The sequence below is a fragment of the Phacochoerus africanus genome, chromosome 5 (genome assembly GCF_016906955.1).
Source record: "Phacochoerus africanus isolate WHEZ1 chromosome 5, ROS_Pafr_v1, whole genome shotgun sequence".
Lineage (NCBI taxonomy): Eukaryota > Metazoa > Chordata > Mammalia > Artiodactyla > Suidae > Phacochoerus > Phacochoerus africanus.
In genome coordinates this window covers 52,886,911-53,030,407 of record NC_062548.1, presented here as the reverse complement: position 1 = coordinate 53,030,407, position 143,497 = coordinate 52,886,911, and the positions used below count along the sequence as shown (strand labels likewise).

Below are 143,497 nucleotides of genomic sequence, written 5' to 3'. Positions count from 1 at the left end.
CCACAAAGCCTCTCCCTCTCAAGGCTTGATCCTCTGGTGGTAACATGATAATCACATCTCCAGCAAGCAATTCTGATGTGGCAAAGAGGCAATCATCACTTCAGGTGAGAGAATAAACGGCCCGCCCAGATGATCACTTGAAATCTTCGCGATGATCTTTTTTTTTTTTTCCAGTCTGCTTTATTTTTATTTATTTTTTAAATGATTTTAATTTTTCCATCATAGCTGGTTTACAGTTCTGTCAATTTTCTACTATACAGCAAAGTGACCCAGTCACACATACATTCTTTTTCTCACATTCTCCTCCATCCTGCTCCGTCACAAGTGACTAGATATAGTTCCCAGTGCTATACAGCAGGATCTTACTGCTTATCTGCTCCAAAGGCAATAGTTTGCATCTATTAACCCCAGATTCCCAGTCCATCCCACTCCCTCCCCCTCCCCCTTGGCAACCCCAAGTCTGTTCTCCAAGTTTATGAGTTTCTTTTCTGTGGAAAGGTTTATTTGTGCCATATATTAGATTCCACATATAAGTTATATCATATGTTTGTCTTTCTCTGACTGACTTTACTTAGTATGATAGTCTTTAGTTCCATCCATGTTGCTGCAAGTGGCATTATGTTGTTTTTATGGCTGAATAATGTTCTATTGGAAGCCTTCATGATGATCTTAATGCAGTTTTCTTGGAAGAGACTTAACTTCATATGAGAAAATGACTAGAAACCTTGAAAAGAACCCGCAAGGCAAAGGTAAACTTTGCCTTCTGGGCACAGAGCCAAATCTTAGTGTCAGTCCTGTAAATCGTTCCTTAGCAGTACTGGGAGTAACTTCCTGCTCCCATGTCCCCTGCAAACGGTGGTTTGCTAAACATCCACAGAGATCCATCTGTTGGCCCTAAATGTTTCTCCTCTTTCGAAAGCAAAGTGAACAAGTTCCTTGGACAGGAGTAATGTCATGGAGTACTACCGTTCATGAGGACATTTTTGGAGTTCACACTGTGGCTCAGGGGGTTAAGGGCCCAGCTAGTATCCATGAGGATTCAGGTTTGATCCCTGGCCTCACTCAGTGGGCTAAGGATTCGGCATTGCCACAAGCTGCAGGGAAGCTTGCAGACATGTCTCGGATCCCCTGTTGCTATGGCTGTGGCATAGACTGGCAGCTACAGCTCTAATTCCACCCCAGCCTGGGAACCTCCATATGCCACAGATGCGGCAGTAAAAACAAAAAAGAAGCTCATTGCACAAAAATTGGACAATGTATATTAACCAAAAGAAGGTGATAAAAATTGCCTAGAGTCCTATCACACAGTGAAAACTCTTCTTTTAGTTCCAATCTTTTTTCCTGCAGTGTGTTGGGTGGCCATTGTGTACGCGGTTTGTTTTGCAGGCGTTCATTCACAAGGCACATGCTGGTTTGCACTTGGCTCTTTGGTTGGCGCATATGCAAAGGCCCTGTGGTACATAATTACATTTGAATAAGGGAGCCACAGTCTGATTCTAGGAGGTCCTCTAGACAGGCCAGTGTTCCATGTGGAGACCATGTTCAGTGAAGACACGACGTTTGATTCTGGCCATCAGACCATGAAATGCGCTCAGCAGTTGCTTGGCTGATGACTGGGCCCTCCGTCAAGACTATGCCCAACAGTGACCACCCATCAATGCAAAAGACCCATGTAAAAAGGGCCACGCATGTGACCACGTGTGCAGTTTGGACCACGGTTGGGCCCAGGCGAGTCTGTTCAACCCCACCCCCCGACCCCGTGAGCTCCATCTATCCTTCAGGCCATGATCACGGCATTTCAGTCCTCAACACAAGTGTAAAATGGTTTGAGCTTTCCAATCACCCCCCTCCCCCAACTATGCAACCTCGAATCTCTTACTCCAGCTGGGTCACACCTCCCCTAGTGACATCTCAAGAAGGGTCACTTTCGGTTATAAGCATGTAGCGAACTCATCACCTTTGTATCTGCTTCCAGATGCTCTTACAGCACCGTGGGTCTGACCTGTGTCTCCAGGCTCAGCGAGGGAGGGGATGGGCTTTGTTCTTTCACTTGGGGGCCTGGGAGGGGGTGGGGTGGCCTGGCTGTGTCCTGCGCCGTGCGGTGTTGTGATGTCGATGAAGTGGAGGCAAACCTCGGCTTTGCCTGCTGCCCCGGGGCACCCCAGGACTCTCTTGGCCACCTGCCCTGGCTCTTTGATCTCCGACACAGCGATGCTTGTGGCCTGGCTTCGTGGCATTGCACCCATGACTGCACCCCCTTCTCTGAAATACCCAGGGAACCCCTCGTACTCGGGGGTGGAGGGGGGTGAGGCTACCAGATGCCCTTAAACCCAGGAGCAGAGCCGCGAGGCAGAGTGAGAAGGTTTGAGTGTGAACCCTTTAACTCCTCAAAGAAGAATTTTAAAAGGAAGGATGAGGTCCATCCCCAGGTGCTAGGGCTGCAGGCGCGTTCCCAGTGACACCGGTTGTGCCCAAGGGACACTGGGCAGCGCTCCCCTGCAAGGACGCTGCATGGGTAATAGGTTTTTGCTGTTCCAAGAGGTGCCTTTGAGCTGGATTCTCCGAGATCTCCCTGTTGAAAAGGGCCCGTGTGTTTCTCACACTTGAGAAGCGCCAGCTGGAGGACTTGGAGCAGCCGCGGGCGTCATTTCTGCAGGGCTTTCTCAGCCTCCACCCTGGATGGGAAACTGCTTTTGGGATCCCTTCCAGGCCCTCTGGGGCAAGGGAACAGCAGTTCTCAGTGTGGATCTGGCTGCTCAGTGACCCCGAGGACCCGAAAGGAGCGGGAGAAAGTCAATGGCCTTATTTCACTTCCAAGTAAGGCAGGGCTGTTTGCCTGGTTCCTGGGAAATTGGGGACTACTGGCGAGTGCTTCTTGGCAGTGAGGGGGCTTTCAATTTGGCATTTGTGAGCCCAAATTAGGGCTGCCTAGAGATTAAAGCTGGAGGTGGTGCCTTGAACCCCAGGGAGCAGGGAGGGCCCTGTGTGTTTACAGGGCTTGATAATGGCTGTGAAGTCAGGGGCATTTGATGGAGGTGAGGGAGCCCCAGAGGCGGGAGGATCCCCTGCCTGATGTTTGGAAGTTAATTGTCCTGTGATAAAGTGTGATGCCTGCCCAGCCCTGGACTAGGAAAGGGCCCAACATCCCTTTGTTTTATGAGGAAAGAGCCTCCTGAGACCATCCTGGAAGATCTGGGCTCCCTGCACTTGATAAAAACCTGATACACAATCAGGAATACAGTTTAATGAGTGCCGCCGAAAGCTTTTCTATGAAAGTTTCAGTATTCATTGAAAAAAGTGTATTTCCTGAATCTGATTAGTAACCATGATGTCACAGTTCAGTCCATGGCCTCACTCAGTGGGTTAAGGATCCAGCGTTGTCATGAGCTGTGGTGTAGGCCACAGATTCGGCTTGGATCCTGCGTGGCTGTGGCTGTGGCTGGCAGCTGTAGCTCTGACTTGACGCCTAGTCTGGGAACCTCCATATGATGCAGGTGTGCCCTAAAAAGCTAATAGTAATAATAATAAAATAAAAAGAAGATGGGAAAATTTCCATTCCTCCTGCTTTTGCTCCTCTCAGCCCCTGCCGTCTCCCTGTGTCCACTCCTCCCCCAGGAGAAGAACAGGGGAGTGACCACTTGGGCCAGGAAGGATAGACTGCAAAAGGACATATGTCCCCAAGTCAGCTGTGGACCCATGTCACAGTCTGGAATTCATACAGCATTTTCACAGGAAAGCACTGCAGGCTTTACAACATGGAAGCTGTTCAGAGCCTGAGCCTGGATCCTCTGGCAGCCTGTTTCAAAACCCCGATTTATCATAAAGGAGAAGAAAAGAGATGAGGAGGGCACTGCTTTGGTGACCAGGACAAAATTCTGAAATTACAAAGCAACACCAAGATGCAGAGTCTGTACAGTGGAGCACATATTTCACGTGGAGGACGTCATGGTGACGAGAAAAGAATGGCCAGCTTTGGCATTGGAGGAGCTGGGTTCATTCCTGGTGGGGCCACGTGGGAGCCAAGAATCTTCTATAAATCACCACTGGCCCAGGAGCACTGCCAGGCTCACCTCGGCCTTTACCTGCTCCAGACAAAGACCAGCCATTTTGCCACAGAATCCCTGTTTTAATGGAGACTTGTTCTCAGATACCAAAATCTGGGGACTAAATGCACTCATTGCTCCTGGGCCGTCATGACTACTCTTCCCTTCCAGTGGAGACAGGGAGGTACATTTTTCTAAATCATGGCTGTACCCTGATAACCTTCAATTCAAATAAATTCAACAGCTCAGAGTCCTTCCTGGCTACCCTACACCTGTATTTGTATCTCCTGTCCTTTCCTGTAACAATCCTGGGCCATCACTGCCCTTGCCTATTTGCTCTATTTTATAAAAATTTCAAAATATTTCAGAATCACCACAAATGACAAGCCTCACCAGTAAAGGTATATCTACAGTAAAGATATGAAATCATCCATGCACAATTATACCACCAAAATCAGAAATCATGAGAAGAGATGGGTACAAATGCAGGACACTGGCGATGCACTTGCAATTAAGACAACAACAACTTAAAACAATCTCATATACATATAGATTCTTATATCAAAACTTCAGAATAACTGCAAACCAAAAATCTACAATTGATACACAAACAAATAAGAAAAATCAACTCAAATACAGCACTAAAGATAGTCATAAAACCACAAGAGGAGAGAACAAGAGAAGAAGGGAAGAATAAAGACCAAAAAAACCCAATAAGAACATACATATCAATAATTACCTTAAATGCTAATGGCCTAAATGCCCCAACCAAAAGACACAGACTGGTTGAATGGATACAAAAACAAGACCCATATGTATGCTGTCTTCAAGAGACCCATTTCACTTCTAGGGACACATACAAATTGAAAGTGAGAGGATGGAAGGAAATATTCCATGCAAATGGGAATCAAAAGAAAGCTGGAGTAGCACTACTCATATCAGACAAAATAGACTTTAAAATGACTATTTTAAGGGATAGGAAAGGTCACTACATAATGATCAAAGGATCAATCCAAGAAGAAGATATGAAAATTTTAAATATCTACCCACCCAACATAGGTTTGCTACAATATATAAGGCAACTGCTAACAACCTTAAAAGGACAAATTGACAATAACACAATAATAGTGGGGGACTTTAACACCTCACTTACAGCAATGGACAAATCATCCAGACAGAAAATCAATAAGGAAACACAGGCCCTGAAGGATGCATTAAACCAGATGGACTTAATAGATATTTATAGGATATTCCATCCAAAAGCAACAGAATACACACTCTTCTCAAGTGCACATGGAACATTCTCTAAGACGGATCACAGTCTGGGCTACAAATAAGCCTCGGTAACTTTAAGAAAATCAAAATCATATCAAGCATCTTTTCCAATCACAATGCTATACGAGTGGAAAACAACAAGGAAAAAATTGTAAAAAACACAAACACATGGAGACTAAACAACATGCTACTAAACAACCAATGGATCACTGAAGAAATCAAAGAGGAAACTAAAAAATACCTAGATGCAAATGACAATGAAGATACGACACCAAAACCTATGGGATGCAGCAAAAGCCATTCTAAGAGGAAAGATTATAGCAATACAAGCCCACCTCAGGAAACAAGAAAAAGCTCAAATAAATAACCTAAAGCAGCTAGAGAGAGAAGAACAGACAAGACCTAAAGTTAGTAGAAGGAAAGAAATCATAAAGATCAGAACAGAAATCAATGAAATAGAAATGAAGAAAACCATAGAAAAGATCAATGAAACAAAAAGCTGGTGCTTTGAAAAGATCATCAAAATTGATAAACCCTTAGCCAAACTTATCAAGAAAAAAAGAGATAGGACTCAAATCAATAAAATTATGAATGAAAACGGAGAAGTAACAATGGACATCACAGAAATACAAAGGGATCATAAGAGACTACTATATGAAACTATATGCCAATAAAATAGAAAACCTAGAAGAAATGGACAAATTCTTGGAAAAGTACAATCTTACAAGACTAAACCAAGATGAAATAGAAAAGATGAATGGCCCAGTCACAAGTACTGAAATTGAAACTGTGATTTAAAAACTTCCAACAAACAAAAGTCCAGGACCAGATGGCTTCACAGGCAAATTCTATCAAACATTTAGAGAAGAGTTAACATCTATCCTTCTGAAACTATTCCAAAAATTTGCAGAGGAAGGAATGCTCCCAAACTCAATCTATGAGTCCACCATCACCTTGATATGAAAACCAGACAAGATATCATAAAAAAAGAAAATTATAGGCCAAGTTCGCCAATGAATATAGATGCAAAAATCCTCAACAAAATACTAGCAAACCAAGTCCGACAATACATTAAAAGGATTGTACATCATGATCAAGTGGGATTTATCCCAGGGAGGCAAGGATTCTTCAATATCCACAAATCAATCAGTGTGATACACCACATTAACAAACTGAAGAATAAAACCTATATGATCCTCTCAATAGACACAGAAAAAGCCTTTGACAAAATCCAACACCCATTTCTGATAAAAATACTTCAGAAAGTGGGCACAGAGGGAAACTACCTCAACATAATAAAGGCCACATATGACAAACCCACAGCAAACATCATTCTCAATGGTGAAAAGCTGAAAGAATTCCTGCTGAGATCAGGAATAAGACAAGGATGTCTGCTCTTGCCACTATGATTCAGCATAGATTTGGAAGTCCTAGCCACAGCAATCAGAGAAGTAAAAGAAATAAAAGGAATCCAAATTGTAAAGGAAGAAGTAAAACTATCCTATTTGCAGATGACATGATACTATACCTAGAGAATCCTAAAGACTCTACCAGAAAACTTAGAGCTCATCTATGAATTTGACCAAGTCGTAGGATACAAAATGAATACACAGAAATAAATGGCATTTCTATACACTAACAATGAAAGATCAGAAAGTGAAATTAGGGAAGCAATCTCGTTTACCATCACATCCAAAATAATAAAATACCTAGGAGTAAACCTACCTAGAGAGACAAAAGACCTGTACTCTGAAAACTATAAGACACTGAAGAAAGAAATCAAAGATGAAACAAATAGATGGAAAGACATACCATACTCTTAGATAGGAAAAGTCAGTATTATCAAAATGACTATACTACCTAAGGCAATATACAGATTCAATGCAATCCCTATTAAATTACCAAGGGCATTTTTCACAGAACTTGAACAAAATATTTTAAAGTTTGTTTGGAAGCACAAAAGACCCAGAATAGCCAAAGACATCCTGAAAAAGAAAAATGGAGCTGGAGGAATCAGGCTCCCTAACTTCAGACTATACTACAAAGCAACAGTTATAAAAACTGTGTGGTACTGGCACAAAGACAGAAATAAAAATCAGTGGAACAGGACAGAAAACCCAGAATTAAACCCACGCACCTACAGCCAACTAATCAACAAAGGAGTCAAGAATATACAATGGAGAAAAAACAGCCTGTTCAATAAGTGGTGCTGAGAAAACTGGATAGCCACATGTAAAAGAATGAAATTAGAGCACTTACAAATTTTGGAAATTAATCCCTGTCAGTTGCTTCCTTTGCAAATATTTTTTCCCATTCTGTGGATTGTCTTTTCGTTTTGTTTAGGGTTTCATTTGCTGTGCAGAAACTTTTAAGTTTAATTAAGTCCCATTTATTTATTTTTGTTTTTATTGTCATGACTCTAAGAGGTGGATCTGAGAAGATATTGCTGTGGCTTATGTCAGAGGGTTTTTGGCCTTCACTTAATGTATTTTTAAAAATTATTTTGTGCTGGCTCAACATGGCACTTGGCATGCACTTTGCAGCTGGGTGACATGCCTCTGTGAGGCTGGACGCTGGCTTATTCCATCCGTCTTTAAAGGAAGACAAGCAGATCACTACGAGTTCACTCTTCTAGCTCCTGCATGATGAATAACCAGGTTAATATTCTGCTGCTCTTCAGTAGTGGTGTATTTTCAGCATAAATTCCCAGAAGTGGGATTGCTGCATCAAAGGGTAATTCTGTTAGCTATTGCCAAATTCTCCCCCTTGGTGATATACCAACTTGCCTTCCATCCAGAATATACTAGAGCCTGTCCTCACTGCCTCACTGTTTTGCTTTTGAACATTTGTCCATCTGTCTGAAGAAAAATTGGTAACTCAGGAAAGATCAATTTACATACCTTATTATGAGAGAAGCTGATCACCTCTCATAAGTGTAAGGGACATTCATATGTCTTTTTCTATAAACTGTTTATGTCCTTAGCTAATAATTTCTTTTCTTTTTCTTTTTCTTTTTTTAAAATTTATTTTGCTTTTTAGGGTCGCTCCCACAGCATATGGAGGTTCCCAGGCTAGGGGTTGAATCAAAGCTACAGTGGCCAGCCTACACCACAGCCACAGCAATGCAGGATCCGGGCCGCATCTTTGACCTACACCACAGCTCATGGCAATGCCAGATCCTTAATCCACTGAGTGAGGCCAGGGATAGAACCCACATCCTCATGGATATTAATTGGATTTGTTTCCACTGTGCCACAATGGGAACTCCCTTTGCTTAATTTCTATTGGATGTTTGGTCTTTTTTACTTCTCTAAGAGCTCTTTATTTACTACATATATTTAATATCTTTAAATATGTTATTATTTGTTCTTTTATTTGTGGTGAGTGTTGCAAATATTTTCTCCCCGTTTCTCATTTGCCTTTTGACTTTACTTATGGCATTTTTTATGTGGCTAAATTTCCACAATATATGAAAAAATTTATCTTTCACTTTTTAATAATAGAGATCTTTGGTCCATTTGGAGTTTATCCTGTGGTTAGGTGTGAAGTTGAGGTCAATTTTTTTTTTTTCCGAATGCATTGAAAAGGGTCTATCTTGTGTGATTTAGCAGTTTCACCTCTGGGACAATAGCTAAAGGAAACAAAATTACTATCTTGAAGAGATATCTGTGGAGTTCCCGTCGTGGCTCAGTAGTTAATGAATCCAACTAGGAACTATGAGGTTGCAGATTTGATCCCTGGCCTCGCTCAGTGGGTTAAGGATCTGGTGTTGCCGTGAGCTGGGGTGTAAGTTGCAGATGCAGCTCAGATCTGCTGTGGCTGTGGCTGTGGCATAGGCTGGCGGCTACAGCTCCAATTCAACCCCTAGCCTGGGAACCTCCAAAGGCCGAGGGTATGGCCCTAAAAAGACCAACCCCCCCCAAAAAAAAAAACAAACACCAAACCTTACTAAGAGAGTATATCTTCTCATCTCAAGGGAAAATGTACCTACATGAGGTGACAGATGCTAATTAACATTACCGTGGTCATCATTCTGCAATAGATACATATATCATTGTGTTACACACCTTAAACCAATAACAACGTTGTATGTCAATTATATCTTGTTAAAACGGGGACAGTCTAAGTTGATTTTTGCTCCATGGATTTTTGCATGCCACAGTTATTGTAGAATGAATGTCCAAGTATAATTTTGTCTATTTCTGCAATTCTAGTTCCATGTCTGGTCTAGTTCCATTGGTCTAGATTCATGTAGTACGCTTTTTGAATTATAGAGACTTTATATGTTGATAGCTGATAAGGCTTGTCCCTTGCAGAGAATTGTTTTATTCTAAGGTGGCTGTAGTATCCCATTGTCATTCAGGAGGTGGTCCCCTGTGATGCCAGGCACCTTACAAAGGGCTGTCCTGCACTGGGATAAAGCCCCTGGCTCCTTGTATAGCTTTCAAACTGCTACCAGAGAGCACATACATCAAACCTGTTTTTAGGTATCTAAATCTAGAACCTAAATATGACTCACATAAAAACACAAGGTGTGTTTTGTATGGGTCTAATATACACTCTATATTCTTTTTTTTTTTTTTTTAAGGGCCACACCTGTGGCATATGGAAGTTTCCAGGCTAGGGGTCCAATTGGAGCTGCAGCTGAGGCCTACGCCACAGCCATAGCAATACCAGATCTGAGCCACCTCTGCAACCTACACACAGCTCACAGCAATGCCAGATCCTTAACCCACTGAGCAAAGCCAGGGATCAAAGCTGCATCGGGTTTGTTACTGCTGAGCCACGACGGGAACTCCTTTTAAAAACTTTTATCAAGCATCATCAGGACCTCAGGAATGTGACAGCTCTGTTGGCCATGCAGTGTGAAGTGTGTGCGTGGCCAGCACTGCATACCTGAATCGCCCTGTCATGGAAGCTGGCATCTCTGGAGCAGTTGTATTTAGATACAATTATCTGATTCCCTGTTATGGCTTTTAGTGTAGTTAATCACAAATCTTAAAAATATTTTAATATTAAAAATATTTGAAAATACTTTTTTTTAAATTATAAATTACTTTCCCTTTGTTTCTCTCTTTTTTTTTTGTCTTTTTGCCTCTTTTTGAGCCACTCCCACAGCACATGGAGATTCCCAGGCTAGGGGTCCAATCGGAGCTGTAGCCACCGGCCTACGCCAGAGCCACAGCAACGCGGGATCCGAGCGGCATCTGCAACCCACACTACAGCTCACAGCAACGCTGAATCCTTAAACCCACTGAGCAAGGCCAGGGATCGAACCCGCAACCTCATGGTTCCTAGTCAGATTCGTTAACCACTGCGCCACGACAGGAACTCCTGTTCTCTCAAACTTTGAATCTTTTAAGATTTTCTGTAGATTGCAAGTGTGTGTGTGTGTTCAGGGGCATGTTTTCAGAGAGAACACTGTCCAGAATATGTTTTGAATGATATTCATTGAGCCCCTTTATGTAGAAATGACAAGCTGGGTGTCAGAGACAAGAGCAGAGCACAGCCCCGCCCTCAGGGAGCCTGCGAGGACGTGGACAAAACCTGGCTACAGGGTGGAAAGCCACGGGCCAGGAGAAAACACACACCAAGCACCATGGGGGGTGAGAGGGGAGAGGTTAGAGGGGGGAGAGAAGCCCCGAGGGAGGGGCGACGTTCAGCATGCATTAAAGGGCAGTGTCATGGATTAAATGGGGACCCTCTGACTACAAAGAGAAGTGTCCACATCCTGATTCCTGGAACCTGTGAACATGGTGTCATTTGGAAAAGGGCTCTTGAAGATGCAGTGCAATGACGGTAAGGATCTTCAGATAAAGAGGTTGTCCTGGATGTCCGATGAGCCTTAAATCCAACGGTGAATGTCCTTTCAAAGGACAGACAGGAGAAGCCGTGGAAAGATGGGCAGAGTAGAGGGACAGGGCCACAGCCAAGGAGCTTCCGAGGCCTTCCCGGCATCATCAAAAGCAGGAAGAGACAGGAGGGATCCTCCCCAGAGCCTCCAGAGGAAGCCCAGCCACCCACGGCTGATTTCAAGCTTCCAAAAATGTGAGAGGAGTTCCCGTGTGGCACAGTGGGTTAAGGATCTAGTGTTGTCACTGCAGCGTGGGTTCCATCCCTGGCCTGGAAACTTCCACACACTGTGGGTGTAACCAAAAAAACTCCATAAAAAACCATGGCAGGACAATCTTCTGCTGTTTTAAGCCACCTAGGGTGGCAATTTTACAGCAGCCACAGGAAACTAAGAGGGTCCAGTTGGTGTTTGTTTTTATTTTCTTCTGCTTTTTCAAATTCTAAAACAGACCTTATACGAACAGTGGATGATGTAAATGGAGGGTTTAATAAACATCGTAATGTGAACACTACGTAACCACCACGAGAATCACAACGCAGGACGTCACCAGCACCAGGCATGCCTTTGTCTCGACCTGACAACCGCTGCAAAGTTCATTGTGTCACTTTGCAACATGATGAAGTTAGGGATTTTTTTTTTTTTTTTTGCTTTTTTAGGGCTGCACCTGCAGCATATGGAGGTTCCCAGACTAGGGGTCCAATCAGAGCTGTAGCTGCCGGCCTACACCACAGCCACAGCAAAGCAGGATCTGAGCCGTGTCTGCAACCTACACCACAGCTCATGGCAACGCCAGATCTTTAACCCACTGAGGGAGGCCGGGGAATCAAACCTGCGTCCTCATGGATGCTAGTCAGATTCATTTCCACTGCGTCATGTTGGGAAATCCCAAATTTAGGGATCTTGGGATGGGAGAGCGTCCCGGATCCCTGGATTCAGGGGGAGGTTTGACACGGAGGAGCATAAGGAGATGTGACAGCAGAAGCAAGATGCCCTGTTGCTGGATCAGAAGACGGAAAATTGAGCCCCAGCCAAGGAATTCAAGGGATGCAGCTCAGGGAAAGGAAACCAATTGCCACCCCCAGCTGTGGAGGGAGCCAGACCCTGCCCTCCCTCTGACTTTGAACCAGTAGAAATAATTTCCAACTTCTGGCCTCCAGAACTGCATGAGAGTGTATGTGTGCTGAATTAAGCCACTCACTTTGTGGCAATTTGTTACAGCAGCCATAGCACACATATGCACACACACATGCATACACACATACACACAAACACATAATACACACATATATACACACACACATACAAAGTACATAGACACATGTCTCACACACACACACACACACACACAGAGCACTGGAAGGAATCACAGATCACGGTGGAGTTTGCCTCCAGCTCGCCTCTGCCCATACCCCAAGGCAAACAGGGCAGGTGTGAGGAGGGCTCTCATTTTACAGATGAGCCAAGTTTTGGCCGCAGACCATCTAGGACTCAGACCTTGACCTTCGGACGCCAAGGCCAGAGCTCTGTCTGACATTTTCTCAAGCTTTCCCCTGCTGGCTCAGCGCCTCCCCAGGGCTCATTTCCCTCGTGGAGAATGCAACTGTTTTCCTGCTTGTCACCACCAGGAGTCACCATGTCCTCTCCCTAAGCTGCTGTTTGTAGGTGACAGATTACTCTGGTCAGAAAGGGCCAGGGCGGCTGCTGGTCCTGTGAGCCTGTCCCCGGGAACTCCAGCCGTCCCTCGCCAGCCAGGCCGGCAGCCTGGGTCGGGGACAGTGAGTAGAGGCATGGGGTGGAGGCAGGATGCTGGTGTTCAGGCCCATGGGGGCCCCAGAGGAGGAGGCTTTCCCACCAGCCAGTCCCGGCTCATCCCACCTGGGAACTCCCATACAAAGATGTTGCATTAGGAAAAACTGACAGTTTTTCCCTTCTCAGTTTTTTTTTTTTTTAAACACAGGCTATTTATGAGTTCCTGTTGTGGCTCAGTGGGTTAAGAACCCAGCTAGTATCCATGAAGATGTGTGTTCCATCCCTGGCCTCACTCAGTGAGCTACAGATCCGGCGTTGCCATGAGCTGTGGTGTAGTTTGCAGACGAAGCTTGGGTTTGACCCCTTGCCTGGGAACCTCCATATGCCCTGAGTGCGGCCCTAAAAAGCAAAAACCAAAAAAAAAAAAAGGAGCACTCACAATAATTACGACACCAGATATGTGGGTTTTCCCCCAGCACCAAGCAATTCTGTGGGACCCCAGCTGGGTGTCCTACAGTATAATCCAATTCTGATGCCATCTGCCTGGAGGTGATGGCAGATCCCATAGAGCTCCTTATGAGAAGTCATGAAGACGGTGTAACAGCCAGATGACGAGGTACACAGAGTGAAGCTTCAGAGGCTCCCCAGCACAGGCTCTCCTTAAGGTTGTTGTTGTTGTTATTGCTGTTGTCGTTGGGGGTTTCGGGTGTGTGTGTATTTCTTTGTGATTGAATTTTCATTGTGGCAGTGCACTGTTTCTTTTTTTTTTTTTTTGTCTTTTTGCCTTTTCTTGGGCTGCTCCCGCGGCATATGGAGGCTCCCAGGCTAGGGGTCAAATCGGAGCTGTAGCCGCCGGCCTCCGCCAGAGCCACAGCAACGCAGGATCCGAGCCGCGTCTGCGACCTACACCACAGCTCATGGCAACGCCAGATCGTTTAACCGGCTGAGCAAGGGCAGGGACTGAACCCGCAACCTCATGGTTCCTAGTCGGATTAGTTAACCCCTGCGCCACGACGGGAACTCCAGCGCACTGTTTCTATGCAAGCTCCCATAATAAGGGCTTTGCTGAAGCCTCACTCCTGCTCCATCCCCCCTACGCCTTCACCCTCCACCCCTCCATCCCCTTCACCCTCCACCCCTCCATCCCCCCCCAACCCCTCACCCTTCCATCCCCCCACCCCACCACCCTTCTATATCTCCATCGTCTACCCCTTACCCTCTCCACATCTCCACACCACCACCCTTTCACCGCCTCTTCACCTCCACCTCTCTACCCCTCTGCACTCTACCCCCTCCCCTCCATCCTCCACCCCCTACCCTTCACCCCCCACCACTACCTCTTTCACACCCTAATCCCTCCACTCCCACATCCCCCACCCTTACCCACCCTAAACCCCCACCCCTCCATCCTCCACCCCCCACTCCTACTCCCCCACCCCCCACCATCTACCCACCATCCCTACCCCCCACCCCATCCCCCAACCCCTCCATTCTCCACCCTCCGCCCCCACTCCCTCCACCCCTAACTTTTCGTCTGGGCTTTGCCAGTGGCAGTAAAGCTACCATGTTTGCGATGCTGCTTTGCTTCAGTCCCCAACCGGGGCTTTAGTGACATGCACCCCGCCCCTCGGTGCTCACTAACACGTCACATTCCTGTCCCCGTTTTCCTCACCTGGAGTCTCCGCTGTGGTTGTTTGTGTCGGTTTTGTCTCTTGGCTCCTGACATGACCTTGTTCCATCACACTTTCTCTGCTGTAAGGTTGGCGAGGTTTGGCTGAATTTATTTCTTCACGGATCTTCATCCCAGGTCCTTTTATATGGCCCTGGGGAGAGAGGAGTAGGCGACCCCCACCCCACACCCACACATCAAAGGTCTCCTCCCCCCAGGATGCTTGTCCCCCCACGGACACCAGACTCAGCTCCTAGTTCAGCCCAGGCGGGTCAGCCCTGCCAGCACTGCCTCAGCTGGACTGGACAGGTCCCTCTGTCCAAGCTTCCTCTCCTCATGGCCAAGCTGGGCTATTCTCCACACCCTTGTCTTGGGCCACCCTTGAAGGGGAATGACCCAGAGTAACCAAAAGTGACCCATAGTCACAGAGGAAGGGAAGGGTCAGGGGACAAGAGACCCAAGAGCAGACCCCTGGTAGGCATCTCAGGAGGGAGGGGAAGGGGAGTCATTGGGGACCGCTCTTCCCAGAGCTCTGTCCTCTCCTTCATCTTTGCCTCCTTTACCCGGGGACCAGATTCAGAACAGTCAGACCCACAGCACGGCCCAAAAGTCAGGCGATGTCTGTGAATGAGGGTGGACATGCTGAGGGTACATCTGAGAGCTTAGAAGAATAGTCCCAGGGACGGCTGTTTCCCATTCTCAAGATTGTCCCCTCTTGTCTGATCTGGGAATTAACTCTGTCAATTAACAAAATTCCCCCGTCTCTCCAGGCAGGGAGGGGGTTGAGGGGCTTGTCTACAAAGCACAGCCTGATCACTTCCATCCGTGATGTTTAAACCACCTCCCAGCTATTGGAACATCTGCTGTGTTTGGGGACAGTGAAAGGCATTGTCTTGCTGGCCGTAATGGGACAAACCGAGCAGAGAATGAACAACTGAATCTTCTGATGAAGCTTTTTCCACATTTGCCATGATCAGGAATTTTGACAAAAAACAAAAGTTGATCAGAAAAAAAATTTGCACCTAAGCTTTGTAAAAATGATTAATTTCACATGAATCCATTGTTGGTAGTATTTAACTGAAGTCCTTGTCACTGAAATGTGTGTCAGTTCATCTTAGGCCAGTTCAGTTGGTTTGGGTATTAGATTTCTAAGGCATTGAAGCAGACTCTTTTTTTTTTTTTTTCCTTTCTAAATATTCCTTTATTCACAAACCTTTCACAATTTTCAATGTCTATTTTAGTCTCTTCTTTTCTACTTAGAAATAATCAGCTTTAGGACAAAAATCACTTTCTTTTTCCTTAACAAAAACATCTCCATTTATGCCTTTTCTTACCTCCAAACACTTTCTATTATTATATTTGGTAGCTTTAACCACACTTTTTTTTTTTTTGGTCTTTTTAGGGCCACACCTGTGGCATATGGAGGTTCCCAGGCTAGGGATCAAATTGGAGCTGTAGCTGCTGGTCTACACCACAGTCAGAGCAGCACCAGATACAAGCTGAATCTGCTAGATCCTTAACCCATTGAGTGAGGCCAGGGATCGAACCCTCATCCTCATGGATGCTAGTCAGTTTGTTTCCGCTGAGCCATGACAGAAACTCCTAACCACACATATTAATTAGACTTCTTAATCCTTTGAAATCTTAAACTTTTTAAGTGAAAATAAATACTTGGGAACTGCATTAACATTTTGGGGCTTAGTAAACTTACGAATACATTTAAATTTTAGAAACATATGTACTTCATTGCAGTCTTTCCATAGAGCACAAGATATATTTACTAAGAGAGCCAAACAGACTTAGTCTTGAAACTGAGCCCCCCTAAAACCAACTTCCTCTACTGAGCGTATGAGTAACCTCTATGCAAAAGGCTATTTCCTTTTTATTTTTCTCGCCTTTTTTTTTTTTTTTCAAGGGCCTCACCTGCAGCATATGGAATTTCCCAGGTGAGGGGTCAAATTGGAGCTGCAGCTACCGGCCTATACCACAGCTCACCGCAACGCCAGATCCTTAACCCACTGAGCGAGGCCAGAGATGGAACCCGCATCCTCATGGCTCCCAGTCAGGTTTGTTAACCGCTAAGCCATGAAGGGAACTCCCAGTTATTCCCTTTCTTGTCCAACACCTGGTCCCCTCAAGGCCGAGGAGAGTCAAAGAAAGGTGGGACACAGAAAGTCTTTTGTACCCCGGAGAGTCCCCAGGGTCCGAAGCAAATCCTTTTAGAGAGCAATTTGGGGCCAAGGTATTTTTCTCGGAAATTCCACCACAGGTATTTCTTAAATCTCTCTCCAGACCAGAGGCAGGCATGTCTGCCACACTTATGGAGCTTCAAAACTGTGGATTTGAAACATTTTACCAATAAATTATTTGAGCTGCTTGGGACTGTAAGGAAATATTTATCCCCTGGAATGCTTTTTTCTTGCAGGGTATCTGAATGGTTATGGCCCTTTTTCATGCTGTGCAAAATGTGACTTGATTGCGTACAAAAGCAACAAATATAAGAAACCACCATATTGCTTGGGATGATCTCCACGGGGCTGCTTATTACATGGGATTTAGAGGAGGCAGAACTGCCAATCATATTCAAGTCCAATCTTTTTCCTGTATTTTTTAAATTTTACCTTAAAAATTTTTATTACAGGAGTTCCCATTGTGGTGCAGGGGAAATGAATCCGACCTGTCACTTCTGATTATCGGAGGCGGACCCTCCCTCCCCACGCAGCCCCCTCCTATTCAGAGCATCTGAACCACCCAGCTGCCAGCCTCTGGGGGTAAGATGGGAAGTGCAGAGTGGTTTTGGCCCCAGGGCAAAAATGTGAATCCCAACAGAGAACGCCCTGTGGGACAGTCCCTGGAATTTCCACACCGTTTCAGTCTCTGTGTTGAATCAGGAGTGGCCAGTCTCTGTGGAAACTTTGGTACATTTGGGCCACTTTGGGTCTAGGTGACAAAGTCCTATTGAGCTTATTGAAGCCAGCACTTGGATTTAGTGGGAAGATTGTGGGGCATCTCATAGGCCAGGGATGGTCACTGACTGGCAGTGACCTGGGTGCCCTCCCTCCCTCCCTCCTCCTCCCTCCCTCCTCCTCTCTCCCTCCCTGGGACAGGGGACATGCCCTACACACGGCTGACACCATGCCAGCCATTCCTCCACATCCCTCAACACAGGCCAGGCCATGTGGAGCCATGCTGTCCCTGACACATGTCCCAGGGTCCTGGCAACACCAGCCATCCACTCCTGGGGTCTCCAGCTGAGGCCTGGTCACCTGAGAGGGGGACATGCAGGTTGGAACAGGGGAGGGCATTTCTGGTAGCAGCAGATAGAGAGGGGACTCTCGGGGCTGGTCTGGACAGAGAAGGTGGCTCTTCCCGGCACATGATAAGAGGAGCCTTTGTCCTGTGCTTGGCTGGGGACCCAGTTCTGGTTGGTCCAGGCTTTCTATGGCCTTTTAGTCCATATCACACTGATCTGGTCATCATTTCATTGGTTGCAAACCAAAAACAGCCAGCAAGGCACCAACCCAGGTCTGTAAAACTCACAAACACAAAATTACACAATCCTGATACACCAAACAACATGGTGGTGTCACAAATGTGGTGTTTGGTGAAAAGAGCCAACCAGGTGCGGGGTGTAGACTTTAGGCTTCCGCTTGTGTGGCGTCCAGAAAAGGCAGATGCAGGCAATCGCTGCTAGAAGCAGGCCAGTCGTGGCAGAGGCTCGAAGCCGAGGGATGAAGGCTGGGAGGGACTCGGGGGACAGGCTGGGGCAGGGGATATTCTGTACCGTATTCCCTACTGGGACTATATGCATGCTAGACAACTGTCTACATTCATCCAAACTCTTTGAATCGCACACTTTAAATAGTGCCTTTGCGTCTACTTAAATTGGACCCCAGCGAAGTCATTAGAAAACATAGATGTTCTTAGCCCCCATTTTCAGGGTTGGGACAAGTGGGAAAAGAGGAGAAATATTCTATTTAACTAATTCAGTAGGTTTTTGTTTTTCTCTTTCTGACTTTTCACTTAGAGTGATAATGTCTACGTCCAACCTGTTGCTGCAATAGATATAAACTACTCTGTTAAAAACAGATAAACAGGAGTTCCCGTTGTGGCTCAGTGGTTAACGAATCCGACTAGGAAGCATGAGGTGGTGGGTTCAACCCCTGGCCTCCCTCAGTGGGTTAAGGATTCAGCGTTGCCGTGAGCTGTGGTGTAGGTTGCAGATGCGGCTTGGATCTGGCGTTGCTGTGGCTCTGGTGTAGGCAGGCAGCTACAGGTCCAATTCACCCCCTAGCTTGGGAATCTCCATATGCCGCAGGAGCAGCCCAAGAAATGGCAAAAAGACAAAAAACAAAAACAAAAACAAAAAAAAAACAAAAAACAGATAAACAAAAAAGGTGCTACTGTGCAGCACAGGGAACAATATTCAATATCCTGTGATAAACCATTGTGGAAAAGAATATGCAAAACAGTGTGCATATGTATAAATTGCTGTATACCAGAAACACAGCATTGTAAACCACTGTAAATCATATTTACTGAACAGAAAGGGCCGGGAGGGACTGGGGTTTGGGACTGGCATATGCACACTGAGGTATATGGAATGAAAGGCCAACGGGGGCCCTGCCGTGAAGCACAGGGGACTCTACCCAATAGTCTGTGATCATCTATGTGGGAAAAGATCAACGAATCACTTTGTTGTACAGCAGAGATGATCACAACCTTGTAAATCAACTATACTTCAATCAAACTTTTTAAAAAATGAATGAAATAGGGACTTCCCGTCATGGCTCAGCAGAAACAAATCTGGCTAATATCCACAAGGACGCAGGTTCGATCCCTGGCCTTGCTCAGTGGGTTAAGGATCCAGCATTGCCGTGAGCTGTGGTGTAGGTGGCAGAAGCAGCTCAGATCCTGTGTTGCTGTGGCTGTGGTGTAGGCTGGCAGCTGTAGCTCCAATTCGACCCCTAGCCTGGGAACCTCCATATGCCACGGGTGTGGCCCTAAAAAGAAAAAAAAAAGAAGAAGAAGAAGAAGAAGAAAGAAGGGAAAGAAAAAAATACAATATGGAAAAAATTTTTACTTAAAAAAGTAACTCAGAGATTGCATGACAGGGAGTGGGGCTCCCCTAAAGCCTTTACTTCTGGTGACTGGTCCCCAGGCTACCAGATGTAGGGAAGGTCACAGCACACACCCACGTGGTCTCAGGCGTGTCCTGCAACCATGCCCTGTGACTGCTGTCACCCTGCCCTGCGGGCAGGAGCCCCCCTGCTCCCAGGACCCTTCAAGTAGACAAGACTGGTGGAAAACGGCCACTGGGCTCCGCTTCTGTGACAAACCCCTCCACCTGGGTCCTGGGGCTGCCTGGCCACCAGGGCCACCTGCCCCTTCCTGCACCAGCAGGTAGTTTTCCAAGGACAAGCCCATGGCTGAGGCAAGAGACAATGGCCCAGGGTACCTGGGAGGGTCTGACACAATATGAAAAGTGACTTGAAATATCTTTGCAACACACACACACACACACACACACACACACACACACACACACACACACATGAAAAGATAGAACAAAGACGAAATCTCACAAAGGAAATAGCTAAGCCAGCATGCTAAGGTGATATAAATAGCACTAAAACCATTCAAGGTAAAAGGAAATTTCCTGAGTAAATATCTCAGGTTAGACAAGGTTCTGGAGCAGGATCTTAAGATGCTGGGACATGTTTTGGCAGAAAGGCATGACCTCACCCCTGCACCATGAGTGTGGAATAACAACCTCCATGAGAAGCTGTTTATGAACTATCCATCACTTAAGAAACCTTCAGCCTTCTGGTGTCTAATAATAGTAATCTGGATTGTCTGGGGTCCTTAAAATGTCATCTGAGACAGCTTTCAAACAGCTGCAAAATCTAATGACACTCCGCTGCTTCCAACACATTCACGTGTATCTGCCCCATCCTGGGAAGATGGACAGCGCCCCAAAGACCGGATCTGACCTCTGTGAGAAGTAACATATGTCTTTTCTATCAAAGGAAGTCTTGGTTACTCCATTTGGTTCTTGCTTTGTCTGAGACACCCTCCACCTCCCCACCCCCGCTTTACCCTCTCCTCCCAGTAACAATTTCTTTCAAATTAGCCAATAGAGAAGAATGTGCATCCTGACCTGACCAGTGGGAAGGGGACAGGTATACCACCTGCATTAGGGATGAAGGGGGAGAGGTCTTCCTTCTTTGCACGCGCTTGCTCACTTGCCAGCTTGTCACCTACGGGGAGCACCTGCGCCCTTCTGCTGAAGTAAGGAGACTTGTCAAGATCTCCCCGTGATGTGGGTCTTACTTTCCAACACGGGCGATCCGAGCCGGGAATCACCTTTCTCTAACAACACCTCCCCACACACGGCCCCAGCAAAGTGTCTTGTTTCTGGGCCATCTGAGGATGCAAACAGACCAAAGGAGTGTAAGCCCAGGACACCGTTGATTGGCAGGTCACAGCCTCTGCCCCCCAGCTTCCTAACCTGTAAAGTGGGGGTGTTACTCCTGTTCGCCCTGTGGGACCGGGGGTGGGCGAGAGGCTCTGAAGTCCTCAAGCACCATTTCACTGTAGGCTTTGCTTCCCTGGACAGCCCTTTGCACCTAATACCCATGGAATGGATCAAATCCTCACCAGTGATGGTAGCATGGCTGTGTCTCCATCTCCATGAATGGAGGATATTTTACTGTTATTATCTAATCAAAAATATTTTTATTTGGGAGTTCCTGCTGCGGCACAGCGGATCCATGATTGGCTTGTCTCTGTGAAGGCACGGGTTCGATCTCTGGCCCGGAGCAGTGGGTTAAGGATCTGGCATGGCTGTGGCTGTGGCATAGGTCACAGCCACGGCTCAGATTTGATCCCTAGCCTGGGAACTTCCACATGCTTTGGGTGTGGCCAAAAGAGAAAGAAAAAAATATTTGTACTGGAGGCTTGGAGATTTTTACTGGAGTCCTTAGCAGAAGGAATGAATTTCTGATGCTCTCGTGGTGGCTGGAGGGAGGAAGTCTGAATCACATCGTCACTGTCCCCATAAGGCCTGGACGTGGCTGTCTTAAAATTCTGTGCTCATAATTCACAACAACAATAGGTAATGAAATGAAACAATGCCCAGCACAAAGGAAATGAGAACAGCTCCTCGGGGGGAGCTCTGTGGCCCATGTGGGTGCTGCCTGTATGTTACCAACGATCCATAACCAGGTGCCCCCAAGAGAACCCAGCAGGGCTCCATCAGTGCCGACCCATGACCCCCAGGAGTAAGGCCACTGCAAGACCCCTGCAGGCCATCTCTTTGGGTTTCAAGGCACCTGTCAAAGTGGAAAAGACTGTTATTGAGTCCATCCTTCATTAAAGCAGAATCATGTAGGTGCTGTCCTGTCCGTACTGTGGCCCCTGCCCCATCTGTGCTGGTGACAGTGGACCTTGCCCGGTTCCTGGTCTCCGAGCATGGGGTCTGGTATTCCCCAGGACGGGGCTCAACAGCAGACCTCTGGCTTTGGTATTGGTGCCCCGAGACTGGGAGTCATCACTTTCGGAAGAGCAGGCTCCCACTAGAACACCCATCTTTTGTGTCCCGGTGATGCAGCTGCTGGGTTTTTTTCACTAGCATTCACCTTGCTCTTCTGCTCCAGTGGGCAAAGGACTTCAGGACGTGCACCCCAGGGCTGTTCCACACGGGCCGCTGAGCTACCTTTCAACTATGGCGGTCTGCTCTGGGTCTCAAGGTCTCTTCAACTCTCAGAATCTTTTTGGTTATAATGATGTAAATTTAAGGATGAAGAGACTGGAAACTGGCCCCATTTAACGTGTGAACATGTTTTAACAGCGTTATATCTTTTCACCAGAGGGCCTGTAGGGATCCAAATACCATTTCTTGAAGATGTTAGCTGCCTCTGTACCCGAGGCTGGGATGTACCGGCCCCTTCACTGAGGACCACACCCACCTGCAAAGTCCCATCCCTGAGGACCGGGTCCATCTGCAGAGTCCCATCCCTGAGGACCATGCCCACCTGCAAAGTCCCGTCCCCGAGGACCACATCCATCTGCAAAGTCCCATCACTAAGACCTCATCTGCTTGTGGAGTCCCTGGCCCCTTCCCAAGCCCTGCTCCCTGAACCTTCCCATGAGCAGAGCTGGGCATAATAAGGATTTTGTGCTTCTCAATATTTTTTTAGGCTGAAAGGAAACTTTCCTGCTTTCCCTGCCTTTGGCTCCGGTTAGTTATTTGAAATGGCAAAGTCATTAAAATTCCGACATGGGGCTTTGCTTAATAAACAGGAAAGGAGTTTTGAGGACCCACCACTGAGCGTAAAGATTAACCCTGTGGTTGCCAGTCCTGAGATATAGACAGTTTCTACGCTGGCCTTTGGGGAGGGTCTCAACCCAGGGGTCCTTCCTTATTGCCATTCCTGGGCTGCTATGAGATTTCGTTATGTGTAACATGTACTTTTCTAATATCAAACTTAAAGAGAGACATATGAAATGATCTCACTTGTATAGGACCTGAGTACAAATTCACTTTTATGTTTTCTTTTGTCTTTTTACGGCCACATCTGTGGCATATGGAGGTTCCCAGACTAGGGGTCCAATCGGAGCTGTTGCTGACCTACGCCACAGCCACAGCAACACCGGATCTGAGCTGCATCTGCGACCCACACCACAGCTCATGGCAACACTGGATCCTTTAATCCACTGAGCAAGGCCAAGGATCAAACCTCCATCCTCATGGATACTAGTTGGATTTGTTTCCACTGCACCACAGCAAGAACTCCCCAGATTCACTTTTAGATGCCAACATTTTTTTTTTGTCTTTTTGCCTTTTCTAGGGCTGCTCCCGCAGCATATGGAGGTTCTCAGGCTAGGGGTCCAATCAGAGCTGTAGCCGCTGGCCTACACCACAGCCACAGCAATGCGGGATCCGAGCTACATCTGTGACCTACACCACAGCTCACGGCAACGCCGGATCGTTAACCCACTGAGCAAGGCCAAGGATCGAACCCTCAACCTCATGGTTCCTAATCGGATTCCTTAACCACTGAACCACGATGGGAACTCCTAGATGCCAACATTTATTCATTCATCAGATATTTATTGGGTGCCGGTTCTACAGGGTAATGAAAAAAGAGAACCAACAACTTGGGAAGCTCACCAGCTCAAAACTCAATAGAAAAAAAAAGAGAAATAAGGTAAAGAGAAACCTGAGGTAGAATGGAGAAAACGTCAGCAGAACATGAAGCTTGGAGGAGTTCAGAGAAAAGTGTGCTGCTGGCCCCAAAGAAGGAAGCCGGAGAGACTTCCTGGGGAGGCAGCATCTGAGCTTGGCCTTGAAAGGTGGCTGGCTGCAGTGGATTAAAGATGGCCACAAACCCACTGAGAAAGGGGACCTCTGTCCCTCCCGAGTGCCCCCTGCGGGGGGTGGGGGTGCTCTGTGACTGCTCCCATCAACAGTACAGTGGCAATGACTCGTGTCAGTGTCCAGGCCAAGACTTTAAGATACTGGCAGCTTCTTCTTCTTGTCTCTTGGAATGGCTGGTCTTGGAATACTCCCTCTGGGAGCCCCAAGCTCCCTTTAGGAACCACCCCAGGCCACAGGGCTTAAGTCTTGGTGGAGCCAGGACTGACTTCTAAATGCACTCTGAGCCCTGCTTATATCAACATCCCCCAGAAACTTCTGCTCTTAAAAAATACAGACTCCTGAGCTTCACTCAAGACCAAGAGACTCAGAACGCCAGGGAATGTGGCCCAGGAATCTGCATTAACAAGCATCTTGTGGAGTTTCCGTTGTGGCGCAGTGGGAACGAATCCGACTATGAACCACGAGGTTGTGGGTTCGATCTCAGGCCTCGCTCAGTGGGTTGAGGATCCGGTGTTACCATGAGCTGTGGTGTAGGTCACAGACACAGCCCAGATCTGGCATTGCTATGGCTCTGGCATAGGCCGGCCTCTACAGTCTGATTTGACCCCTAGTCTGGAAACCTCCATATGCCATGGGTGTGGCCCTAAAAAAAGACAAAAAGACACACACACACACACACACACACACACAAACCACACCAAAAAAACAAGCGCCTTGGGCTTTTTAGACCAAGACTGAGGAACAGTGGAATAAAGAATAGACCAGGGAGTTTCCACTGTAGCACAGTGGGTTAAGGATCTTGCATTGCTGCAGCTGGGGGGTTGGTTGTGTAGAAGCTCCAGCTTGGGTTCAGTCCCTGGCCTGGGAACTTCCATACGCCATGGATGCAGCCAAAAAAGAAAAAAAAAAAATAGACCAGCTTCAGCAGAGAGAGAAAGGGAAATGACAAATTTAAGTAAATAGGAAGAAAAGGACTTTTCACGGGGTCTCAGGTGTGACCAGCACTTTATAGGTAAATACAGTTGAACAAATAAACAAACGGAAAGGGAGCTGGATGTTACAACTGGCACAGTGTCTCCAGCCAGGCACCTGAACTTGAGGGCGGGGGTCTTGCTACCAACACAGAGTTGTTTTCCTGTGACTGACACGAGAAATTTCATCACATACGAGCCTCTGACTGAGGAAGTGGTGGTGGAGGCTCCTGGGCCCCCAGCAAAGTTGCCTTCCCTCCTCCACCCCCCTCTACACCTGGACCCTCCATGTTTGTGTTGGAGAGAGACGGCGACACAGACAGCCAGTGAGGAGGACCAAGCAACCAGAGACCTGGCTTGGATGGGGACGAGAAAAGGCTACGAGAAACAGGTAGATGGGGCTCTGCGTGCTTTTTCATCACGCCGATAAATGCAACCAACAGTGCACAAGGCAGACGCCGGAGCCAAAGCCATTTCATTCCGGAAGACCATCTGCACGACGTCCAACGAGCATTTTGAGAAAGATATTGATACAGGATTGAACGGGACTGAGTTAGATTCAATCAACAGGCATGACTCTGATGCCTTTACTCCTTCTTCGTGTTAATGAGAGCCCTCCAACTATAATCATCAGTCTTTGAGTTCTCATCTTTTGAAGGAAATGGAAATGGGATACCATTTCCTTAAAAAGAAAGAAGAGCATCTCAGACTAAACCATTGCTTTACACACGGGGTGGGGAGGGGCCCGAGGGACTCAGGGGCTCCTGGGGGCTGGCAACAGGGTTTCTTGATCATTGTGCTGTAAAGGGGATCTCTGCGCTTTTCTGCCTTATGTTACATTTCAGTGAAATGTTGACATGAAGAGGCTGTCCCCGTTAATGGCAGAGATGGAGAATTCAGCTATTCTTTAGGGTGTGCAATGCCCTCCACCCCCAAGGAACTGTGAAATCACCTGGAAATATTTCTTGCTTTGTAAAGAGTGTAAACACACAATGGAGACCAAATGGGTCCTTTACTTCAAACGGTCCCCATTTTTATCTTCCTGGTTGGCAAGTGTCCACTAAGCTCAGGCAGCCCAGCATCTTAACCTCTTGTAACAATATCTCCTCTCCATCGCCCTGCCCAGACCCAGGCTGCTGCCTCTAAATGTCCTTTGAGCTCGAGGTGGCCCGTGAGTGCATGCTTTCCCCACGGAGGGGAAGTAGGGCCTAATTCTCAAGAAACATTCCCTTCACCTTGTTGGCAAGTAATTTTCTATGGAACCCATGATTTGTCCTACCAGTTCTATATACAAGCAGTAATCAAGGGTTTTCTTTCATTTATTTATTGTTTCTTTTTAGGGTGGCACCTGCGGCATATGGAAATTCCCAGGCTAGGGGTCGAATCCAAGCTGCGGCTGCTGGCCTACACCACAGCTACAGCAACGCCAGATCCGAGTGGCATCTGCGACCTACCTGGCAACACCAGATCCTTAACACACTGAGGGAGGCCATAGATGGAACCCGCATCCTCATGGATAATGGATACTAGTTGGGCTCTTAACTCACTGTGCCACAACAGGAACTCTGAGCATTGTTTGCTTTTTTTTAAAACATAGATTCATAAAAAAATTAGGATTTGACATCTACTTTTTCTTCAAATCAACACCTGCATGAATTGATTGAAGCAGAGTTTCCTCCCCTCGGAATCTTGGCGTTAAGCAATAAAACTACCATGTGCATTTTTGAACTGTAAATGAGAGGGCATGAAATGAAGGCCTCTGTCCACAAGACCAAACTCCCCAAGGAGTCGGCTCTGTCCTTACAAGAGACACCCGGGGTTCTGCTCAGACCGGGGGAAGAGGAGAGTTTAAATGTTACAGGAGGAGCAAATGCTGTGGGAGATGGAGCCTGAGGGGTGACCCACAAGACACAGGAGAGGTTCCAGGCACGTTGTGAACCAGCAGAGACAGCACGCCTTCCCATTGGTTTGGCTCTTCCTCCTCGTGCTAAATGTCTGGGCCTCAGGCAGAAGGAACCCTACTGTTGTTGCTTCTCATCCTACCCCAGCTCCACCCCTCCCAGGGTCTGTAAGCACTTCCCTGGGGTCACTGGAGGAAAGAGGATATCTTTGGGGTTCTCTCTGGCGCCTCGGGAAGTCTGTGAGCCCAAGGCTTGGGGTTCTCTCGGACCCCAGTCTCCTTTTCCTTTGCTCTGTCTGCTTTTTCCCTCTCCACCCAAACGCGCTTCTTTCTGTTGGGGGAGTGCCAACCGCATCACGCAGAGGGTTCTTTACAGGTGAGATGCTGAGCACCAGCAGGTGTAAACACTGAGGAGCCAGATTTAGACCAGGAGTACTCAGCTGAGCTCTGAACAGATTCTGGAGGCGCCGGATGGGAGGAGGGGTAATTCACATGGCGGCTGCAGTGTAGACGGGCGTGATCAGGCCTGGGACTGGAACGGCAGGCTCGGTTCTCGCCTCCCAGCTTCACGTTGGTACCACTTCCGTGCGGGGATTCAGGGGCGCACAATGGGGAAACTTGTCCTGCGAACCTGCGGGCTTTATCTGCTCCTGGTTTCTGAAAGGTTTCCCTATGCGAGTAGTTAGGAGTGAGGTATTTTCCTGGAAGGCAGCTCTGAACGCAGACTGTGGAGACTTTCAAAATAACACGATGCAGGAAGCTGCCAAGTCATCCCTCTGAGCGCAGCACGGGGGGGGGGGGGGGATCCAGGGCGTTCCAAAGGCCCTGTGCGGGAGGGAGCGGGCTGGGGTGGCCTGGCGGAGGGCAGTGAGGACGCGGGCTAGCGGGGCAGGTAGCGGCGAGACCCAGAGGCCTGAGCCGGGATCCGGCCGAGCATCTCCACCCGTTCCGCGGCTGGAGAGAGGGGCGCGGTGGCTCAGCGCCGACGCTTGGCCGGCAGCCCGTGGGCACAGCGCCCGTCTGGCGGGTCCCGCCCCTGTAGGGACGTAGGGACCGCCCGCCCGTCCGCCCAGTACCCTCGTGCGCAGTCCTGCCGCGCACAGTGCCCTCGAGCCCCGGTCCTCCTGCGCCTGGTCTCCCAGCGCCTCTTCTTCCTGCGCAGCGTCCTCTGAGCGCACCCGCAGCCATGGCCGCCTCCTCCGCGCAGCCCGCAGTCCTGGTCATGACCGCTCTGGCGCTGCTCTTGCTGCTGTGCCTGGGCCCAGGTAAGGAGGCGATGCTAGGGCTCCAGGGAGAGGATTGGTGAGGGCATGGGGTCCTAGGTACCCATCCTGAGCCCGGGCAAGGGCCAAGGGGTGAAAGGGGTCTTGGGTTCTGCCCTCCTGCTGTGGCGTGCTTGGGCAGAGCCCAGGGTCAAGGGCAGGGTCTCGGATGTGTGTGGCAATCTGAGGAAAAGAGAGCAACATTAAGTGGCGCAAGAGGCAGGGCCCAGTGGGCACGAAGGCCGGGAGGTGCGCCCAGGGCTGAGCAGAGCCAAAGGCTGTCCCTAGAGTCCCTTACGGGCAGGCATTCCCTCCCTGGCTCTTTGGCTAGGTCAAGTTCAAGTCTGCAAAGCTGCCAAGCAGACCTCCCCTCCCAGCTGAAGAACAGTTCTTAAATGAGAAATGCTTAACCCTTTCTGCTGCTTGGAGCCGTCCGAGAATGGGCTGAAAACCTGTTTTGCTCGCTACAAAATGTGCACATTATACATACATTCCTTAAATGACGTGGGTGGGTGTGCAGACCTTTGAACCCTGGGAGCCCACAGACCCCATTTCAGGAAGGGTGACTGGAAACCATAGGTTTTGCCCTCACCAGGTTTTGCCCTCACCGTGCCGTGTCCCCTCCTGTGATCCTTTGTGGCTCACTAGTGGCTTCATACAGGCAGGGTGTGCCTTTGAGCCTCAGGGCTGGGAGGCACACCCCGACCCACTGCCCTGGAAGGCTGGGGGTGACTGCCCTGAGACCCCGAGGCTGGTGCTTTTCCCACCACTAAGCAGTCACACCTGCGGTGGAAAAAAGGCAGGGCTCCCTTGATTGTTCAGCTTCTATGTTTCGGGCATTCAGCACATCAAGGCGCACCAGCAGAGGATGCAGGTGGAGCCCCCAGGGGCTGTGGAGCCTGAGGAGACCTCTGTTCTAATTTAGTGCCCCAGCAGGACCAGTCAATCATTTTTCCATCAAGAGCTGCTCCCTTTGTTCCTCCCATTTTAAGAAGCCCATCTGAATAAAGCATTGGGCTATAAGCCAGTCCTCCTCAGGACTTGTATTTTATTTCATTTCTACCAAGAATGTTATAATAGGAGGCGGTTCAAATACTAGCATCACTGAGCTGGAATGTGAAAGTTCTTATGACACGAAATGAACATCTTTGCATCAAGTCCCCAAGGTGGCTCTTTATGACACCCAAAAGCTTTAAGTGGAGAAAGTGATCATGGCCCCTTCTTGGGCAGTGTATTAAGAACTTCAAAGGAGACATCCTGCCATTCTGAGCCTGCTGGGAGGTGGGATGCCAGGTAACTGGATTTGATCAGTGCAGGGGTGTCTCCAATCACAGACTGGCGAAAGTGACCAGTGATGCTGGGGTGAAAAATCCATAGTATGGCAGGAAAAAACCCACGGATACTGATTTGTTCCTTTCCTCACATAAATTTAGCTGGGTGTCCAATTTGATGCATTCATACTTATAGTCCTACATGTAGTAATCAGCACTGTGACATCACTAATAATCCATAATTTAGGACCTAGCCCTGCTTTTCAGTTGTATCGCTGAATTTGGTGAGACTTTCATTTCTGGGGCAGTTGTGACACATTTGCTGTGAGAACTTGCAGCTTCATCGAAAATGCCTAAACCCAAAGTCTACCTCAAATCCGGCCATGTTTCATCAATCAGTTGTAAAGTGCTCTTACAGAAGGCAGACAGACAGAGGGACTGTACTTAATTCTACATGCACGACCCTGTGACTTCTTAGAGACCCATGCATGTTGAGATATTCATCAACACTCTTTTTTGTGCTCTGTCTGCTTGGGCAAGTGTTTCTATAGATTTTTGAGTTGACTCTTGAGGCTGGAAGGGAAGCACAGACTGAGAGCAGTCCCACCCATCTAACTAACCCCTACCCCGCAGCAGCCTCGCGGCGCTCGCTCAGTACTGATGCCCAGCCAGCTCCAGCCTCTACGGATGGGGGGGGGCCCCTTGGGGTGACTTACCCCAGCCTTGGGTGGCTGCCCGCTGCTGGGAGCCTTACTTCCTGCCCCAGTCTACGGCTCAGTGGTGACTTAGAGCCATCGCACTCCTCCTTGAAGTTTCTTTCCTCTAGTTAAACATCTAAATTCCTTTCATTTTTTTTTTTCCTCATGTAACACACATGGACCCTTGTCCTCTCTGGATCTTTTCCTCTGACCAGAACTCCTGTTTTTCTGTGACCATCTGAAAGTGAGATGTTGGCATCTGAACCAAAGAGTAAAGGGGTGGTCTGATCAGAGAAGTGACAGAACAGACACAGGACAAGTATTTCCTTTTTGCAAGATGCTGTCCTTTAAGTAATTAATTTATTTTGACTGCCCCGCAGTATATGGAGTTCCCCAGCCAGGAATCAGATCTGAGCCACAGTTGCGACCCATGCCACAGCTGCAGCAACACCAGATCCTTAATCCACTGTGCCGGGCAGGGGGTCAAACTTGTGCCCCAGTGCTCCCAAGACGCCATGCTACAAATAGGCTCCCCCCACACAGTTAGTAGTAAATTCTTTAAGCAGGGGGTCTTAATCCTTTTGGGGTCCCAGACACTTCTGAGAGTCTGGCAAAACCTCTAGCTCCCGTTTCCAGAAGACTGCACCTTTGCAGATGCCAACATGGTCTGCAGCTGTTGGGGGAGTGTCAGGGACCTCCAAGGGTGTGGGCACCATCATCTCAGTGTCTCTGTCTGGGAGGCCAGACTCCTGCTCCCTGCACCTGATGACACCCTGCTCACTCCTTATGAGGCTGGGCTCTTTTCCCAGGAGCTCTGGTTCCCCCTCCACAGGACAAGCCTCCGTCCTGTACATAGCACGAGAAGATCAGATGCTCCCATAGGTCCCCAGCTCTCCGGGAGGATGGAGTATTATATCAGGTCAGATTTGTCGTTTCCTACTAAATGATTGAGCAGGTTAGAATCAATTTTTTTTCTTTTCCTTTTTCAGCTGCCCCACAGCACATGGAAGTTCCCAGGCCAGTGATCAGATCCGATCCACAGTTGCGACCGATGCCACAGCGGTGGCAACACCAGATCCTTAACCCACTGAGCCTGGTTGGGGATTGAACCTTTGTCCTGGTGCTTCACAGATGCTGCCGATCCCCTTGCACCACAGAGGGAGCTTCAGAAACACTTTTAGATCTGAATAAAAACAACAGCAAATGGTACAGATGATGCCTGGTTGATTAGATGACAAGCTCCAAAACGGGGCTGACCTTTTAGCTCTAAGGCATGTTCCTGGGCTTATGGCAGAGGAATCCCACCTCCACGTCCATCCCATGGCTGTCTTCTCTATGGTCTCACCTGCCTCCTCATATAAGGACCCTGGGCTTTAGAGCCCAGCCTAAATTGCATGTCACATCACCTGAGGTCCCTAACTCTCTACGTCTGCAGAGACCCTATTTCCAAACAAGGTCAGGTTCAGAGGCTCTGGGAGGATCTGAATTTGGGGCAACACTCTTCAACCCGTTGTTCCTGAAAAGTCAAGTCTGCAGGCTGGTAAATAAGAGAGGTCACGGCCCCAGCATTATGTCCGAAGGGCTGAAAGCACAAGATCACCTTTCCTAGCAAATGGTTCCAATTGGCTCAAGTAGCTCAAGTTGCCCAGCTCAGCACGGTTGTTGTCACTGCTTTGAGCCACAGAGAGCCTGGCTTGCTTTTTCTGCACAACAGGAAAGGCAACCAGCACTAAATACTGTAATGTTACCATACTGCCAACTTGCCAAAGCAAGAGAGGGGCACAAAGTGCCTTTTTTCCAACTTTGATTTTTGCATTTGAGAAATGTAAGGGCACAGGGCAACCTTGAATACTTTGTTTTCATTCCTTCAGGTGGCACAAGTGGAAACAAACTCAAGCTGATGCTTCAGAAACGCAAAGGTAAATACAGCCCAAATGCATAAGGGTTGCATTCTTAACTGGGTGGCAATGAAATGGGGATATGATGTGTTCACTGGAGTCTCGGGTTTGGAAACGCAGACGTGTTTACTCCTTAAAAGGTTAGCTGACCTGAAGGTCTCCCTCTGTGAGGATTTGGGCGGTCTTTCACCAGATAAACATTATTGCCGGCAAATGCTTTTCTGAAAGCTGTCAGCGTGGACTCAGAGGAACAGAGCTGCAGTGTTAATTGAACGCTGATTGTTTTCAAGCCATGATACTCTCTGGAGCAGCGCCTCACATTCAGAGCACATGCAAGCTCAGTCCTGGGGCACCACAGAGCAGTATCACTGTGGTCGCTCCGTATCCATCACTCTCCCAGGATGCCTTTCCTTACGTACACCTGCTGTGCAGAACACGCCTCTCAGGGATGCAGTCACTCGGCAAAATGTGGAAACAGAATGGTCTGGGAGCTACACAGATGAATCCTGGGCTGCTGGGGTCAGTCCCATCATGTGTGGTCCTGAGAATGCCAATTTCCCTCAGGACGCTTGTCCTCACTTGTAAACTAGGAAGTTATCCCTCCCTTAGAATGAAGGTACATTTATTCTATTCCCAGAGTTAAAGGGGCTCCTGGGAGGCTGAAGTCTGCTCCCTGCTGTTGAGCCCCTGCTTCCCAGCTGGCTCAGCAGGGAACCCTCTGATCACACATGGCCCCTCTGGGAGAGGGCTCCCAGGGAGCTCTCAGCTTCTTCCCACCCCCATCCCCCAGGCCCCTGGGATTGGCCCCTTCCTGTGCCCCTGTGTCACCAGGGGTGATGGAAGCTCTCACAGGGCCACCTGGCGAAGGGGCACCAGAGAGCAGCTGGCCGAGGTAGTCACCACTCCTCCATGTACGTCCTCAGCTTTTATCTAAGAAACACATACTGTGCACCTACTGTGTACAGAGCAGTGGCACAGGCCCCGGGGGAATACACAGATGAAAAGAGGGGGGAAAACAGACGTGCTGATATTTATCCACATGAGCAACGGGCACAGGGGCGTTGGACTTCCTTTTCCTGCACAGCTGCCACAACAACCCGAGGCAGGGCCCAGTGTCCTAGATGAAGGGTACAGGGGCTCTGGCCCAGACATCGGGCCAGCCCCGAGCATCTGCAGAAACGGGGCCTTTTCAGAAGCTCAGCCCTCAATGGAAAGAGGCTCAGAGAACGTGGGAAAGCAAGGGTCACGCCCTTTGAGAGGCAACTGAATGGTCGCCAGTCACAGAGTAAGGCCCAGAATTGGTGGCAGTGCAGACAGGAGGACTTGCTGCAATGCTGGGCTGGCCCGCTCAGCTCTTTCTCCCTCTTCTCCTAAGCAAGCCCACTGCACAGACAATGAACACATACTACGGTGGACTGGATGCCCAGAGGCCGGGGGAAGCAGCAGCCCCTGCCCAGGGTCTGGGGTCCACCGTCCGGGGTCCGGGCTTGGTGCACGTCTGCAGAGGTGGAACCAGTGCCCAGATGGGAGAGCCTGCTAAGGGAGCCCGGGCAGATGGCGGAGACTGCGCCGAGTCCCGCGGCTCGTATTCCTCCTGGAAGGTGCCACTAAAGCCGCCACCTGCCACGTGGGATGGGGGAGGTGGCATAAAACAGGGATTCACCCCAATGAAGAAAGGAATCATTCCACGTACTTTGGGGACCCATCGTTTCAGCTTCTGCTCCATCTGAGACCCCAGTGGCTGTCCGCGAGAGCAAGGCCAAGGAGTTCCTAAGCAGCCTGCGGCGCCAGAAGCGTCAGCTGTGGGACCGCACGCGCCCGGAGGTGCAGCAGTGGTATCAGCACTTCCTGTACCTGGGCTTCAACGAAGCGGTGGGTGATTGCGCCTGCACAGCTTGGCTTCCCACGGGGTGGGGGACGGGATTGGGGGGAGGCGGGGGACAGTGGCCTGGCTTCCTGCAGGGGGGTGGGGGCAGAGGCGTGGTTTGGGGAAACAGGGCTGAGAATTAAGTTCTGCTATTGACTCTGAAATCAGAGACCCCTTTTGTGCCCAGCTTTCAAGGCGTTGGGTCACATGACCATCAGCCAAGGTGTAAAGGCATCAGCTAGAATTTTCCAGCCCGCTGTGCCAATGCAAGTCTCTCCCATAAGGTTTTGAACGTAGAATTCCAGAGACAGCCCCACCCAGAGTGGTTGGCTCTTAAATTCATCAAGAATCTGATTCTCCTAGAACTCCACAGTTTTCTCCGGGTGTCCTTAAAACAATTCACCTCCTCCCAAAATATTTTCACTTTGCCTCAGAACCGTCAGAAACAACAAGATTGATGCACAGGCCCTTGAAGACAGTAGAGGAAGATGAAAAGTGACTTTTAAAGAGAGGCAGGTTAGAGTTCCCGTTTTGGCGCAGCGGAAACAAATCTGACTAGTATCCATGAGGACTCGGGTTTGATCCCTGGCTTGGCTCAGTGGGTTGGGGATCCATGTGACCTGTGGTGTACGGCTCAGATGTGGCTCAGATCTGTCATTGCTGTGGTTGTGGTGTAGGCCAGCAGCTGTAGCTCCGATTAGACACCTAGCCTGGGAACCTCCATATGCCACGGGTGCCACCCTAAAAAGAAAAGGAAAAAAAGGCAAAATAAATAAATAATGAAGGATGGGTTTTTGCAGATCGTTTGGGGAAAACGGGTCTATGCATTTGCAGGAGGTATGGTTCAGTTCATGTGTCCAGGTAGCGTGAATGGACATATGCACCAAGTGAAGGAAAAAGAACACTTGTCATCCGTGACTCCCAGGTGGGGACCAGGTACAGGGAAGCCAGCAGCAGAGTTCCAGTGGGAGATTGTGCTGCAGCAGAGCAAGTCTGCATGGCGATGGGGTAGTGGACATGAGCCCTGCCCTGGAGAGGAGAGCCTGCTGCCCGGCCAGGGAGCACACATGGGGCAGTATTTCCAAGGGTTTTTCCCAACAGGCCCTGGCTCATATTGTGAGTGGAGGGTGTATACAAAATTCTTCAAGAGGCAAACAAAATTAAACTGTTCAGAACTTCCCATCATGGCTCAGTAGAAAGGAATCTCACTAGCATCCATGAGGACGCAGGTTCGATCCCTGGCCTCGCTCAGTGGGTTAAGGATCCGGCGCTGCTGTGGGCTGTGGTGTAGGTCACAGACGCAGCTCGGATCCTGCATTGTGGTGGCTGTGGTGTAGGCCAGCAGCTACAGCTCTGATTCCACCCCTTGCCTGGGAATCTCCACATGCAGCCCTAGAACCGTATCGTAATTTCCTTCTAGTTCCCAACCATTAGACATATCAGTTGTTCCCTGTTATCTTCTTGCTACTCACCTATAGTTTTCTTGCTGTGCACATCACTAAGCACTTAGAGACAAACTGTGAGCCCAGCACGTTTCTAATACTTATATGAACTACTTGACATTTACAGTAACCCAAAGGCAGGTACTTTTTGTTTGTGTCTTTTTTTTTTTTTTTTTTTAGGGTCACACCCACGGCATATGGAGGTTCCCAAGCTAGGGGTTGAATCAGAGCTGCAGCTGCCGTCCTACACCACAGCCACAGCAATGCAGGATCTGAGCCACGTCTGTAACCTACACCACAGCTCACGGAAACACTGGGTCCTTAACCCACTGAGCAAGGGCAGAGATTGAACCCAAGTCCTCATGGATTAGTATCTGGTTTGTTACCACTGAGCCACAGCAGGAACTCCACAAGGCAGGTACTATTATCTGCATCTTCCTGTGTAGTTTGCTGTTTAGTGTTATTTGCCCAGTGGAGTCATGGGCCAAAAGGTAGAATCAGGATCTTTAGGTATCAGCAAATCATATCTTCCCATAAGCCACACAGGAGAGCCCCACTATTCTTGAATCTTCAGCAGCATCTGGCATTCACAGTGAAACATTTTAAAAACAAATACATGTACTTAATTGGTAGGTGAAAAAGTCACGTCATATTTTAGTGATTTGCATTTTCTTGATTATCAGTATTTGCAGGTCAAGAAAATGGGTATTAAGAGTTTAACATGGGGAAATGGTTAAAATAATGCCTGGTGACAAAACCAGAATAAAAATGGGGGTCAGCGAGTTTCCCAGTGGCTTAGCAGTTAATGGTCAGGCATAGTGATGGCTGTGGCTTGGGCTTAGTCTCTGGCCCAGGAACTTCTTCATGCTGTGGGTGCAGCCAAAACCAATGGGGATCAAGTAAGATTTTAGTAACATAGAAGAGGCTAGAAGGAAATACATCAAAGGGTCAGTAGTGGTTGTCTCTGGCAGTGGAAATATCCCGGTTTTTCTTTGTCTTCCTCCCACATACACATTTTTAAAATACGAGTCTACATAACTTCCGTATTCATGAAATATTTTTTAGATGATTTTTATTTTTTCCATTATAGCTGGTTTACAGTGTTCTGCTAATTTTCTACTGTACAGCAAAGTGACCCAGTCACACATACACGTATACATTCTGTTTCTCACATTATCCTCTATCCTGCTCCATCACAAGTGACTAGATAGAGTTCCCAGTGCTAGACAGCAGGAGCCCATTGTTTATCCATTCCAAAGGCAATAGTTTGCACTATTAACCCCAGATTCCCAGTCCATCCCACTCCCTCCTCCTCCCCCTCCCCCTTGGCAACCACAAGACTATTCTCCAAATCCATGAATTTCTTTTCTGTGGAAAGATGTATTTGTGCCGTATATTAGATTCCAGATGTAAGTGATGTCATATGGTATTTGTCTTTCTCTTTCTGTTGTGAAATATTTTTAAATGTATGGAAAAGTTATCATAAGGCAAAACCTCAGACGAGATCATAAAATGAGAAAAACCAAGAAACAGGAGTTCCCGTCGTGGCGCAGCAGAAAGGAATCCGACTAGGAACTATGAGGTTTCGGGTTCGATCCCTGACCTCAATCAGTGTTAAGGATCCGGCATTGCAGTGAGCTGTGGTGTAGGTCACAGACGCGGCTCAGATCTGGTGTGGCTGTGGCTGTGGTATAGGCCAGCAGCTGTAACTCCGATTTGACCCCTAGCCTGGGAACCTCCATAGGCTGCAGGTATGGCCCTAAAAAGAAAAAACAAAAACCAAGTCACAGGGGTGTCATCTAGGCATGGTGACTTCAGTTAATACTGTTTTGTGTATTTGTTGCTAAGAGAGTAGATCTTTTTTTTTTTTTTTTTTGGCCGTGCCTGCGGTATGCAGAAGTTCCTGGACCAGGGATCAAACTTGTGCTACAGCAGTGACAATGCCAGATCCTTGACTTCTAGGCCATCAGGGAACGAGAGTAGATCTTAAAAGCACTCATCATAAGGGAAAGAAAAATGTCATAACTCTGAGAGGTGGTGGATGCTAAGTGGGCTTAGTGTGGTGACCATTTCTCGATGTCAACAGCTATCGATTCTGTTGTGCACTTGAACTGCACATAATGTTCTGTGTCCTTTGTACTCCAGGAAACAAAGGGGTGAACAGCAGACTCCACATGCCCAGGCTGTAAACCCAAAGGGCATCCTGTGCTTCTCACTATCTTCAGTCCCTCCCTCTACTGTCTTTTTTTTTTTTTTTTTTGGCCTTTTTATGGCGAACCCACAGCAAACAGAGGTTCCCAGGCTAGGGATCAAATCAGAGCTACAGCTGCAGGTCTACACCACAGCCATAGCAATGGGGGATCGGAATCACGTCTGTGACCTACGCCACAGCTCACAGCAACGCTGGATCCTTAACCCACTGAGCGAGGCCAGGGATCGAACCCACATCCTCATGGATGCTAGTTGGGTTCGTTAACTGCTGAGCCACAATGGGAAGTCCTCTTTATTGTTCTATATTGGAGTATAGTCGATTTACACTGTTGGGTCAGCTTCAGGTGTACAGCAAAGTTATTCATCACTTTTTCTATTATAGGTTATTTCAGGAGATTGAGTGGTGGTCCCTATGCAGCAGGTCCCCTGTTGCAGGAATTATCCTTAGGAGGGGTCGTTCATTGTTGCAGAAATGCCACCCCAGAGGAACACGGCCAGTGGGTTGTGCTGCAGGTGATGCTGGCCTTACACCTGTCTTCTCACATCTTCTTTTGCTGCAGAAATTCGAGGATGACATCACCTACTGGCTCAATAGAGACCGCAATGGGGACGACGACTACGATCACTACCAGCGGCACTATGACGAGGATGCGGCCATCGGTCCCCGGAGCCCCCACAGCTTCAGGTATGGGGCCAGCGTCAACTACGACGACTACTGACCAGCATGTGCGCCCCGCACAACGCCTGGGGCCCCGTCTGCTGTGCCTCGTCTCAGCTGGCCTTCCTTCCCCACTTTCTGCGGCCAGAATGGAAGCATTCAAAGAATATACCTGCCTTCAGAAAGTTCATGCAAGTACCCAACCGCGCATGTCACTGAAAAAGTAGAAATAAAAGCATTTTGTTAAAAAGTCTCAGGATTCCTTTGGATGAAAAGTAAGCTGGCGACAGTTTTCCTTCCCTGCGCGTTTCTGAAGCTAAAGCAACCTCTCGGGGGCACAGGTCCCGTCCCCTCCAAAGCATTCCCCTGGCAGGAAGCCTCACCACCACCCCAGGCAGCCCAGAGAGCCAGCAGGGTGTCTGGGGTGTTAAAATGCTGCCCCCACTGCAGGCCAATCAAACAACCAGCAAGAACGTTTAGTTGGAAATGAGTTCAGGTTTCAGAACGAGGTCTGGGGATTCTAATCATTAACACGGGTTGGTGGGTTTGCTGTTTCATGCCCTGAGCCAGGAAGGACCTGTTTCATATTATCAGGCAGGAAAAAAAGGGTAATAGAAAAAACATCGAAGTTTAGTTGATTTCAGAGACTTGCTTGTCTTAAAAATTTAAACCTTGTCCTATGAAGTCAAGGAAGATTTAAGAATATACTTTGAGAGATTCCCTTGTGGCTCAGCAATAACATATCTGACCAGTATCCATGAGGACACAGGCTCAATCTCTGGCCTCACTCAGGGTGTTAAAGATCCGGTGTTGCCATGAGCTGTGGTGTAGGTTGCAGACGCGGCTCAAATCTAGCATTGCTGTGGCTGTGGTGTAGGTGGGCAGCTGTAGCTCCGATTGGACCCCTAGCCTGGGAACCTCCATATGCTGAGAGTGTGGCTCTAAAAAGAAAACAAAATTAAAATAAATAAAATCACCATTTTAAGCCTTTTTAGATGTACAGTTTAGTGACATTAAGTTCACTGCCCCCTACCTCCAGAACCATTTCATCTCCCCCCAGTGGAAACTCTGTCTGAGAAACCCTCACTTCCCACCCTCTCCCCAGCTCCTGGCCCCACCATCTACTTCCTGTCCCCGAGGATTTGACTCCTCCGTGGCCCTCAGAAAAGTAGATTCCTAAGTGTTTGTCCTTCTGTGACTGGCTTAGTTCACTGAGAATCATGTCCTCAAGGTTCATTAGCAGGCGGCAGCATCTCCTCCCTTTTTAAGGCGGAATGATATTCTGTTTCGTGTGCAGAGACCACATTTTTGTTTATCGTCCATCATCAAACACTGGGGTAGCTTCCACCTCCTGGCTCTTGTGAGTAACACTGCCACCATGGGTGCAAATCTCCACTCATGCCCCCGCTTTCAGTTCTTTGGGGCATATGCTCAGAAGTGAGTTATTGGATCATAGGATGATGCTATTTAATTTTTTTTGTGTGTGTCTTTTCTAGGGCCACTTCCAGCGGCATATGGAGGTTCCCAGGCTAGGGGTTTAATCGGAGCTATAGCTGCCGGCCTGCACCACAGCCACAGCAACTCGGGATCTGAGCCGCATCTGCAACCTATATCACAGCTCATGGCAATGCCGGATCCTTAACCCACGGAACAAGGCCAGGGATCGAACCCACAACCTCATGGTTCCTAGTTGGATTCATTAACCACTGAGCCACGACTGGAACTCCAGATGCTATTTAATTTTTTGAGGAGGCACCATTCATGTTTTCCACATCAGTTGTATTATTTTACATTTTTTTTGTTTAGAAACTGTTTTATTAAATTATATTCATGGAAAAAGTCACATAGTCACTGTACTCTCCGCCCCAAAAAAACCCAATGGCTTACATTTGGGGATGAAAATTAAAAATAAAACCCCCAAGCAATATAGATAACACAAAAATATAAACAATTACCAAAGAATAAATGTTTTGTGAGGAAACCACAAGGGATAATAGAGAAGCAGGTGGCCAGGAGGCTCCTGAAGTTAGAGAAAGTTTATTTCTACGACCAGTTTAAATACTCGAAGAAAAATTCAATGGCTAAATACATTTCAGAAATATCTTTTGATTAGTATGTGATATGAGGTTAATATATAAAAGAGAAAAATGCAAGTCAGTTTTATTTAATTGGACAGAATTCTATATATGTTCTTGAGAGAACATGAGATATCAAAGATCTCTTTGCAGTTCCCATCATGGCCTCAGCGGTAACAAACCTGACTAGTACCCATGAGGATGCAGGTTTGATCCCTGGCCTCACTCAGTGGGTTAAGGATCCGGCACTGCCGTGAGCTGTGGTGTAGGTCACAGGTGCGGCTCGGATCCTGCATTGTTGTGGCTGTGGTGTAGACCGGCAGCTGCAGCTGAATCGTATTTTACATTTTATTATAACAGAATTATAGTAGGGAAGAACCTCAGTATTACAAGCTAATCTCTAAATGGAAGTTTCCTATAGGCTTAAATTGAACATCATGGCCCAGCTCTGGGCACCTGCCTTGCAGGTAACAAGCATGAAGCTGAAACACCCCATTTAACTCCCAGGAGCCCCCTGACCAGGCGCATCTGGGAATGGCTGCAGGTGGAAGCCGTGAACACATCCCTTCAGAGGATGCAGGGGACCTGGAAATGCTTGGCTTTACTCCCGCCCCTCTGAGTATAAAAGAAGCCTGACTCCTAACATGGGGAAGTAGTTTTTTGGGGCATAAGCCCACCATCTCCTCGGTCTGCTGACTTTCAGGATAAAGTCTCTAGTCTCTAATCCTCTCTGGATTTCTTGGCCTGTCATGCAGGGAACAGTACAAGTCTGGACTCCGAAACAGAATTTGACAAACGCAGGAAAGAACCTTGCTGCCCATGGCCCAGCAGCCCCAGTTAGGGAATTTTGGGTAAGGCCTTAGCGGCAGCCAGGACCCCTTGTCCTGAGGACCTGCCCTTCAAAAGTCCCCAAAGCGGCACCAGGTGCCCCGGCGCTTGGCAGCTGGAACAAGGAATCAATATTTGGGAGCTGATGGGCTCCATACAGTAGGGTAAGTTTCTCTGGTGTATACAAGCTGGAAAATTTATGTCCTCTCTATTTGGGGCTTTTTCTCCAGCAAAATCCAGTTTGTTTTGTGTTTAAGTGGGTACCCTGTTGGAGAGAGGAAGCTGTTATTGGACTTATGCCTGATCTGTGAACCAGTTTATTTTCTTCGTAAGATACTAGCATGTGTGTTTGGTTTGTCTGGACTTTCTGTTTTTAAAAAGAGAGCATGTGGAGTTCCCACCATCGTGCAGTGGGTTAAGAACCCAGCCTTGCTGCAGCTGGGGTGGGTCACCGCTGCAGCTTGGATTCAGTCCCTGGCCTGGGAACTTCCATATGCTTCAGGTGCAGGGAAAAAAAAAAAATAGGAGGATGTTTACTATTGACTGAAGATTCTAAGGAACAGTCATTGCTGCCGTTCGGCAGGAAGCAGCCAGTGCAGTGTCAGTCCCTTTCCCAAAATTGTGGACTGGACGTTGACCTTGGGGAGTTGTAATAGAACACAAAGCTTCTTCACTATTACAATTGAATCACTAAAGCGATGATGCCTATAAGTCTTAATGATGCGCCTGCCTTCCAGGTAACAAGCATGAAGCTAAAACACCCTGTTTAACTCCCGGGAGCCCCCTGACCAGGCGCACCTGGGAATGGCTGCAGGTGGAAGCCGTGAACACATACCTCCAGAGGATGCAGGGGACCTGGAAATGCTTGGCTTTACTCCCGCCCCTCTGAGCAGAAAAGGAGCCTGACTCCTAACTCAGGGAAGGTGGTTCTTTGGGGCGCAAGCCCACTATCTCCTCGGTCTGCTGGCTTTCTGGATAAAACAGCTATTCTTCACCCCCAGCGACTCGTCTGTCCATTTACTGGCCTGTCCTGCAGCGAGCAGAGCAGTAGGAACTTGGCCTCGGGAACAGAGTTACATGAAAATTTTTGTCTTTCTTAACTACTAGAGGGCTGGCTCCAACCCCAGTTGCAGTGTTAAAGAGGGGTGGGTGATACAGAAGGTATCTTTGCTTCATTCCTCATTTTAAATGTTGCCGTGCTTCTCCAGATATTGTGTCTGGGTAGATTTTTTTTGTCAAGGAAATTATTCTTTTAAAAATACGCTAAGCAAATTAAAATATACCACATATGGATGTGGAATTCTATTTCCTCTATCTGTTCAGATAACATCATTTTTAATGTTAATTATTGATAGCTCTATAACAAAAATTCTAATGTTAACCACTTGAACTCCTGGAATAGAAACTAACTTAGGTTCTTTTTTTTTTTTTTTTCATTGTTGAAATTGGTTGGATAATATTTTTTTAGAATTTGTGCATCTGTCTCTATGAGGAAGATTGGACTGTAGTTTTCTTTCTGAGTTCACTTTATCAGTTTAGGGGTCCAGCTTATGCTGGCCTCTTAAAATGAATTGTTTTCTACTTCTCCATGTATGAATGGAATTTCCTATATCCTGATTGATTGGGGGTTTTCAAAAAAAAATTTGTTTTTTTTGTTTGGTTGGTTGTTTGGTTTTGCTTTTTAGGGCCACACCCATGGCATATAGAGGTTCCCAGGTTAGGGGTTGAATCAGAGCTACAGCTGCCAGCCTACACCACAGCCACATCAACATAGGATCCAAGCCATGTCTGCAATCTACACCACAGCTCATGGCAACACTGGATCCTTAACCCACTGAGCAAGGCCAGGGATCGAACCCTCATCCTCATGGATCCTAGTTGGATTCATTTCTGCTGCACCATAACAGGAACTCCCAAAAAAGCCATTTGGTGTTTCCTTCATGGTGTAATTCTTGACTACAGAATGCATCTTTTATAGGTAAAGAGTTATTCTGGCTTTTTTTTTTGCTACTTGAATCTCTTTTGCTAAATTCTTTCCTAGTAATCATCGATTATATCAATTTTGAAGTGTGTTTGATTTGCTCTTAATTTTTTTTTGTCTTTTTGTCTTTTCTAGGGCTGCACCCATGGCATATGGAGGTTCTCAGGCTAGGGGTCTAATTGGAGCTGCAGCCACCAGCCTACACCACAGCCATAGCAACTCAGAATCCGAGCCTCGTCTGCAAACTATACCACAGCTCATGGCAATGCCAGATCCTTAATCCACTGAGCAAGGCCAGGGATCGAACCCGCAACCTCATGGTCCCTAGTCGGATTCGTTAACCACTGAGCCACGACGGAAACTCCTGCTCTTAATATCTTTTCTCTTAATTTCCTTCCTTCCCCATCCACGGATCTTTGATTTATATTAGATCTTAGCTCAGTTTTGAGCTTTATTTATTTATTTTTTCTAAGGCAGGCATTTAATATCCTAAGTTTCCTTTCAAGAATTGTATCCTAGGGAGTTGCAGTTATGGCTCAGCGGTAACGAACCCAACTAGGATCCATGAGAACTTGGGTTTGATTCCTGGCCTCGCTCAGTGGGTTAAGGCTCTGGCGTTGCCGTGAGCTGTGGTACAGGTTGTAGACGGGGCTCGGATCCCGAGTTGCTGTGGCTGTGGTGTAGGCCGGTAGCTGTAGTAGCTCCAATATGCTGAGGATGTGGTCCTAAAAAGAAAAAAAAAAATTATATTCCATGAGTTTGATGTGAAATTTTAGCTGATGAAGTTAGATGATGAAATCTTCTAATTTCAACTCTAACTTCTCCTTTGACCCATACGTTGAATAGAAGTTTTATTAAATTTCCAAGTGAATGGATTTTTCTAATTGTCTTATTGGCATTGTTTTTCTAACTTAATTGCATCGTGGTTAAAAACAAAACAAAACAAAACAACTTGAGGGAGTTCCCAGCATGGCTCAGCGGAAACAAATCCGACTAGCGTCCATGAGGATGCAGGTTCAATCCCTGGCCTCACTCAGTGGGTTAAGGATCCAGCATTGCCATAAGCTGTGGTGTAGGTTGCAGACCAGCTCTGATCTGGCTTGGCTGTGGCACAGGCCAGGGGCTACATTTCCAATTTAACCCTTAGCCTGGGAAGCTCCATATGCTGCAGGTGTGGCCCTTTAAAACAAAAACCCTTAGTGGGATCCCACTCTTTTGAAGTATAACATCTGCATCTGTGCCAATGCAACAAGTGGCCACGTGTGCCTGAAAAGAAGGTGGTTTTGCAGACATCCCATGTGCTCATATCCATTAGTTCCAGTTGGACTGTTCTACTGTTCATCTCTTCTATTTTCCTACTAATTTTCTTTTGGTCATTTGATCTACTGATGCCTGCTAAGTGTTAACATCTACTGTGACATGGATTTTTGTCACTCTGGCCTCATATGAAGCTCTACGCAAATTCACATGAGACACACATTTAGACTCGATGCATTTTCCCAGGGAATGGGACCATTCGTTGCTAGGCAGCAGATTTCCTCATTTCTCATAATGCTTTTTGCCTGAATTCTCCTTTGGATATGAATCCAATGACAGTATTTTCTCTCCTGGTGTTAACTTACTGCTTCGTCTACTTTTCCCACAGTTTAGCTTTATTTCTCCATGTGTTTTTTGTAAAGAGTCCATAGCTGAAAGTTGTCTTCTTTTTAAAATACGGTATAACGCTTAAGGTCTGATCACAACTGTGATGATCAATTTGGTTTTATCTCCAGTGTCACATGTTGCATTTTGACTCATCCGGTGTCACTGGTTCCTCTCCCTCTTTTACCTCTTTCTTCCTTCCTTTGTACTGCTCTGTTTTTCTCCACTTCTTCTTTTCCCTTCCCTTCCTTTGAAGGGTACCCTTGCTCTCTTAGTGTTTGACCATTTTTCCCACAACTAACAACAGTTGCAGGTAATCAAGAGCCATAGCCTTCTCCCTGGATAAGACAAGCATCCCTGAATGCTTTATTCTGCAGTCTCCCCTCCCAATTCACAAGCAACAATAATGTAGCATTTTTTTTAATCTGGTCTGCTTTCCCCCCATAGGTTGCCTTTGTTTCATTTATAGTTGCTGGTTGCTTTAGATGTCATGGGTCCAGCTTGGTTCTCTATTTCTCCTTGAGACTCAGACCATGCACGTGAGCTCATTTTCCTTGGGCTTGAATTCCCTCCTCCAAAATCCGTTTAGGGAGGGTTCTCAGGCGGTAAGCTTTCACGTTCCACTTGCCCTTGCATTACTGGGTATAGCATTTGGGTGGAATTAATCAGCTCTCGGACGCTATTACCCCACAGCCTTGTGGTTTCCACTGTTGACATTAAGGGTTTTGCCAAGACCTGTCATTCCTGTGGGGGTCCGGTCCTCCCCTGCTGACTTACAATACACCAGCCTTTGTTACTTACATCTGTGTCTATGTGTTTCTACCGCTTGGGCTTCTTGAGCAGAGAGGACTGGTATCTTTCAACAAATTTGGAAAATTCTATTATTTCCTCACATGTTACTTCTTCCCCCTTCTATTCTTCCTTTTTGGAATTTTATTCAGGTGTGTACATTTCAATATTTCTCCTTTTCAAGTACGCTTTGTTTAGGTCTGGTTATCTGCTCAGACTTTCAAGTTTCCCTTCTATTTCTTTAAAGATATTAAGCTTCTTTCATAAACTCTTCCTTTCCTGCATCTGAAAGCTTTGCTGATCTCTTTCTGCCCACCACTCGTTGTTTCTCACACACAGTGTCTTGAATCCTTGTTGTCACATAGTTTCTTTTTGCTTTTTTAGGGCTGCACCTGCCACATATGGAGGTTCCCAGGCTAGGGGTCAAACTGTAACTGCAGCTGCGGGCCTACATCAGAGCCACAGCAACACAGGATCCGAGCCGAGTCTGCAACCTACAGCACAGGTCACGACAACGCCAGATCCTTAACCCACTGAGCCAGGCCAGGGATTGAACCTGCGTCCTCATGGATGCTAGTCAGATTTGTTTCCACTGAGCCACAATGGGAACTCCTGATGTCACATAGTTTCTAACTGTGACATGCTGCTCGTTTTCTTTGGAGACGTTTTGTTCATTAATACTCAAAGCCTGGGTGAAGTTGAGTCCTTCAGCCAATGCATGCATTCCCCACTACTAGTGGCCTAGAGGGCGGGGGTGGGGAGGATGGGTCCCTACAAAACTGGGACCACTCCCTGTGAATTAACCCTCCACATGGGGGTCTTCAGACTCCACAGGGACACTCGTGGTTCCTGTTCTCTTGGTGTTTTCTCCCTAACCACCCGTTCACTCCCACCCAGCTGAACTCTTCCTGGCTGCCGGCTTCATTGTGATTGCATGGGCATCAAGCCCACAACAACGTGGAGGCTTTTGTTTCTGTGAAAGTCTGATTGAAGTATCGTTGATTGACAAGGTTGTGATCATTTCTGCTGTACAGCAAACTGATTCAGTTATATGTGTCCACATATCCATTCTCTCTCAGATTCTTTGTCCACATAGATGATCACAGACTATTGGGTAGAGTTCTCTGTACTATACAGCAGGTTCCCGTTGGCCAGTCATTCCATATAGCCCAGTGTAGCTATGCCAGTCCCAAACCCCCAGTCACCACCTGTCCCCTTTGGTAACCATAAGTTTTTCAAAGACTGTGAGTCTGTTTCTGTTGTGCAAAAAATTTCATTTGTATCCTTTTTTTAGATTCCACATATGAGTGATATCCTCTGATGTTTGGCTCTCACTATCTAACTTCACTTAGTATGACAGTTTCTAGGTCCATCCATATTGCTGCAAACGGCATTATTTATTTTTTTGTGGTTGAGTAGTATTCCATTGTGTATATATACCACATCTTCTTAATCCATTCATCTGTCGATGGATATTTAGGTGGATTCCATGTCTTGGTTATTGTAAATAGTGCTGAAATGAACATGGGGGGCATGTATCTTTTTGAATCATGGTTTTTCTCTGGGTAGATGCCCAGGAGTGGGATGGCTAGATCATCTGGTAGTTCTATTTTTAGTTTTTTCAGGAACCTCCCATACTGTTTTCCATAGTGGTTGCACCGATTTACATTCAAGGTGCAGCCTTTGGGGGCTCCATCCAACTTGGGGCATCTGACAAGGGCTTTGTCTCTGTCCCAAATGCTGAGCAGCCTTCAGAGAAGCAGGAGCTTTGCAGGATCCTGCAGACGCCCCCAGGCAAATCAGCTTCCCTTCATTTGGGGATTCTGTAGATCCCTTGCTTTTGTGTCTAAGGGATGCATTAAAGATTTTGTAAAAAATCATATTCATTTGTTCCCATTAGGAAATTTACTCAGGTTATCTCTCTAATCTGCCCCACTCCTGGAGACTCCCATCTGGTAATTTATGTAAAATCAGATGTTCTTCACTTTCTTTGTGTGTCTAGGAAATCTAAGAACAATGCCTCTCTCTCTCTCTCTCTTTTTTTTTTTTTGGATCTTTTTAGGGCCACCCCCACAGCATATGGAGGCTCCCAGGCTAGGGGTCGAATCAGAGCTGCAGCTGCCAGCCTACACCACAGCAACTCAGGATCTGTGCTATGTCTGATCTACACCACAGCTCATGGCAACACCGGATCCTTAACCCACTGAGCAAGACCAGGGATTGAACCCGCATCCTCATGGATGCTAGTCAGATTCCGTGAGGAATCTCTGCTGAGCCATGAAAGGAATTCCTAAGAACAATGCTTTTTTAAAATGTTTAAAATATATTTTAACTTTTTCTGGCCATACCTGAGGCACATAGAAGTTCCCAGGCCAGGGACTGAACTTGAGCTACAGCAGCCACCCAAGCTGCCACAATGACAATGCCAGCTCCTTAACCCCACTGCACCACCAGGAAACGCCAACAATACTGCTTTTTAATCCATAAAATAAAATACTTTATTGCTTTAAAAAAAAAACGGTGATATAATAATGAATATGCTTCTTCATGCTCTAAAGGACAAGATCTGGTGACAGGCGCATTTGGTAACAAAGTCCCAGGTAAGAGCAAATTCTGTGGCTTTTTGTCTACAAGTATAATTGAAGAAAAGGCTACATTTGAGTTAGGGCTCAGTAAAAACAAACGATGCAATATTTTCCTTCTGTTCATGAAACGCCTTCTTTGAAGGGCTTTCCATCCCATGCAATTCCTGTAATTGACCCAGGGTGAAAAAGATTCCAGGTATTCTGAGGTTAAAGGAGAAAACACTGAAGAGTTCCCATCGTGGCGCAGTGGTTAACAAATCTAACTATGAACCATGAGGTTGCAGGTTCGATCCCTGCCCTTGCTCAGTGGGTTAAGGATCCAGCGTCGCCGTGAGCTGTGGTGTAGGTCACAGATACAGCTCAGATCCTGGTTTGGTGTAGGCCGGCGGCTACAGCTCCGATTGGACCCCTAGTCTGCGAACCTCCACACGCCGTGGGAGCAGCCCAAGAAATGGCAAAAAAAAAAAAAGAAAAAAAAAAAGAAAAGAAAACACTGAGTCCAAGAAGGTGTGGCCCTGTCTCTCTGACCAGCCCCCTCGTGCCCCCTTCTGTGCCCTCCCCTGGCTCCCGGCCTCGGCCCCCCAGCCCCAGCACCTTCAGCCTGACACTCCATACCCTCCTTCTGGAAGTTCTCTCTGTACTGAGTTAATTCTCAGACTTCTTCCAGTGCCCAGTGTTGTCTTGTCACATTCTCTCCTGGGCTCGTCCCGGGTCATGGTCCCGCAGGAGAAAGGGTGCTCACATAATAGCCCCAGTGATAACTGTCCCAAGGAAGTGGATGAGGATCACGCCTGCAGCCTGCGGGGTGACTGCTCTGTCGTGCGTGGGGGTGGAGCCGGATTGCACCCAGGAAGGAACAACTGACTCTCTTGTTCACGTATGAGGACAATGGGCTGAGGGATGGACTGGGACCTCTGGGACACGAATTAGGAACAGAACAGGAGTGACAGCTCTGATTTGGGGGTCCTTCCCACTCTCTCACTCTGCCTCCTCCCCTGCATTAGCTTATCCACACCCTCCTTGCCGTCCCCCCGCCCCCATGGCGAGGTCCTCCTCCTCCCTGTCCCTCCTCTCTGCCCTCTAACTCCCCATGACAGGGTCCCCCTCCTCCCTGCCCCCAACCCCTCCCCCAATAGCAGGGTCTACCTCCGGCCTCCAAAGGATGCCGCAGGGCCCAGAGTTTTCCTCCGCCAGTGCTCAGCCTGGAAAAAGCGAAGAGTTTCCTTCCCCCTTGCTACACTGAGGGCCCGCCAGCTGCCTTCTGAGAGGAGCTTGCAGCAGCCAGGGGAGGCCTCAGGGCCCATCAGGTGGAAGCTTCTTCAGGCTGGGTCAGATGGCCTTGGCCAAGCGCTTTCCAAACCACACCACCGACCCTCTGAGCATGGCTTTCGCATTAAGACACACTGTCATCCTTGATGGAGCAGAACACTCTCCAGGATTTTAAACCACTTTCCTAGCAAGCTTCAACAAAGGACAAAAGCTCCCATTGTAAAAAGATGCTGAGTTCTGTGATTGGATGTGGGGGGATGGGACAGCAAGGCCCAGACACGGCTATCCCCCGCCCCCTTCTCTCTCTCTTTTTTCTTTTTTTCCTGGGAGCACCCATAGCATGTGGAAGTTCCTGGGCTAGAGTTCAAAGCCACGCCACAGCTGTGACCCGTGCCACTACAGTGACAACACTGGATCCTTAACCCGCTGTGCCACAAGAGAACTCCTTTTTTTTTTTTTTAGTTAAAATATAGTTGATTTACTAACGTTGAATTAGTTTCAGATATACAACAGTGATTTGGTTATATGTATATGTTGTGTGTGTGTCTATTCTTTTTCAGCTTCTCTTCCCTTATAGGGTATTATGAAATATTGAGTATAATTTCCTATACAGTAGGTCCTTGTTGGTGATCTGTTTTATATGCAGTAGTTTGTATCTGCCAATCCCAACTTCCCCTCACTTTCCCTTTGGTAACCATAAGTTTGTTTTCCATGTCTGTGAGTCTGTTTCTGTTTTGTAAATAAGTTCATTTGTATCATTTTTTTTTAGATTCTACACATAAATTGTATAATTGTCTTCAGCTTCATTTAGTAGGTCCATCCATGTTGTTGCAAATGGCATTAGTTTGTTCTTTTTATGGCTGAGTAATATTCCATTGTGTATATGTACCACATCTTCTTTATCTATTCCTCTGTTGATCCACATTTAGGTTGCTTCCATGTCTTGGCTATTGTAAATAGTGCTGCTATGAACATAGAGGTGCATGTATCTTTTTGAATTAACAGTTTTCTCCAGATATGTGCCCAGGAGTGGGATTGCTGGATCATGTGGCAACTCTATTTTTAGTTTAGTTTAGTTTTTGTCTTGTCTTTTTAGGGCCACACCTCAGAATATGGAAGTGTCCAGACTAGGGGTCAAATCAAAGCTGTAGATCCCAGCCTATGCCACAGCCACAGCAATGCCAAATCTGCGACATACACCACAAGCTCATGGCAACATCGGATCCTTAAGCCACTGAACAGGATCAAACCCACATCCTCATGGATACTAGTTGGGTTCCTTACATCTGAGCCACAATGGGAACTCCTATTTTTAGTTTTTAAGGAACCTCCATACTGTTTTCCATAGTGGTTGTACCAATTAACATTCCTACCAATAGTGTAGGAGGGTTCCCTTTTCTCCACACCCTCTCCAGCATTTATTATTTGTGCACTTTTTGATGATGGTCATTTTGACTGGTATGAGGTGATACTTCACTGTAGTTTTAAAAAATAATTAGCAATATCGAGCAAATTTTCGTGTTCGTTTTGGTCATCCATATATCTTCCTAGGAGAAATGTCTAATTAGATCTTCTGCCCACTTTCGGTTGAGTTTGTTTCTGCGCCATTGCACTCTATAAACTCTTTTTATATTTTGGAAATTACTCCCTGTCAGTCAAATAATTTGCAAATATTTTCCCCATTATGTAAACTGTCTTTTCGTTTTGTTTATGGTTTCCTTTGCTGTGCAAAGCATTTTTGTTTGGTTTTTTGCTTTTTAGGGCTTCACCCACGGCATATAGAAGTGCCCAGCCTAGGGGTCAAATCAGAGCTAAAGCTGCCAGCCTATACTACAGCCACGGCAACTCAGAATCCGAGCTGTGTCTGTGACCTACACCACATGCTCATGGCAACGCCGGGTCCTTAACCCACGGAGCGGGGCCAGGGATCGAACCTGCATCCTCACGGATACTAGTCAGATTCGTTTCCGATGAGCCATGGTGCAAAAGTTTTAAATTTAATTAGATCCCATTTGTTTATCTTTGCTGTTATTCTCATTACTCTAGGAGACTGCTCCAAATGTTGCTACAATAAATTGAGTGTCAGAGTGTCTTGCATATATAGTCCTCTAAGAGTTTTATGGTGTTTGGTCTTACATTTAGGACTTAATTCACTTCAAGTTTGTTTTTGTACACAGTGTTGGAGAATGTTCTAACTGCATCCTTTCCCATTCCTGAAGAGACTGTCTTTGCTTCATTGTATAGTCTTGCCTTCGTTGCAGATTAGTTGACCATAGCGGGGTGGATTTATTTCTCTGCTTTCTATCCTGTTCCATTGATCTCTCTTTCTGGTTTTTTTTTTTTTTTTTTGTCTTTTTGCCATTTTTTTGGGCTGCTCCTGCGGCATATGGAGGTTCCCAGGCTAGGGGTCGAATTGGAGCTGTAGCCACTGGCCTATGCCAGAGCCGCGTCTGCGACCTACACCACAGCTCACGGCAATGCCAGATCATCAACCCACTGAGCAAGGGCAGGGATCGAACCCACAACCTCACGGTTCCTAGTCGAATTCGTTAACCACTGTGCCACGACAGGAACTCCTCTGTTTCTGTTTTTGAGCCAGTACCACACTGACGTGATTACTATAGCTCTGTGGTATAGTCTGAGGTCAGGGGAGCCTGATCCCTCCAGTTCTGTTTCTCTTCCTCAGGAATACTTTTGCTATTTGGGGTCTTTTGTTTCCATAAAAATTTAAACATTTTTTTCTCCTAGTTCTGTGAAAAATGCCATTGGTAATCTGATAGGGGTTGTATTGAATCTATAGATTGCCTTGAGTAGTACAGTCATTTTAACAATATTGATTCTTTCAATCCAAGAACTCAGTATACCTTTCCATTTGTGTTGTCTTAAATTTCTTTCATCAGTGTCTTATAGATTTTAGAGTACAGATCTTGCCTCCTTAGGCAGATTTATTCCTAGGTATTTTATTCTTTTTGATGTGATGGTAAATGGGATTGTTTCCTTAATTTCTCTTTCTGGTCTTCTTTCAGTGCATAGAAATGCAATAGATTTCTGTATATTAATTTTGCATCCTGCCACTTCATCAAATTCACTGAGCTCCAGTAGGGTTAAGGATTTTCTATGTATAGTATCATGTCAAACTGAGTTTTTCTTCTTATCCAATTTGGATTCACTTTCTTTTTCTTCTCTGTGGCTAGAACTTCCAAAAATGTGTTGACTGAAAGTGGCAAGAGTGGACATCCTTGTCTTGTTCCTAATCTTAAAATAATAAATGCTTTCAGCTTTTCATTGTTGAGTATGATGTTAGTTATGGGTTTTTCATTTATGGCCTTTAGTAAGTTGAGGTATGTTCCCGTTCACTTTCTGGAGAGTTTTTACCATGAATGGGTGTAGAATTCTATCAAAAGCTTTTTCAGTACCTTTTGAAATGATATGCTTTTTATTCTTCAATTTGTTAACATGGTGTTTCACACTGATTTGCAGCTACTGAAAAATCCTTACATCCTTAGGATATAGCCTACCTGATCATGGTGTACAATCTTTTTAATGTATTGTTGGATTCATATTGCTAGTATTTTGTTGAGGACTTTTGCATCAGTGATGATGTAGTATCACCAATAATACAATTCACAGTGATACTGGCCTGTAATTCTATTTGTGATATCTTTGTCTAGTTTTGTATCAGGGTGATGGTGGCCTCATTGAACACCTTCAGAAGTTCCTTCCTCTGCAATTTTTTTGGAATAGTTTCAGAAGGATAGGTGTTAACTCTTCTTGTCTTTTTAAAGATAAGACTCTGAATAGATGACACACCAGGGAGGGTAACTAGGTCATCCAGGGGAATCCACGTGGGGGACATCACGCCTGTGTGACCTGATCACTCATTTTCAAAGTCTGAAGGCTGTCTGGAGAAGGAGTCTTTGTCCTCTTCTTGGAGAGCCCAAAGGCATAACCAGAACCCATGCCTGGCTGCTCAGAGAAGCCGACTTTAGCTCATAATTCCAAAAATCGAACAGGCTGCTTCAGAGTTAGGTGCTTCCAGCAGGGTGAGTGAAAACTTTGTCAATACTGTTGGTGGAAAATTCTGCATTTGAAGATTAGGGTCTTACAGTTTGAGGTCATGGGATGGACACATCTTGGTGATCTTCATAGATAATAGTCCCCTCCATTCCTGCAGAGACTGTGACGAGATCTGGCCCCGGACTCTTCTGAAACTCTAACTAAAACTACTGCATTAGTTTTATCTCAGATACTGGAGGAAATGTTAGAGCCAAAAGGAATTCACCCTGTTCAGGCTACAGAGCAGAAATTCCAGAAGTTTGCTGACAGCCAGGCAGTGTTCTTCTAGTAGCTTGATGATCTATCTGCTTCTCATGTCAGGCTGTAGCAACCGGGGAAAACCAGGTGGGGACATTCAGGGACTTAGGATTTATAAAGGGCTATATCTTTTCATGGGCAGTTCGTCTCTTTTCTTGTAAATAAATATCACACCTAAATGTAAGCTGGCCTAAGGAAAGCAGAGATGTCCTTCGGTCATCACCAGGGGTAAAATGAAACTGAGAAAGCAGCCCATGTTAAGAGGCAGATGTCACAGTTATAAAAGAAAAAGAAAAGAAAAAAAAAAAGCATGGACTGGTCTGCTACACCTGTTGTGTGTGAGCATCTGATGGGATTCAAGTTTGGTTTTTTCTTGTTTTTAATGTTTTCTGGTTTCCAGTTCCTTTCCCCTTTTTGCTGATAAACAAATTTTGTGAAAACCATCCGGGAAATGTAGAAGAGAACATGGACAGTGTCCAGTATTGAAGCCCAGATGCTGACAGCACTGCTGAGTGGTCCTGAGTTGAGAGCAGACAGACTCCACTTTTTCCATCTGATCATGGAAGCCAGGCGTGAAGGATCTGACTCATCTACCAGGGATCCTTCCAGTCGGCCAGGTGACTCAGATACGGTTCTGTTCTGGGAAGAAAACACCATCACCATTTCCTCCTCACATCTGTGTATCACGTCACTGCAACCTCACCACCACCTCGCAAAGGAGGAAAGTCCGGTGAGCACCTTTATATCTTTTTCTTTGCATCTTTGATAGTGAGCTTTTACTTGATTAATGTTTAATGAAATCTCATGTTTAGTGATTATTGATTCCTATTTAATCCTTTTCAATACCTACTAAATTTTCCTCACTTAAAACTTCAATTTGAGCAGTTCCCATCATGGCTCAGCAGAAACAAATCTGACTAGCCTCTGTGAGGACGTGGGTTCTATCCCTGGCCTCACTCATTGGGTTAAGGATCTGGTGTTGCTGTGAGCTGTGGTGTAGGTCACAGATGCGGCTCAGATCCTGCATTGCTGTGGCTGTGGCACAGGTCAACAGCTACAGCTCCCATTTGACTCCTAGCCTGGGAACCTCCATATGCTGTGGTGTGGCACTAAAAAGACACCCCCCACACACACACAAACTTGAGAGATTTTTAATCAGAAAGACAACATTAGGGCATTGAGCCCAGACCATGTTACAGCTGGAATATTTATGATTTCATTGATCACCATTTGATATGGCAATATCAATTTTTTTACAGTTGATTATACTGGTGATTTTCAAATACTGAACCAGGCTGTATCCCTGATGGCATAAACTCTACTTAGTCATGCTATATACTTATTATGTATTGCTGCATTCAAGCTGCTAACACTTTCAGATTTTTTGCACCTACCTTTGTGAGTGCTACAGGTCTGTATTTTGTTTTGTCTTTTGTCCTTTTTCAGGGCCGCACCTTCGGCATATGGAGGTTCCAAGGCTAAAGGTCTAATCGGAGCTGTTGCTGCCTGCCTACACCAGAGGCATAGCAATGCCAGATCTGAGCCGCGTCTTCGACCTACACCACAGTTCACTGCAACGCTGGATCCTTAACCCACTGAGGAAGGCCAGGGATCGAACCCACAACCTCATGGTTCCTAGTCAGATTCGTTTCCACCGCGCCACGACGGGAACTCCTGTAGTTCTTTTTTGTACTCTCTGTTTGGATTTGATGTCAGGATAATACTGGTTTCAGAAAATAAACTAGGAAGTATTCTTTCCTATTTGAGTGTCTGGAAGGTATTTGGTAGAATTCTTCAGTGAATCCTTCTGGGCCTGGAGATTTCTTGTTTGGGAGGTTTTTTAAACTATGAATTCCATTTGTGACAAGGATAGTCAATTTATGAGTTTCATACTGGATAAGCTGTAGTTTGTACTTGTCCAGGAGTTGGGTCCACTTCATGCATGTTGTCAAATTTAGACACAGAGTTGTACCTAGTATTTCCTTATAATCCTTTTTGTGTGTCTGTTTTCATTCCTAACGTTGGTTATTCATGTCTTCTGTTTCATCATAAGAAGTCTGTGAATTTCGTATTTTCAAAACCTGTAGACAGCATACCATTAGGCCATTTAAACAAGACTCTACTAGGCCAATCTGTTTATTAACTGGTGTCATTAGACCACTTATGTTTAATGGATTTATTATGTTAAGGTTTAAATCTGCCATTTTACCTTTTGTTTTCTGCTAGTCATTTGCTTTTCTTCCCTTCATGTGGGTTAAATTTTTTTTTTTTTCCATTCTATTTGGGCATTTGAGCCTGTGTATAGATTTTTTGGTGGCCGCTCCAGGTACTACCTTATAAACGTGTCAAAGTCTACTGGTATCAGCTTTTACCAGTTTGAGGGAAGTGTGGAAACCTTACCTCCTTTCATCCTCCAAAACATGACGAAAAATAATACAATGCCGTTGTCTTATTTCCTTTATAAATACACTGCAAACCACCAAACTGTTGTAGGTTTTGCTTCGACATCAAACTGAGAACTTGAGAAAGAAAACCCACATTTTTGCTCCTTCCATATTCTTTCTTCATGATATTCCTAAGTTTCCATATTTTCTTTTTTGTTTAGAGAATTTTTATAGTTTTAGGGTAGGTCTGCAGGTAAAAACATTTCTTTTCCTTCATGTCAGAATATCCTGATTTCCCCTCCACTTCTGAAAGCTATTTTCACTGGATGTGGAATTTTGGATTGACAGTCTCTTCTTTCAGCCCACGAAAAATGTGCCACTTCTCGGGCCCCTGGTTTCTGAGGAACTTGCTGCCATTCTGATTGCTGTGCATCTGGAAGGAATGTGTCACTTTGCCTGGAGATTCTTTTTCTATGGCTTTAGTTTTGAATCTGACCGTGATAGGCCTTGGCATAGATTTCTTTGGGTTTATCTTATTTCGGATTCACTAAGGATTTTGAATCTGAACCTTTATGTTGCGTTGCCAAATTCAGGAAACTACTGGCCCCTTTTCTTGGAATGTTTCTTATTCCCTGAAGGTATTTTATGAAAATCAAGGGGAAGAAAGTTGAAAGAATGAATGTCACAGAAGCATTCCAGATGTCACCAAGAAACAAGGTAAGAGAGAATCCTGGGGCTCCCCCAGACTGCACAGCACAGCTGAGCTCCACCAAACTCCGTGTCTAGGCTTCTTCCTCAGTGCCTGGGGCCCCATTAGTTCCCAAACAAGCTTCTGGTCATCCCTGCTCAGTCAAGGGATGACTTAGTTTGGGCCAAAATAGTGACAAATGAAAATAAGAAACCATCCTGCCTCACACAATGTCCAATCTAGCAGTGACCCTCAGTTCCAGAATCTCTGGGGGAACTTAGCATATGACAAATAACACCACAGCTTCCTTGGCCTGACCCCCCAGAGATTCTGTTTGGAAAAACATACCCAATTAAAAAAAAATATGCCCTGGTGACTCTGAAGTACAGGCAAAATCCCTAGTTATAGAGACAAGCATGGGCCCCCTGCTGGATGCTTTTATCCCCTTGGTGACTGTGCAGGATTCAACAGGAGGAGCCAACGGACTTGAAAATGTTGTAGCTTTAACTTACTATGTGTTCTTGCATTTGTTATAAAAAATTCCTAGCACTAGTCCTTGAAAGCATTCTTAATGAAAGCGAACGCTCTAAGTTTCCACTCCAGGAGCCTGGCTCCCAGGTCATTAGAACAATGACTACTCTTTCTCCATCTAGCTGGTGCTTCCAGAGAAGGACAAACAATGATTCTAATCTGGGGTAAGACCTAAAATTGCTCCACACGGCAGTGAAAACCGTGCCCAGATTCAGCTGCAGCAGCATCGAAATGGTTCCAATACCCACTCATCAGTTCCGGATTATACCAGCCTGGATGTTTACGGATTTTCTGTAAAATTAAATTCTCCATTAGTTGCATCTTCTTAGCCATCCAATGATGCAGCACGCAAAGCAGAGAGCCAACATTTAAAATGGAAAGTGAGTTTCAATATTTTATTAAAATAGCATATTTAACCACTGTTAACCAAGAATATGTTAACTCTGTTTCCCCCCGCCCCCCCCCAGTATGCAGCACAACACAGTAGTGATTTCAAATATCCTTGATCGTGATAACCAACAGAAAAATCTCAAAGTCAAGGTTGCAACTAAAAACCGGACCTTGGGAAAATTCTGAATGAAAAGAAACACAAAGCTCTCAAGCCGAATTCTTTTATCTGCCCGAGATTAAATGTGGTGTGCCAGCCCCCCCGCCGCCAATACTGCGGAGGCTGCTGCTTCTCCTCTATGCATATAGCAGAACGTCTAAGAACCCACGTTATAAATAAATCGGCATTTAAACCCCATTTTAATGTTCCTTTTCAGCTTCACAAAGAAACCAGTAAATAAAACTGTCGACGACAGTCACAACAGAGGCTCTCACAGCAAGGTAAAAAACTTGAAAACACACAGAGGTGCATCGATGCTATGTTACATAAAAAGACAGATTTAAAAAGTGCAAGGCAAAATTCTGCAGTTGTTTAGGGAGTTTTTAGGCACATCCATTTCTTAAAGCAAGCTTCAGAATGATTTCCAGTTGGTTCTTCATGACACCTGTTTTAAGTCTTTCTTTAAAAAACGAAAAAGAAAAACACATCCTATTAAAGTGTGAAATGGCATCTCTTGTCCCAAGAGGTAAAAGTGTTCAGTTATGGCGCGTCCGTCCTTTTTTTATTCTGGCGGGCTTTGGTTTGGGGATGTACTGGTTATTGGCCTGGTACTCAAGTTCTTTCCGGAAGTAGTGAATCGCTTTGTTTAACCCTTCTTCCAGCGGGACCTGTTTAAACAAAGAGAGGATGAGGGCTGAGGCGGGGCTCGGCGTGGACCACACAGGCCGGAGGCCGGGCTTCCCAGGCGGCCTACACATGCGCACAGAGGCCACTCCCTGAAGACGGAACAACCAGCGAGTACCAGCCCCCACCCCACCACCTGCTGGCTGGGAGTCTGCTCCAGGCTGAATCGGGCACAAAGGGCCCCTTCAGCATCACGCCCAGGTGTGCCCAGAAGTCCCCAAGGACGAAGATGCTGGGGAAGCACCGTCTCTGACCCACACGCCTCGTGCCGGCAGTGACACTCACCCTCTGTACCGTCCCCCCCCAGGAACCTAAGCGAGACCCACGATACCACCTGGGAAGACCCTTAATTTGGGGCTGGACCTCTGAACGGTGACCTGAAGGATAGGAAGGCAGCAGCCCACGTGGTCTTGGGGAACAGGCCTCCCAGGGCGCAGGAGAAGACTCGGGCACCTGGGAGGCCCCCCCATTTTGCCGTCAGTGTCTCACACCCGGCTCTGAGCTCGGCCTTGCGTGGGGACCTGTGAGGACCAGCTCTCCCTGCTGCCCTCCTGCAAGGAGCGAGTGCGGTGAGACCTTGGGGAGGCCAGGCCGTTCCCATAACGGGAAGAAGGACACAGGCCGGAGGCCCTGCCAGGCCTGCCACCCAGCAGCGCCCGTGAGGCGCCGACGTGCGGGAGGGGTGTCAGGACCCCCAAACTTACCACCGGTTCCCAGCCCAGCATCAGCTTGGCTTTCTTGATGTCCGGCTTCCTTTTCTGGGGGTCATCCTGGGCTTCAGACAGAAACTGAATTTCACTCCCACTGCCTGAGTTGTTTAAAAAGAAAAGGTAAGAGAAGCATGAACCACTCAGATGTGACTTTCAAGACACGTCAAGGTAAAGTCCTGCCTTTGGCTTGCAAGCCACCCAGGGGACAGTGCTTCCGGCCCCACCGTGCATGGTAAGGGCGGGACACAGGGCCCCCTCACAGCGGGGGAGCACAGGGCAGGCCCCGTGTAGACCACCACCCCCAGCCAACACTGCTGCCTGCCCTCCTGCCCCTGGGCACTCAATGCCCTGCGGAAGCCCATCGCCTGCCCTCAGGCTCCCTCCATCTAATGAGTAGGTGCAGGGGGCGGCTATGGGCCAGCTCCAGGCTGACACTCAGGAGCCAGTCCTGAGCCAACACACAACATGCAGAGGACAGAAGCCAGCTGGTCCACGTCCCAGCTGGGCCTACACCCCACAGGCCAGCAGAACGAAGCCATTCCAGTGACCACAGCCAGGCCGCAGAATCTGGAGCAAATAAAACAGCTGCTGTTTGGAGCCAGTGGGGCCCACGGCGGTTACAGGGCAGCCACCCAGGCTTTAGCCAAACCTCTCAACTTCCACGTTGAGTGTGACCACCTGAGGATCTTGTCAAAATGCAGATTCTGATCTGGGAGACACGGGCAGGGATGGGATTCCACATTTCTAACAGGTGCCAGGTGAAGCTGAGGATGCCGGCCTCAGGCCGCCTGTGGGGTGGACATTGTGGGGAGGCCCAGAACAGGGGCTGCTGTGGTCCCTGGCAGGCAGCCCTCCCCTCCCCTGTCCAACCATCCCGGCTGGCTGCTGGCAACTCAACGCCGAGAAGGACAACCCCAGGACCCAGCGGTTCAGCGCAGGATCTAGACAGACGCTTCAGGACACCCTGCACACTTATCGGACTCAGCTGACCCAACCTCTTGATCAACCCTGAGAGCAGACACCACCCAGGAGCCAAGCTCCCAGGGCCCCAGTATACCCGACGGCATGACCAAGGGCACAGCCGTGCACACCTGATGTGACAAAGGCCACAGCTGTACACACCTGCAGCCCACAGCTGGCTGAAAACGCACAAGCTTCTTACCCCTCTTGGGGGCCATTCCCAGGTCTACACAGCCTCCCACACCGCCTGGCCAGGCTGGCCAGAACTGCAAGCAGAACCTAAAACTTGGTGACTGATTCTCTTGAGAAACACAAAGGCCCGTGTTGCTCTCCTGCTCTCTGAAATCTCAGGCTCATCACAGTCAGCGTTTGGAACCAAACAACGGTCACCTGTGTGGATCTGTGACCATGGTTATGGCTCAAGCACTGGGAACAAAGGTACCACTTCTGTTCCACACAGACCTGCTAGCACAGCTGTGAACCAAGCCAGCCCCTTGGCCACACCACATCCCCCTTCATCTTTCTGTTAATTGAAGAAACACAGAAGCAGCGAAGTGAGGTGCTTCTTATCCAGTTCCACTGGTGTGTATTAATTACACACTTTCCAGGCAAGACATTCTCAGTGGAGCGGTAAGTGCGGCCGGCTGGCTCAGGAAGGCCCCTGTCCTACTTACCAACGAGGTTTTTAATTAGCTGAGCGAACTCTAGGATGGTGTGTTCCTCTGGGTTCCCCTGAGGAAGAAACAGTCTCTGGTTAGACGTGTAACTGCAACGGTGACACCCCTACCCCAAACGTCCTCCACGAAGCCCCAGGCTCTGAGTCACCAGACCCCTGCCTCCTTAACAGCTCACAGGGGCGCTCTGGCCGGCAGGGGGCTACACTGCGCCCGTCTTGTCCTCCAGACCACCCGTCTGGGGCTGGGTCAGGAGCATGTAAGGATGACATGCGTCCCCTGGGCAGGGTATAGGACAGCATTCAGGTGCAGCCTCTGCACATGGAGCCTGGTTCTGGAGGCCAGTCTCCTAAGACAGCCACTGCCTCCCAGCAATGGAGACGCGGGAGCCAGGATGCGAACCCCTACACAAGTGAGCTGTGCTCATGGAGGGAAAGGCGGCTCGTGGGTATAAGGCAGGCTTTCTTTTCAGGGGACTGGAGGAAAACCATTTTCTCCTTCCTCCCATCACATGTTCCAGCAGCCACTCGCCCCACCCCACCACCCCCCACAGCCCATCCCATAATAACAGATGCCATAAAACCTGGCACCTAGTCCCCTGGTACTCTCCCCTCCCGCCTTCCTAGTCCTTCTGAAGCTGGCAGGTGAAACAGGCAGGAAGGGACTCTGGGTCTGATCGTGAGCACAGAGGGCCCACCGGCCGCGTGTGGGGAACTGGGGAGAAACATCCGTCTTTGCTGGGGCAGCTGGCAGATGCCCTCGGACATTAGGAAGATGGAGGTTCCCAGGCAGCTGGATGCAAAGGGCCCCCACCTTGAAAGGGAAAGAAGGATGTAGCCTCGAAAGCAGAGGAGCTGCCTGGGAGACTGCTGACAAGACACACACTTTAAAGGGCGTGAAGGAGAAATTCAGGTGAGGACGGCGCTGCTTCCCGGATGCAGAGGCGGGCACCCGGGACTCGCCTCATGCTGCTTTTAGTCGCCTGTTCTGTAAACGTGCACAGGAACAGTGCTAGCTGGTACCCGCAGGTCAGTCAACAGCCCTACAGGGAGTGACCTCTTGGGGGGCCTGTTCTTTGCACTGGCAGGAACTCCCTCCAACCCTGGAGAAAGTGCTCAAACTTGCTGGTGATGAAGAAAAGTCCAAGAAATTCAGTGAAGTGGCTTCAAGAAATGGGCAGGCACGGCCACACCTGTGTCCTTAACCCCTTGTTGGTGGGGTGGGGCTGAGAAGCCCCTGAAACAGGCTCGGGGATGCGCCCAGGTGGGGCAGCAGGACGGGCATCTGCTGCCACCAGCAGAAGGAGAACAACTTGCTTGACAGGCTACACTGGACACCTCACATCCCATCCAGTGTAGACGGATGGAACAGACCTGTTCAGAAGACAGGGACCAAAAGGGGGAGTGGGCTCCAGCCCAACCTGAGCTCTTGCTGGAGAGGGGACTCGAAGGTCGCCTTGGCCGCAAGTCCTCAGGAAGCTGTCACTTTGCAGCAGCATCGGGCCAGCTCTGGGTGGTCCCCACGCAGAGACAGGAAGCCAGCAGACACACAGAGAATGAAATTTTAGTTCTAAGTATTGGGAAAGCCTTGCTGCCAGCGGGGACCGGCCAGAAGCACGCCCTCCAGCGCTGGGAGCGCGTAAGGCTGGCCAAGAGGTGGGGCAGGACAGCCTGCCCGTCCCTGGGACTGTAGGACTGGAAGAGGGAAGGAGCCGGCAGTCCTGACCAAGTGGGAAACCGGCCCAATGGCCGCGTCCCCTAATTCCCTAACTGAGCCTCCGGAAGAAGTGACGCTTGTTCAGCGATGGAGGAGGACCACGGATCATCCCTGCAGCTGTAGGAATTTCTAGACCCGGCCCTTCCCGTGGACAAAGCGGGTTAGCGTTTGCTACGTGGCTCCCCCACGTCTCGCAGACTTTTCGCTGCCTCGAGGGCTCCTGTCTGTCCACAAGCAGGTTCAGGGAGGGGTGCACAGGCCCACTGGGGTGAGGGGCAGACTCACCAGGTTGACGGGGCTGCTGACGTTGCTGTTCATGAGCGCCACCAGGCCATTCACCAGGTCGCTGGAAGAGAGGGGAGGCTGCTCAGCACCTGCAGGTGCCTCGCGTCAGACACGGTACCTCCCAGAAGGAAACAGGACCCACACGCGACCTGGGCATCAAAATAAAATCCTGTACCTAAGAGGGTGAGGGGGTCGCACAGGTGCCCACGGACCAGAGATGTGGCACTGGGTTGCTTGCTGCTTGCATCCCTTTCTCTCTCTCTCCTCTCCCCCTTTCTCTGGCCCCTACCTCCCTCCCTCCCTTTTTTTATGGCTGCACCCAAGGCATATGGAAGTCCTCAGGCCAGGGATCAAATCTAAATGCAGCAGCGGAACACCAGATCCTTTAAACCACTGTGCAGGGCCGGGGATCAAACCTGGGCCTCCTCGGTGACCTGAGCCTCTGCAGCTGGACTCTTAAACCACTGCACCACAGTGGGAACTCCTGGGGTTTGCCTTTGGGGGCTGGGGGGGAGGCAGGTGGTGGAACAGACTGAGTTCTCTGCTTCGCATTTCTGAAATCCTTTAGTAATTAAAAAATAAAAATAAAGTAGGCTCACACCTCAAAAGCTGGTGCTTACATGAGTTTCTCAAGAGAGTCCATGTTTAATGTGAACCCAGTGAGTTGGCCCATATGGAAAAGCAGGTGGTTTTTAAAACCAGATCCTGGGAGTTCCTGCCATGGCACAGCGGAAATGAATCTGACTAGGAACCATGAAGTTGCAGGTTTGATCCCTGCCCTTGCTCAGGCGGTTAAGGATGCAGCATTGCCGTGAGCTGTGATGTAGGCTGCAGATGTGGCTTGGATCTGGCATGGCTGTGGCTGTGGCATAGGCCAGCGTCTACAGCTCCAATACAACCCCTAGCCTGGGAACCTCCATATGCTCTGGTGTGGCCCTAAAAAGACAAAGACAAAATAAATAAATAAAACTAGATCCCCTGCAGTGAAAGAAACCCAGTTAGGTAATTTCCACACTGGCAAATCACAGATACAGCCAGACAGTCCTGAGTGTTGAAATAACACCCCTGGAGCACCAGAGCCCCCCGCCCTGAGCCCCCCAGCACCCAGATGGGACGGGCAGGGACAGGCAGGGACGTCTGGGTGTTGGGGATGGGTAGTGAGTGACTGGGCTGTGACAGCGAGGATAAGTAAGCACACTTCTGCTTACTGAGGTTTGGCTCTTATTTTCAGAAGCTTTAAAGGGTGGTTCTGTTAAGAAAAAGTTACTTTGTAAAATGACACCTCACTGCCACACAAGCCCTCTCCTAAGGCACCGTCACCAGTGGTGTTTCTTATGAGATTGAGGGCACTGCTCGGGGGTCCAGGTGCAGCTGAGGGGCAGGTTACTTTGCTAAACCTCCACGAGAAAAACCTCCACAAGAAAAACCTCCGTTTCTGCTTTCCGATTTTCTTGGTTGGGTACTTAGCAAACAAATGATTTCCTGCGTATTTTATAGGAATGTGCCTAACGTCTGCCCTGTTCTCAATGATCAGACCCAGGAGCAAGTACTGTCGTCAGATGAGTCCTCTCCCAGAAACTGGCAAAAAGTCACTTTGTCACTATGGTGGTAACTACACCCCAACATGCTCTCTGCCAGCATCCGTCTCTGCTGGCATTTGGAAAAGACATTTAAAGTTGCCATTCAGTAGCTTCTCCAATCATTTTTAATATTGAAATGGGGGGGGGTGTCCATGTTAAGCTGGAAGATGATGGACTCATGCAGTTGTCCCCATGGGGGGATGCATCTTTCATGCAATAAACTGGCAACTTTTAAGGTCAAACCTGAATCTCTTCAAAGTGTCATTATGACAAAATGACTCTTTAAGGACAGCACAGCATGCCTCCATTATTGTGGGAGGACCTGACTGTGAAAACACCACTCATGGTCACGTCACAATGTTACCTAGGGGGCACTATGGTCACCCGGAAATGGTCAGCATGTCACCCAGAAAACGGCAAAATGCCGCTCCAAGGCAATGGTGGATTTTGGAAACAGGTTATTTTAGTTCACTATCTCTAGATGTAGATACGGTGCATTTTTAACTGAGAAGTCAAACAGTCTCAGTTTCTATAAAATAGTCTATTTAAAGGAGCCCAACTCTGGCAGGTTAACCATCTCAGCCATGCCTGGGGGGACTGAGTGGAAGCTGGCAAAGTCTGGTCGAGTTGGGGGGGGCTCACCAACTCACACCCCACTAACAAGAGGCGAGACCAGTAGACAAACAACCTTGGGGAGAGAGGGCCCCCCCAGGGCCCCCCACTGCATTTCCAGTGACACGACAGAGGCTGTACACTGATGTCCCAGTCGGTAATGGGGAGGTGGACTGGGCTGACCGGGCAGTGAGGCACGGCCTGTCCTGGGCTGGAACAAGGCCCATTGCACCACTCGATACTTAAAGGACTTTAAAGTATCCATATGCCACTGGAGCAGCCCCAGAAATGGCAAAAAGACAAAAAAAAAAAAAAAAAGGACTTTAAGTACCAGCAAAACAAGCAAGCATCTGAGGCTACTTTAAATGCATAGTGTAGCTGATGTCTTTGAGATAACAAGAAGAGTCAGAAGAACGGCTTCCATTACTGCATAGTCTCTGGACTATTCCATGAGGGTTATGGCTGAAGGAGTCTGGGGGCCTTGATGAGGATGGAGGAGAGTTGAGGTGACTGTGGGGTGGAGGCATGTCACTACGGGATGGCCCCAGCGTACGGAGTCCCACACACGTGCTCCCCAAAGACATGAGCTGTGGGCACTTCTGCTGCTGGGCTAAGTGCTCTGAAATGAGACCCGTCCTGCTGGTTCCTGAATTTAAGAATATTTGGGCCACAAAGCGGGCTAGCTACATGACAGTCCCGGCTTTTTGCCCTCTTGGGCAAGATACTAATGGCGGGGAGGGAAAAAACACTGATCATTATGTGTATTTATTCACAGCTTCTGGACTAAATGTGAACACTTAACACTTTCTGGAAAAAAAAAAAAAACCTACAGTGGCTGTGTTTAATTTTTTTTTTTTTCCCCTTTGCTTTTCAGGGCCACACTTGCAGCATATAGAAATTCTCAGGCTAGGGGTCAAATTGGAGCTGTAGCCGTCGGTCTACGCCACAGCCACACAGGATCCGAGCTGCATCTGTGACTTACACCACAGCTCACAGCAGCGCCAGATCCTTAACCCACTGAGCCAGGCCAGGGATGGAATGCACATCCTCATGGATACTAGTCGGGTTCATTACTGCTGAGCCACAACAGGAACTACTAATTTTTCTTTTTTTAAGAACCAAATGGTGTGGCTGCCCTGGCTGAGGTGGGCTGGGGGCTGCCTGACCTGCCATGTCACCCGCCAGCATCCTGGGGTGGCTGCAAGACGCTGGGAACAGCGTGTCTGAGTGACGCATTCCAGGGTATCTGCCCTGAGAAGTGACAGGATATGGCCCCAAACACAGCCAGACCTTCCAATGGCCCAGGATGCCACGAGCCCGGGCAGACTTCCCACCACCTGGCTCCGTGGGAGGACACCACGGCAGGTGTGGCTCAGGTAACAATTCTCCCCCTCTTTGCCTGCACTTTAGAACCAGCTGCCCCTGGAACCAGCCCATGAAAGGTTAGCTTTAGGAGGATTCCCAGGAAGACAGCACATATTCCCACGGGAGACCAGTGAACCAAGCTCATCAACACATTCTTATCTGTGCTGAGTTTCAGCATCACATGTGACAACATCAGGACACCTGACCTCTCCCCTCCCCGTCCCCTGAGGACAAGGTCGCCCACCCCAGGAGCCACATCTGCAGGCCTGAGGCCTGTGCTGGAGTCACCGTGTGACCCCGAGGAGACACTAGGTGGCAGCAGGAGAGCAGCCCACAGGGCTTCTCATCACAGTCTAACCTCTGATCTAACCTTCAGACACAGAGCCCAGGGCTGCCCGGTGACGATCAGGGTTATTAACCTTCCACCCAGCCCCAGGGTCATGGTTGGGAAAATGAAGAGGGAGTGGCCCGCACAGGTGTGTGGGGTCTTACCTGACATACTGGAAAGCGCGCGTCTGCGACCCGGATCCATACACCTGGGGGAGACGACAGTGAGGGCCTGAAACCCAGGGGCGCCCGACCTCAGCACCGGCATCCAGATGGGACGCTGTCGCACCTGCATTGTCACTGAGATGAGGGTGCAGCTTCCCCGGAAACCACTTCCAGGCCTGTCCCCATGCCTGCCCCGAGCTCTCTGTTGGAAGCTCAGGGAGCAGCTGGGATGCTCTCCTGGGAGGGGCTGCAGGGAGGTGCTGCCCTCAGCTCGGTCCTGGGGATCCACACCCCTCCCCGCCCCCCGCCACAGTGACAACCCATGGTAAGCCACAACTTCCACCTTTAATCAGAAATAAGAGACTGAAGCAGAGGCTCCTGGGGGGACCCTGGACCCCACAGTCACAGAACAGAGCCCCCGGTCACCTGCTCCCTGGCTGGGGAGGAAAGAGGGCAGCTGTGGTGAGGGGATAGGCATACTGCACCACCTTGTCTCCCCAAAAGGGGTGTCCAGACAAAGCCAAGAACAGGCTGGGCAGTGGGAGCCGGGGCTTCCCCAGGGCAAACCCACATGGCAGAGAGGGCTGCGTGACCACAGCAGGGCCATCGTGGCTGAGGCTCAGAGCTGGGCTGAGAGAGGGAGGAGGTGGTGGGGAACTCGGTATCCAAGGCCCAGAGCAGGCCTGGCTCACACCCCCCACCAAGCAGCGTAAACTCCCCCAAGAAGTGCACCTCGCCCTGGGGGGCGTGACAGGTGACGCTTTTTGTTCTCAATCAGCAGCGGTGCAGCCAACACACCCGAGACGCGAGCACACACAGGAGAGTGTGCAGAGCACAGACTCCAGGCACAAACACCGGCAGCCAGCATTCAGAAACTCATCTGCTCTCTGGGCCTCCACCCCACCATCTGGAAAATGAGGGCTGTCTTGTAACCTGCACCCCCAGACCCACTGCAGCTTCAACACAGAAGATGGTAAACTCTCCTGACACAGCAGAGAGGGCGCAAGGGACGCAAGGAAGGGCGTGGACAAGCAGCTGGTGGTTCCCCAGGATGTACTCACTGATGGGCAAACGCCCTACATGCCTGTCAGAGCAGGAAGCTCATCGCTCTGGAGACCCACCCAAGGCAAGCATCACAGGCCACAGGTGCAATGACAGGATGGGGGCAGGAGAGAGAGGAGGGAAGTGGAGCAGGAAGTGGGCGAGGAGAAGGGCGCAGAGGCTTCACCAAAACCAGCCAGCCAGCAGTCCCCATGAGAGCAGGCAGGAGGCCCCTGAGGAGCTGTGGGGGCAGCAGGGCCATGTGTGACCAGATATGAGGCCACCCAGCTGTGCTCACCTTCACCGCACACCCCAGCTGCTGCCCTGGACTCTGCTGGGTTCCAGAAACCCCCTGGGACAAAGGGGCCCAGCGGGGGGGGAGGGACCCAGAAATTGCCAGGACCTGAGCCAGATGCGCCCACCTGGGCAACCCCAGGGCCCAGGCAGCCCTCAGTGCTGGGGGCTCTGTGGGAGCAGGTGACTCAATCCATCCAAGGTTGAGGCTCCTGGGTGGTCCCTCCAGGTGCCCCCTGCCCCCCCCACCACAAACCCCTAGGCAGGTGTCCCTGAGCCTGCCGGCTGGCCACCTACCGTGAGCGGCTCTCCCTGCAGCGCCTGCAGGATGAAGTTGCTGACCACCCGGCCATCGTTCATGTGCATCCGAGGCCCGAAGGTGTTGAAGATCCTGGCCACACGCACCTCCACGCCCTCCTGCAACAGAGGAGAGGCTGAGGCGCGGCCCCGCCCACAGAAACCACAGCCCTTCAAGTGCACGCGTTCCTCTGCCCATGAGATGCTGTGTTCGCTGTAAGCAAACCTGAAGCCTGCAGCGTCAGAGGGGTCTGCGCCCCGGACCACATCCTAAGGCCCCCCCATGAACATTCTGCAGAAAACCCAAGAGACGATTAGGAAGCGCGAGGGGACAGTGTTTGGTATAAATTTTTCCCCAGTAAATAAATACTTTCTTATCTGGGACCAAGCTGTGCTTTGCTTCCATAAACACTTTCCTGTAATATTTTGTATAAATTTCTCACTCCATGTTTAAATGTCTGTGAATGTATAATAGCTGATTTGAAGGAAAACAAGAGAGCTCGCTGTCTCCAGAAGGTGGGGGCACAGGAGCTGCCTGGTCCTAAAGGGCTACGCTGTGCCCACATCCCCAATCCTTTCTGCTCAAAATCTCAAGGCAAGGTGCACCTGATAGAGGCCATCAGCTAAACGGCCTGGGAAGTTACAAATGAACATTCTTTACAAGATTGCAGACCTTCGCTTTCTTGCGAATGTACTTTTAATGTTTCCATTCTCATTAGAACAAACATCTATTACTTTCGTAATTGGGAGAACAGACTTCAAACATCTAATAGGAAAAGTATGTATTTTTTAACTCCAAAGCCTTCTGCAATCTTTCTTCATTATTAACTGAAGAGACTGCTTTCTCATGAACAAGTTAAATATCTGTATCACACACTCTACCTTAGTGGGCTTTCATAGCACTGCTTCTAATTTGTTTGATCCATCAGACAGCAGAAGGGCCTCCCCAGGAGTCCGAGGGCAAGTGGGATGGTGGGGGAGCCCTGGGTGCACCTGCCAGGCCACCCCGTGTGTCTCTCAGTCACAGGGAAATAAGAGGGGCTTCCTTCAGGGGGCTGATATACGAGTCCGCCCTGAGCACAGGCCTGGTGATGATGACTTAGTGGCTACTGGTATCTGACTGGTCCAAACATTCTTTTCAGAGTTTTCCGTTGTGGCCCAGTGGGTTAAGAATCCGAAAAAGTGTCTGTGAGGTGGCGGGTTCGATCCCTGGCCTTGCTCAGTGGTTAAGGATCTGGTGTTGCCACAAGCTGCAATGTAGTTGACAGCTACAGCTCAGATCCCGCATTGCTGTGGCTGTGGTGTAGGCTGGCAGCTGCAGCTCCGATTTGACCCCTAGAGCTTGGGAACTTCCATATGCTGTGGATGCAACAAAAGAAAAAAGAACCAGTTCTTTTCTGACTCTACACATCAGAGCTGGAACAGGCTGGGAATCGGATGGACCCGGAGCCCAAAACTTCTGAACAGTAAGTGTGGCACGTGAACGGCCAGGGGCTGGAACTGCTGGCCACCTTGCCCAGAGCAGCCTCATCCACATCCCCCGCACTGGACAAGCTACCCTGAGGTGGCTGGGAAGCCTGAACCCGTTGCACGGCCGGCTCCCAGAACCCAGAATGCTGTGCTGTTGCTAACTTGCCCCAGCCACACGCGGGCATGTGTTCACATGGGCTATGTGGATGAAGATATGAGCTAGAAGTTCAGGTCCATCCAGCAGTAAACCCACCCTTTCCTTCCAGAACCAGGGAGCACTTCAACAAAGGGGAGGAGCAGAGACGTTGATCTCAGTAGATAACCACCCAGATGTATCCACATGCATTGAACTACGAAGATGAGGAGAGGATCAGAAGGGAAGGACTGTGGCTTTATTCCAGGAAGAGAGGAAAACCTCAGGTGTGCTTTGATCCTCCTGGCCCTCCCTCTCCAGGGCCAGCCTCACCCAGTGCTAGGCTCTGAGACACTGACGGAAGCACTGAGGGGACTGCTTGTTGTAACTTTCCCACCTGAGCCAGTGACCTCAGGTGACGGGCATCTCCTCCAGATGGTGGAGCCGGGACAGCCACATGCTTTCCCAGGAAGCTGGGCCCTCAAGCCCATCCACACCATCATCAGCTCCGTCCCACACCCGACCTCTAACAGGATAAATCCACACCAAGGCACACTCAAGCCAGATCCCACCTTGGGCAGGGGAGTCTCCTGAGCACCTGGTGTCAGGACAGGAGCCACCCCGTGTGGCTCTGACACCTGTCCCACAGGCTGAGTGGGAGGCTGGATGTGTCTTCCGTGGCAGTGGCTGGGAGGGTACAATGGCCCCGTCTCAGGGCAGAGGAAGGGCCAGCATCCAACCCAAACTCCTCTCCAGGAAGAAGTCCCGGAAAAGCCTGCCAGCTCAGCAGGGTCCCTGCTCTGAGGGGCCAGGGAGCAAACGCACAGCCTCCTGCCCACACCCCATGCTGGACGCCGAGGGCCTCCGTGGGTGCCTGATGTGGGAAGGGAACCCCGGGCTCCAGTTTGTGCCTGTGGTTCTGCCCCGTGAGTCGCTCAGCTTCGTACCAAGGACCAGGGCAAACTCGGGCCAGTGTGGGTCATGCCAGCATCAAACTGGCAGAAATGTAAGAGGACAAGGCTCAGAGCCCCATGGGCCGGCGTGCTCAGCACCCACAGGGACACGGCCCGGCACCCGGGCTCTGAACCAGTGACCAGCGGCACTAACACTCCAGCTGGGCAGGGGCCGAAGGGCTGCAGGACAGGGCAGGCAGCCTGAACTGCTCCCCACGCAGTATAGGGACCCCTCCGTCCCCAAATAACGTCCCCAGAGGAGAAATGTTACCAGTTTTCCAGCACACACTGTCTTCAGGGAGCAGGACACAGAGGCAAGGGAGGAACCCAGGAGCCGAGGCCCCTGGGAGAAGCACAGGCACACCCCCAGAGCAAGAGGGTGACATACTCCAAAGGATGAACCCTGAAGGTCTCTTCTGGCCTCTCATGAAGCACCTCGGGTGGGGGAGAGGGGCTCTTGGTCTGCGGGGAGACTGAGGCCTTGATGGGGGGCAGAGCTCATGTCCTGAGCAAGATTCTTGGTGCAGAAAGCTCCCCATCGCCCTGGGTGGTAGCCAGAGGGAGGCCACACAGGGCTGGGGACAGAAGGATATGCCTGCCTGGCAATGGCCCTCAATGGCCCTGCCAGACCCTAGCAATCAGCCTGGAGTGCCCACGATCTAGGTCATACCCAACTCACTGCATGGCCAGGAGGGAGGGGGCACCTGTCCACCAGCAGGGAGGCGGGGCGAGCAGCACCAAGAACAGGTCTCGCCAGGTGGGTCCAGGCTACAGTCTCAGCCCCTCAGGTGAACCCTGCTCCCCGGACATTCGAGTCCTTTTAGCTGCCTGCTGAATACTTCTGCTGTTAAGATATGATACCCATACTGAGTTCCTGTCGTGGTGCAGCAGAATTGAATCCAACTAGGAACCATGAGGTTGCGGGTTCGATTCCTGGCCTTGCTCAGTGGGTCGAGGATCAGGCACTGCTGTTAGCTGTGGTGTAGGTTGCAGATGCGGCTCAGATCTGGCATTGCTGTGGCTCTGGTATAGGCCAGCAGCTACAGCTCTGATTGGACCCCTAGCCTGGGAACCTCGCAGGTGTGGCCCTAAAAAGACAAAAGTCAAAAAAAAAAAAAATTTTATAATGCCCATACCAAGGATTTAGTTTTAAGTATGCTGATGCCAAAAAATAAAGCAAAAGCATACTCTCAAGGCCACGGACTAGGGGATTTCTGAGATTCCTCTCTTTCAGCTCCGCAGTCTGTGGTTTTATGAACAGCAGCCCGTTTGCAGATCCAGCCCGTAGTTGGGCAGACCCGAGGGGTCAGATTCACAGGACCCTGAGCACCAGCATCAACACAAGCCTGCGTGTTGGCAACTCTACCCCATCTGAAGGCTCAAGCCCAATTTACTTCCTCTCAGACAAGCTCAAAATATTCCTGAAAAATGGGATGCCTTTTGATCCAGCTGAAATCCATCCCCCAGAAGAAAACTCACAGGAGCCTCTATGTAGGAAGCCTGCCCTGAAAGGGGCCTGAGAGACTCTGCTGGGAGATTCAATTCTATTTTGAGTACATTAGGATGCTTCATTCATTACAACAAACCCAGAAGAAAAACCTGTGTAGAAGGGAAAAATCTCTAAAATGATTATTCACCCCTAGACTTATGTTGTTTATATTGTCAACTTTTATATATTAGGTTTGTTCAGAGTAAGGGACATCCACATACTATACGCAGTCTTTTCAATATAATGAGGATCTATACTTAAGAGGGGGTGTATCTTTATGTACAAAAAAGGGCATACTATTCCACCTGGACCATCGTTTTTTCTGGCCATTATTTTTTCATTTGTTTCCAGATAGTGTAAACTGTAACCTCCAAAGTTTTGATGCAGAAGAGCTGGAGTACCAAAAATTAGTCACTTTGCTGTCTGAACTCCAAAGACCCAGAGGGGCCCATCCTGACCCCAGACCAGGCCAAGGTTAGAGGGGCCCACCCTGACCCCTGGCCAAGGCCACAGGGGCCCACCCTGATCCCAGACCAGGCCAAGGTCAGAGAGGCATAACCATATTTGCATGGGGGGCCCTGATTTCACCCTTGGAAGCAGCTAATATAAAATCTTAAGTAAAAAAAATTATTTTCACCTACACTTATCTCTGGATGAAATGGGAACAATTTCTTCCCTCCTGGAGGTCATAGTCTTGGACCCACTGCTCTCCCCAGGAGGGGGCACAGTGCTCAGGGAGGGAGGCTCAGTACCTGGAGCTCTCCCGGGGGGGGGGGGGGCACAGCACCAGGAGCATTCAGTGCTGGGCACCCAAGCAGGGCCGCCCTCCCGCAAAGCCCCTGCCAGCTAAGCAACAAGCTCACCACCATCAGGGACCCTCAGCCTGAGAAGGCTGCTCCTGGGACAGATACCTGCTTGTCTGAGTCCGAGAGCACGGCCACCAGGCCAGTCACAAGCAGTCTGTCTTGGCTCCGCTCCTGCCACAGTTACTCACCCACACGTCCCTCTAAGACAGGGCATGTTCAGGAGGGCCCCAGAGCTGGTTTAGCACAGGGACGTCACTGAGCAAGGGTCAGATCCTCTGGACATCTCAGCAAGTCCGCACAGGCTTAGGCGGGCAGGGCAGGGCCCTGTGACCCACAGGTCACATCTTCAGGAGAAATGGGGGGCGGGGGGGGGGGGGGGTGGCGGGTGGGAACCAGACCCGCAGCTGTGGGGTCTTCCCGCTGCAGCCTGGGGTGAGCAAATCCGTAACACAGAAAGGAGGCCCAGCAGAGCAAGGATCAAAGAAGCAGGAAATCAGAGCAAGAAAATACAAGTAATGATCCCCAAAGAGGCCTGTATTAAAGCCAGAGTGAATTCATTCTTAAACTCATTAGATAACAGAAAATTAAAAAAAAAAAAGGAGAGACAGAGAAAATTTGGAGACTTTGATAAAACAAAGGCACTTATTAATGCATGGTGGGCCACCAGGCCTAAAGGTGAGGGTCCCGGCGAGGGTGTCCCCAACCTAAGGGTTATCACCCAAGAAGCCTTTTCTAAAAAGGGAGACACACGGGAAAAGCTGCTGACATCACCGTTATTTCATGAAAGCGGGAAACAGGGCAACACCCCCCACAAGAGCAGAGTCAGTCTGGGCGTTTCATTCTGGTACACATCTACACATCTGGTACACAGTGTCTGGTACACACCACAGGCTGCAGAGCCAGGTCCATACCTGCTTCATGTAGGCATAACACATGGTCTCAGCGACGCGTTTGCCCTCATCGTAGCAGGCTCGGGGTCCTACAGGATTCACATGGCCCCAGTAGTCCTCTGTCTGTGGGTGGACCTCAGGGTCTGTGAGCAGGAATAGGGAGACCAGGTTTTCAGAATTTCTTTGATTCAAGTTCAAATGCCTCATCAACAGTGGATATTTACAATGCAGATGGGAGCCTGGGAAAACCCACGGTAAACACCTGAACCTGGAGACACCCATCAAAGGGGACCTTCAATGTCCCCAGCCCGTCGGGACAGGGTGTTCTCACCTCCCGTGTTAAGTGATGACAATATTTCACAGGAAAAAAAGAAGTATTAAAAAAAAGCAAAGTCTCTCAATTTTAAGCCTCCCCCCTCCTGTAAATTGTTCTTAACTTTTAGACAGTTGTAGAAGCTAAACATCTATGCAAAGAGACAATGGTCCGATTTCCTTTTTATGGAATATAGGATTGTAGTCAAGTGTGTGCTTATTGGAAACACCTTCAGTGTCTGGAACACGATGGCTTTCACCTATGCCATCCCCAGCAGAGTGCGAGACTCAGTGACACAACCAGGAGGCCCGGGGGCTCCGAGGACAAGCGCCCAATGCCAGCAGCCCATCTCCCCGGCAGGTGTCCACAGTTCCCGACGCCTGCTTCTCCAGTGTGTACATCAATCACACTCAAAGAGGCACCGAGGAGCAGACTAAGGGAGCCTAGTAACAAATATATATATATTTTTTAAAAAAACACAAGTGCATTTTTGGAATCTGAATTAATAGCTGATTTAGCTAGCACAGCAAGAATCTTATGCAACTGTGCTATGAAATGTGTACATCTTTGCCAAGAGATCTGGAGAAACTCAGGAGCCACACGTTACAACTTATTTCTTGTGTATCTGGTAGCTGGAGCTCTGGGCACAAGGGGATGAGAGCAGGAACACGACGGACTCTGAGTGCCTGAGCTCTGCTGGGGGCACCCAGTCCTCCGTATCTGCCATCAGGGTCACAGTTCCTTAAGAAGAGGCACTTTTCCTTTCTTCTTTTTTTTTAAAGGGTCACACCCGCAGCATATAGAGGTTCCCAGGCTAGGGGTCAAATGGGAGCTGCAACCGCTGGCCTACACCACAGCTCACAGGAACACTGGATCCTTAACCCACTGAGCAAGGCCAGGGATCAAACCCGCGTCCTCATGGTTCCTATTTGGGCTCTCACTGCTGCTCCACAACGGGAACTCCCAGAAGGGGAACGTTTTACCACAGGACCAGAGGGAAGCGCTGAGGGAAACACTCCCGAGATGGGACTTGACAGATGTGCTGATGGCAGGAACTTTTTGGGGATTTCTGAGGAGGGCTGGGGAAGCTGGACACCAAAAAAGAGACATGAAGGCAGCTAAGGACCAGGAGGAGGGTAGGCCCGGCCCACTGACCTCCCGACCAGCACAGGCACAGCTTTGCCATGACAGAAGTAAACCTTGTCTGGAATCAGCATTGGGGAGGCCTGCAGGTGCCCGTCAGAGCAGAGCTGTGGGGGCCTCCAAGAGCCACTCTGACGCCAGCCCGCCACTCACGGGCCCCAAAGACCCAAGCTGCTGGCAGAGTTGGGATGAAGGGGGGGCGGCGTGAAGATGACGTTGGGGGCCTGGATGGGTGGTGCCAGTGCCTGGAGACGGTGACAAGGACACAGCCCAGAGAGTATCAGCACCACTACTTTTGGAACGCATGAGGCAAAGGGCCACTGGGGCCAGGGACAGACCTGCTGAGCCTTTGCAGGGTCTAGAAACGGGAAGCACAGGGCCCCACTGCCAGTCCAGGTTCGAGAGCTGTGGGGGAGGAGGGAACGCTCTGCCTTCCCAAGGTTTCCTGGCTCCACCTCCTTAAGAACCTTCCAGAAACTGTCCTCCAACAGGTGAGGCAATCGGCGAACATCTCCCTACGGAACAGGCTCTAAAGCCGACCCCTGAGCACATGGGGGCCAGCGCTCCTGCTAAGCAGGAAGAAGTTCCCATGGATCTAGCTTCCGGGGACCTCTGGGCCAAAGACACTTCTGTGGATTAAACACTAAGTGGCAGGTGCTGGTTAGCCAAGTGACCCAACTCATCCCCCACCCCCTGAGGGGGGAACCCGATGCTGGAGCATAAGTGCAGGCTCAGTGGTCCCTCCCTCCTCCACAGGAGACCACATGTGACCATTCGGGGGCGGGGGTGGAGGCGGAGCAATATGCCGACTCGGACTCACCTCCGTACACCTCCGAGGTGGAAGCCAGGAGCAGACGCGCCCCGACGCGCTTGGCCAGCCCTGCAGAGACACCAGACAGAGCACACAGTCAGCTTCAGAGAAGGAGGAAAACACACATGCTCATCTTGTAGCCACGTGAAGTGGTTTTCTAGTAACGGTGTCTGATCTCCACGGATCTTCAGTTATCACTCCAACCTGCATCTACTTCGGAACCAAAATTAAAACAAACAGTAAGAAACGCACAAATGACCCCAGGAAGCACAGTTTAGTGGGACACCTGTAACTGCAGCCTTGGCCAAAGGGAGCTCTGTGGGCTTCATTATAAGGTAGGATTTGAGGAGCTCAGAGATTCTTGCACCCACACCTACCACCCAGTAATTTCACCAGGTACCCTGGCTCCCGGGGCAGAGGCAAGGCCCCATTGTCCCCCAGGACAGTCAGCCTCCTGCCAGCTGACCCCGCGTCCCGGGCATCTCTGAACGTTCTGAGCCAGCTTCCTGTCTGGATACCTCCCCACACCCCCTTGAGGTCTGGCTTCCAGAGCGCCTTCTCCAGAGCAACCGGCCGCATCCCAGTCCCGCTCTGCAGCCTCCCTGCCCACTCCGTGCGGGATGGACCACAATGTCAATGCCTGTGGTGCTCAGGGAAGTATGGAAGGCTCCAGACGCTTGCAGGTACCCTGGCCAGGAGGAACTCACGGCCTTCACCCAACCCCCCTGCTCCCCTTGCCACACCCCCATGGCCCCATGCGCAGGTGCCTTCAGCGGCAGCGGGTGCTCTGGAAGAGGGGTTGCGTGTAGGAACATGGGGTCGGGGGTTGGGTGGGGTGGGGGTGGGGTACACGGCAGGAAGAGAACAGCACTGATAAAGGTGAGCGTTTGGAGGTGACCCCATGACGTGCTTGAAATGGCAGCAAGGATGCAGCCTGGCATGGAACTTAGGGCCACCAGCACCATGGGACTCTATCCCTCACGTCTGCCAGGCAGCTCCTGGCCAGACCCTATTACCCCACAGGGACAATGGCGGTGACAAGGGACCTAATTTTTTTTTTTTTTTTTGTCTTTGTGCCATTTCTTGGGCTGCTCCCACAGCATATGGAAGTTCCCAGGCTAGGGGTCTAATCGGAGCTGAAGCCGCTGGCCTACACCAGGGCCACAGCAACGCTGGATCCAAGCCGCGTCTGCAACCTATACCACAGCTCACGGCAATGCGTAATCGTTAACCCATGGAGCAAGGGGCAGGGACCAAACCCGCAACCTCATGGTTCCTAGTCGGATTCGTTAACCACTGCATCACGACGGGAACTCCTTTTTTTTTTTTTTCTTCCCCCTGAATTTTTTTAAATTAAACTTTCAATGTGAGCTAAGTGTGGGCCCAAATGCAGGTATGAGAAATAATCTAGAGACCCTGGGGCCTTCCACCCACTCTGCCCCAGTGGCAGCAATGGGCAGAGTCACAGCACAACCTGACAGCAACAGTCACAGGACAACTGTCACCACGATGCCACCTGGAGCAAGGGCGGGGGCTCCCCTGCGCTGCCATGCCGGGGGTCTTCCTGGGGCTGCACACGTGTCACCAGGAAGCAGCCACGCTCAGAATATGGGGCAGGGGGGACATGCCGGTGAAACTCCACCTTGTGCTCAGGCCACACCGACCCCTTACTCCCGGATCAGAGCCGCCAGACCCTTCCCAGTCCCAAGGCACACATGGCCTGGGTCAGGGGGACAGGTGTCACTTGGAGGCCAGGTGGCCACTCCCGGGGTGTCACTGAGGCAGTGCAGGCCACTTCCTACAGTGACTGTACCCCCATGACAAGTTCTGATGGCAAATTAAATGACACTGAGCCCAGCAGTGGGGACGAGGGAGGGCCTGAGGACCACACTCAAACTGGATGCCTGGACTAGGACCCCTGCGCACAGCTGCGAAGCTGGGGCGACTCACCCAGCATGTTCAGCGTCCCGATGGTGTTGGTTTTGAGCGTCTTGATGGGGTTGTACATGTAGTTGGGCGGCGAGGCTGGGGAGGCCAGGTGGTAGATCTGATCCACTGCGGGCAGAGCCAAGCTGTTACTTCCAAGGAAAACACTGGCAACCAAACTCCAAAGTTGGACCGAGTAACAAAGGTGCTCGCGTCCCTCTCACTGAAATTCTAGTTCTTACCCTTCCTTCTTCTTAGAAATCATTTACATTTGCACTGGAAGCACTTAAGACAAAAACAGAATGCCTGATTATAACAAAGATGCGCTGGGCCGCTTGGGCGGCCGGCTCTCCGCTGATGAGACTCAGTCCGAATACCAAGCTGGTTGTTTTCTGAGATCTGCCCCCGATAAAGCATTCCAATCAGGGGGCAGACAGATTTTTCAAAGAGAGTTAAGCATGAATATTAAAGTAAACATTTTAAATTTACCAAACAAATCTGGCACAAAAGAGCCTCTTGCTTTGTTTTTATTTATCTTGAATACAAAAACCAGACTCGGAGGTGACAGTCGGAGGGTGCTTTTAAAGCCTCGACTCACTGGCGCAGAGGCTGCTGCGTGGATGTCACCTCCCATGACCCTCACTCCCTGGGGCCCCCTCCCTCAGAGGGTGGGATAGTGGTGACCAGGGCACTAATGGGGAGCCAGGCCTGCAGACATGCTGTCTGTGATGTCCCCTACCACTCAAGGGTCAAGGAAAACCACCACCATCACAGGCCGGCGGGAAAGGGGTCCGAGCACACACTGGTGCCTGCAGGGACCTCTGCTTCTGCCCCACCCTCTTGCCAATCAAGACCTCGGCTCTCCTTTCAGGTAAGGGCACTTCAGTGGCTATGTTTCAGAGACAACAGGCAACGCAGGCACACCTAAAAAAAGTCCCCACAATGCATTCTCCAAAATGACTTTCTCAGAAAACAGCCCCCACCAAAAAAAATGCCCCAACCTCCCCACCCACAGAACATGACACCTGCCCCCTGAAAGTCCTCTGTCACCTCCGGGATGACCTCTCAGGACCCGGGGCAGCTTCCTGACACAGCCCCGGTTCCCCGCAGGTGAGAGGCGAGGGCCAGGGTGAGGCCAGGCGGTGGGCTTGGTCTCCACACCCCTCCGTAGTGATCACGGTCTTTCAAACGTGAGGGAAGGGAGCCAGATGGCTCTGTGGAGACAGCATCTTTGGGAAGGGGTCTGAGGCTGCACACCTGTCACCAGGAAGCAGCTGCGCTCAGGGACCAGGAGGGGGTGATGGAGCCCAGGAATAGCCTGGGAACACAGTTTTTCCTCCACCAGGATTGCACGCCAAGTGTATGAGCTGGTGCAGGCACCAGCTTCTGAGTGTTTATTTACATGGCTCCTGGTTTTGCTAAGACTATTCTAATACCCAATATTTTGCAACAGCCTATAAGGGGAAAGAATCTGAAAAGGAATATATATATATGTGTGTGTATATATACTGAATCACTGCACCATACACCTGAAACCAATACGACACTGTAAATCAACTATACCTCAATAATAAGAAGGCTATTCCAGCAAACTCCTAATGTCATTTATTTTCTATAGTTGATTTACAATATTGTACCAATTTCTGTTGTACAGCAAAGTGACCCTGTCACATATATATGACATACATACACACACACACACACACACCATTCTTTTTCTCAGATTAACTTCCATCACAGTTCTATCCCGAGACTGGACGTAATTCCCTGTGCTGTACAGTGGGACCTCACTGCTTATCCATTCTAAATGTCATACTTTGCAATCACTAACCCCAAATGTGATTTTTTTAAAAAAGTCTTATTTTAAAAACAGTACTTCTGTAGCTCCATCTCTATCGAAATCTCAAAGGCATCTTTTTCTCATCCTAAAATTCATACAAGAATCTCAAGGGAGTTTGAATAGCCAAAACAATTTTGAAAAACAATAGAGCTGGAGAATTCAGTTGCCGATTTCAAAACACAGTACAAAGCTACAGTAACAAAACAGTGTGTTACTGGCATAAAGACCAATAGAACAGAAATGAGAGCCCAGGAATAACCCCTCCTGCCTATAATCTCATGATCCTCGACAAGGGTGCAAACCACTCAATGGAGAAGGACAGTGTTGGGAAAACTGAATACTCACGTGCAAAAGAATGAGACTGGACTCTTCTCTTACACCCTGCACCAAAATTAATTCGAAATGGACTAAGAACCTACAAGTAAGACCTAAGGTGATGAAACCCCTAGAAGAAAACATATGGGAAAAGCTGCATGACCTTGATTTCGGCAGAGATGTCTTGGATCTGACACCAAAAGCCAAAGCAGACAAATGGGATTACATCAAACTAAACGTTTTGGCCAATATTAAAGGACATAAGCCACAAGGTAAAAAGCAACCTATGGAGTGGAAAAAATGCTTGCAAATCATACATATAATAAGCTAATATCCAGAATATATAAAGAAATCATACAAATGAACGAAAAACAAATCAAAGAAGGCAATTTTAAAAAATGGCAAAGTATCTGAATATAATGACATCCAACCAGCCAGAAGTGTACGAAAAAATGTTCAAGATCCCTCAGAGAAACTGAAATCAACACCACAACGAGGTATCGCCTCACACCCATCACAATCGCTACTACAAAAAAAAAAAAAAAAAAAAAAAAACCCACAACAAAATGAGACAAAAATTGAAAACAGCAAATGCTGTGGAGAAACTGGGAGCTTGGTGCACTGATGGGGATGTCGGCTGCCACACCCACTATGAAAGCACTGTGACAGCTCCTCAAAACATTAAAAACAGAATTAACATGTGATAAGGAATTCCACTTCTTAGTGTAGAACCAGAGGAATTAAAAGCAGAGACTCAAAGGGGTTTGCACACCCATGTTCACAGCAGCACTATTCACAACAGCCAAGAGGCGAAAGCAACCCAAGTGTCCATGATGAACCAATAAGGAGAACCTGGAAAATCCGAAAGTAGATATTACTCAGCCTTCCATTCTTTCACAATGGAAGAAATTTTTATTAGAATGAAATAGGGGTTGAAGTTCACTTTGTTCTTCATAGATATTTCCAATTGTTTAAGTACCATTTGTTAAAACAAGTCTCCTTTTATAACTGAAGGAACTTTATACCTTAGCAGAATTCCATTTATCAATTATGTGCGTAGATTTTACATGTATTTTCTGGACTCTCTATTAAGCTAATCCTTAGTCTTTATCATTTTACACTGTCATCATCAATGCAGCTCTATAATATGTTTTGATATCAAAAGCTGTAAATCTGGAGTTCCTGTCATGGTGCAGCGGAAACAAATCCGGCTAGGAACTGTGAGGTTGAGAGTTCGATCCCTCGCCTTGCTCAGTGGATTAACGATCCGGCATTGCCGTGAGCTGTGGTGTGGGTTGCAGACGTGGCTCAGATCTGGCGTTGCTGTGGCTCTGGCGTAGGCCAGTAGCAACAGTTCTGATTAGACCCCTAGCCTGGGAACCTCCATATGCCTCGAATGCGGCCCTAAAAAGGACCCCCCCAAAAAAAAGATCTGTAAATCTTCCAAAATTTTAATTCTTTATATGATCATTTGGTTTGCTGATGAAGTTTAGAGTTTGCCTGTCAATTTATACAAAAATTCCTGCTGGAATTTTGATTGGGATTGAATATGTAGTTCACCTGGTAGATAATTGTTTTCTTAACAATATGGTCTTTAATTCTTGAAAATATCTCTTCATTAAAAAAAAAAAAAAAAAGAGGAAGAAAATTCTGACACCTCCTACAACTGATGAAGCTTAGGGACGTTCCTCCAAGTGAAATGAGTGAATAATGCCAGGTGACTCTATGCACAGGAGGTCCCAGAGCAGTCAGATCTCACAGGCAGAAGGCAGCATGGGGGTGGCCGGGGCTGGGGGAGGGGAGTTACTGTTTAAAGGGCACAGAGTTTCAGTTCTGCTAGATGAACAAGTCCTGGAGATCTGTTACCTAGCAATACAGCTAACACTACTGTTATGTACAAGGTTAAGACCGTAAAACAACAACAAAAAAGATACTTGTGAGCAGGGAAAGAAAATGAAAAAAAGAGGATCAGTGCAAAGGGGCAAAGCCTTTAGCAAAGCTGAGGTGGAAATGTGGGGAGGTTTCAGTTTCTGTGTTTGTCCCCCTCGCTTCATCACCCCTCCAGAGCCTGCAGAGCCCCCCGGGGAAGCTTCTGCATGAGAGGTGCCCAGACCCCTGGCATCCTGCCGCAGACACCCCCGTGGGGGAGAGATGCTGGACCTTTATTACACGTGGATATTTATGTATTTTCTCAAGCCACCTTGGAAAACTACTAGGTTAGTTTAAAAATGGACCCATTCCAGCAGTACTGGGGGTGTTAAGGTGTCATAAGGGCCCGGGTGGGGCTGCGCCAGCCAGGCTGTGATCCTGCAGCACAAACTATTCAGCACTGTTCCCAGTCTTGAGGCGACAATGTACACAGTGAGAGGAAGGAAACTGCATCAAAGAGAACCATGACAAAGGGCACCTTCAGAGCGTGTAGTTCAAACACAAAGGCCCGGGCACCCTCTCCTGGGACCACACACCATCCTGCTGGGGGCCTGACCGCTGGTCCCCAGCCCTTCCTCCACGTTGAGCTCCCGGGCACAAGAAGCAGTCCCCACCCCACCTTACGCTCCAGCTCCTCAGCCCCACTCTTGGGACAGCAGCCCCCGTGATCTAGAGCTCAGGCAAATGCAGATTCCCAGGCAGAGCAGGAAATCTGCAACTGGAAAGAAGCCTGCTGCAGTGTGGGCCAGGGTAGGCGCTGCGCTGGGGGTGAGGCAGGGGGGTGGTGGGGGGTGGCGGGCAGACAGCTGAGGGAAGTGGGGACCACGCACCGGGCCTCATCACCCAAAGGCTGTTCCACCTGGTTTGTCATGTTTCGGGCCAGGTGACAGCTTAGGCCCAGGGCTCCCCCATCCAGCCCATGGGGAAGGGTTAGGCGCCCTTAAAGCCATGTATGCAGATTTAAATGGCTCAGTCCTGCCTTCCAAGGAGGACGCGTCCTGCCTCTGATAGTAAGGAGGAGCTGCTCCAATTGCTGTCCCAGAAAGGACACAGCACCCACCGCTGACTGAGCCTTCTGGAAGGAATGGCGGGGAGGGTGCAGGGGAAATTTCAGAACAAGCTTAAGGAGTCAGCCAGGAGAGGGGCTAAGAAAATACCACAAAACATTAACAACAGAGCAGCAAAGCGAACCCTCCCAGCCCAGGAAAAAACACCCTCAAAGCCGCCAAGGGTGGCTTCACCAAAAATGAGCATGACATTCAAAAATCCAAGCCAAGGGAGAATGGCAGCATGCCCGCACGCGGGCTGCCAGCCGCCAAGTGACCTCTGGTGACCCTGTCACATCCGCAGAGCCACGAGCCGGAATGGCAGCTGGAAAAACAGGAGCCTGAGAAATGAGCCCGAATAAGCTCAAGCTGATGATGGAGGGGAGATAAAACAGCAGAGCAGAGGCGTGTTTTCTCTTCCCCGAATTTCCTTCGAGAGGTTCAGAGCAGCATTGCCAGCTGGGAGGAGGGTGGGCCTCCCGTGGGTTCTGAAAACACCATCCGCTCAATCCCAAATGGCCTCCCTATAGGTGTTTTATGGTGAATACACGATACATAAATACAGAAGGAAAACCAAAGGAAACTGAACAGCTCTTGAGATAACCAAAAATCACTGCTCAGAATCCATCAAGAAAAAACAAACAAACAAACCAGACCAAAAAAATCAAGCAGTGTCTCCTACCAAAGGGGAAATCCACATAAACACAAGTGGAAGACTCACATCAACTTGTGGGTTTTTTTTTTTTTTTTTTTATGGAGTTCCCAGCGTAGCCCCTGTCAAACAGGACCACTCAGGGCAACACGGGACACAAGGCCTGGCCACATCCCCAAGCACCGGCATTTATGATGGAAAACAGGGTTTAAGAAGATACAGAACGTGTCAAAGTGTAAGGACCAAATTGCTCTTGGCACAAAACACTAAAAGATGTTGCCTTGACTTTGAATCAGTTAACACTGACTTAATGCAAAGAGAAGAGGAGGCTGCACACCGAGGTCCAGCTGGGACCCTGGAGGAATTTCCGCTTAAACACAGGGTCTCAGAAACCTGCAGCCTCCACATTGCTTACATTTTCTTTTTTTTAACTCAATGAATTACATTTATAGTTTGTACAAAACGATCATCACAACCCAATTTTATAATATTTCCATCCCAAACCCCCAGCGCACCCCCTCACCACCAACCTGTCTCCTTTGGAAACTGTAAGTTTGTCAATGTCTGTGAGTCAGTATCTGTTCTGCAAAGAAGTTCATTATGTCCTTTTTTTAAGATTCCACATGTCAGTGATAGCATTTGATGCTGGTGTCTGAATTCAATTAGCATGATAATTTCTAGGTCCATCCATGTTGCTAAAAATGCCATCATTTCATTCCTTTTAATGGCTGAGTAATATTCCATTGCGTATATGTAGCATGTCTTCCTTATCTACTCCTCTGTCCATGGACATTTAGGTTGTTTCCATGTCTTGGCTATTGTATAGAGTGCTGCAATGAACATCAGGGAACATATATCTTTCCCAGTCCTGGTTTTCTCAGATAAATGCCCAGAAGTGGGATTGCTGGATCACATGGTAATTCTATTTTTGGTTTTCTGAGGGATCTCCACACTGTTTTGCACAGTGGTGCATTGTTTATCTTTGCAGCTTTGTAAATGGAGAGTGAGAAAGCCCCCCAATGCTATCTCTACAGAAGTATTCCCATCTGAGTGGCACTCCTCAAATGCCTACGTGACCAGGGACCCAGTACCCTTCCAAACACTGCTGCAGTCACACCTGCTACAATCCCCGGTGCTGGCAGCCCAGCTTTGTTGACCCCGGCACGTGCTGTCTGCCCACCCCTGGCTCCCAGACCCCCGTGCCTGGCAGAGGTGGTGACACTGGTGTCCTCACCAAAAAGTGGTGCTGACATTCCTACCTGACACAAGTGTTTCAAGAACCAAACGTGGTCATCACAGCCATGGGAACAGTGCCTGGGACACAGTGCCTACCACATGTGACCCCTGTCGCCCAATGCCCTTGGCTTCCTGGACATCCCAAGCACCATGAGGCCGGGGACCCGACTCTGGACCCAGCGGGTGTTCCTGCCTGTGTCCCTCTCCGGAGGCATGCTGCCTGTGCAGCACACCTGCGGTTTTTCACTGAAAGGCAGCCGTGCTGCACCAGGTATGAAGATCGAGACAAAGGGACCTGCGGAGTGAGGGCCAGCGGACCTGACAGGACACAGGATACACATGCCATCCACAGCCCTCGGGGTCAGAGGCCGGATGCCCACTGCCCCTGCCTGGTCTCCCTGGTTGTCCTTGGGGTTCCCTGGAGACTCCTCCTTAGTTGGGTCGTCCCCAAGGTTCTTCCTCTGCACCTGTCCTCCTGGGAGGCCTCCAATGGGGATGGGGCAGTGAGGTGGGGGAGGGAAGCCTTCCCCTCCGGTCCCTAGACTAGATCCCCTTCCTCTCCAGGAGCCTGGGCTGGGGGCAGCCCTCTGCATTGGCTCTGAGCAGATTTCAGAGGTTCCGTGTCCCTCCTGCAGCTGAAAAGTTCACCTTCACTGAGAACCTTATGGGGCTCCTGGAGGTGAGACTCACTAAGTGGACCGCAATCCCAAACAGTGGGGCCTGGACTCAAAGCTTGTCTACACTGTCCCAGCCTGGTCAGCTCCAGGCACCTCCCACTGGGGCCGTAGCTGCTTCGACCCAGCCCGGATCCCATGTCCACTGCGCTTGCCAGTTTCCAGGTCGCGGTTTGCCCTGTGACCTCCGACTTCTGCTGGTGCAGAGAAGGGAAGCCGGTTGTCAGTCTGCTCAGTTCCCTCCTGCTTGTGGGGACGGGTGAGATGATTCCAGGTTCCTGAAGTTCAAGCTCCCTTCTCCTGACACCTTACCAACTGTGGGGATTTCTCCCCTGGACAGCGTGGGATGAGTCAGAAAGCCCGGGGCCTGCTCAGCATCCTGTGACAGACACCCGCCCTCATCCACAGAGCCATCCTGGGCTGGAGCCCGGCGTTCCCCATCCCGACAGCCTGGCATCTGCCTCCCAAACCAGACACGCCTTCCACCCCAACCCTGGCTTCAGAGAAACCTCCCCATGTCCTGAACAGGTGGCTGGAAGAATAATAAACTTTACTCCGTCCAGAGCCAGACAGTCTGCAGGGTAGATGCAACACCGCCTGAAACTGAGATGCTGTGGCTGGTAAAACCCAGAGTTCTTGTAAAGCAAAACAAAGCGGGATTAAGTCATTTCAATGATTACTGATGGTTTCTTCCACAGCAGTAGTCTTCTCTCCCTACCATCTCATCCAGACAACCCAGAGGCCTCCGTTGTAACCTCTGGGACAACAATGCTTCCTGTTTGACCATTTCGTAATTTTTCCAGTTGCACCTGAGGCAGATGGAAGTTCTGAGGCCAGGGATCGAATCAGAGCTTCACCTGTGACCTACACCATAGCTGCGGCCACGCTGGATCCTTGACCCACTGCGCTGGGCCAGGGATCAAGCCCTGTGGGCCACAGCAGGAACTCCCTGACCATTTGGTAATTCTTCACCACATGGGGTGCCTGGGCTCATGGTGCCCATCTCGGCCCCAGTCTCCGTTCCCAGAACATCTCCTCTTCCAAATCGACCATCACATACTGAGTCCAGACAACAGGGAATTTCCCATCAGAAACACAAAACTGGAATCAAGCATAAGGGTGACACTCTGATAACAAGAGGAAGTGTGTGCTAGGGAGACGTAGTGACGCTCTGCTGGACTGAGTGATACCAGTGCCCCCTGGTCACCATCTGCCCAATGCAGGAAATGGACAGACCACAACTCCACAAAATTCCGAGCAGAACATTCCTGCTACATGTAAGTATCAGAACAGCTAAAGCTCCTGGTAGATAAAAGGCACCCACAGACAGTTGTGCGTTAAACATGGGGTGCTCGTACTTGCTACACACCCTCACCCCCCCAAGAGGGAAGCAGTTTATCCCTCAGGCTGAGCTCGGCTGGTCAAATTCTGCTGGGGCTAACTTGGACAGGAGTGAGGAAGCCACCTCTGCAAAGCATGACTGCATCCCTTCACGTGAAGCGCTCAGAGTCACGCGGGCATTGTAGGGCGGGGGATGGGGGCACTTAGGCAAGAGAAGAAGCCCCTGTACTAGCGGGGGCTGGAGAGCCAAGAGCAGTGTGATTTTATCCAGAGAGCGTGTGTGTGTGGCTGTGTGTACATCTCCCTGCACGCAGACTGTATGTGCTTGCATGTGTGTGGCTGTGCATGCACCCGTCCTGCACATCAGAAGCACTAGAAATGGCCTAGGTCAGCTTTGGTGTTGGAGCTCATAGTCCAGGCAGAATATTTAGTTGCCAACACACCATCTTTACTCCGTCTGGCTGGCTCAGGAGCACTGATATCATATCACCAAGAGTATCTTTGACAACTGTTTCCTGCCACATGCATGCAGGAGCATCACCTCTGGCCCTACTGGCTGCTCAGCCTGTGGTTTTCTGCTGCTATCCCTGCAAATTCAGAGGCTTAAAAATCAGCCCCTTGTAACTCCCAGGTCTGAGGGCAGAGGTGGGGGCGTGATGCAGCCTGACACCCCCCAGGCTGTGCTGCTGTCACCAGGTGGCTGCAAAGCTCGGCCGAGTAGTGCAACTGCCTGTGTCTTTGAGGACCTGGGCGGGGCTGCCCTGTCAGAGCTGCTGTGGTGGGCGCGTCCTCCCTGCCCCCAGCTCCTCTCCCCACCTCACCCCTGCACCATCTCTTCCAGCCCCTCTCCCACCAAACCTCTCAGCAGGGCTTGTCACCTTCCTTCTGCTTCTCGGGGCTCCTGAGATCGCGTAGGGCCCCAGACCATCCTCCCATCGTAAAGCCAGCTGATTCACACCCTTAACTCCAGCCAAGAAGCCCTTTCACAGCAGTGCCCACATTTACATACCTTTCCAGCTCTGCCTGGCATGGGCAACACCCCAAGGTCCCTCATAGCCCACGCCGAGGTCCACGTAGAAAGTGAGTGGTCTGCTTGCTAGATCCTGTGTTCCATTCCCTAGAAACTATAGGCTCATCCCCAAATCAGGTCCGCACAGAATGCAAATGGGGGGCCTCCCTGCTCCTCCTCTAGAGGCTCCAGCTCCAGGGCCGCTAACTCCCACCTCTTCCCTATGCATGTCTCCTATGCCCCGTCTCCTACCAGGAGGACACAGGGCACTGGAATCCCGGCCCAACCGCTTTGAGATCCTGAGCTGTGCTGCAGCCGCAGAGACCCTGTCCACAGTGGTCACACCCGCAGGTTCCACGGCCTAAGATGCAGACACAGCTCTCTGGGGACCACCAGCCAACCCAGACCTAATTCTTTTCACATGACAGAGTGGCCAGAGGCTGTGACCTCTTATGCGTGGATGTCAGTAATGCAGCAGCCTCCATTAGCTGACCTCCCGGAGGCTAGAAGTAACCCCACATGGTGGCCAGGCACCAGACCTGTGGGCCACAGGGAGGGGGTGTACTGCCCAAGCCCCCATTCCATAGGCCACAAGGCTCGAATCAGGGCTCCCCCATGCCAGTGCGCCCAGACTCTCACGGTCCTGGACCTTCTCTATCGCAGGGGCCAGGGAGGTGCCTGGGCCGCGGCAAGATCACTTCCAAAAACAAGACACATGGTCGAGTCAGATGGTGACCCTGGGGCCCCATCGAGCCCGCCCGCCTGTGTGACCAGTGTGGGGGCAGCCCGAGGGCGGCTCACCTTCGATGTAGAGGGGCTCCACCACGTCATGGTTGATAAGCTCGAAGTTCTCGTGGCCGATCCAGTGCTCCACGTTCCTCTTTCTGCCCGTGAAGAAGTTGTCCACCACGGTCACCTCATGGCCGTCCATCATGAGCTTGTCCGTGAGGTGGGAGCCCACGAACCCTGCACCTCCAGTTATCTGCGTGAGGACAGCTTGTGAGACGCCCCCATGGTACAGGAGGGCAGCCGCGCCCACTGAGCACGGGATGGGCAGGATGGGGACCACAGGTCCAAAAGCCATCTTTTCTGAGCCCAGAGCAGGAAGTTGTATCTTCATAAATGTCGAAGCTGCCTAAAAAATCTGAATCTACCGCCCAGCATAAGCACTGAAAAACAGCAGTTACCAGTTTCAAAACATGCTCTTTGGTAGAGATGTGTTCTTAGTGATTAAAGCTCCCTGTTTTATGGAGGATGGGACATGGAGTGTCACTATGGGTTCTAACAGAACTCCTGCAAAGCTTTAGAACCACTTGGCAAAAAAGACGGGCAACGGGTGTCGATTTGGGGAACTGGCGAAAACAGTGCTTTTGAAATTGGACTCAAAAACTGTGTGTGTGTGGGGGGGGAACCTGCATGAAAACCTAGTATCTGTTTCAAACTGTTTATAAGAACAAATGAATAAGCAGTAGACACCACAGGCCAAGGCCATAAACGATCCAGTTCCACTGTAGGGTTAAGAGAGTCAGCGGCCCTGCCAAATAGAAGTGAAGCAGCCACGTGGGGTGAGGGAAGGCAGGAGATCACCAACCACGTGCTGCTGAAAGGAAATTGGACAAGGTGAAAAGGCAATTGTGAAGCAAAAAAAAATTTTTTTAACTCATAAAAAGGCTATTCAAATTAAGTAGTGGAAGCGGAGGGTTTAGGTAAAGCATATTTCTTTTGGGAGGGTAGAAACCAAAAAAGAATAAACCCAGAAAAGAGGCACTTGATGGCACTAGCTCTGTCCTCCTCCATCAAATTCTGCATTCACGCCACCCTCTCGACTCAAGCGGAACGAATTAATAGTAGGAAGAAACACCCATTTTTTTTTACTTAAATAAAAAGTATATTAAGCTCTAGGTCTATGGCTTTAAAACTCTGAATCTGCCATGAAGTCCTCTGTTCACATAATCTGCTGTGGAACTGCCACATTTATCACAGGTGGGAGCCAAGGTGCCCGGGGTGGGAGGTGGGGTGCCCAGCCCAAGAAGAACCATCTGTCCGCCTCCACAAATGCAGAGGTGAGAACTGCACAGCTGAAAAGCCCTGATCCTGAGCAACCAGCTCTCCACCAGCCGCAGACATTCTCCATCATGGGTGGGCCCCGTGTTCTAAACCTCTTTGCTTTCAGGACGAGAACCGACACCCCAGGCAGAGTTTGGGTCAAGACCACCAGATCACCAGGAACGATGCCACTGGCCCAGCCCTCCTAAGTTTTTTTGGGGGGCCTTTTTTTAGGGCCAAACCACAGCATATGGATGCTCCCAGGCTAGGGGTTGAATCGGAGCTACAGCCGCCCGCCTACACCACAGCCACAACAACGCAGGATTTTTTTGTAGTTTTCAGATTATGTTTTGCACTTATTTTACTAGTTATTCTAAAAGTGTTTTGTCCTTTTTAAGGCTAGCATAAATAGCTCTGTTTTCATTTTCATAGTGTGTATTCTCTTGGTAGGTAGAAACACACTCGCTTTTTTGGGGGGTCTTTTTAGGGCCACACTCTTGGCATATGGAGGTTCCCAGGCTAGGGGTCGAATTGGAACTGTAACTGCTGGGCTACACCACAGTCACAGCAATGGCAGATCCGAGCTGTGTCTGTGACCTACACCACCGGATCCTTAACCCACCAAGCGAGGCCAGGGACTGAACGTGCGTCCTTATGGATACTAGTCGGATTCGTTTCCACTGTGCCACGACGGGAGCTCCCCAACCCTCCCAATTCCATACTCTCTCCAGAACCTGTCAGCTTGTCCACTGTATGTTTTACCTTTAGACTGCATTTTATCTCTACACCTGAATAATGACTTGAAAAAATAATTCTCTGGAAACATAACTGGACTTCTAATCTGGCTCTTCTAATCTGGCTCAGTCTTTAGCACTTAATTCATGGGGTGAGGCTGCTTTTTCTCTTACTTTTGCTTTATTGCATTTTCCTCCAGTTTTTAAATCAGAAAAAAATTACATCTTTTTTAAAAGAAATTTAACCCCGGGTACTGTAACTCTATAGCTATATGCGAATGTTTCCTAAAATAAGATGCTGCATGACACGCTGACTTTATCTCTGCACCTAAAATAACTGAGTGAGGCCTGGGGGCCAACAGAAGCACACGCTATTAAATTACACACAACAGCCACCAACTTGTCACTAGTCTTAGCGACATAAAACTGCTAGAAGCACATTAGCCTTGTTTAAAAGAGATTAAATTTTTTTCTTGAATAATTCCTTTCTGTGGAACATACTTAAGATTTACGTAACGTAGTTGGATGGTTATAAAATGTTTCTTCTAATGAATTTCATCCCTTCCGGCAAATATTTCAAAGAGAAACAAAATGGGCAGAAGCTCAGCACTTAGGGAGCTTCCTCGGGGAAAAAATTGCCAACCCCAGCGAACTTTCTGGGTAACAGGGAGTCAACACCCAAAGGCAGGCAGGGACAACCTCACCCTGAACACTGGACTTGCCATGCTCTGCTTGGCCCATGGTCCATGAGCTGCTTGCTCTGGTGGAAGCCAAGAGGCAGCCGCCCGGTCCAGTTCAGCGCAGCACCAAGCTGCCCGGTCAACCAGCAAAAACACAAGGCGGTGTCTTTTGGAACAAACCTCTTCTTTGTGCTAAGGCTTCAACAATTACTGAACAGAATTTACATTTCAGCAACAATATGCCAGCCTTGGGCACTAAGTGCCACTGAAATGTGGCTTAACCTATGAGATGGCGGATGAGTGAAAGACACAAAGCCTTTTGTCCTGATGACTCGTAAAGGGAAATGAATTCAATAGCCCTTGGCACCAACAGGAAAATCATCCCACAAGGAAACAACAAGAACCCTCGCTGGAGTTCCCATTGTGGCTCAGAGGGTTACAAACCCAACTAGTATCCATGAGGACTCGAGTTAGATCCCCGGCCTTGCTCAGTGGGTTAAGCATCTGGAGTTGCCATGAGCTGTGGTGTGGATTGAAGACACAGCTCAGATCTGGTGTTGCTGTGGCTATGCTGTAGGCCGGCGGCTAAAGCTCCAATTCAACCCCTAGATTGGGAGCCTCCATATGCCACAGGTGCAGGAAAGGAAGGCAAGACCCCTCACTAACGTGCAGGGTTCAGAGGTTCACAGAGCATCACTTTCTGACCACTCTGACGAGCAGCCACAGAAAGATGAGGAAAATCAGCTTTCCTCTTCGCTGGTATACTTCTCAACTCTCACCTAAATGCTTTCACAGTCTGATGTGACAGAAATAACCCAAGAGAGGGGCATACATCAGATTTTAGAGTCTACGCAGGGCAAGGTCTATGTAACCACCCACAAAGGTAAGAGAGCTTTCTGTAACTTCTAGAAGAAAAGGGAGGTTTTGGAGGGGAATGGCTGAACACTGACTCACAAGTACCACGCTGGTGTTTGGGACACAGGGTCCTATGAGGGAGATGACGGCTAGGAACAGACACCCTCGTGTCCTGACCACTGACACACCAAGGTCACAGAAGAACAGGTGCTCCGCGGACCTGCCCTCAGCAAGACAACACAGCTGGTGAAAATGAACACAAAAAGCCAATGTTTAAGCCTCTGGAATTTGTCCTAGGGCACACGGAAGATGCAGAAGCGCTGATCCAGGACAATCTACTAAAACTCAGTCAGAACAGGGAGCAGCTGCACACCTGGGCCCCAGCCCCCTCCCAGATGCTCAGCCTCACCCTCCCAGTTCAGAGCAGGTGAGGGCTGGGTGTGGCCAGAAACAGGGGCTCCCAATGAAGAGATGCATCTCGCCAGGAAGGGCAGCCCCCCCCACCCCCCACCCCAGAGACTGGACTCCCAGCCTGGACTCCCAACTCCAGAGCCTGGTGGCTGAGGGCTCCCCTCCCCCAGCTCCTCCCCAGCCCCCAGAGCAGAAGCCCTACCCCAGGTATGGTGGGCAGTGACCTCAGGGGCTCTGGTCTCCCGTGTCCACCCCCTCGTGGCCAAGAGGAGAGACAAGCAGACAAGGGATCCCTGCTCCCGCCCAGCTCGCCGCCTGCAAGAATCGCTCTCTTCTCCAGCTCCTGAGAGTCCCCTCCAGGGGCTCAGAGACTCTTCTGCGGGGACAGGCAGTCAGTGAACACAGAGGCCTCCAAGCTCTCCCCAAAGAACCGACCTTGCTTGGAGAGAGAGCAGGGAAGTTGGAGCACAAGGGGCTCTCACACGCAATGGAGACAGGCCACTGGCCACCAGGGGGCCTGTGACACAGCTGGTTTAGTAAATGGACCCGAGGGGGACCCAGGGCCAATCTCCGAGACTGGGCTCACATCTCCCTCTGCAAAGGTGCCAGAACATAGCTGGGTCGGACTGAGGAGTGATTACAACACCAGGCACTGGTGAAGGGCAGATCCACTGGCTGAGGACAGGGGCCTGACGGCTGCTGAGCCCACAAGGCAGACAGCTCAGCAGAGCAACTGGGGGAAGAGACAGTAAAAAGGGCCCTGCTGGAACCTACCGCCCTCAGGGCAACTGAGGCTGAAGCCTCTGAGGGGTGGCCACAGAGACAGACATCCCCAAAGTACAACAGCCAGACCACCAAACAAATCCGCAAACCAAAATGAAAAAGGCCTTGGGGGTGGGGGTGGGGCACAGGATCCAGAGCCGCTAACCACTGCCCAAAATGTCCGGTTTCCGACCCAAAATTTTGAGATGTACAAAGAAAAGTTGAGTGTGACCCGCGTCCAGGAAAGCAAGCAGGTGACAAACTGCCTAGGGGACCAGGTGTCAGAGCCAAGAGTCTCCAGAGCAGCCACGGCAAGTACATTCGCAGAACTAGAGAAAACCAGCTTAAGGAAGGAAGGAGACTGAAAAGAGAAGAAGTGTAAGATAGAAACAGATGGAAATTCTGTGTTGACGAACACGGCAACCAGAAAGAAAAATGCACTCAACGATGGCCTGGGCCTGGCGGAAGCGCCAATCGGCAAACCTGAAGCTAGACTGCGGGAGCTTATGCAATATGAAGAACAGAGGGAAAAAGAAAGTGAACACAGCCTCAAACGTGAGGCACCAATGAGCACCCGAGGTGATGTAACGGGGAAAAGGCAGAAGGAAGAACAGAGAAAAACACAAGGAAATACTGGCTGAAACACCCCAAACTGACGCAGCACAGTTATCTACGCATTCAAGAAGTTCAACTGAGTCCGCATAGGAAAATGCAAACTCGGGTACGCGCATGCAGACACAGCATACTAAAAATGCTAAAAATAAGAGACAAAGAAGAAGACAGGCTGAAAACTGTTCCGACACTAAAACTGCTGAAAATAAGAGACAAAGATGAAGGCGGGTTGAAAACCATCCTGCAGAAGTATGTCCTGGGAACCTCAGCGTGATCTTACTTGGAGGCTGGGCCCGCGGCAGGTTTAACTAGTCACGGTGAGATCCTACTGGAGCAGGCTGGACTGCGAGTCCAGTGTGAGACATGGGGAAAGCATGGCATGAAGATGGAGGCCCAGGCTGGCGACCCGGGGACACAGCCACACCAGAGCCAAAAGCCTGGGCCGGATCTTCCCCCAGAGCTTCAGAGAGCACAGCCCCACAAACACCACTTGTTTTGACTCCCAGCCTCCAGGACTGGGAGCTACTGCTGCTCTGAGCTACTGGGTTGGTGCAATTGTTACAGCAGAGACTGAACAGGAGAAAAAGCAAATGACCCCTCAAACCCCAATGTGACTCAAGACTGACGTCTCATAACAAATGACAGAGAAAACAGTAGAAAGAAACCACAGCCAAGAATCTTGCCTACAACTAAAGATGACTTCTAGAGATTAAAAAACAAAAGCAGATAGAAGACGAGAAAATTCATTGCCAGCAGACCTGCCATAGGAGAAATAGTAAATTCTTGCAGGGGTAGGGGGCACGGGGGATGAAGTAATTGGGGAATTATAAAATACAATCAAGCTGCATTTTCTCCTTCTCCTAAGTGCTTTCGATTTAAAGACCAAACTATAAAGCACAACATGAACACACTTAAAGCCAAAGAACTAGACACTTAACACAATGGTCAAAATAAGGAATTTTCTGTTACGCGTATTTTACCACTACCATAAAAACAAAAAAACCAACTGAACAAAGTAATATGTATATAATTGTACTATTTCTTCTTATGAAATACAGAGATACATTTGACCACAGCAGTTCAGAGAACACAGGTGAGAGCAGCAGGGAAATGACACCTGAATTAACTCAAACCCACGGGAGCAAATGAAAAAAAGTAGACTTGGTGACAAAAAGGTTAACGTAACAAATTCTGGAGTTCCTGTCATAGCTCAGTGGTTAATGAACACCTAGGATCCATGAGGATGCAGGTTCGATCCCTGGCCTCACTCAGTGGGTTAAGAATCTGGCATTGCCGTGAGCTGTGCTGTAGGTCGCAGACGTGGCTCAGATCCCACGTTGCCATGGCTGTGGTGTAGGCCGGTGTCTACAGCCCCGATTCGACCCCTAGCCTGGGAACCTCCATACACTGCAGGAGCGGCCCTAAAATGGAAAAGAAAAAAAAAAACAACACGAAACTATCAATAAATACACCCTGGCTCTGCTGTATTTACTCACCTTATTTAAAAGGGATAAGCTTGTGTCAAGTAACAATCATAACATGTTGTTGGGTTTGTAACATGGTCAGAAATAATGCACAGAGCTAAATGGGGTGAGACTTCAATGCCTACTGGACTGCAGCAGGAACCTGAAGCAGCGCCGTACATTAGGATGCATGTGGTAATAAGCACCAGAGCAACCAGGAACAATATAAATTTTTGAAATGTGGTTAAAAAAAAAATATATATATATATATAAAAGACACTGAATGTTACACACGAGAAGATTCACTTCATGCAAAAGAAAAGAGTCATGGAGAACAAGGGCACAAAGATGTGAGGGAAGTAGAAAACGAAATGAAATGGCAGAAATAAAGCTATGTTGATAATAATATTACACGTGAATGGATTAAGCAATCACCCAGAAGGCAGAGGTTGTCACACTGAAGAAAACAAGATCCGACCGTCTGCTGTCTGAAGGGACACACTGTGAACTCAAAGATACAATGCACCGAACATAAAAATATATAGTACAGAAACAGTAAGAAAGATGGAGTGGCTTAATGATACCAGACAAAATAAACCTTAACACAAAAAATGTTAACAGATGACAAGAGATCATTTTCCAAGGATAAAATGGTCAGTTTTTCACGTGGATATAACACAAACATCTCTGCATCTAACCACAGGACCCAAAATATCACTTACATGTGGAATCTAAAACACGGCACAGATGAACCAATCTACAGAACTGACACAGGCTCACAGACACGGAGAGCAGACTTGCGGCTGCTGAGGGGGGAGGGGGAGGGATGGGAATTTGGGGTTGATAGATATAAACGATAACATTTAGAACGGATAAGCAATGAGGTCCTGCTGTACAGCACAGGGAACTCTATCCGGTCTCTTGGGATAGACCATGATGGAAGATAACATAAGAAAGAGAATGTATATGTATGTATGACTGGGTCACTTCGCTGTACAGCAGAAACTGGCACAGCATTGTATATCAACTGTATTTTAATTAAAAAAGGAAAAAGAAAAGAAAAGGCAGAAGCTATATTGTAGGTGACATGATCCCACATGCTGAAAAACCATTGAAAACTATTAGGACTCACCAATTAGTTCAGCAAGGTTGCGGGACATAAGAAAATACAAAAATCAAGTTTGTTTTGGAGTTCCAGTGGTGGTTCAGTGGAAGTGAATCTGACTAGGATCCATGAGGATGCGGACTGGATCCCTGGCCTTGCTCAGTGGGTTAAGGATCCATCGTTGCCATGAGTGGTGGTGTAGGTCACAGATGCGGCTCAGATCTGCCATTGCTGTGGCTGTGTGTAGCCCAGCAGCTGCAGCTCCAATTCGACCCCTAGCCTGGGAACCTCCATATGCCAAGAGTGTAGCCCTAAAAAGACCCCCCCCCAAAAAAAAGCGAGTGTGTTTCTACCTACCAAGAGAATACACACTATGAAAATGAAACAGAACTATTTATGCTAGCCTTAAAAAGGACAAAACACTTTGGAATAACTAGTAAAATAACTGCAAAATATACTCTGAAAACTACAAAAAAAAAATCAAAAGAAACTAAGGAAGACCTAAATAAATGTAAAGACACCCCCTATTCAAGGACTGGAGACAATCTGCTGAGATGACAATACTCCCCCAACTGACCTACTGATGCTGCATCGCTCTCAGAATCTCAGGTGGCTTCTGTGGAGAAACTGACAGGCGGATCTTAAAATGCATAAGGAACCGTAAGGGGTCCTAGACAGTCAAAACTACCTTGAGTTCCCCCTGTGGTGCGACAGGATGGGTGGCGTCTCTGGAGCGCCACGGCACAGGCTCAACCCCTGGCCCGGCAGGGGGTTAAGGAGCCAGTGTTGCCACAGCTATGGCGTAGGTTGCAAGTGTGGCTCAGATCCGATCTCTGACCTGGAGAACTCCATTTGCTGCAGGGCGGCCAAAAAACAAAAGCTGAAAACGAAGAACAAAGTTAGAGGCCCCGAAAGTCCCAACTTCAGAACTTACTGCAAAGCTGCAGTAGCCAAGACAGTGTGGTTCTGGCACCAAGACAGATGTATATAGATCAATGGGTAGACTTGAGAGTCCAGAAATAAATATTCAAATTTACAGTCAGTTCCTTTTTTGACAAGGGCAGCATGACAATTCAATAGCCACGATTGGTCTGGCCAGCCACTGGTGCTGGACCTTGGGCAGCCACACACAGAAGGGAAACCCTTAGCTAAATCCACATGCAAAATTAACTCAAAATGGATCAGAGAACTACACGTAAGAACTAAAGCTATGAAACTCTTGGGAAAAACATGGTGAATTTTTGTGACCTCAAATTAGGCAATGTGACACCAAAGCACAAACAAGGAATAAAAGAAAAAAGAAAACTTCATCCACTAAAAGCACATTAAAGCTTCTGTGCTTTAAGAATACCATCAAGAGGAGCTCTCATCATGGCATAGTAGAAACAAATCCAACTAGTAACCATGAGGTTGCGGGTTCAATCCCTGGCCTCATTCAGTGGGTTAAGGATCTGGCATTGCAGTGAGCTGTGGTGTAGGTCACAGATGCGGCTCAGATCTGGCATTGCTGTGGCTGTGGCTCTGAATCGATCCCTAGCCTGGGAACCTCCAGATGCTGTGAATGTGGCCCTAAAAAGCAAAAGACTACCGATTAAGAAAGTGAAGACAACTCTCAGAATGGAAAAAAAAATTGGCAAATCATGTACTGATGAGAAACGGCTTGGATCCCAAGTTGCTGTGGCTGTGGTATAGGCTGGCAGCTGTAGCTCTGATTTGACCCCTAGCTTGGGAACCTCCATATGCCACAGGTGCAGCCCTGAAAGACAAAAAAAAAAAAAGAAAGAAAAAAGAAAAACACCACACACTGTATCATTTGAAATGCCCCAAACAGGCAGTGCCACTGAGACAGAAAGTCATTTTCATGGCTGCCAGGAGCTGGGGGATGGGACTGGACTGGTAACATGCACAGGGTTTCCTTCGGGTGATGAAGCATCCTGGAATGAGGATGTGGGGCTGGTGCACCACGCTGTGAACAAGCTGGAAACCACTCAACTATATTCGATGCAACAGTGACCTTCAGGAGCTGTGAATCACACTTAAAAGCAAATTTCTTGACATTACAAAAATGAATCAGATGTGCAAACTTACCAAAATTCTCTTACGGTCCTTCTCTGATAAAAATTTTACTGGCGGGTATTTCTGGGTGAAGCTGTATAATGAAGAAATTATTAAAAAAAACAGTCAAACATCTCACGTGAGCATTTTCTCTACCTGCCACCAAAACAAATGCCAGACTTGAGAACTCTCCCCGTCCACTCCCCTCCCTGCTCCAAATGCGTGCTGTTGGAATCAAGCCATCACTGGCTTAAGTTCAAGATTAACCTGCTCCTGGGTGGGCATCAAACTAAGGGAGCGACCTGAGAGCCTATCCTTGAGCAGGGAAAAGCTAAGGATGCACAGGCAGCCAAAGCTAAACACAAAACACAGAGGTGCTGGCTTCCCCAGGTGCTGCAGCAGGGCTTGGAGGAGGAAATCAGCTGTGTGGAGTCACGGCCAACCGAGCCCTTTGAGAGTGAAAGATGCTGAGACTGTTTCCCTGTTCAGCAGTTTCACAACCCCAGTGTCTCCTGCCCCGCTGGGGCCTGGACCTCAACCTGCCCTCCCTGCCTCCTTGGGCCACCTGAACCCACCCTGCGTCTCGACTCATCTGTCACCACCCTCATCAAGGTGCTGTCGGGCTCCAACCCACACCCACGTTTCAGGACTGGAGCCACATAAATGGCCCATCGAGCGTCCGATGAGAGTTGATAAATGCAGATTCTGAAGTGCCCACTCTTTTTTTTCTTAATTTGTCTTTTCGTCTTTTTTCAGGGCCACAACCACGGCATATGGAGGTTCCCAGGCTAGGGGTCGAATCGGAGCTGTAGCCACTGGCCTACGCCACAACCACAGTAACACGGGATCCAAGCCATGTCTGTGACCTACACCACAGCTCACGGCAATGCCAGATTCTTAACCCACTGAGCAAGGCCAGGGATCGAACCCACAACCTCACGGTTCCTAGTCAGATTCGTTAACCACTGAGCTGCGACGGGAACTCCCCGAAGTACCCACTCTTAAAGCGATTCAGTTAGACACAAAAGTGCTTTAAAACATTGGGAGGAACCAGCTTTTGAGTTATTTGGCGAGGTGCTAGGCAGGGCGTCGTCTCCACCCCCTGCATGTCCCAACATGGTGGCTGAACTGAACGGGCAGCGTGGGTCTCCTGCAAAAGCACAGCTTGCTTACATAGAAGCCAAGGACAGGGCTGTCACAATGCATGGGACTCCCAATAAGAGCACAGAGACTCTCTGAAGGTCAAGTGTGCTGGCAGGTGGGGCTGTCAGGGAATGGGTGAGAAACCTAGCCTTCCCTTAGTGAGTTCTGTGACACCCTGCCCCCGCCTCAGCCCCCACCCTAGAGCAAGACACTCCCCCCCAGCACTCCAGGGACCTCGGGGCTTCTGCTTCGTCAAGCAGAGGGCTGCCCCAGGCTGTCCTGGGCCCCTAAGTGCTTGAAGAAGGGGAGCCGGGAGCCCTGCCTGCCATTCCCGCTCTTGCTTCTTCATGCAGGGGGACATCATAGCAAACCCCGGCGCTGGCCGGCACACCCCTCACACCTGCCAGCCTCCCGGCTCAGGCCCTCCTCCCCAGGGCTGCCCACCAGCCCCTTCTCCAGGCTGCAGGGGTTCAGAGAAAGGTTCATAGGGACTACGTGGATGTGCACAGCCAAGAGGGGGTGACCAACGGGGCCCCTGAAACCGACTGGCATCCAATGATGAGCCTAGAATAGCTCTGAACAGTTTTTAGGCCCTCAGGAAAGCTTAAAAATGAACTCAAATGTGCCATGAACACCAGGCACCCACAGGAGATGGTCTTCTTAGAAACACAAATAAAACAGAAGCAAACAGCCCACGGTCTCCAGTCCACGGTGTGCAAGACGACCAAGAAAACTGCTTCAAACAGTGTGTGCTAAGCCTTTGATCGGAGAAACAGCACTGGCTGGTTTCTGCCTTTTCTTCCACAGGCAGTAACCAAATTTCAGATTCCACCTGTTACTAAACTTTTTCATCAAAATATAGTTGATTTACGAAATTGTTAGTTTCGGTGTACAGCACAGAGATTCAGTTATATACACATATAGATATTCTTTTTCAGATTCTTTTCCTTTATAGGTTGATACAAAATTCTGGGTATGGGTCCCTGTGCGCTACAGTAGGTGCTCGCTGGTATTTATTTTATGTGGGGTAGTGTGGAAAACCACCTCACTCATTTCCTGCTTTGAGGGGTCAGGGGCACAAAGCTCGGGGTGTGGGGGAGCCTGGGCTCCAGGCCCTCCGGGTCCTCCTGAGTCTGTGCTTCCCACTGTTTGTCCCCAAGGCCAGGGTGACAGAGCCCAGTGACCAATGTGTCTGGGCCCCAAGTCCCTCAGCAATCCTACCCAGGTGTTGACTCACCCACATCTTCGGTGTTCGGGCACTTTCCTTCAGCCCCGCTCCAGGCCACCCCATGGGAAAGGCCCGGGAGCCGCCCATGGGAAGCCCGTATTTCCAAGTGAGGAAGGCAGAATGTACTAGGAACCCAGTAACAGACCTTCCTTAACCTCCCCCAGAACTGATCCTGCTCTAATTACTTATCCTGGTCCAGTCTCCAACCGTCTTTTTATTAGGACAATGTTAAGTGACGTCATTTATAAGGTTAATTAGCATTACTACTTGCTGGCCATTCAAAGAGTATTTAAAGATGTGTATTTAAAGATGTGCAGATGAAACTAAACAAACAACACAGAATCAAAGTGCTAAGAGCTGGGGTCAAAGTAAACTGAACAGGACAGACCACAGGCTCCAGGCCTGGAACCTCTCACAGTTCCTACGTGTACGTGTGGTCCTGGACCCCTCACGGGATGGTCAACACATGCTGGAAGCCACCTGAGCACCTCGCAGAGCCAAGAGGAGGCAGGCTTGGCCTTAACTTGTGTGCCAGGACTTTGCAGGTGCTGAGAGCCACAGGGCTTGGGAAGGCGGCTTCCATGCTGCCAGGCCATCCCTCCTCCCAGGGCTCAGGTTACCTGTGGATTTGACTCAAGGGCAGGAACAAATACCCATGTGGACAATGGTTTGAATTGTCACTTTGTGGAAATCAAATTGACAGAGCATGACAGAGGAAGGACTTTAATAAACAGGACCTTGGGTCAGGCTTCAGGGAGACTCCTGAAAAAATAAACTTTTTTTTTTTTTCTAAAGAGAACCCACAGCTTTCATCAGAAACATTTTCCTTCAGTGACCAAAGGAAAAATGTTTAAAAACACTGCATCCAAATTTGAGAGTAAAAACTGGCCTTCCCATGGAAAAGTCTCTGTCTTGTATCTTTGAAATTATAGATTTCTCAGTTGAGATGAACTTAGATATTGACCTTCTAAGGTAAAATAAGACATAAGTATCTTCAGACACAAAAAGTATACATACTCCCCCCCCCCCTTTTTTATAACCTTCTAAGGTAAAATAAGACATAAGTATTTTCTTAGACACCAAACAAAAAGTATACATACCTTTTTTCCAAATCTCTGATTTTCTCTCTCAGTGGTTCAACAATCTAAAACAAAAATAACCAAAATCAGCTCTGAGGCAGAAACACGGTCCTCGGCCACTTCCCCAACCCTGAAGTTCCAGACGGCACAGTGAGAAACAGACTTTACTTCCTGCTATGATTCACCTCTAGCTGGAAATCAAGCCAGACCCTGTGGATCACGATTCCAGAAGCGAGATGATGCTGGAATCTCCCACTCTAGAGGTGCCCAAGGCTCTGGGGAAATTCATCTTTTTCCTCTCCAGGTTTCAGGGAACAAGAAAGGTGGGTCAGGCTCAGAAAAACAGGCGGGGCACCACCCCTGCCTCTTTTCAGGTCAAAGAGAGAGGTCCCAGGAGCTACCCCCAGACAAGCATCTCTCTGCATGTGTCACCCGCTGTCACCTCCAGGACACGCATCCCAGGCTGTATGGCTACCACCCCTCATATCAGCGCCAGGGTTGGACAAAAGAACATGGGTGGCTGGTGGGCTCCCCAGGACCAGCATGTGGCTTCAAATCAGAGTGCCTTCCTACCCCCTCCCACAGCCCCTGTTAGAACAGGCTACACTACACATTGTATCCTGTGTTGTTATCCATGTTAATACACTGTAACAATAACATAGGCTATACCCTGGACTAAAACACAAGCAACTGTTTTCAAACAGGAGGTGTGGAATTGACCAGAGCCGCAGGAGCTCCTGGAACCCTGCATCTTCATGTTTCCTGGGTCCCAGCACCTGAGTGGGACCATGCTTCCTTCTGTACCTGCCCAGTTGAATGGAGCCTCTGCCTCCAGCTCTGGGGAAGGTACCCACTTCCCTCTTATGAAATCCTGGAAAGGCCCCTTTGAAAAGTCACAGAAAACTCTAAGTCCCTTTTGCCTTCAAGGCAGAGTCTGTTTTAATACATCGCACCCTTACGGGAGTTCCTGCTGTAACACAGCGGGTTAAGGGTCCGGCACTGTCTCTGTGGCAGCGAGGGTCCGATCCCCAGTTCAGCACAGTGAGTAAAAATCCAGCTTTGCCACAGCTGTGGCTCAGAGTCAATTCCTGGCTGGGAAACTTCCATTTGCTGCGAGTGCAGCCCAAAAAAAAGGGAAAAAAAAAATTCGCACCTTTATAAATGGACAAATGCTGACAGAAGCGTGTCCACAGGCCTAACAAACAAAGGCTCTTCTGAAATAAGGGAGTGATTTATTGAGACGGTTTCAAAATCACAAGTCCACATCGAGCTGCCACAATAAAGATCCCGGCACAAGCCAAAGGACCCGATGTGGACAAACACTGGAAAAGCAGAAGTGCACTGTGGAGGAGACACTGACCTCTTCAATTTTGCTTTCGATCCTGAGGTCGCCATTCTCCTGGATGGACCTGTTGAGCAGAAAGCTACAAACTGAGATCAAGGCAAAGGCTGGGCGGCCTCAAGGTTTATTTTTGAACCAATTACACCAGGCACCCAAAGCTCTCCCCCCTCCAGAGGGAAGACTAGTGGACCAGACCCGCCTCCCACTTTCAGGGTGTCTCTAGGCAGCAAAGACAACCTCCCTCTCACATCACAGTCAACAAGGGAATTTAAACTAGAGGCAGGCAGCCTGTCTCTGAGGAGCAGACGTTTCTCTGCTGGGCTTTCCTGGGATTTAATGCAAAGTGGAGCTTTTCCAAGTGAAAGCACAGAGTGCCTTTAACAGGACCCAAGCAGCCCTGCAGCCACACACAGCGGCCTCTGTCAGAGAGGGCGGGGTCCATCCTCGGGCCCCAGCTGCCCTCTCGGGCCTCCCGGACGCGCTGGCCACCACGCCCGCCATCACCACCACGCGGCTACTGCCCTGGTATTTTCACTACCAAGAAATACGGAAGGGAGGGAATTTTTCTTTGAATGTGAAACTGCACTAACAGCATCAGATCTGTTTTTGCAGATTACTGAAGGCTTATTACTCTTTGCCAGTGCTCTTTAAGGAATATTAATACAAGGATTTGACTTTTACAAGTAAAAGTTATTTTCAATACGGATGCTCACAAATCCTGCTCGACTCGGGCTGGAAGGTCCTCGGGCCTCCCCTTCTCAGGGATGGACAGGTGCCCTCAGCACACACCAGTCTGCTCCAGGGGGTGGTGGTGGTGGTCATGGGTTCCCTAAGCCTCACCCTCCTCGAAAGGGTCTGGAAAAGGGCCTGAGTGCTTGCTCAGGCCCCCCAGAAATGCCATTTACGTTTCAAAAGCCTGAATGCCAGCGCCCACCCTCTTCTGTCCACAAGGCCAGGAAGGCCTAGGTGGGCACCAGAGAGGAGCTGCCACTGAAGGAGGCGATTAATCCTCACGTCTGGGCTTGACTTGGGTCGTCAGCGGTAAGCCCAGCAGCACTGCTCCAGAACACCCACCAGAGAGAAGCCTCGATGTGGGAACAGCAAGAACTTGGTCCCACATGTACACACACCTCGATCACCTGGGACATCAGTGGTCTGTGTACGTTAGCAACTGAAACGTGCCATTTCCACCCCGTAACATCACCATTAATAGCCAAGTGATTAAAAACAATTACCTCATGTTAACCAAGTTGCCCCAAACAGCTGTAAAAGAAAGAAAAAGGAAAAGTTAATATTTACATTCACAACATTCAAGGACTCTACTGCAATTACGAATGTTTTTTTTCTTTTTTTTAAGGGCCACACCGGCAGCACATGGAGGTTCCCAGGCTAGGGGTGTCCAATCGGGGCTGTAGCCGCCAGCCTACACCACAGGCACAGCAACCCAGGATCCGAGCTGCATCTGTGACCTACACCACAGCTCATGGCAACGCCGGATCTTTAACCAATTGAGTGAGGCCAGGGTTCAAACTCGCATCCTCGTGGATCCTGGTCGGGTTCGTTAACCACTGAGCCATGAAGGGAACTCCAAGTACAAATTTTTAAGTGACATTTTAAAGTTCACTAAGCAAACTATAACTCAGGAAGGCAATGAAATGGTCCCTTTTATTATAATAAGTCCCACTAATAGGAATTGGGAGATGATCCTATACACCCCTCATTTTGGAATAAGCTGCTGCGGTCTGGAGTGCACTGTGCATGTGCTGGGATGAGCAGTATGTCCCCAACCTCTGAGGACAAAAAGACCCCAGGGCCCAGCCCAACCTCTTCCTTTAAATGTTGGTGAAACCAAAACCCAGAGGAGGCAGAGGACAGCCCGACCTCTCGGCCATTCTCTCAGCCTCCCCGTCCCCCTTCCATCACCGTCTCATCCACCGGGCCAACTGCTTGACGACACACACCTGCATAAAGGTGTTCACAGCAGCCCGGCCGCAGCAGTGACTTTTTCAGAGACAGAGTTACAAACACACTAGAGCAGGACACCCACTCTTAAGTTCTTTCCAAAGAAACCTCTAAGAGAACGGTGTTCCTAATTTTCCCAGGTGGCCCCAGTGTGCCCATACGCCCCGCCCCAGTGCCAGTGCCAAGCACCTCCTGAGGCCGGTGCTGGGGGGCAGGGACTATATTACACTAGAGGCTGGACTGGCGGTTCTGGGAACCCTGAGGTTAAAAACGACCCTAGGTATCTTCTCACCGCAACCCCTGGTACCAGCAGGGGTTAACACATGCTTACTGAGCAGGACTCAGTGCCCAAGGTCACACTCCCCACTGGAAAGGCCCATTGTCAGCAAGAGACATGCTGGCTCTAAGAGCACACCCCTCCTCAAAGAGGAAACTCTGATAGAAAAGACAGTTACAGAACCAGAAAGGGGCAAGTCAGAAGAAATGGGAGAAATGAAAGTTGGACTATCTTCATCATTCATTAAAAAATAAAGAATGTTTATATCTTGGACCATGAGATCTTACTTCCGAGAATTATCCTCAGGAAATATGTATATGCACAAAAACGCTGTCCTCAGAAATCACGGTTTTTTGGTTTTTTTTTTCTTCCAGAAATGGGTTTTTTGTGTGTGTTTTTAGGGCCGTACCTGTGGCATACGGAGATTCCCAGGCTAGGGGTCCAATCGGAGCTGTAGCTGCCTGCCGGCCTGCACCACAGCCACAGCAACACGGGATCTGAGCCATATCTGCAACCTATGCCACAGCTCACAGCCAATGCCAGATCCTTAACCACTGAGTGAGGCCAGGGATCGAACCTGCATCCTCATGGATACGAGGCAGATTCATTTCTGCTGAACCATGATGTGAACTAGCACAGCCTTATTTATAATTTATAAAAGGGAATAGGAGTTCCTGCTGTGGCTCAGCACGTTAAGAACACGAGGATGTTCTTAACCTATCTCCCTGAGGATGTGGGTTCAATCTCTGGCCTCACTCAGTGGCTTAAGGATCGGGTGGGTGTGGCTGTGGCTTCAGGTGCAGCTCCAGTTTGACCTGGCCCAGGACCTTCCATATGCCACAGGTGGGGCTGTGAAAAGAAAAAAAAAAAAGGGAATAAAGCAAAATATCTTACACTTGGGGAACTATTATATCATTATGATACAGCATTGATGAAATCATAAAGTAATTAAATATGAGTATATAACTATCATCAAAAAGATAAGAGCTAACAAGTGCTGACAAGAATGTCGAGAAAAGAGAACCCCAGCTCACTCTCTCCTGGCGGGAACTGCAAACTGGTATAGCCACCATGGAAAACAGTATGAAGGTTCCTCAGAAAATTAAATAGAATTCCCATATGATCCAGCAATTCCACTTCTAGGTATTTACCCAAATACAATGAAAACACTAATTTCAAAAAATACACATGCACCTCTGTGTTCACTGTGGCACTATTTACAACAGCCAAGACACAGAAGCAACCTAACTGTTCACTGACGGACAGATAAAGATGATGTGGCGTATATTCACAATGGAATATTATTTAGCCATAAAAAGGGGGAACCTCCACTTGCAGTAACATGGGCGGACCCCAGGGGCACTGTGCTGAGTGAAGACTGTCAGAGAGAAAGACAAATTGTACGATCTCCCTTACATGCCAAATCGGAAAACAAACAACAACAAAAACCCAAGCGCACAGATGTGAGAACAGATCAGTGGTTGCCAGAGATGGGACCACTCTGGTGACACAGGTGAACAGGGATGTCAGGTACAGCATGTGACTAGTTAGCAACACCATCTGTATTTCTGAAGAAAGCTGCTGAGAGTAGATCCGAAAAGTCCCATCACACACAAACACACACAAATGTGTAACCGTGTGGTGATGACATTAAAAGTATGATGATCATTTCACAACAGACACACATATCACATCATTACCTGCACACATGAAACTAGTAAGATGTTACACATCAATTAAATCCCAATACAAACACGGCTGCGAAACCACACCATAACCTGGTGACGCAGGTTACAGCTCCAGAGGAGAAAAGGTCCCTGCTACTAAAAATACACAGAAAAGGAGACCATCTGAAGATGCCAAAATACTGAATGCAAATGCTGATGAGATTATTTTTCTTTGTATGTTATGTATTTACCTTGTTTTTTAAAAGGAAGGAAAAGCTGGACTTCCCGTGTGGCTTACAACATAAAAGGCAGGAAAAGCTGTTTAAACCCCACTCACTGAGCTGTGCCGGGTCGGGGGTGGGGGTGGGGGGCGGCGCGGGTCTCTTCCCAGATCCTGGGACCATCCATCTGGGTCAGTCCTCACCTCGGACACAAGGCGCCCATGAACCTACAGGTGCCGAACCCCAGGGATGCGTTTCTTCACTGGGTCCCTCAAGTGGGTACCTTGTCTCATTTCAGCGCTAGGACTGGGTCCTTGTCACACAGCCTGGGAACCAACCATGCGAGAGAATTACCTGTCACTAAGGTGCCTTCTGAGCTGTGAGAGGGTAGGGCCTTTAGACCATCTTCTCAAATCATCGCATGGTCATTAGTTTACCCCGTTTCTTCCTTTTTAACCTTTTTGGAATCAGTTTAAAATGTCTGTTTCAGGGAGTTCTTATCGTGGCTCAGTGATAACAAACCTGACTAGTATCCATGAAGGTGCAGGTTCAATCCCTGGCCCTCTCAGTGGGTTAAGGATCCAGCATTGCCAATAGCTGTGGTGTAGGTGGCAGACGCAGCTCAGATCCCGCATTGCTGTGGCTGAGTTGTAGGCCAGCAGCTGGTCCGATTTGACCCCTCACCTGGGAACCTCCACAGGCTCCGAGTGCAGCCCTAAAAAGCAAAAAAAATAAAAGTCTGTTTTGAAGGCATTTCTCAGTCCTATGGCCACAGGCCACCTGAGAGTGGGGAGGCTGCCATCCCTCCCCAGGAGTAAGACACTACATCTCTCCAGTCCTCACCCAGGGGTCCTGCTTCAGCATTGTTCCCAGGGAAGGTGGGAGGCCCTGGCATCTGGGGAAATGATCCTATACCAGTGCTTCATTGGCACAAACGGATCACAACAGTTGTGTGCAGTAACACCCAGATCTGTCCATGGCTCAGACCCCTCCATGGGCGCCTGTCCCCCACATCTGGACACACACCCCTCAGCTACTCGTCCATTCACCCCAGAGCTTCAGGAACCCTCCCCCCTCCTCACCATCAGTCCCTCTGGCAGCCCACCCCCAGGACTCGGCACTTCTCTAACCACTCTAGCTCTGTCTACAGGGGTCTCCCAGCTCCTCATCTGGCACTCCATTCCTGGGGGTACCCCCCCCACCTCCCTCCCTGCACACCGGGAGGAGCTGGCCCCTTGGGTTGCCATGGCAACCACCACACACCTCTTGGGAATGGGCAGCTTAGAGGTGGGTGTCCCTTCCAGAGCAAGAGTTTCCTTGTCACACCTGCAGCACTGAGCAAGGCTGGCCCAGCGCCCAGGCCAGCTGAATGGAGGTCCAAGAAGGTCGTCCCTTAGGATTCTCCCCTGCTTAGTACTTTTTATCTTCAGAAGCCTTACTGCAATTACACTTTAAAACGTTTTAATGTTGAGCAGCCTGGCTTCCTTTTAGAGTCTCAAAAGTTCCACTGTCTCTGCTTTGGTGTGAAAAAGACCCAGCACCCAACATGGACCAGACACTCAAGGCCCAGCCTGAAGCAGCCCCAAGTTACTGCAGACTCATCCTGAGGGGGAGAAACGTGATTTCCAGCAAACTCGGAGCCATGCCGTTCTGAGTGTCCTGTGCAGGGAGCCGGGATGCTGCAGGGCGTGGAGTTTGAAAATTAAACACTCATTAAAATTAATGCTGCTTTTAGAATTCTGAACCTGTTCAAGTTAATCTGACCCACCTTAACAGTGTCTCAAAGGGCTAGCTAGGAGTTACTTACCAGTGGTCATCTAGAAGGTAAATTAAACTAAACTGAACTAAAACTAAACTGAACTAAATTTAATCTATTATGTGTAATACAAGGTCCAGTATTAAGAAAAGTCAATATAAAAGAGAAAAGATTATTAAAGATTATTGATAAAGGGCTTAAAACCAAATTCCTTTACAAAAGGGATATACATACAATTTTAAATTTTGGGCTGCCCCTGCAGCACATGGAGTTCCCAGACCAGGGTTCAGATCCAAGCCACAGTTCTGACCTACATTGCAGCTGCAGCAATGCAGGATGCTTAATCCACTGTGCCAGGGATCAAACCCGTGTCCCAGGGCTCCACAGACGCCACCAATACCACTGTGCCACAGCGGGAACCCCAAAAGGGATATTTTAATTTATTCTAATTTTTAATGTAAATTTTAAAAACACTGGCTGCAAACTGAAGCACACTGGTTTTACAATTACTTCTCATTACGTCAGTATCTAGACTTCATACGTGAAGGGAAACCCAATTCAAGAAAATCACAGAATTTTTCATTTGGAGCAAAAATCTGAATTATTTTTAAAGGATATGATTACAAATGCATGTCCTTTTCCAACAAAGAAAGTATCAAAATGCTAACTCATCAGTTTCTTAGTCTCTGCTAGTCTAACCTGGTTTCTTAAATATTAATCAGCCATCACTTGAGATAAATCCTTTGGGGACAATTCTCAATCAGAAGGGTGAGGTGGGGGGCCTCCAGGGCCTCAGGAATGAGGTTCAGGATGTGTGGGGAGAGAAGACGGGGACTCCTGGAAGGTCCAGCCAAAACCACGTATCCAGAGCTTTCAGAAATCCTAAGATGCCAGGACCCCACATGAAGAACCACCGATACGAAATTCATAAAGGCTCAGAATTTTAAGAAGAGCGTTTGTTTGGGAAGGTCCTAGGATGGGGGCGGAGCCTGTGAGCGCCGGCCACGTGCAAAGTGCTGACTCTTCCCCAGAATCCCAGCTTCCTACCGTGTATGGCTGTGAAACTGGATCAGACAAAAGCGCCCTTTCCGTTTCACGCCTCACACTTTAAAGGGCTGCAGTGTTCTTTAGCGTGTTTTATGGGCAGTCTGATGACCACTGTCACCTGAAAAACACGTGTATTTCATCCTAAGTCTCAGGGAGAAGCGTGAATCGGGGAGACACCCCTCCCCTTGCCCTGCACATGGCACACACCTGTGAACGAGGTGCTGCAGGTGGCCCGCAGAGGTGAGGATGACCGAACACCAGCTGAGTGATATCAGACTACTCCTCATCCCCCAAGCACCAGTCCGCAAAGCAGATCCTGCAGATGCTGGGAGGGGCGAGACCTGCAGGTGGGACAGACAGGGAGGTCCCGGGAAGGGGGCCAGGGGATGTCCCAGCTGACAGGCTGCAGATGGGGACCACCTGGGACCACAGGAGGGAAAGGCCACCCACGAGACTTTGTAGAGGATCAGATCCTTGGGACCTACCCACAGCGCCTTCGCCCAAATGGACCCAGGTCTGCTTTAAAATGTGAACATCTGTGCCCAGAATGGCCATCATCAAAAAGTCTACAAACAATAAGTGCTGGAGAGGGTGTGGAGAAAAGGGAACACTGTTGGTGGGAATGTAAATTGGTGCAACCACTGTGAAAAACAGTATGGAGATTCCTCAGAAAACTAAAAATAGAATTACCATTAGATCCAGCAATCCCACTCCTGGACATCTATCCAGAGAAAACCAGGACTTGAAAAGACACATGTACTCCAATGTTCATTGCAGCACTCTATACTGTAGCCAAGACATGTTAACAACCTAAATGTCTATCGACAGAGGGGTGGGTCAAGAAGATATGGTACTTATACACAATGGAATATTACTCAGCCATTAAAAGGAACAAAATACCGGCCTTTGTAGCAACACGGATGGACCTAGAAACTATCATGCTAAGTGAAGCCAGTCAGAAAATGAGACATCAACATCAAATGCCATCACTGACATGTGGAATCTATTGATTATAAGAGAAATGCAAATCAAAACTACCATGAGATACCACCTCATACCAGTCAGAATGGCCATCATTAATAAATCCACAAATAACAAGTGCTGGAGGGGCTGTGGAGAAAAGGGAACCCTCCTGCACTGTTGGTGGGAATATCAACTGGTACAGCCACTATGGAGAACAGTTTGGAGATACCTTAGAAATCTATACATAGAACTTTCATATGACCCCGCAATCCCACTCTTGGGCATCTATCCGGACAAAACTCTACTTAAAAGAGACACATGCACCCGCATGTTCATTGCAGCACTCTTCACAATAGCCAGGACATGGAAACAACCCAAATGTCCATCAACAGATGATTGGATTTGGAAGAGGTGGTATATATACACAATGGAATACTACTCAGCCATAAAAAAGAATGACATAATGCCATTTGCAGCAACATGGATGGAACTAGAGAATCTCATACTGAGTGAAATGAGTCAGAAAGACAAATACCATATGATAATCACTTATAACTGGAATCTAATATCCAGCACAAATGAACATCTCCTCAGAAAAGAAAATCATGGACTTGGAGAAGAGACTTGTGGCTGCCTGACGGGAGGGGGAGGGAGTGGGAGGGATGGGGAGCTTGGGGTTATCAGACACAATTTAGAATAGATTTAGAAGGAGATCCTGCTGAGTAGCATTGAGAACTTTGTCTAGATACTCATGTTGCAACAGAACAAAGGGTGGGGGAAAAAAATGTAATTGTAATGTATACATGTAAGGATAACTTGATCCCCTTGCTGTACAGTGGGAAAATAAAATAAAATAAATAAAATAAAAAATTAAAAAAGGACATAATGAACAACTTTGCAGAACAGATACTGACTCACAGACTTTGACAAACTTATGGCCTCCAAAGGAGACAGGTTGAGTGGTGGGGGGATGCGCTGGGGGTTTGGGATGGAAATGCTGTAAAATTTGGTTGTGATGATCGCTGTACAACTGTAAAGATAATAAAATTCATTGAGTAAGGAAAAAAAACCTGGGGGGGGGGGCAGCGGGGAGACTCAAACATCTATTCCCAGAGCCTCTGCTGGGAGCCTTGCAGCAGAGCCGCTAAAGCACCGCGCTTTGCGTTGAAAAGGCTCTCCGGGACCAGGAGCTGAGGGGGGCAGGAGTGGGGGGCTGCCCCCTCCATTCTCAAAGGAAAACCCAGGCTTCCCAGAGCCTGAGAGGCCCTCCAGGGTCTGCGCCTCATTCCTGAGTCAGGATCCCTGCGGAGGGACTAGGCAGCAGGTGCCCCGGAGACCTTGACTCCTGGGGAGGGTGGAAACTGCCACCTGCCACAGCCACACTTTGCCTGCCGCCCACGGCCCTGTCCCAGGCTCCAAGCACGCTGTGCCCATGTGACTTCTCCCATTTGCCAAGCCTGCTCCTGCCTCAAGGCCTTTGCATTTCTCCCAAATGCTGCTTTATCGGCCGCCCAGTTCGTCCAAGTCTCGGCTCAGAAGTTCCCTTGTCAAACTGACCAAGGCACCTGCGGTGGCTTCCCCCACCCCCCCCCCCAGCTATGACATCCGCACATCAATTTAGCTAGGAATCTCTGCTCCCTGTTTGTTCCCCCAGGAAAATGGACACTCCAAGGTGGCAAAGCCATTGCCCCAGCAGAGAGCTGCCTGCATGCAGTAAATGCTCACTGATCACCTGCTGAAGGATGAACGAAAGGCTCTCCCAGTGGCGGGCGTGGCTCTCGGCCCAGGCAGAGGCAGCAAACGTTTTCTGTGAAGGCACAGCTGGCGAAAGCATTTGCAGCCACACACTTTCTGAAGCAATTACATTACACACTCTGCCACAGGGCAGCGGCCAGATAGAAGCAGGGCTATGCTCCCACACAACTTTATTCAGACACAAATTCTACTACTGCCTTTTTTTTTTTTAACTTTTTTTGAGCCAATTAAAAATTGTTAAACGTTCTTAGCTCAAGGGTAGGCTGGGTTTGGCCCGTGGCCGTTTGTCAATCTCTGCTCTAAGGGACACCAGCATGAGGACGAGGTATAGTCCCTGTTTCCAGGGCCCTGTCGAGAGGAAAGGCCAGAACCACCTGCGTGCATGCACGCACCCACACACACACACTCACATGCACATGCGCTCACATACACATATATCAGAGAAGCAAAGGCTGAAGTCAACCAGGCCCAGAGGCTGTGAGGCTGGGCAGGGCCATGCTCTGGCTCAGCGGAGCTGGATGCCCAGGAAGGACACGGGTAGCACAGGCCCCCGGGGAGGGAAGACGAGGCTGCAGTCAGGGGGGGCCTCCTCCTGGGCTGGGCCATTGCTCAGAGTGCAGGGGAGGCAGCAGAGTCTCGGCACCAGAGGAAGCAGGGGTGCAAGGGGCCAGGGAGAGGGGGCTGAGGAAAGAATGCAGGGCCAGAGAGGATGGCCAAGCATCAGGGACACAGGCCTGGAGCAGGAGGCCAGGGCCCAGCAACAGGGCCGAGCAGCTGCCTGAGCTGACATGTCAGACCCTCGACACAGGGCAGCAGAGACACGGCACTGGCCCAGCGGCAGCCGCAGCCCAGGGTCTGGGAACAAAGCCCAGGCACCTGGCCAGCTGTGGCCCCCACCACCACCCTGCCGTCACAGCCACACCCATGAAACAGGGCCACTCGGGGTCCCCACTCCCATGCCTGGGTAGACTGTCCAGGGTTCTGACCCCTCCCCATCTCCATGGAAAAGGCACCTGTTTTCCCTGAACTGTCTGCTAAGCTACACCCCCACCCCCCAATTCAACAGATGCTCAAACCCAAACTGAGCATCACCAACCTCAGGAAATCCTCGGGGGCCACACAGCCCACCAACCACCAAAGATGGAGGGAAGGGAGACCACAGCCACCACCTGCTCAGGTAAAACACTTTTTTCCAAGGATCCAAAATGGAAACCCACGCCAGCCCCAGCTCCTGGGCTCATCTGAACCACACACTGTCTGCAGAGAAAGTTCCAGAGTGCCTTCTGCGAGGCCTGCCCCCACCCCACTCCCCTCAGGGTCCCAAGCACTGGGCTCCCCTGCGGCCCAGCCTGTCTGCCACGCTCACAAGGTCACCCTGCTGCTCACAGAGGGAGACCCTTCTAAAACCTGCCCCAAGGTCAGTGATGCCCCATTAGGTGGGGCCTGAGCCTCCCCTAGTGGGGACAGCAGCTGAGACCTGCAAGCACTCGAGTGCTGAAACACTGGATCCCGCAGCCCAGGCCACCTGGCAGGAGTGCGGCCACATGGGCAGACAGGTCATCTGAAAGTGCCCAGGAGCCAACCCAGCTGAGCCGACCTCAGGGGCAGACGTGCCAGTGGAGCCTCTGGAAGTGGACCCTCCAGCTGCTGCCTGAGCCCCAGCTGAGGTCCCAGAGGCCAGTACAGAGGACAGACGCACATTTCTGGTTCCCGACACACAGATCCGTGAGCATGTGACACGGCTGCTGTTCTACGTGCCCAGGTTCTCCAGGGGCCGGTGACACAACCAAACAGCCAGAGTCAGAGCACAGAGGGGTGCCCCCAGCACTAAATCCACTGACACCCTCCCATCAACCCAGGATCCGGGCAAACTCCTCCAGCCCAGGTACAAAGCCTGGCTGGAAACTGAGGTCCTGGGGAAGCAGGGAGGACCCATAAGCAGTGTCCTCTGCCTGGGCCTGTCAGGTACGCCAGCCACCAGCCTGCTGGGGACAGACCATGCAGGCCGCCTGCCTCTGTCTGATTGAAGCCTTAAACACACCCAAGAAAGAGGCAGCCAGCTCACTTCCACAAACCCCGATAATTCTGGCCCTGGAGGAGCAAACACCTGACCAGCCATGGCCACAATCAAAGAGTCTTCAAGGCAGAGGGGGAGGATATGCGTGACTCTTGAAATGAGAAAGGCACTGGAAGAGGTGTCTCAACAGGTCAGAAGGTTCACGTCAGAGGATTTTATTCTGTTTAAAACTCTAAGAGGGGGCTGTCAGAAGGAGGGGGCCTCCCTGCTTCCAGTATCAGGTGCTGAGGGTTAGGCGGTGTCTCACAGCAAGGGGGTTCTTCCTGCTCCTCCACCTGAGGAAAGCTGGCCCCAAACCCCAAACCTTGCCCTGCTGGCCCGGCCTGGGTTCAAGAACAGGGTGAAAGCTGTCCCCAGCAGGCTGGCGGCTGGCGTACCTGATAGGCTCAGGCAGAGGACACTGCTTATGGGTCCTCCCTGCTTCCCCTTGAGAGGCCCTGCCAAGGCCGGCCTTGGGTTTGAGCCCCAGAGCAGGCCCTCCTGCCCCCATAGGCCCAGTGGGCAGGTCCCCCCAAACGCTGGCTATAAAACACCTACATGACACAGACCATCCCAGAGACTTTCCTGGGAAAATCACACCAATGCTCCCATGGGAAAAATTTTTTCGCCCCGGGAGGTTCCTTCTTCTCACAAAGTGGTTAAAAAGGCAAGAAACTGTGGGGTTTGTAGATGACCTCTGCTCCTCTGAAAAGGCTTTACACGTAAAAAAAGTCCCTCATTCAGTGAGATGGGATGCCCAGAAGGGACACTGAGTAGAACCCACTTTTTGGCTTTTTCACACTATGCACACATTTAAAACTAGACGCAGGCATATTAACAAGTCTGCCAGCTGGTTCCCCGCATGCCCAGGGCCCACCTTTAGTCCCTGCCCTGCTCACGGCCTCCTGAGGCTGCATGTTTAAAGATAACAACAGCTGCGTGTGTCAGATGAGCCCTCCAGGGCGGGCACAGCCCTGGAGGCCCTCCCCACTCACCTCCCCCACCACCACCCCCCAACCCCAAGCAGCCGGCAGACCCTCCTGGTTCCTCCCCCAGCTGGTCCTCCTCCATCCTGGGCCAGCTCATCAGGCTCCGGCGCCCACATGACCTGTGTCCCCTGGTCTCTCCCCCTTGTGACTTGTCCTCGTCCTGTTCCAGCTCTGAATTCAAACTTCTCCAAACCACTGCAATTGTCCACTCCAGTTATCAAAAAATCGGGGAGCATGCACCCCACATGAATATCATATGTACCGTATCATAGCCATTACAACACGGACACAGGCAGATAATGGAGGAGGAGGAAGTAGAGAAATTCCAACAGGTGGGCCCCACGAGCGCACCCCCAATGCCAGCCCCACCGGACGCTCCCGCCACCTTTGCCCTGCCACCCGCTCCCACAGCTCAGCTCCCAGCTCCCCTCCCCTCCCAACTGGGGCTAAAACCCACCAGCATGTCCCCAGCAGGAGTCCAGGGAGGCACTCAGCCAGGGCACGCTCTGCCAGATAGGTCCTGGGGCAACGCAGGTGCAGTGTGGCCCTGAGGTCTGAACACCGGGGGCAGGTTCGTCATGTGTCGATGGTGGCTCATGTCGCAAATTCAGATGGGATCAAACTCAGTTCTGCCCTCCGGACCCGCACCTGCCACCCCCACACCTGTGCACAGGTGGCATCTCTGCCCTCAGTGCCAGGGTCCAGCCCCCCACCCTGAACACCTTCTTAGAGAAGAGGAAACTTGTCCTGAGATCTGTTTCTGCCCCTGTGGGGTTTTCCTGCTCTCCTCCTCCCTGGACTTAAGACCTGGCCTGAGTGCAGACCCCACGGGTGGGGGCCCAAATCCACAGGACACCCCACTTCAGACATCCATCCCCAGGTCCAGGGCCACCTGTGCTTCTGACTGACCCATACCGCCATAAGGCAGGGCTCCCACACCCCCCACTGGTTTGATAATATGCTAGGAAGGCTCACAGAAGGCAGAGTCTGTTCCCTCACCTCACGATAGCTGGTTTATCACAAAGGATGCAGCTCAGAACAGACAGAGGGAAAGCCTGGGGAACTGGAGCTTCCAGGGCCCCACCAAGCACCACCCTCTCAGCTCCTCAACTACTGGATGCTATCAGACCTCACTGCTCAGGACTTTACGGGGGGGCTCTGTCTCCAGGCCCAACCCCCTTCCTGGAGGCTGGTGGGGGAGGCTGAAAGAGGCTGCCCTGTCCCAGGCTAACCTCGGCCACCCTAAGTCACCCCCTGGGCAAAAACTCAGGTGACCCAAAGGGCTTCTGGTGACTAAGAGAAATCCCAGGGGTTTAGGGCGCTTGGAGCCAGGACCAGGGACTGAGACCCCATACACTTTCCTCAGCACCACACCAAGTGGGAGCAATCGCTGCAATTCACCTTGGAGGGGCACTCAACATCCCCAACGTGCGAAGCACCCTTAAAAATACAGGGAGCGCTGAGCAAATATTCAATAGAAAAGTGGGCAAAAGACCAACAGTTCTCAGAAACAGACACATTTAGTTGGGGGGGGGGTGTTTGTTTTGGGTTTTTTTTTTAGGGCCTCACCGGCAGCATATGGAAGTTCCCAGGCTAAGGGTTGAATCGGAGCTGTTTTTATTGATTTCTCCATTATTTTTTTGGTTTCAATCTCATGGGTTTCTACTCCGATTTTTTTTTTGTCTTTTTTTTTTTAGGGTTATACCTGCGGCATGTGGAGGTTGCCAGGCTAGAGGTCAAATAGGAGCTGTAGCCACTGGCTTACACCACAGCCACAGCAACAAGGGATCCGAGCTGCATCTGTGACCTATACCACAGCCCAGGGCAATACCGGATCCTTAATCCACGGAGCGGAGCGGGGACAGGGATGGAACCTGTATCCTCAGAGACAATGCTGGGTCCTTAATCTGCTGAGGCACAATGGGAACTCCCAAAAACAGATACTTTAATAGTCCTTTAACACATGAAAAGACACTTAATGTCCCTCCTCTAGAGCAGTCTCTCCATGGCAATGACCAGTGCCCCCATGAGTTGTCCCCACCATCTGCTGGAGGAGGACACAGCTGCTCTGGGGGAACTGCATTCACAAGCTCTCTCACTGCAGCAGTGTTTCCAAGAGCAAAGTACCTGAAATAACAAAATGGCCTGGCACGGGAGCCTGGTCACATCAAGGGTAGGGCACACACACAGCGGTGACGCAGAGCAAAAGTGACTCCACGCACAGACATGAGAGCGTTCCAGGAAAGGCAAGGAGTGCAGAACGGTCCATGTGGTAGGCGGCCTCCTGGGTAATGAGAGCAGCAGGTGCATGAACACACACAGGCTGATGTCCACACTTGCCAAAAGCAACCTAAGATGGATAAAACGGACCCACAACAAGGGGGAGAGGGTGAACAGGCTGAATGCTGCGGCCGGACACGTCTGCACAACCTTTTATTCAGTTTGATTTCTGAACCATGTAAACAGCTTACGCACTTTAACACCAGGAAAGAGAAAGCAAATCCTAAAATGGAACACAAACCAAAAAAGAAAAAAAAAATGAACCTGGCTTGTATCAGGCATAGAAAGAAATGTTTCGAGGAGCTTTGAACACAGTAACTGGATACCCTTCGCACCACTATTTAAAGGACAAAAAGGACCAGAAGGAAATTCTGTATTTTCTCAAGTTTGCCATTGTTAAGTGGCAGTGATGTGGTAATTCTGAAACTCTTCTGTCTGGTGGTACAGAGCAAATAGCTTGTACTGATGTCAGGAGCAGGATTTCCATTGTGGGAAGAAGGAAGCAGCTATAGAGAAAGGGGGCAGGTGAGAAAGAGCCTTGTTATGACTTAAATGGGAAGCAGTAGCACACACCCCCGACTGGAAACAACTGGTCCCTGTCCCCGCTCTGTCCTCTTGTCCCCTGCAGGAGCCAGAGGCAACACATCTCAGCCCATCCAGACCCTAGTTCTAAATCCACACTGTCCAATGAAAGGAAGCGGGGCTCCTTGGACAAACGGCTGAGTCCAGGTTTGGGGCAGAGGAAAAACCAGATGAGCCAGGAGCACCTGGAGATCAAGGAAGGACTCCAAGACGGAAGGAACCCAAGTCACGTGATTTGGGGGAGAGGCTAAATTGATGGTGGCCCTCAAAACATGTCCACAAGCTAATTCTTGGAAACTGGGAATATGATCAGACTTGGAAAAGGGATCTTAGCAGGTGTGATTAATGACCAAAGGGTCATCCTAGATTTTTTTTTTTTTTGCTATTTTAGGGCCGCACCCTCAGTATATGGAGGTTCCCAGGAGAGGGGTTGAATCAGAGATATAGCTGCAGCCTCCGCCACAGCCACACCAGATCTGAGCCACATCTGCAACCTACACCACAGCTCACGGCAACACCGGATCCTTAACCCATTGAGCAAGGCCAGGGAACGAACCCACATCTTCATGGATCCTACTGGGGTTCGTTAACTGCTGAGCCACAATGGGAACTCCAGGCCATCCTAGATTTTCAGTTGGGCCCTCACCCCACTGGACCAGTGTCCTTTTAAGGGACGGGGGATATCTGAGAGGCAGAAGGAGGGGCCCCACAACCACCCTGGGGAAAGGAAGAGTCCACCACCAAATGCAGAACCTGAAGCTGCCTTGATGGAGCAGCCCTGCCAAGACCTCAACTTCTGACTCTGGCCTCCAGGATCCTGAGAGAGTAAGCTGCCCATTTTGAAGCCACCTGGTTTGTGCAGTTTGTCACAGCAGCCACAGGAGCTAAAATAGCGAGCAAAGACAGGGGGATGGCACGGTCTCTCCATTTAGAAGAAGGCAGGGGGAATCACAGAATTCAGGGGTCACCGTTTTCTGATCCCTGATGTAAGAATCCATCCAGGCAAAAACTCAATGGACGCTTTGAGTGCACTGGCTGAAAACAGGACACTGGTAAGTCTCTTGACCACCCCCAGCTGTGTCCTGGGAAAACGGACCCTGAAAATTAGGTGAGGGGCAGCCAGCCCTTCTCAGCATCAAACTCAGCGCCAACAGTGGACAAAGCTGATGCTGTACTAACCAAGCAGCATCATCACAAAAATGTTTAGCTGAATTTAATCCTAAGCAAATGATCAGGTAAATCCAGGTGGGACGTTTTAAAGGACAACCAGACTTTCCTCTTAAAAGATAAATGTCATTAGAAAACAGAAAGAGAGATGGAACAGCGATGTGTAAATCTTGATGGGATCCTGGATCTAAAAAACAACACTCAGAAGAGGCTATAGAAGTACCCCTCATGGCTCAGCAGAAAAGAATCTGACTAGTATCCATGAGGACGCAGGTTCAATCCCTGGCCTCGCTCAGTGGGTTAAGGATCTGGCATTGCCATGAGCTGTGGTGTAGGTCGCAGATGCAGCTCGGATCTGGCATTGCTGTGGCTGTGGTGTAGGCTGGCACTGTAGCTCCAATTCAGCTCCTAGCCTGGGAACCTCCATATGCCACGAGTGCAGCCCTAAAGACAAAAAAAAAAAAAAAGAAGAAGAAGAAGAAAGAAAAAGCTATAAAGACATTTATGGTACAACTGGAGGAAAATTAAAATATGGACTGCAAGTCAGATGATATTATTTACGTTAATTTTTAGAATATGATAGTGATGAGATGACACAGAAAATGCAGATCTTAGGAGATACACAGTAACGTTTTTAAACATGAAGTTATTGCTATGTCTGCTGCTTTCAAATATTTCAACAAATAAGTATGTATAAAAACAAAAAGAATGAGCAAATGTGGGAAGAAAAGAACTATTAGCACATGCAGGCTGAGAGTTATTTGGGTCTTTGCTGAATTATTCCTTCAATACAATGGAAATCACGTGTGGAAATCCTCAAACTAGATGACGAGGGTCAAAATAATTTCCAGGTTGCCCTTTCCAGCCTCCAAGGAGGGAGGGGGAGATTTTGAGCTCCTATTCATGGTGGAGTTGGGGGAAATGACCCGGGAAACTGAGGTAATAAGCCAGTGACTGCTGGGCTCTGGCAAACCTGGAAGCACCACTTAGTGTGCTTGTCTCCCCTCTTTTCTCCCAGGAGGCCCCTGACATCAGGACCCTGCTGTCGTGCCATCTGCCCATGCAGGCCAGCATCCATCTGTCTGCTGAGCGACTTTTTTTTTTTTTTTTAAGGGCCTCACCTGCACCATATGCAAGTTCCCAGGCTAGGGGTCAAATGGGAGCTGTAGCTGCCAGCCTATACCACAGCCACAGTAACGCCAGATCCAAGCCACATCTTCAACCTACACCACAACTCACAGCAACATCAGATCCTTAACCCACTAAACAAGGCCAGAGATTGAACCTGAATCCTCATGGATGCTAGTCGGATTGGTTTCTGCTGAGCCACAACGGGAACTCCTGCTGAGTGACTTTGTCATTGCAAATCATGGAGACAGATTAGACCAGGTGCAAAACTCTCATGAAAAGTCCCAACTCAGAGAAGCTGAACGTCTGATATCACCAGTGCAGAGCTAACACATAAAACATCCTTTTATGTGGTTTCCGGGGTTGAGTCAGTGTCTTTTCTTTTCAGTGGATTAACAGGGACAGGACAGGAAGGTACCACAAATGCATGTCACTACAACAAAGCCCAGGACATGGCCAAACCTAAATGAGCACCGATATTATCACACCTCAGGTTTTCAAGAGCTTAAGGAGCACCACTGAAATGTCAGAAAACAGCCTCCGTCTTTATTCTGCTGTTTCAGGTACAAACTGAGGTGCACAGGGGAGAGGGAGCCAGTGCTTCTGGAAGGTGGAGAGAAGGAAGAAGGCAGAGGAATTAAGAGAACAGGAGCCTGAGACGGGTGGCAGGGGGAGGCTGGGCACCAGGATGTGGGGTTGTCCTTCGAGGGCAGGGCAGGGGCAGGGGAGACCTTGTCAGCAGGGCCCAGGGCTCCCAGGGGCGGGGAGTGGGCAACTCAGGAGGATGCTGAGTGTCCTCAACATAGCTACTTGTGTGGAGCGGCCCCGCTCAAATGGAACCGATGACCCAGGGTTCCCAGAAAGCCTCCAAGGAAAAAGGAAGTCACCAGGGGGAGGGACTCTGCAGGGGCGGGGACAAAGGAACTACGAGAGGAGGAGACTGGGAAACAAAGAGCAAGGTTTTTGGAGAAAAAAAGAAGTCTCATGAACAAAAAGTGACAGCAAAAAGAAAGGGGTTTTTTGGTTATTTTTTGTTTTGCTTTTTAGGGCCACATCGTGGCATATGGAAGTTCCCAGGCTAGGAGTTGAACTGGAGCTGCAGCTGCCAGCCTACACCACAGCAACGCAGGATCCGAGTCATGTCTGCGACCTACACCACAGCTCACGGCAATGCCGGATCCTTAACCCCGCTTGAGCGAGGCCAAGGATCGAATCCGTGTCCTCAAAGATACGGATTCATCTCCATTAAGCCACGATGGGAACTCCAAAAAGCCAGGTTTTAAATCACAGGAAGAGTCAGATGACAAAGATAATGAAGTTTCCAAAAAGCAGAGCAAAGCTCTAAATTGACAGAAGACAGGAAACGAAAAGGATGACACCAGGAGATCCCAAGGCCCCGCAGGCTGACATTCCAGGAGGGGAAGGAGGGACCAAGGGAGAGCTCAGGGCTGCACATCCTGGGCAAGCCCGGCGGGTGCTGAGCTGGGGCCACGCACCCCCTCTGCCCTCCCCCACCCCACCCGGCACAGCAGTCAGGGCAGCCTCACTCTGGGGAGCAGGCGTGCCGTAGTCTTGAAAGAGACCAGTTATCCATCACAGGGGAAGAAATACAACCACAAGGAAGCGCTCAGGGCCCAGGGGCCACGCTAGAGCCGAGCCAGGGTGTGGGGTGGCCACCAGCACCAGGGCAGAAGGGCCTGGGCTCCTGGGGGAGAAACCAAGTTGGGGCGGGGAGGCAGCTGGAGCCGCAGCACCAGCACCCAGAAGGGGTGAAGCCCGATGGTTCTGCACCATCCACCTGTCAATTAAACACGAAGACAGAGAGACCTCTGAGGCCGAGGTCTCCCAAGGCCTCAGGGTGAAATAACTAAGATGCAGCGAGGGGACAGGAGAGCTCTGCTGACGGCCTGGGGGGCTGGGGCCAGAGGCATCATGAGACTGGAGAGGCTTGGGGCCGGGGGGGGGGGGGGGGGGGGGGGGGGCTCAGGGAGGTCACGGTGCTGCTGAGCACCTTGGGGGAGGTGCAGGCTGGCCACAAAGCCTTGGGATCTAATGGGGAACAGAGCACGGAAGGCGGCATAATTAACTGCGAGAAAAACAAAAGGTAACATAAGTACAACACAGATCACCATGAATAACATCTAGTTACACACTCGAGCTAATGCTGATCTCCTCAAGATGACATCACGCCTGCGGTAGGGTGAGCACAGGTGGGTGGAAAGGAAGGAGGGGAAACATTCATCTTTTAAGGAAGAAGGTCCCCAGGTGGCACCTACAGATGAAAAGCTCAGGCTTGCAGCACAAAGACAAACCAAACTCATCAGCTCAAAGCTGAGAAGCGCTTGCCTTGGGGCAGGGGAAAGGAACTCCCCCCGCCTTGCCTGGATGGAAGAGTCAGGTGTCAGCAAGGAGGCTGGGTGCCCTTGGACAAAGAAACCGAGGAAGATGCAGGAAGGAGCTTCGTGTCCTTGGGGAGCAAGGGCAGTTTTCTCAAACAAGGAGGCAAGATCATTAACAAGTGGCATGGAGACCAGGGGACACTTCCACCCGTCGGGGACACTCAAGAGCTACTGTGTGGCCTTTACTGCTAAGCGTCTCACCCACCAGCCCTGTGCATTCCTAACACTGCCTCCCCTCTGGTCTTAAACCCTCAGGCGAATGAATTCACCCCCGTAGGACACCGCCTCTCCAGGCCCTGTCTGCAGAGGCAGCCTCAGCACAACTCCATTCATACTCCAGCCGCCGCCCCCTTCTCAGCCTCCAGAGAACAGCTGCCAGCTCCTGGTGCCACAGGACCTCTGCACGAGCCACTTCTTCTGAGCACATTTCCTCCTCTGCCCCCATTAACTCCTACGCGGGCTGCACTTCTCAGCTCCAGCCTCACTTCCTCCGGGAAACAAATGCCTGGCTTGGCCCTGCCACAAGCCCTCAGACACGCCTTAACTTCCTGCCCTCCCCTTTTGAAATATGACGCTCATTTGCATGATTATCTCATTCAGTGGGGTCTCCAGACACCCCCCCACCACCATGGCATCTCAGGTGAAGCCAGTAAAAATGCAAATGGCCTGGCCACACCCAGACCTGGTGCATCAGACACTCAAGGTGGGAGGCACCAACCTGGGTTTCAAGAACCCTCCAGGTGAGTATGATGCAAATGGCTGGAGAACCACTGCCCAGATGTCCTGCACTCCTCGTGACCGCCCCCCCCCCAGGACTAAACACAGGAGGAGCAACAGTAAGGGCTTGATGGACACCAGTAAAAACTGGGCAGGAGTTCCTGGTCCACGGGATGTTAAAAAACTTTCCATGGCTCTCCAGAACCCTACCTTTAGAAGCCCCCAAATCAGCAGGGAGCCTGTCCATTGACAGATGAATGGATTAAGAAGATGTGGAATGTATATACACAATGGAATATTACTCAGCCATAAAAAAGGACAAAATAATGCCATTTGCAGCAACAAGATGGAACTAGAGACTCTCACACTAAATGAAGTCAGTCAGAAAGAAAAAGGCAAATACCATATGATATCACTTATATCTGGAATCTAATATATGGCACAAAGGAATCTTTCCACAGAAAAGAAAATCATGGACTGTTGGAGAACAGACTTGGAGTTGCCAAGGGGGAGGGGTGGGGACTGGTAATTTAGGGTTAATAGATGCAAACTGTTTATTGCCTTTGGAATGGATAAGCAATGAGATCCTGCTGTATAGCAAGGAACTCTATCTAGCCACTTGTGATGGACTATGATGGAGAATAATGTGAGAAAAAGAATGTATATATGTACATGTGGCTGGGTCACCTTGCTATACAGTAGAAAATGGACAGAACACTGTAAACCAGCTATAATGGAAAAAATAAAAACCATTTAAAAAAAAAACCCACTGAGCCTGCCACACACCTGGGGGGCGAGTCCCAGCTCCCTGGCCTTCCTAGACTCACATCTTGTTCTCTATAGTTTATTATCTGAGTGATCATCCATAAATTCACCTGACTTCTCTCGGCCTTAATTTACTCACCTCTCAAATGGGCATAATCACAGTACCTATTTCCTAAGATTGTTAAAATAATGAGACAATGAAACACTCACGCACACATGGAGAAGCCGGCATCACACAGGTACCGTTATGATGGCCCTAAGGATAGTTATCAACTTGATGTGATCTTTCCCCTGGAGGCTCCGCTCTGACTCAAGCCCTTCACACACTTCACACTAGCCCTTTGGACCTCGCAACTATTTTCACCTAATAGCTCGCAGCTGGGCTGCCCCCACAGCCTAGGTCTTAATTGCACACATTTTCCTCAACAGAAGGCACTTTCTCGAGGCCCCCTCACCTCGGGAATCAGATCTTGATAATCCAACTGGTGAGCAGGTGTTTCGTTTCAGCGTGTATCAGTCTCGTGGCTAAGATTCAAACGAAGCTCACACTTGGTCCAATTTTGGTACTCGTTGAAGTATTAATAGCAGCAGTGAAAATACATTCCCATCGAATAGTTTTGTTTTTTTTTTTAAAGAGATAGCTTTTGCCTCTAAGAAGAGGGTCTACCACCCGCCTGAAAAGTGCCCCTCCTGCCCCTAATCCCGAAGCCGCCAGGAGCGATGGCACAGAACCGCACACACCAGAGCGGCGCCAGGATTCCCCCCCTCCACCCGCGCGCCGGGCCGACCTGCGCCCCGGGATTCTGGGCGTGGGGACTCCCCGCCCCGGGGCATCCCTAGCCCTAGGTAACAAGATCCCGGGTGAAGACACCTGGGCGTGGGGACTCCCGGGCGTCCGGACACCTGGGCGCCAAGACCCCAGAGCGCGAACATCCATGAGTGTTCGGCCCCTGGGCACGGGGACCCCGAGCGTCCGGCTCTTGGGCTCCGGGACTCCCAGGCGTCCAGACACCTGGACTCGGCGGCCTCCGGAGGTCCGGATACCTGGACTCGCAGAACCCCGGGCGCGGACACCCCCGGGGTCCTGGACCCCTGGGCGCGGCCGGGGGCCGGCGGGGTCCCGCGACACTTGAGTTCCCCAGCAGTTAAACGCTGAGTAATTTTCCTGGGAGCAGGCAGCCCAGGCGGGGGCTCCGCCAGGCGAGAGCATTCGTACCCCTGGACCCGCCCGGCGGCGCGGCACTCTCAGGAACCGTGGACCGCAGCCCGCGTGTGGCTCGGACCGCCGGGCCGAGGGCCGAGGGTCCGCGCCCGCTGTCCGACCGGCGGCCGCGCGCGCGCGGAGCGGGAAGGAGGGAGCAGGCCGCCGGCGGGAATGAATGGCCCCGCGCGAACTCACAGGCCACGTAGGCGAGCAGCGCGATGCCCAGCAGCAGCTTCATCCTCCTGCGGCTGACGGCGGACGCGAGGCGCAGTAGCGCCTGGCTCAGCATCCCGGGCCGCGCGCTGCGGCCGCTGGGCTCCGTGCGCGGCGGCGGCGGGGGCGGCCCGGAGGCCCCGCCCCACGCCCGCTTCCTGCCGGTCGGGCCCGTGCGCATGCGCTACGCCCGCCCCGCCCGCGCCCGCAGGCGCAGTGCGGTGGCCAGGGACAGGCTGCAGGCGGGCAACGTGTGCGCGTGCGCAGGCCGGAGCGCCGAGGCCGCGGGCCGCGGTGGGCACTGCGGAGTACAGCTCCGGGAGAGCTTGTGCTCGGCTTTCCCAGGTCTTTGGCGCTCTTTACCGCATCCTTCTGAAAGTTGTTCTCCCTGCTTCTTTAGTTAAAGTAGCGGTAGCGACAAAAATTAGTGCCCCAAACACCGCTCAAGTCCAGACCCCGTGCATTTTTCCTGTCCGGTGATCGGCCGGAGCGTCTTTCTACGAAGTGTGGAGTCTATTATTATATTAAAAAGCAACGCTAGTGTAGAATGAGGACAAACCAGGAAGAAAAGGGTGGATCGCGTTGTCTCCGCCTGGAGACGAGCCCGTGCCTCGTTCCAGCTTCCTTCCCAACGTGTGCTTTTGGCCACACTTATGCGCTGAGGGTGCACTGATGGCACCTGCGTCCCCTGGGTTGTTTATTCCATAAGCATGTGCTCCCAGCGAGGAGCTGTGTCAACGTACCCATGCAGAAGTCACCTTGGGATTGTGGGAAGCTGGCCCCCCGGGGAGAAGCGGTTGCACGTGGGTCTGCGTGGTGCCAGTCCCGGGGTGGGGGTGGGGGTATCCAGAGGGAAAACCCCGAGGGTGGGGCTGCAGGCCGAACTGCAGGCTTCAGCTACTCCCTGCCGCTCCTCTGACCGCTGGGAAAGTTAGGCTTCTTTGCTAAATTTCACAATCGAATACCTTTCTTTAGCTTTGTTATAAACCTCCAAGCTAGCAATAAGTCAAAGCAGTAATAGGTTACATCTTTCAAACTACACAGCACACAAGTCTTGATTCTGTGATTCTAATACAACTTTCCCGTCCGGTCTCCCCACTAACCGCTGAGAGTCATCCAATGGGAAGAAGCTTGTTGAGCCCCGTCCCTGAGGGAAGGGCTGCTCTGGCCGGTGCTGCCCACCCCTGGGCTGGCCTCCTTTCAGGACGCCCAGCCCCCCATCCCCACCCTGCAGCATCCAAAGGGGCTGCCAGGGGACATTTGGAGGCAGAGAGACTCCTGGTCCATCTTCCAGAGCATGCCACCTGGGACGCGTCGCTTTTGGTCTTGCAGTTTTTGTTTCTCCATTGTTAACATTTTGAGTTTGGGTTAAATCTGTAATTTTTGCAAAGAACTGTCTGGAGCAGGCAGGGCCCGAGCTTCTCCTTCTATGATGCCATGATTTTTAGATAAAAGTTGAGGAGCAGAGATGTGAGAAAAGATTGTGTTGACACTTGCCCTAAGGCAAAATCAGATGGAAGCTGCAGTGGGATTTCAAGCATGTGGGGTTGTAGGTGAGATTTAGCTGATAGGTGTTTATCAGTTCAAGCAGGCCAGGGATTGTGAAATACACACTACATCTGTACAAAACTCCCTGAACCCAGCAGTCCTACCTGACCATTTTTTCTGCCAGCATGCACCGTTGCCACCTTCTGCCCCTCCGGGATTAACTATGTGGAAACACTGTCAGCTGCTGCAGTAGGAGTAGCTGGTGCTGTTTTTATCACCACCGAGGAGGCTGTCGGTTGTCTTAACCAAAGCCAGAATTGGGGAGTAAAAGCAATAGTTAGGTGTGCCCAGGAGAGAAGGCCAAGGGGAGGGAGGTGCCCTGGAGACAAACCCAGCCCCAGCCCTACCCCCACCCCAGGCACATCAGGGAAACCTTGGGCTCAAGCAAATCTCATCCCTGTGCTCCTCCTCTTCCCTCTTCAGCTGCCCACACCCTCTGCCCCAGCAGGTTCCGGGCTCCCATCCCCACCTCCAGCCTTGCCATCAGCTTCTCCATTGTTTCAGTGTCTCTGTTAGTAAGTATGTTTTCAACCACGGCTAGTTACACTGCAGCATTCTTGACACTTGGGGTGATTGAAAAGGGAACCATGATGTGGCTCCTCTCCTAGAGTGTTAAGAGCCTAAGAAGGGTAGAAAACTACAGTCTATGGAACTTCCACCAAAATCCAGGGACTGTTGTGCGTGACACTGTCACGTGTTAATCTCACCAAATTCTCTGACAGCCCGGAGACAGCTTGCTCATGCTGCGTCTTTAATAGACAGGAATCCGAAGCTCTGAATGTTGTCAGTGTCATACAGCTGAGCATGTGGGGCTGAGGCACCCACCTGTTCCTTCCCCTGGATGCTGTCCTGGAGGAGAGTGAAGGTGTGCAGAGAGGACCATCCTTGGCAATAGAAAGTGATGAGGGCTGGGGGCTGGCTCAGATGCTCAGAAGCCTAAGGAATTTCAGAGGAGAAATGCATCGGCTCCAGGCAATGTTGTGCCCACTTCTCGGTCAGTCAGGACAGTCTACAGGCACAAAGCTTCCTGTGGGAGTATTTATCCCATGGGGATGCACAATGAAGCTACAGATCAGGGCTTTTGTCTTTTCTTTTCTTTTGTCTTTTCTTTTCTTTTTAGGGCTGCACCCGCAGCATGTGGAAGTTCCCAAGCTAGGGGTCGAAGCAGAGCATTGTGGGATCCAAACCATGTCTGTGACCTACACCACAGCTCACAGCAATGCCGGATTCTTAACCCACTGAGCAAAGCCAGGAATCGAACCCAAATCCTCATGGATACCAGTCAGCCATGGCTGAGCCATGATGGGAACACCCAGGTCAGGGCTTTTTTTTGTTTTGTTTTGTTTTTTTTAAACAGCACAGCTCGGAGTTCCCATCGTGGCTCAGTGGTTGATGAATCCGACTAGGAACCATGAGGTTGCGGGTTCAATCCCTGGCCTTGCTCAGTGGGTTAAGGATCCAGTGTTGCCATGAGCTGTGGTGTAGGTCGCAGACGCGGCTCAGATCTGGTGTTGCTGTGACTCTGGCTGGCTGGGCCAGCAGCAACAGCTCCAATTCGATCCCTAGCCTGGGAACCTCCATATGCCGCAGGTGGGGCCCTAGAAAGAAAGAAAGAAAGACTCAGAGAAGTTTTCCTGACTAGAACTGGGCAGACACCTCTTCCTCTGATAATTCTGAGAAGGAAGAGCTGGGCTCCTGAGCTGCCCCTCCCAGCCGTGCAGGCACCCCTGTGAGTCACTGCTGTGTTCCTGCTGGTTGCAGGCTAGAATGTCTGCTCCTGGAGTCCCTTTCTAGAGGGTGTGACTTCCATGGGTCTTGGGGGGAGGAGGGAGGGTGCTTGTGTTTCCTGGGCCTCCACACCTGCTCCAGGATCATCGAGTGTACCAGGCCTTATCTGCACCTTAGGGTGCAGGTGTGTTCAACATCCCAGCAATGAAAATAACTTGAAATTGCATCTCTAGGAGTTCCCCTCATGGCACAGTGGAAACAAGTCCAACTAGGAACCATGAGGTTGCAGGTTCGATCCCTGGCCTCACTCAGTGGATTAAGGATCCGGTGTTGCTGTGAGCTGTGGTGTAGGTCACAGATGCAGCTCAGATCCTGCATTGCTGTGGCTGCGGTGTAGGCCAGCAGCTGTAGCTCCGATTAGACCCCTAGCCTGGGAACCTCCATATGCCACAGGTATGGCCCCAAAAAGCAGAAAAAAAAAAAAAGAAAAGAAAGAAATTTCATCTCTACATTCCCATCCCTGAGTCTTTTTTGAAAAAAAAGAAAAAGTATATTTTTTAGAACAAGAGGATGGTACAAAGTTCCTACAGAGCCCAATTAATTTCCCTTATTATGAGCATCCTGCATTCCTGTAGGATTTATGCCACTTTGTATCAAGGCTTATGTCAACATGACCTGTGACTCTTGCTATTTTTTGTTTTGTTTTGTTTTGTTTTGTTTTGTTTTTAGGGCTGCATGTGCAGCATGTGGAAGTTCCCAGGCTAGAGGTTGAATTGGAGCTGTAGCCTCTGGCCTATACCACAGCCACAACAACGCAGGATCCAAGCCACATCTTCAGCCTACACCACAGCTCATGGCAACGCCAGATCCTTAACCCACTGAGGGAGGCCCTCCGTCCTCAGGGATACTAGTCGGGTTCGTTAACCACTGGGCCACGATGGGAACACCGACTCATGCTGTTGACCTTCATCCCCTGGCAGAGGTCGTGTCTACCACGTGTTCTCCTTTTCCACTTTCCGTTCTGTCCCCTTTGGAAGGAAGTCACAGGGCCCACGCTGTGTAAGAAGCATGGAGTTACACTCCACATCCCTGAGGGGTAGTGTCCATGTAAGTCACTTATAATGTTTCCTGGAGGCAGATTTATCCCTTTTCCCTGTTTATTTCAGTGTTTTGTCCTTTGTTGCTATTGGTATGGCCCCACTCTGAGTTATAATGCAATACCTCTTTGTTAATTGTCTTGCTCGAGTGATGCCAGCTTGAGTCACTGGGAGTCCCGTGCCCCCGTGCTGTGTACTGCATCAGGGTAGTCATGGGGTTCGAGCATTTCCTTACTTCCTGGTGCTCCCCTCTGGTACCTCCTGCTGCAGTCCTCGAATGCCTGCTTCTCCAAGAAGCCCTGGTTCCTTCTGCTGGGAGCAGTATAGAAATCAAATCTGAGTGCCGTATGCTTATGGGACTGGGTGTTGCTGTGCCTGGGCCCTTAGAGCCCACAGGGTAGAGATGTGTGTGTGTGTGTGTCTCCGCGTGCATGCCCACGAGCCCTACCCTGTGCATGTACACACATCTATACAGGTTTCTGCGGGTAATGATCTTTGTGTAAACACGAGTCTACCCTGATGTCTCCAGCTCTGCTCAGTGCCACATGGGTCATTCTGGCCTCCTCTCTTGCTGAGCTGTGACCTCCCACTCCAACAGTCAGAAATTGGCCCCACCATCCACAACAGTCAGACACCGGCCCCACCATCCCCATCTGTCCAGTCCCAGTACATGGCACACACGTAGTTCTGTGACCTCCTCATCCCTGCGGATAGCCGTTCATGCAGCTATCCCATGCACACACACACACACACACACACACACACACACACACACACACACACACACACACCCCTCTCCTCTCCTTGCTCCTCTGCTCTCCCACCTCCCAGCCCCCTGGTCCACCCCAACCCTGGAATTTCTTTTTATTTCTCTGCAACACAGTGTATTTCCCCTCTTCATAGTCCACAGCCTAGTGGCCTCATCATTCTCACCTAAACCTGCTAATAAAAGCATGTATCTGGGAGTTCCCGTTTTGGCTCAGAGGGTTAAGAACCTGACAGTGTCTCTCTGAGGATGCAGGTTTTATCCCTGGCCTCACCCAGTAGGTTAAGGATCCGGCGTTGCTGCAAATTTCAGCGCAGGTTGCAGATGTGGCTCGGATCTGGTGTTGCTGTGGCTGTGGCATAGGCTGGCAGCGCTGCAGCTCCAATTTGACCCCTAGCCTGGGAACTTCCTTATGCCATGGGTGTAGCCCTAAAAAAGAAAAAAAAAAGTATCTTCCTGCACAAACATTGTTTCCTCCCTAAGAAATATTCGGGGGTCATCCTTAGAATAGATTCCTAAACCTGATCACAATAAGAGTCGGGACTCCTGGACAGTGGGCTGACTGTCCATTCCTAGGCCACAGCCCCCCCCCCCCCCCGGTCCAGGCAGGCTTCCTGGTGATGTCTGAGCATAGGAACGGCCATAGGAGAGGCACCTGGCATAGAGGGCAGGTGCTGCAGTCCAAGTGGGCAGGAACAGGTAATGGCCAGTGTTCGTGGTGGGAAAGCTGTGCAAATACACTTGAGAGTTATTTCAGAAACCCAACAACTGAAGTTCTAGTTGACTGTGAAGAGCAAAGGGGAGGAGATAAATGAGCAGGGCTTGCCAGTCATCCTCCAGGTGATGGGTTCTCTTCAGATGTTGCTGGAGGTATTTTTCCTCTCAGCTCTTTGTGTTTCTGTGAGGATCCTGGATGGGAATTCAAAGCTGGCACAGAGGTTTCCAGTGCAGGCCAGCTCAGGTAGGAACGTGGGGTTGCCTGGAGCTCTGAGTTCTGAAAGCTCTGGCAGCAAAAGGCCGAGATGCTGGGAATGCCTGTGTGCGTGGTTGGGGCCAGCAGGGACGGGTCTGGGACACCTGTCACTCCCAGTTGTCATGGTTATTTCTGCAAGTTCTTCCCAATTCAGGCATTTTCTGCTGACTTTTTGTTTTTGTTTTTTGCTTTTCAGGGCCACACCCTTGGCATATGGAGGTTCCCAGGCTAGGGGTCGACTGGGAGCTGCAGCTGCCAGTCTACACCACAGCCACAGCAACATCAGTTCCAAGCCTCGTCTGTGACCTACACCACAGCTCACGGCCACACCAGGTCCTTAACCCCCTGGGCGAGGCCAGGGATCGATCCTGCGGCCTCATGGATACTCATCGGTTTCGTTTCCCTTATGCCACAACAGAAACTCCTCTGCTGACTTTTAAGTGCTAAACCTTGCAGTTGGAAGAAATGGTCCTGAGCAAAGGCCTCCCTGTCACAGCCTGTGGGCAGCTTGCTCCTCATTTGGTCTCAGGCCATCCTGTGACCCAGGCCCAAAATGCCAGGGGCCGGAGGGGACTTGGTAACAAGGAGGCCTGCTAACAGTGCGAAGAGCAACAGTGAGGCAATCGGTTCACGGTGGGTGAGGCATCCACCACCACTGAGTCATGCATTTCAGACCTTTTGATACTTTAACAGAGAAAAGCTTAACAATGACATTTTTTAGGGACGAAGAGCAGTCAGAAGAGAACAGGGGTGTGTGTTTTTGTGGGCACATTCATGGGGGCTTCAGAAGCAGAGCTAGCCCACATGGCATTTTGATAAGAAGCAGAAAAGGCTCCCCTTCCTCAATATCCCTGACTTCTCTAGCAGGACTTTTTATCTTAGTAAATAAAACTACCTTCTCTATGATGTTGTCCCTTTAATCACTGCACAGACTGCCCAACCGTACATGGCATATGGGGCTAGGAGTCAGGTGTTGGATGTAGTGATGCAGTGAGAAGGTAGGAGGGAAAAGGAGGCAGCAAGAAAACATCTTCTGCCTCTGTATGCGTATGACGCTACGGAGTTAAAACAACTGGACTTGTCCTGGTGCATAGACAATGACAAAGGCACTGCGAGCAGGCAAGCAGCTGATGCATGAACAAACTTACATAAAATTTGGGACATCCCCATGTCTTCCACTTCTATTTCCTGTTGGGACAGTGGCAGGGAAGTTGGGATGTGACTGAAGTGAGCTGAACAGTGGTGGAGGCCGTGGCCGTGAAAGCAGACTGTGACTGCAGAGGGAAGATGCAGGTTAGCGGATGTGCAGAGAAGTCCACGGATGTTGTGAAGAGCTGATAATTTTGAAGGATAACATGCATTTAGGGAAAAAAAATCAGTTACTTTCCTGTCCTCTTCAGATACTTTCTTATGATCACTTTAAAATGGACAATATGGGAGTTCCTGTCGTGGCACAGTGGTTAACAAACCCGACTAGTGTCCATGAGGATGTGGGTTTGATCCCTGGCCTTGCTCAGTGGGTGGAGGATCCAACGTTTCTGTGGCTGTGGCATAGGCCAGCAGCTGAAGCTCCAATTCACTCCCTAGCCTGAGAACTTCCACATGCCACAGGTGTGGCCCTAAAAAGACAATAGACAAAAATAAATAAACAAATAAAACGACCAACATGAGGGAACACGGGAATCATGGAATGGAAGCCAATCTCCATCACGAGGTAATATAGCAGGACTCAAGGATGGTGGAATTTTCAAATGGTAATGGAACAACACTCAAGCGTTTTAGCTGAAGTACCAACGAAGGGGAGAGGGAGACCTGCAGAAGATTCAGAGCAAGCAGACATCAGTTTACTTGTTTTAAAGATCGTGAGCCTGGTGTAACACACAGATTCAAGGTGAAGGAGCTCGGGAAAGCCAATGCCTTTCTCCCTCCACATATTGGAAGTGGCTGTTCCCACACTCTGGGTTGACCTAAGGGAGATCTTTGCTGGACCAAAGGGGGCTTTCCAAAGAGATATCCTTGGGTAAATTCCTTTTTTTTTTTTTCTTTTGTCTATTTCCAGGGCCGCACCCGCAGCATATGGAGGTACACAGGCTGGGGGTCTAATTGGAGCTGCAGCCGCCGGCCTAAACCACAGCCCCAGCAATGCCAGATCTGAGCCTCGTCTGTGACCTACACCACAGTTCATGGCAACGCCAAATCCTTAACCCACTGAGGAAGGCCAAGAATTGAACCTGCAACCTCATAGTTCCTAGTCAGATTTATTAACCACTGAGCCACAAAAGGAACTCCATCTTTTTTTTTTTTTTTTTATGGCCACACCCGCAGCATATGGAAGGTCCCAGGCTAGGGGCTAAATTGGAGCTGCAGCTGCCGGCCTACACCACAGCCACAGCAATGCCAGATCCTCAACCCACTGAGCAAGGCCAGGGATTGAACCCGAATCCTCATGGATACAAGGCGGGTTTGTTTCTGCTGGGCCACGACAGGAATGCCTAAGGGAATTTTTAACTCTGGGGATGACTGGGGTGGTGAAGCACCCCAGAGATGAGTAAGGACAAAAAAATCACTGCCCACCCTGACCGCCATGGCCTGAATACTTGTGTCCCCCTAATGTCCATGTGCTGAATCCTAAGTCCCTAGTGTGCTGGGTTAGGAGGTGGGGCCTGGTAAGTAGTTAAGTCATGAGGGTGGAGCCCTCATGAATGGGATGTGTGCCCTTATAAGAGGCTGAAGCAACCTGAGTTCTGTCTCTCCGCCTTGTGTGGATGCAGCAGGAAGATGCAGCCTGAAGCTGGGAGGCGGTCCTCAGCAGAACCCAACTGTGTTGGCACCCCGATCTCAGACTCCCACCTGGAAGATCCGGGGGGAAGAAATGACATTGTTGGAATAGTACTCAGCCATAAAAAAGAACCAAATAATGCCATTTGCAGCAACATGGATAGAACTAGAGATTCTGACTTAAGTGAAGTAAGTCAGAAGGAGAAAGACAAATACCATATGATATCACTTATATCTGGAATCTAATATATGGCGCAAATGAACCTTTCCACAGAAAAGAAACTCACAGACTTGGAAAACAGACTTGTTGCTGCCAAGGGAGAGGGGAAGGAAGTGGGATTGGCTGGGAGTTTTGGGCTAGTAGATGAAAACTATTGCCTTTGGAATAGATAAGCAATGAGATCCTGCTGTATACCACTGAGAACTATACCTAGTCACTTATGATGGAACATGATGGAGGATAATGTGAGATAAAGAATGCATGTATGTGTGTGTGACTAGGTCACCTTGCTATATAGTAGAAAATTGAAAGAACATTGTAAACCAACTATAAAGAAAAAAAAAGAAACGTCCACTGTTGATAAGCACCCAGTCTGTGGCCCTTTGTGATAGGGGCCCCTGCTGACTAAGACACCCTCCTTGTCTGGAGGACAATGACTGGCACCCCTGTCAGCAGAGCCCAGAATCCAGGGTCTCTTGCGGAGGCCGAGAGCATCACACGCTGCCTGTGGAGGAAATAGCTGTTTCTGGAGTTGTCACCATTGCAAAGATAGCCACAAACACATGGGCTTCTCATCCTGCTGCCTCCATCAGGGGCCAGGGCCTCTGGGCAAACCCAGCCGGAGGCCAGTTCAGGAGCTGGGAAATGCAGACTATGGGTAGAGTTCTCTGGACAGTGCTGCATGGGGCAGAGGGGTGGCCAGAAATGGATCCAACAGCAAAGAGGCCAGGCCTCCACCCATTGCACTGTTTTCTGCATTTCCCCCTTCTGCTTCTCATTGACCCCATGCCAATCAAAGGGAACTGCTGTTCTCGGGGCCTCTCAGAGCTGACTCACACGCTGCTCTGAGTTAATTCTCTCCTCTTTCCTTTGCCCTTTGAATTCCCTCGTTATCCACAATGTCCAGCTCAAAGGCCACTACTTCTTGGAGAGTTTTCTTGATTCCTCTGGTTAGAAATCATCCCTTTCAGCTTTGACTTTTCTTAGCATCTTATGTCTACCTCTCTTATGGTGTGTACATATGGAAAATTAATTAGAATTGTTATATTCACACATTTTCTCTACGAATAGACTGAGATTCTTGCGGATGGGGAGACTTCTTATTTGTTTGTCTATTTCTTGTGGTGTCTTCCTTGGTCACTGAAGGCACTCAGTGAGTTTGTTGGGTGGTAGAATTAAACACAGGTAAGAAGCATAGGGAGTTTCTGTTGTGACGCAGCAGGAACAAATCTGACTGGTATCCATAAGGAGTCAGGTTTGATCCCTGGCTTCACTCAGTGGCTTAAGGATCCAGTGTTGCTGTGAGCTGTAGTGTGGGTCACAGACATGGCTCGGATCTGGCATTGCTGTGGCTGTGGCGTAGGTTGGCAGCTGCAGCTCCAATTTGACCCCTAGCCTGGGAACCTTCATATGCCATGGGTGTGGCCCTAAAAAGCAAAAAATAAAATAAAATAAAAAATAAAGAAGCACAGTCATTTGTTTGGGCTAAAATGACCCCCACAATTCAAAAGTAAAGTGCACCCAGACACCTATGGTCAGTTAATCTTTGACAAAGGAGGTAAGAACATAAAATGGAAAAAGGACAGTCTTTTCAGAAAGAATTGCTGGGAAACCTGGGCAGCTACATGCAAATCAAAGAAACTAGAACACATCCTCACACCATGCACAAAAATAAACTCAAAATGGCTGGAAGACTTAAATATAAGACAAGACACCATCAAACTCTTGGAAGAGAATATAGGCAAAACATTCACTGACATCAACCTTATAAATGTTTGCTCAGGTCAGTCTCCCAAAGCAACAGAAATAAAGGCAAAAATAAACCAATGGGATCTAATCAAACTGAAAAGCTTTTGCACAGCAAAGGAAACCAAAAGAAAAACAAAAAGACAATTTACAGAATGGGAGAAAATAGTTTCAAATGATGCAACCGAGAAGGGCTTAATCTCTGGAATACACAAGCAACTTATACAACTCAACAGCAAAAAAGCCAGCAACACGATGGAAAAATGGGCAAAAGACCTGACCAGACAAGGAAGATATACAGATGGCCAACAAGCACATGAAAAAATGCTCAACATCCCTGATTATTAGAGAAATGCAAATCAAAACTACCACAAGATACCACCTCACACCAGTCAGAATGGCCATCATTAATAAGTCCACAAATAAATGCTAGAGGGGGTGTGGAGAAAAGGGAACCCTTCTGCAGTGTTGGTGGGAATGTAAGCTAGTACAGCCACTATGGAGATCAGTATGGAGGTACCTTAGAAAACTATACGTAGAACTTCCATATGACTCGGCAATCCCACTCCTGGGCATATATCTGGACAAAACTTTCCTTAAAAAAGACACATGCAACCACATGTTCATTGCAGCACTATTCACAATAGCCAAGACGTGGAAACAACCCAAATGTCCATCGACAGACAATTGGATTAGGAAGATGTGGTATATATACACAGCCATAAAAAAAGAACAAAATAATGTCATTTTCAGCAACATGGTTGGAACTAGAGACGCTCATACTGAGTGAAGTAATTCAGAAAGAGAAAAAAAGTGCTATATGATATCACTGATATCTGGAATCTAATATACAGCACAAATGAACCTTTCCACAGAAAAGAAAATCATGGATTTGGAGAATAGACTTGTGGTGGCCCGGGGGGAAGGGGAGAGAGTGGGATGGATTGGGAGCTTGGGATTAATGGATGCAAACTATTGCTTTTGGAATGGATTAACAATAAGATCCTGCTGTTAAGCACTGAGAACCATGTCTAGTCACTTATGACCGAGCATGATAGTGGGAGAAAAAAGAATGTATACATGTATGTGTAACTGTGTCACTATGCTGTACAGTAGGAAAAGAATTGTATTGGGGAAATAACAATAAAAAAATAAAATTTAAATTTAAAAAAAAGTAAAATGCCAGTGCGTGTTCTAAGGAGGAGGGGACTTAAACCCATCAGGAACATGCAGGGGCACCCATGAGGCTGAGACACAAAAGTGCTCGTGTGGAAGGTCTAGGTGGGTTCCAGGGGCCCCATGGCACAGGCTTTCCCATGGAGCCAGTGATTGGAGCTGTTCTTTTCTGCCCAACCTGACGATGCCTTGCTTTTCTTTGTTCCAGAATGTCTAGAGTGTTTTGTTCCATCTCCCTCTCCTGGACTCAGGTTGTAACCACAGTCACACAATTCCCTAGCTCGCTCATCTACTCCTCTTCCGGCCACATTGAGGATCCCCCTGGTATCATAAACATTCATAAATAATCCAAATAGTCTGTGGAGAAGCCTGCAAAAGGAAAACTGTATTCATAGCAAAGATTTGCCTTCCCGTAGTCGGCAGGATTCGAACCTGCGCGGGGAGACCCCAATGGATTTCTAGTCCATCGCCTTAACCACTCGGCCACGACTACTGCTGGGTGCTTACTTCAGCAGTGATCTATGTAGGATCTACACACAAGTGTCTACTGTGGTATCAGGCGATGCAATTAAGATGGTGGAGGAGAAGGACTGGAGCTCATCTTCTCTCATAAAAACAACAAAATTACAGCTAACCGCCAAACAACCTTCAAACAAATTAATTGCAAAGTGTGAAAAAAGATATCCTACTCCAGAAGACAAAGAGGAGGCCACATCAAGAGGTCGGAGGGGCGATTACGTGGTATAAGCAACTCCATACCCATTGGGTGGGCTGCCCACAGACTGGAAAGTAACCATATCACAGAGACTCACCTACTGGAGTAAGAGTTCTGAGCCCCACATCAAGTCCCCATGCCTGGGGATCTGGCACTGGGAGAAAGAGCCCCCAGAGCATCTGGCATTGAAGGCCAGTGGGGCTTGTGTGCAGGAGCTCCACAGGACTGGGGGAAATGGAGACCCCATTCTTGAAAGGCACACACAGGCTTTCATGTGTACTGGGTCCCAGGGCAAAGCAGAGGCTTTGTAGGAATCTGGGTTGGACCCAACTGCAATTCTTGAAGGATCTCCTGGGAAAACAGGGGGTGACTGTGGCTCGTTGTGGGGGAAGGACATTGGAGGCTAAAATTCTCTGAAATAATCATCGTTGTGTGTTCTTTTAGAGGTGGCCATTTGGGGAAAATCTGGTCCCACCCATCAGCGCTGAGGAACCCCAAGCCAAGTAATAATCCAGGTTTATTATTGGATCACAGCCCCACCCATCAGTAAACAGGCTGCCTAAAGACCCCCAGGTACACAAGCACCTCTAAACTCACCCAGAGACAAAGCCCCACTCACCAGAGGGATAAGAATCAGCTCCACCTACCAGTGAACAGACACCAGACCCTCCAATCAGGAAGCCTACAACAAGCCCCCGTACCAACTTCAGCCACAAGGGGGGCAGACATCAGAACAAGAGAAGCTACAACTCTATGGTCCATACCAAAAATCTATACAAAATAAAAAGTCAGAGAACTATAACTCAGATAAGGGAGAAAGAAAAAACAAAAAACAAAAAAAAGAAAAACAGGTAAGTGATCTGGAGATTCTCAGCCTCCAGGAAAAAGACTTTAGACTGATGATAGTGAAGAAGATTCAAGACATTGGAAATAAAGTGGAGGCAAAGACTGATAAATTACAGGAAACACTGAGCAAAGAAATACAAGATTTAAAACTTAAGTAAGGAGAGATGCAAAATACAGTCATGGAAATAAAAAATTCATTAGAAGCAACCAACAGCAGAATACAGGAGGCAGAAGAACGAATAAGCGAGGTAGAGGACACACTAGTGGAAATCACTGATGTGGAACAGAAAAGAGAAAAAAGATTGAAAAGAAATGAAGGCAGTCTAGGAGAACTCTGGGACAATGTTAAATGCACCAATATCCATATTGTAGGGGTGCCAGGAAAAGAGAGAGAGAAAAGGCCCTAAAAATATTTGTGAAGAGATAATAGACAAAAACTTTCTTAACATGGGAAATGAACCACTCACTCAAATCCAGGAAGCACAATGAGTATCATATAAAATAAACCCAAGGTGGAAAACCCCAAGACACATATTAATCAAACTGACCAAAATTAAAGACAAAGAAAATCTTGAAAGCAGCCAGGGAAAAGAAACAGATAACATACAAAGGAACCCCAATAAAGTTATCGGCAGATTTTTCAGCAGAAACTCTGCAGGCCAGAAGGGAGTGGCATGATGTACTTTACGTGATGAAAGGAAAAAACCTCCAACCAAGATTACTTTACTGAGCAAGGCTCTCATTCAGATTTGAAGGAGAAATCAAAACCTTCACAGATAAGCAAAAGCTAAGAGAATCCAGCACCACTAAACCAGCTTTACAACAAATACTCAAGGAACTTCTTGAGTAGGCAGAAAAGAAAAGACAGCAACAGGAAACAAAAATGCCGCAAATGACAAGGCTCATCAGTAAAGGCATATATACAGTAAACTTAGGAAATCATCCACGCACAATTGTGCCACCAAAATCAGAAAGCATGAGAAGAGGAGGGTACAAATGCAGAACCCTGAAGATGCACCTGCAATTAAGAGACCAACAACTTCAAACAATCTCGTGTATATATATCAAAATTTCAGGGTAACTGCAAACCAAAAATCTGCCATAGATACACATGCAAATAACAAAAATCGACTCAAATACAACACTAAAGACAGTCATCAAACCACAAAAGGAGAGAACAACAGAAGAAGGGAAGGAAAAAAGAATAAAAACAAATCTAAAACAGTGAATGAAATGGCAATAAGAACATACATATCAATAATTACCTTAAATGTAAATGGACTAAATGCCCCACCCGAAAGAAACATGCAGACACTCTGATGACATAAAGGCAGAGGAGAGGCTGGACCATTTCTTCCTAAAGACAAAGTTTCCAGCCTCACGTGATTGCCTCCTGGTGTCTCTGTTTTCTTTAGACGCTTCCCCAGTGCTTGGGCTGTCCTTTGCTACTTCAATTGAAAGAGAAACTGATGACTGCATGGGGGTGGTGATAATTAGAGTTTTGAGAACCCTTGATGCAGGTTTTCAACTTGATGTCACATCTCCTGGGACATTAAAAACATACCCCCACCCTGAGATTTAAGTTGATTTGGTCTGGGGTTGGACCCAGGCATCATTTGGCGGTTCTAATATATAATCAACCACTAGGATTCCAGGTCTTTTTAGAAGGAACAAAATGTGCATTCTCACACAGTCATCTGGCCTTCTACAAGTAAGAGGCAGGAAGCAGGCGACCCTCGGGTTCAGATCAATGTCTCAGGACCAATTACCTAGTAATTGGTAACTTTAAATGGGATCAGTCTGGAGTTGCCACTGTGGCTCAGTGGGTTAAGAACACAATACAGTGTCTGTGAGGATGCAGGTTCAATCCTCTGCCTTGCTCAGTGGGTTAAGAATCCAGCGTATCTATGGCTGTGGTGCCACTTGACCCCTAACTTGGGAGTTTCTTCTCCTTTTTTTTCCTTCTGTCTTTTGTCTTTTTAGGGCCACACCCGTAGCATATGGAGCTTTCCAGGCTGGGGTCAAATGTGAGCTGTAGCTGCCGGCCTGTAGCTGCCGGCCTATGCCACAGCTACAGCAACACTGGATCTGAGCTGCATCTTCGACCTACAACACAGTTCATGGCAACGCTGTATCCTTAACCCACTGAGCAAGGTCAGGCATCCAACCTGTATCCTCATGGATACTAGTAGGGTTTGTTAACCACTGAGCCACGATGGGAATCCCCCCCTATCCTGGGGTCTTCTATATGCCACAGATGTGGCCCTAAAAAGAAAAAGAGAAAAAAAAAAGGGATGGATCATAGCACATGTCACATGGAGCTGTTTTATGGATTAAACGCATGAATACACATAAGACACTTAGAAAAATCCCTGGAGTCTTAAAATGCGCAATTATGTAAGATGTTATCCCAAGTCTTTATTCTTTAAGATAGCATTGAACCCCTGGCTGTGAGGAGGGTTCTCTCTTCTGTTACAAAATTATTGCTAATTTCTGTAACCTGGCATTGTGTCCTTGTGATTCCTAAAGAAGAAACATGTATCGTGTGTTTCCTAACAAAAGGCACAAGTCTTTATTTCCCTCCCCAAGTCCACTCCTCAGGAAAGAGTTGCCCTATGGGTATATCGTTATAGGGATGCAATCTCAATTACTCTATTTTGGACAACATTTAAGCTTGAAAGGGCCTGAAAGAATGCTAATTTGGGATGCTGTAGAGGCCACCTGAGCAATGATTCATTGAAAGATAAGAAAGACCCCTGGCCGACTGATATTA

General features: G+C 49.3%; 2 protein-coding genes and 1 non-coding gene across 7 annotated transcripts; 1 reads left to right on the top strand and 2 right to left on the bottom strand.

The window, feature by feature from the left end:
- The first annotated feature begins 27,752 nt into the window (after nt 1-27,752).
- Nucleotides 27,753-38,403, top strand: ECRG4 (ECRG4 augurin precursor). Its single transcript, XM_047779186.1, has 4 exons — nt 27,753-28,108; nt 31,946-31,993; nt 33,687-33,844; nt 38,053-38,403. Exons 1-4 carry the CDS (start codon nt 28,030-28,032, stop codon nt 38,209-38,211), a joined length of 444 nt encoding a protein of 147 aa, XP_047635142.1. The 5' UTR covers nt 27,753-28,029; the 3' UTR covers nt 38,212-38,403.
- Nucleotides 38,404-57,616: 19,213 nt separating this feature from the next.
- Nucleotides 57,617-127,312, bottom strand: UXS1 (UDP-glucuronate decarboxylase 1). Of its 5 annotated transcripts, none has more exons than XM_047781306.1 (15): nt 127,114-127,312; nt 105,219-105,246; nt 104,002-104,050; nt 102,663-102,706; nt 99,225-99,285; nt 89,270-89,450; nt 78,451-78,555; nt 76,510-76,569; nt 74,255-74,376; nt 68,493-68,612; nt 66,861-66,904; nt 62,812-62,872; nt 60,811-60,868; nt 59,171-59,274; nt 57,617-58,450 (listed from the first exon to the last, which is right to left on the bottom strand). In XM_047781306.1, exons 1-15 carry the CDS (start codon nt 127,310-127,312, stop codon nt 58,319-58,321), a joined length of 1,368 nt encoding a protein of 455 aa, XP_047637262.1. In that variant the 3' UTR covers nt 57,617-58,318. The 5 variants fall into 5 exon arrangements, with proteins under 5 accessions (XP_047637262.1, XP_047637263.1, XP_047637264.1 ...); XM_047781307.1 differs by having other exon boundaries at nt 104,002-104,065; nt 127,114-127,253; XM_047781308.1 differs by lacking the exon at nt 127,114-127,312 and adding an exon at nt 126,170-126,236 and having other exon boundaries at nt 104,002-104,065.
- A 12,262-nt stretch (nt 127,313-139,574) lies between these two features.
- TRNAS-AGA (transfer RNA serine (anticodon AGA)) lies at nt 139,575-139,656 on the bottom strand. The gene has a single exon. It is a non-coding gene; the product is annotated as a tRNA-Ser (tRNA).
- Nucleotides 139,657-143,497: the final 3,841 nt, after the last annotated feature.

Excerpts from the sequence above, each read along its gene's own strand:
- ECRG4 (XM_047779186.1), top strand. The coding sequence starts at position 28,030 with ATGGCCGCCTCCTCCGCGCAGCCCGCAGTCCTGGTCATGACCGCTCTG. Across the intron at positions 28,109-31,945 it reads GCTGCTGTGCCTGGGCCCAG|GTGGCACAAGTGGAAACAAA; the intron begins GTAAGGAGGCGA and ends TCATTCCTTCAG. Across the intron at positions 31,994-33,686 it reads GATGCTTCAGAAACGCAAAG|CTTCTGCTCCATCTGAGACC; the intron begins GTAAATACAGCC and ends CCATCGTTTCAG.
- UXS1 (XM_047781306.1), bottom strand. The coding sequence starts at position 127,312 with ATGCGCACGGGCCCGACCGGCAGGAAGCGGGCGTGGGGCGGGGCCTCC. Across the intron at positions 68,613-74,254 it reads GTTATGCCTACATGAAGCAG|GAGGGCGTGGAGGTGCGTGT; the intron begins GTATGGACCTGG and ends CCTCTGTTGCAG. Across the intron at positions 66,905-68,492 it reads TGCAGGGAGAGCCGCTCACG|GTGTATGGATCCGGGTCGCA; the intron begins GTAGGTGGCCAG and ends CGTCTCCCCCAG.